Source organism: Diceros bicornis, chromosome 22 (genome assembly GCF_020826845.1).
Source record: "Diceros bicornis minor isolate mBicDic1 chromosome 22, mDicBic1.mat.cur, whole genome shotgun sequence".
Taxonomy (NCBI): Eukaryota; Metazoa; Chordata; class Mammalia; order Perissodactyla; family Rhinocerotidae; genus Diceros; species Diceros bicornis.
In genome coordinates, this window is record NC_080761.1 from 17493147 (window position 1) to 17637325 (window position 144179).

At 41.2% G+C, this 144179-nt stretch overlaps 2 protein-coding genes across 4 annotated transcripts; one reads left to right on the forward strand and one right to left on the reverse strand.

Moving 5' to 3' along the window:
* Nucleotides 1-19295: 19295 nt before the first annotated feature.
* GCNT1 (glucosaminyl (N-acetyl) transferase 1) lies at nucleotides 19296-66660 on the reverse strand. 3 transcript variants are annotated; one of them, XM_058565623.1, is made up of 4 exons: nucleotides 66559-66660; nucleotides 65640-65791; nucleotides 24746-24896; nucleotides 19296-23434 (listed from the first exon to the last, which is right to left on the reverse strand). In XM_058565623.1, the coding sequence occupies exon 4, from the start codon at nucleotides 23392-23394 to the stop codon at nucleotides 22006-22008; it is 1389 nt and encodes a 462-aa protein (XP_058421606.1). In that variant the 5' UTR covers nucleotides 23395-23434; nucleotides 24746-24896; nucleotides 65640-65791; nucleotides 66559-66660; the 3' UTR covers nucleotides 19296-22005. The 3 variants fall into 3 exon arrangements, with proteins under 3 accessions (XP_058421606.1, XP_058421608.1, XP_058421607.1); XM_058565625.1 differs by lacking the exon at nucleotides 24746-24896; XM_058565624.1 differs by lacking the exons at nucleotides 65640-65791; nucleotides 66559-66660 and adding an exon at nucleotides 42271-42505.
* Nucleotides 66661-126610: 59950 nt separating this feature from the next.
* RFK (riboflavin kinase) lies at nucleotides 126611-135208 on the forward strand. The gene is made up of 4 exons (XM_058565626.1): nucleotides 126611-126791; nucleotides 127657-127808; nucleotides 132240-132342; nucleotides 133352-135208. The coding sequence occupies exons 1-4, from the start codon at nucleotides 126710-126712 to the stop codon at nucleotides 133480-133482; spliced, it is 468 nt and encodes a 155-aa protein (XP_058421609.1). The 5' UTR covers nucleotides 126611-126709; the 3' UTR covers nucleotides 133483-135208.
* Nucleotides 135209-144179: the final 8971 nt, after the last annotated feature.

A 144179-nucleotide genomic window follows, 5' to 3' on the forward strand; every position in this document is an offset into this window, starting at 1 on the left:
GAAATGTAAATCAAGTCATCATTGTTTTTCCCCCTAGCCAATGAGCAAATCTTAGTAAAGTTTGATGATACTCAGGGATGGCTAGAGTATAGGAAATAGAAACTCTCACATAGTTTTGTTAAGAGGTTAAAACAGTACAACTTTTTGGAGAACAGTTTGGCAATATCTATCAATATTTAAAAAGTAGATACTATTAAACCTATAATGGTATTGCTAGGAATCCTGTGGATATGTCTTAAACTGCTTATCAAAATATACAAAGATATTTACTGAAGTATTAACTATTATAGGAAAAGACTGGAAACAACTTAAATGTCCTTTAACTGGAGAGGCTCTTCAAATAAATTGTAATTCATCCATACTGTATAGTCCTTAAAAACAATGATGCATTATACTGATATCAAAAGATATACAAGTTTACAATAAGTGAAAAGAACAAAGTGCAGGACACTTTGTAGAGTATAATTCCTTTTGTATAAACAAATATAAGCATACACATGGAAGTATATACAAAAATTTTTTTCTGAAAGGAAACCCAAAAAATTGTTCATCTTCATTATCTTTTCCAGGTGAGGAGATGGAAGAATAACAAATATGGACATGGGAGTGCAGAGGCCAAAGTCATTGATATTCATGGGGGTGAAGGAAGACCTCTTGGTTCAGGGGACCACACCTGATCCAAGCAAATCTTAATGGATGAGCCAAATTGCAAAGTCTTCCACAGTGCCTGAGAACATGGTGTCTTTTTTTAACTATCTATTACAAACTTTTTCTCATGTTCACAAATATGTTCATAGCAGATTTATTCATAATGGCTCCAAAATGGAAACAAGTCAAATGTCCATCAACAGTAGAATGGATAAATGGTTAGGTATCCATGCAATGGAATTTCACACAGTAAAAAAAAAAAAAAAAGAATGAACTAATGCTGCCTTCAACAATGTGAATAGAGCTCACAGATATTATATTGGCCAAAAGAAGCTAAACACAAAAGAGTTCCTATGTTTGTATGTTCAAGAACAGGTAGAAACTAATCTGTGGTGGTAGCCATCAGAACAGAGGCTACTAGGGTGGTTACTGACTGGCAAGGTCATAAGGAAGACTTCAGAGGTGCTGGAAATATTCCCTATCTTGTTCTGGGTATGGTTTCATGGGTATATACATATATATATATACAAAAATTAATCCAGTTGTATTGAGGGTATGTATACGTTGTTATATGTACATTGTACTTCAAAAAAACTTTTTAAAACTTTTTAGTACATTATATTGTGGGAGATTAAAATGGGTCACCTTGAAATATGTCTCTTTACCTTGATTATTTTCTCTGATGGACATTTGACCTCCCCCAAACTGCCTAAAGAATTTAACATAGAAGATCTGTTTCAGGAAAGAGCCACTACCATATGATGGCTGTAATACAATGTAAAATAGATGTTACAATAAGAAAGGCACCAACAAGCCCATCTTATCAAAAATTCTGTCTCTCCCAGGCCACATTCTCTAGATGGCCCTGCAAAGAGTTGCCAGACAAACATTTACATTTATAAGGGAAATCTCCATTTGTAAAGGTATCTCCCTCTCTGTACTGGGAAGAGGGGGGATGACCTCATCTCTAGAAACTTATCAATGTGGAAGGGGAGGCCTTAAATCTGCATAATAATCTTACTTTTGTTTACTGTGCCTTTCTGGTAATCCCCCATAACCGATTCCCCCCACCCCCAACATCCTCCTTTGTCTTTAGCTGAAGATAGTATTTAAGATGAGAATCTCTGCCATTTTGTTGAGAAACTCAGTTTCCCTGGTTTCTCCCATGTATACATGTTATTATACTTGGTATTATTTTCTCCTGCTAACCTGTCTTTTTAATTATTTGGCCAGCCATAAGAACCTTAAGGGAGGGCCGGCCCCATGGCTTAGCGGTTAAGTGTGCACGCTCCACTGCTGGCGGCCCAGGTTCGGATCTTGGGCGTGCACTGACGCACCGCTTCTCCGGCCATGCTGAGGCTGCGTCCCACATACAGCAACTAGAAGAATGTGCAACTATGACGTAGCATTATCTACTGGGGCTTTGGGGAGAAAAAAGGAGGAGGATTGGCAATAGATGTTAGCTAAGAGCTGGTCTTCCTCAGCAAAAAGAGGAGGATTAGCATGGATGTTAGCTCAGGGCTGATCTTCCTCACACACACACAAAAAAGAACCTTAAGGGAAAGGGTGGAGGGGGATTCTCCCTCTTCCTCCAACAATATCTTTTAGTATATTTTTCAGGCAACAAAATTCTAAGAGAAAAATTTTGGAGCTAAACAAGGAGTACCCAATGTGTTATATGTTTCCAGTATTTTTCACTAATCTAAAGTAAATGTCCCTTGAGTTATCATTTCTCTCTAAATTTATATTGTTAATTTAGTAAAAGGGTGTGATAGGATGAATAATGAACAGTAGCCTCCAAAAATGTCATCATCCTAATCCTCAGAACCTGTGCATATGTTACCTTTCAGGGTAAAAGAGACTTGGCAGGTGTGATTAAATTAAGGGCCTTGCCAAGGGAGATTATCTTGGATTATCGTGGGTGGGCTTGAAGTATGTACTCACAGGGGCCTTGTAAGACCGGATGCAGGAGAAGTCAGTCAGAGAGAAAGCCATGTGATGACAGAAGCAGATTTGAAGATGCTACTCTGCTGGCTTTTGACGATGGAAGAAGGGGTCACGAGGAGCCAAAGAATGCGAGGAATGCAGCCTAAGCAGAAAGGCAAAGGAAACAATTCTCTCCTAGAGACTCCAGGAGGAAACAGTCCTGCCATCACCTTGCCTTTAGCTTAGTGAAACTGATTTCAGACTTCTGACTTCCAGAACTGTGAGAGAATACACTGTGTTATCTTAATCACCACTATGCTTGTAATTTGTTACAACAGCAATAGGAAACTAACACAAAGGGGAAAGAAGATGAGGCTCAAATATTCTTATTCTTTTGGATTCTTTGGTTTGCTTTTCATGGAGACATGAAAAAGCCTTTTGCTGGAGTCACTTTTTATGTCAAAGATGATCTCCATATCAACAGAGGTATTATTCCCTTTTGCTTAAATGATACAGGCATTTCAGTGAAAGAGAAACCAACACTTTCAGACTAACATACCTTATTTAAAGTTAATAATAACCATTTTCCAACTAGAAAATTTATACAGGATCCTCGTATGAAGTAGATAAACCAAAACTCTCCTTTAACAACTCTGAGCATCTGCTATCAAAATTATCTTAGGGCTGCTATGAGTAAAATTATCTTAGGGCTGCTATGAGCAATGAAGCAAAAGAATTCTTGTATCATTATCTAGGCTGTTAGACCCACGTGGAAACTGGACTAAGCACTTTTTGTTTACAGCATCTTACTATTCACAGTATGATTTGCTAGTCTGTGGAAGCAAGGAAAAGAAGGTAGGGGTCGCTTCCTCTGTTCCTTGTCTCTTGCATTTGGTGCGAGGCACTTTTCGTTTACAGCATTTTACTATTCACAGTATGATTTGCTAGTGGAAACAAGGAAAAGAAGGTAGGGGTCGCTTCCTCTGTTCCTTGTTTCTCTTGCATTTGGTGCGAGGACAGGAGAGCTGTAGGATCAGTGTTCCCTGGAACTTTGCCATGTTCAGCCCGTATTCCCAGGGTATCCAGGTTCCACAGTGATCACTGCCCTCTCTCTCTTTTCCATGCTGGAGATTGAACAGGTTTGAGGGCGCTATAAAGAAGTGGGGGCAAAGTGCCTCAAAAGGGAGAGTCCTCAGTACCAAAGCAGGCAGGCAACATCATGTTACTAAGGCCAAGGCTGTACGCTGTTGAGAACATTGAAATGTGTGAGTTGGTATGTGGAATTTTCTCTCTGCTACATTCTTTCTGTGGGGAGAAAGGCCCATGCTATCTGGCAATCATCAAGATAAGGTGTGTGAGTAAAAGGCTGGGGACTGGAAAGTTTCCAGGTCTAAAATATGGATGCTGGAGCTCTTCTTACAGTGTCTGCATGGAGTTCTGAAATTGGGAAAGAGCTCATGAGGGTGCACTGTGTGTCTGTGTTCATTTGTGACCAGTGAGAGACTAGTTTGTGGTCGTAAGTTCTCTAGGTATTTGCAGGTGACCACTATTTACCCACCACTAACCTAGTAGCCTGAAAAGAAGCCCTGGGAGGATGGGATAGCCCTTTTCCTTTCTGTCCAGAATTCTTTCTTTTGACGTATCCACCCTTCTCACAAGAGCAGACACACGCTCAGCTGGGCTAATCATGGTACGCTAGTCACAGACACTGGTCCAGGGATGGGCATGCAACCCAAGCCCAACCAATCAGGAGCCTTCTCCAATACATTTTTGTAGAAGCTGGAGAAGAGTCTCTCTTTAATTGTCAGGAGCTGTGTGACTGTGACTTGGAAATGGCCAGCAGCCATGTTCCCAGCCAAGCAGGGAAACAGGAAGGCATAAAGTTTCAGGGATAGCCTTGTGAGCTGCAGAGCCCTGATTGTGTACAAGTCACAAGCCACTCCTGGGCATCTTCATGCATGAGGCCAGCTCCACCCTTCTTCTGGTTTGGTTAGAACTTTACCTGTCACCGTTTGAGTTAATTCACTTTGTGTTTCTGTCACTTGGAACAAAAACAAAACTGTCAAATACAGATTTACCGAAAAACAAGACATGGATGCTGCCCTCAGGGAACTTATGATTCATATGGAACGATAAAGACAATTACAGAAGAAAATACCAGTTAAAATATACTTCAGCATTACGTTGTGCTTACTGCATATATACGTATGCAGTGGATACACCTATTGTCAAACACACAAAGAATGTGATAGAGTGGACAGTTGAGTGGTTTAGAACAATGGCCATTGTTCAGTTCCCCACAGGACTCAGAAGTTTCCAGCCCTTGTTTTGAACAATTTCACATTCAGGAAGATAGTGGAGTGGAGGGGAGAGAACACAGACTTCAGACCCAGGCAGGGGATGGAATCTGGGCTTGCCACTTCCCAGCTGCTGGATTATGTCAGTTTGGATGTTTTCTTCTGGGAATACTACCCTGACTCAAAATGCCTAAACCAATATAGAAACTTATTTTCCAGCCTGACAAGTCCAGAGGTAGGGTAACTTGGAGGTGGGTTAATTCAGAGGCTCAATCACGTCATCACAGACCCTGATTCTTCAGCCTCTCCACTCGGCCATTTCAGGTCACAAGGTGATGCAATTATTTCAGGCATCATATCCAGGAAACATAAAATCCAGAAGTTCTGTCTTTTCCAATGTCCCCTTAGGAGTTCAACACCTGTTTCAGGACATCCAACCCCCAGCAGACCTGCCATCTCATCTCATTAGCCAGAATTGAGTCACATGTCAACTCCCAAACTAATCATCAACAAAGGGAACAACTCTCCCAGTTGTCGTAAATTAATCAGGACTTAAACTTGAATGTGGACTAGGATTGCCTTCCTCTGATGCATGGGGGTGTGGGGAGAGTGGTGTGTCATATACTCAACACACTTGAGGCTCTACCAGCAAGGAAGGAGGAGAGATGGAAGGTAAGTTGGCAATGAATAATGCCTGATGGAGTGCCACAGGTTAATTACAAAGCCTCTCTAAGCCTTGGTTTTCTCATCTGTAGAATGGGATTCAAAATATCTACCACAGAGTTTTGTGAGGAATAAATGGGATAGTAACTTGTTTAGCATATGGTAAGTGCTCAATGAATGTTCATTCACTTTCCTCTTTCCCTTCTCACTCAAAAACATGTGTTCAACCACATTTTTTTGAACACCTACAATGCACCAGGCCCTGTGCCAGGTGAATAAGACAAACACAATTGCTGATGCTTACATTCTGCAGGAGAGACAAATGACACACAATAATTGGCACCAAAAGTAATTGTGATCATGGTAGTGCTGAAAAGAAGTAAAGAAGATGTTATATTTAAGGAATCTTTTGATCCTTTTTTTCAATTTTCAGAGAGGAAAAAAAAAAAAAACCCAGGTTAGTATTTCATTTCTCCTGAGTATCAAATATAGAGAGAAATATTCACCATACTCTGATCTTTGCTCATTTAGGCTCAGTTGCCTTTTCCAAAAGTGGAAGACTATTCCAGTTGTGCTTTCTTTCCTATTTGAATTCTGCAGTGGTCACCTAATACTTGTAGACTTCCATTGCATAGAAGAACTTTTTTAAAAAAAGTCTCTACTTATCTGTGGTCAAAAGAATAAAAATGATTTCTCTCCAATGAAAGCTCAACAAATGGTAACAGCCACAGGTGTAACATAAGGCATAGGCATAGCTTTTAAAAATTTTTTAGTTGGGGCAGAAGAGTAAACTGGAATGTCATAGGGCTGGGTCTCTTCAAAAAATTTTATAACTTTGCACCATCACAAATAGAAGCTCTACTTCACAGTCACAAATTATGTAACTTAGAGTTTCTTCAACTTGGCTATATATCACAATACCATAGGGAGCTTCTTAAAAATACAGATACCATTGATCCTCATTGTTCATGGATTCTGTATTTTCAAATCTGCATACTTGCTAAAATGTATATGTAACCCCCAAATCATTACTTGTGGCACTTTTTCGATCACTGACTGTCATGTACAGAGAGGCAAAATATCTCAATCACCCAATTTGCATGTTCCACAATTCCACAGCTGAGGTGGAACAAGGCAAGGCTCTGCATTCTCAGTTCAGCTCTCGACCTGTAAACAGGTGTCCTTTTCATGGTCTATGTAGTGCCATACTTTTCCATTCTGTGCTTTTTGTTGGCAATTTCACTATTAAAATGGCCCCTCAGAGCAGTGCTCCAGTGCTGTGTAGTGTTCCTAAGAACAAGAAGCCTGGAATGTGCCTTATAGAGAAAATACATATTAGAGACGCTTCCCTCAAACAGGAGTTATAGCGCTGTTTGTGTTGAGTTCAATGTTCATGAATCAACATCCAGGAAAGGAGGAGAAAGTTTGCTGATCTGTGTGTGAGGCCGTCCCAGAAAGTGCTAAAGTACCACCTTAGTATATTATGAATCTACGGAAAAGCAGCTAAATTTGTGGATTCATGAGATGACAGTTAAAAAACAAGCGTAGTGGACAGCATTATCGTGCGGCTGAAAGCTAAGGAAATTTATGGTCACGTTATCTAGAGTCAAGAAATGTTAAACCTTTTCAGCTAGTGCTGGCTGCCTCAGACATTTCAAAAGACAAGACACGAAATATGTGAAACTTGCGGGGGAGGCTGGTTCTGCAGATCAGGAGGCTTCAAAACAATTTTTAAAATATGTGCCAAGTGTTACACAGGAAAAGGTTCTGCAGAAGAGCAGATTTGCAGTGCTGATGAGATCGGCTTGTTTTACAAGGAAGTTGGCAGACAAACCTATACAACACAAATAGCTCTGGGGCTGATGAAAATGTTGTGACCGGAGGTTCTTGGGACCCTAACCCTGTGTTTCCCCTTGCAGCAGTAGTTCACTATTTGCTAATTTAGTGTTTGCAGTGCCATTATAGAACATAACTACCTCGAAGAACAAGAATCCACTGTCCGTGGTTCACCCTCATTGATTTTGTTTTTTTTGTTGTTGTTGTTTTTGGTTTTTTTTTGTTTGTTTGTGAGGGAGATCAGCCCTGAGCTAACATCCATGCTAATCCTCCTCTTTTTGCTGAGGAAGACCAGCTCTGAGCTAACATCTATTGCCAATCCCCGCCCTTTTTTTTCTTCCCCAAAGCCCCGGTAGATAGTTGTATGTCACAGTTGCACATCCTTCCAGTTGCTGTATGTGGGACGCGGCCTCAGCATGGCCGGAGAAGCGGTGCGTCGGTGCACGCCCGGGATCCGAACCCAGGCCACCAGTAGCAGAGGGTGCGCACTTACCCACTAAGCCACCGGGCCAGCCCCCACCCTCATTGATTTTGAAACCTAAGGTGGGGCCCAGACATCTTTTTATCAACCCTTTCATCTGCTTCTGAAGCAGTCTAGTATTTGAGAGTCATTGATATAACTAGTTTCCATGTACTTCCAAAAGCCTATCATATTTTCAATAGGTATCATTTTTTTTCTGGGTTATTAGGATCTGATAGTGGACTACGTGGTTTGCCCTCTCACAAGGATTGTTTTTACCTCCTGTGATTGGCTAGAAAAGAAGTAGCTCGGTGATTTTTTTTTTTTTAAACACTGGCTGATTCCTAAGAGAAATCACATCTACCTACTGAGACATCCTACATCCATCCATTCCTCTTCTCACCCATCAGATTTAAGCTGCATATGGGCAGCAGCCATGAGTATTTGGCTCACCAGCATAAAGCTAATACCTCGTCAGTGGTTTTTCACATAGTAGACAGTCTTCCCAGGCACTGTGACAGGAATTGAATTCTTGTTATAAATCAGTGGTTCTTAAGTAAGGACGATTTTGCCTCCCGGGGGACATTTGACAACATCTAGAGGTATCTTTGGTTGTCATAACTGGGGAGGGGGGCTGCCACTGGCATCTAGTGGGTAGAGGCCAGGGATGCTGCTAAACTTCCTCCAATGCACAGAACAGCCTCCGTCCCCATAACAAGGAATTATCTGGCCCAAAATGTCAATAGTTCCCAGGTTGAAATGACACAGCAGTATGAATCATGTTCCCCACCCCCCCGACACACAGCCTGCCTACCACACAGTAGTGACGTGGAAAGATTCCCGGGGAAGGCTTTCCTCTCTCCTGTCCCACTGGTGTGTTGTTGCTCATCCTGAGCCAAGAATGCACGTATTCTTTTTCCAAGTTTTTACATACATATCTTCCCTATTTTCATCACCCATCCCTATTTCCTCGTTAGCACCTCATACAAAGTGCAGTCCAGCTTCGTAGGAAACAGGTGTACCCTGACCCCCTTTGTGAAAGTTCTATAAATGGCTTGGGAAAAAATGCATCCAGGGGCCCACAAACATGCCCTGCCTCCTCCTCCTCCTCCCTTCTCTTCCCCTCATGAAGGGAAGGAACCTCGACCTGCCAGAGACCCAAACTCTCTGACCGCACTTGTGGGATTGGACCTGCCCTCAGTTACCTCGGTCACGTGCTTAGGCAGTGAAGAAAGAACCCCAGATTCCCAAAGATCAGATTTTCTGAACAGAAATATTTGTGGGCAGGGAAAAAGTGACAGGACACTTTAATTCAGGTGTAGCATTTCGTTTTCAGTAAGGTTTGGTTTCACAGAGATAATAAAGACAAGCTGAATTTAGACGGTTGTGAGTAAAGCTATATTTTTTCCCTTCTCTTGTTATGATTTCTGTCTATTTGAGAGGAAAAACTATTTCCCAAAGAAATTTTTTTTCCTTAAGAGAGGTTAATCAAGATTAATCAAATTAATTGTCTTTATCCATTTACCACATATTTACTGAGAAGCTACTGTATATCGTGTTCTGTGCTAGGCCTGGAAATTAAAAAATGAAGGGGACACAGTCCTTTCCCCCAGTGAGCAACATTAGCTATTAATTTAACATTATAACATGCATTTTTTTTCTGTTGAAAAATACAATCACAGACTCAGAGGAAATATTTGCAAAAGACATAACTGATAAAGGACCGTTATCCTAAATATACGAAGAACTCTTAAAATTCAACAAGAAAATGGGCAAAAAATCCAAACAGACACCTCACGAAAGAAGATATACAGATGGTAAATAAGCTTGTGAGAAGCTGCTCAGCATCGTCTGTCATCAGGGAAATGCAAATTAAAACAATGAGATACCACCGTACACCTGTTAGAAAGGCCCAAATCCAGAACACTGACACCACCGAATGCTGGCGAGGCTGTGGAGGAACAGGCATTTTCATTCATTACTGGTAGGGATCCAAAATGGTACAGCCACATTGAAAGACAGTTTGGCAGTTTATTACAAAACTGAACATACTTTTACCATATGATCCAGCAATCATGCTCCTTGGTATTTACACAAAGGAGTTGAAAACTTATGTCCACACCAAAACCTGCACACAGATGTTTACAGCAGCTTTATTCATAACTGCCAAAACTTGGAAGCAATTGTGATGTCCTTCAGTAGGTGAATGGATAAATAAGCTGTGGTGCATCCAGACAATGGAATGCTATTCAGTGTTAAAGAGAAATGAGCTATCAAGCCGTGAAAAGACATAGAGGAAACTGAAATGCCTATCACTAAATGAAAGAAGCCAATCTGAAAAGTATACACTGCATAATTCCAATTCTATGACATTCTGGAAAAGGCAAAACTATGGGGACAGTAGAAAGATCAGTGGTTGCCAGGGGTAGGGAGGAGGATGAGATGAATAGGCAGAGCACAAAGGATTTTTAGGGTGGTGAAACTATTCTGTATGATACCACAATGATTGCTATATGTCATTATACATTTGTTCAAACCCACAACACGAAGAGGGAACCCTAATGTAAACTATGGATTCGGGTTGATAATGATGTGTCAATGTAGGTTCATCTATTGTAACAAATGAACCACTCTGGTGGGGGATGTTGATAGTGGGGGAGGCTGTGCATGTGGGAGGGGGGAGGGGGTAAAGGGAAACTCTGCACCTTCCATTCTGTTTTGCTGTGAACCTAAAACTGCTCTAAAAAATAAAATCTATTTTTAAAAAAAATACACCCAACTACACAGAGGTACAAAAATAAGTTCAATGACCTATTTTAGATGGTGGCAATAAACTCCACACCTGGTACTGCAGAAGCCAGAGATCCGAGTGGTCATTTACATAAGGTGGGTGGTGACAGGAAGGACCTCGCAGAGGAGATAATGCCTGGGTTGAGCGTTGACAGGCAAGGACATTCTAGTCCAAAAGCCTGGAGAAATGTGTTCCAGCAGAGTGTATTTGTGAATGAGGACATTTTCTGATGTAAGTTCTTTAAAAAAAAAAAAACCCAGCTCCATCTCTCTTATGCAATAAAAGAATTTACCAGATCCTATGAGTGCACAGGCCTGGGCTCAGCTTGCTCCAGGGCTGAAAGGACAGCCCCGCGACACAGTCTGCATCCCTCCATCTCTCCACTTGCTTCCTCAACATTGGTTTACCTCCTGCTTCCTGCAAGGTGAGTGCAGAAACCCCAGCGCCCTCTTACTCTTGGTTCATACTCAGTGGGGACAAAGCAAACAGGCTGAAAGTGAGGGAAGAGACGGTTTCTCCAGACTACAGTTTTATCAGATGCACGCTGAGTAGAAGATTCGAGAGGCAAAAACCCCAGATGAGCACTATTCATGGAGACACAAAATAGCATCGTGTGTTCCGAGAACCACGTGTTCCAAATGGATAGAGCATCATGTATAAAAAAGAATGCGGCTTCAGAGATGGGCAGAGGCCAGATCATGGAGGGCCTTATGTGCCCTTTGAAGAAATCAGGATTTTATATTTTAGGCAACAGGGAGTCATTGAAAGGGTTTAAGCAAGAGTATGAAATTACCAAATTTTCCTTCTGATAGATCACTCTGACAATGCAGGTGCTGTGTGGCTTGGCCAAGTAACTTGACCACTCTGAGTTGCTTCAGTTCCTACATTTGTAGAATGTGGACAACAATTATGCCCATACTATAGCGTTGTGGTGAAGATTAAATGAGCTGATATTTGTAAAATACTTAGCACAGTGCTTGGCACATACTAAGAGTTAAATAAGTATTTGCTCCTACTATTATTGTTACTGTTATTATTGTTGTTGCTGCTGTTATTGGATTGGAAGAGTGAGAGATCTGAGGTAAGGAGGTGAGAAGCAAAACCATCTACACCCACACAATTTACTGTCTTCATCAGCATAACTTTACTCTTCCAGAACACTCTTGCCATGGAAGGTAAAAGTTGCAAATAATTTCATTTTTCCCTCCAGGAACATCCTCAAAGACCCATCAACTCTGCAATAAGAAGCACCAAGTGACAGTTTATACCCAGAGACTGCCTGAACCATTGGCCTCAATCCTCACCTCCTGTGACTTCCAGTCCTAAACTATTATATCACTGTCATTATCCAAGTTACCACATTGTTGGACCCAACTTACCCAGAATTCAGAGCCTCATGAATAGCCTGACTTGGCCCTCCTCCCACTGAGATGCTACCAGGAGCCTGGAGATGGAGCTCTCCATTACCGCACTGAGCAATAGACTCTGCTCTGTCTTATGACCAGATTGTTTTGGTAATATTTTCAGGAAGCCAACATTTCAAGCAAGAACAGGCGGCTTGGAAAGTCAAATGCTCTGGGAGAGAGATGATGAGGGAATGAATGGGGCTTGAGGACGAGAGAGGAGCATTTGAATAGAAGCACTGTTAAGAAGAAAGACCTTAGTGACTGGCTGTGGGAGAGAGAGAACACTCAAGGATGCCTCTCAAGTTGGTAACTTCAGTAACTGGGTAGATCACAGAAGGGTTTTCCAAAGTAGAACCTGCAAAGTTTGGTGGGTGTAACTCAGTATATGCACTGACATGTCGTACTTGGAACCAGCTTTCGTGGGCTTATTCTGATTTCTACCCATCCACAGCCCTGCCCACAGAACCCCTCACAGGTGGGAGGGGCTGGAGGCAAACAGTTTGGTTTAGGCTTCTCAGTTTCCGTAAGAGGATGCCATCTGCACACCCTGCTTCGTTATAATTCTCTCCTTAATCTGAAACTTTGCCTGTGTGTGGCTGGGCGTACTTGTGGCCCCCCTGTTCTTTCTCTGTGCCTGCCTACAGGCCAATTTCTGAATTGCTAATGTCCAGAAAATATAAATTCCACTCTCAAAGCACTGATGGAGATTTTCCCGAAGATCTGGGGGGAAACACAAAGGTAGGGTGACCAACTCATCCTGGTTTTAGCACTTGAAGTCCAGGAACCTCCCAAGTCCTGGGCAACTCGGGATGATTGGTCATCCGAAATCAAAGAGAAGGTTTTACCATCTCCCCTTGCCCTCACGGTCTACTCTACAGGCTGCTGGCCCACCCACCACCCTGCCTCCAACAGTCTTTTGTGGTCTTTCCAGCTGGTACCTCCTCCCCTCACATTCCTTAGCAAAATCCATCAGTTTGCCTAATTCTCTCAGCAATACAAAAGCAAGCACACAGGGCTTAGCCAAACAAAAATTACCTGGGGTTCCTCACATTCCGAGGGCCACCCTTCTTTGTGTGTGTGAGGGTGTATCTATTACATTAGCTGGAAAAACAATGGTCAACTACAAGAAAGTGTACCTCAACGCAGACTGTCTCTGGAAATTGGAGGTTGAACTTTGCCATGTATTTTATGTCAAAACGTTTCCCTCTCAAACCTCCCATGCGTTCATCAGTGTTAAGACTGACAGCACTTCTTGAAGCTATTCCCCCTGGCGGCTTCTAGACTCCCCTGTCCTGCTTTTCCTCCTACCCTTAAGACTATTTTATCTCAGGATTTCTCGCCCATCTCTCCTCCTCCTCCCTAGCGCCACCGTCATCGAATTGATGCTCACCACGCTTTGCTCTTTCTCTCCTCTCTCTCCAACACTCTTTTGGGGGTGATTTCAGTAAGACTCAAGGATTAATTCTTTTTGTTTCCATCCCTTTTATTTCTCAATGCATTTGCTGGTTTAAAAAAAGAAGCGCTACATTCAAAGCAGGGCAGGGTCTGGGCAAGCAGATGGATGTTGAGATGGTGGACCAGAGGTGAACAGCTCAGAGAATGACGTTCTTTTTAAAGACGCGATTTATTACAGATGCATGCGCTTCTTTGACCCTTTGTAAATTGGGCGAATAGTAGCATCCGCTTCTAAGGTTGTCGTGCAGTGAAAGGAGGTAATAGGTTCGAACTGCTTAGAAGATGCAGTAAACAAATGCTCAACAAGTGTTAGCTGTCGTCGTTATTACCTCCACGGACTTTAAGGAGCATATTTCTAGGGGCATTTTCCCTTTGGGGGAGGGGTTGGAAAAGCTTCCGCAAGAGAAAACATTTCTCCTCTGAATCAAGTTAAATGAAGACATTCTGACTGCGCCAGGAAGAGTTTACTAATAAGACTGATAACAGAGAAAGTAAATTAAAATACCCAGTAACGTTGAAGCTAGTGATTAGTTCTGCAGCAATAAATCCTTTAAATAAAAAAAGTTGTTTTTTTTTTAAAGAAAGCACCGGTTTCTGTTTCTCAGCTGATCTTAAACGTAGTTGAGCCTTCACATGAAATGCACAAAATTCTCGAGTTAAACGAGATACTTCGCCTGCACCAATATTGCTCATCCAAGTTCCTCCTACGATCAGATGTTTGGATGAATGCTACCAGAGAGTGAATATTTTCAAATCCTCCTGCTGAAGGGGAACATCTGTTTTGCATTGGCATGCAGCTGAGAACCAGACCATCTTCACCTAGCAAGCAAGTAAATTAACATTTATCTGGTATCAGAAAATGAAATTCCATATATAGATTCTAAGGAGCTAGAAGCAAAACTATTGCCAATCTAAGCACCTCTGGGATCTTGGAGCCAGGCTGACTGTGCCCTATAAGAGTGGCTAAATGATTCTTCTGGTAAGTGCTGCAAAAAGTTCTCTCCACCCAGGGTGTACAATTGGAGTATCTTAGAAGGTTACCCAGAATATAAGATCTCAGGACACATTGCTAAACACCCAAGTTAAATCCGAAAACATCTCTGTGAGTGAAAAAGGAGCGGAGAGAATGCAGGGCTCCTTCCTCCTCCAAGTAAAGGCTGGGGATGAGGAGTCTCAATAAGACTCCCTAAGGGAAAGCAAATGTGGAGAATGCTCCAAATAAATATTTGGCAAGCAACAACTTCACGGAGCTGCAAAGAATGGCTCTCAAAAAAGATGTGATATTCCGGGGAAACTCTGAATGCTGCTTTCTGTACAATATCTTTCTTTCTTACATAATTGAGATCATATTATATGTAGTCTTCCATTTGTTTTTGTTTTTTTTTTATGAGGAAGATCAGCCCTGAGCTAACATCCGTGCTAATCCTCCTCTTTTTGCTGAGGAAGACCGGTTCTGAGCTAACATCTATTGCCAATCCTCCTCCATTTTTTTTCCCCCCAAAGCCCCAGTAGATAGTTGTACGTCATAGTTGCACATCCTTCTAGTTGCTGTATGTGGGACGTGGCCTCAGCATGGCTGGAGAAGCGGTGCCTCGGTGCGCGCCTGGGATTCAAACCCGGGCCTCCAGTATCGGAGTGCGCGCACTTAACTGCTAAGCCATGGGGCCGGCCCGTAGACTTCCATTTGTTTACATCTCTTAATTTACAGTAATTTTCCATGGCATTAGGCATACTGTAATATTCCATAAACCCCATCATAGGAATGTAAAAAAAATACACAATTATTCCTCTATCACTGGAGATCTATGCATTTTTACATTTCACCATAAATAAGGATGTGACAAATATTGAATTTAAATGTGGATCCAGATCTCTGATTATTCCCTCAGGATATTTTCCAAGGAATGAATTATTCATCAAAGAATTTGAGTGTTTTTAAGGGCTCTTCGTGGGGTCAAACATTTTTCAGTAGGCTTTAATAATTCTCTGCAGTATAAGCATAGATTTCTCAACATAGTCTCATAAGTGTTGAGGATGAATATTAAAACAAACAAAAAAACCCTGCTAATTTGGTATATAAAAATTAAATTGTTTTAATTTGGATTATTTCTATTGAATTTCAGTTTTTCCCATTAGCCATTTCAATTTCCCTTCCGTGAATTCTTACATTTTTTGTTCATTGTTCGTAGCATCTTAATGCTTTTTAAAAATATATTAGTATAATGGGGTTGAGGGGTAATGGGGAGTGACCACTAAAGGGTACAAGGTTTCTTTTGAGGGTGATGAAAATGTTCTAAAACTGATTGTGCTGGTTATACTAAAAACCATTGAATTGTAAACTTTAACTGGATGAATTGTATGTTATATGAATTATATCTCAATTCTCCTGCTTTTTGAAAAACAAAAAGCTGTTTTTCAAATGTTAGCATACATAATTTCCTTATTAAGGTATTCAGCCCTCCTCTTTCAAAATTTTTTGGCAAATTTTCCAATTCTGATTGTCCTTTGCTTTCTCATATTCAAAAGACAAGATTTTAGTTAAATCTATAATCTGTTCCTTAATGAATCCTCCCGTTGCTTTTGTTTGGAAAATTCCATCACATGCAGATAGTCACTGAGATGTTCTTCTAGTTTACTTTCATTCTTAATCCATCTGGATATTGGTGTACATTATGAGGCTATAGTCTAATATTCTCCAAATAGGTACTTATTGAACAAATTACCCTTCCCTTCCTATGTTCTGATGGTTCCTTTGCAATATTTTAAATATAATAATATCTATTTCTGAGCTATTACTGTTATTGCTCTGAGAGTTCAAATATAAATAGTACACTTTGTGTGTGTGTGTGTGTGTGTGTGTGTGTGTGTGAGGAAGATTAGCCCTGAGCTAACATCTGATGCCAATCCTCCTCTTTTTGCTGAGGAAGATTGGCCCTGGGCTAACATCCGTGCCCATCTTCCTCTACTTTATATGGGACGCTGCCACAGCATGGCTTGACACGTGGTGCATCGCGCGAGCCTGGGATCCAAACCTGCAAACCCCGGGCCAAAGCGGAGCATTTGCACTTAACCACTACGCCACCAGGCCAGCCCCAATAGTACACTTTTAATATTTTTTAGCTTTAAAATATGGCTTCCTATCTAGTATCATAAGACTTCATTAATTTCCTCTTTCAATGTATTTCTAGTTATTCTTGCACATTTTTTCTTTCAGATGAAACAAAACAATTTTATCAACTCTTGAGAATATGACTGGACTTACATTTAACTGATGGATTGATCTGGGGAGAAGGGATATGTTTAAAATTTTTATCAGCTAGGAGCACAATGTATTTTTCCATCTATACAGGTCTTCAATTTTCTTTATGTAGGTCCCACACACATCTTAAGTTTGTCTATACATTTTACAGAGCTTGTTGCCATGACGTATGGTCACATATTCCCATTATATCTTAAAAGTATTTTTTTGCTTGAATATGGAAAAACTCAATCTGGGGATATCTGGAGGTAGTTTGCTAATTTCATATTAATTCTAAGATGAGATTCCTGAGCTGTCTACTTGGACAATCATATCATTGGCAGTAATGAAAAGTCTTTTCTTTGCCAACAGTTATAAATCAGTTTTAGTTTCGGTGTTATTGCACCAAAAAATATTAAATCAATATTCTGATGACAAGCCCTGCAAACTGTAAGAGAGCGTATACTAAAAATTAAATCTCCAATGGGCTTAAAAATGATAGGTAAAGCTCTCAAGCTTTAGAGAAAGATCTGAAGTTAATCAATTTTGCCACGTTTTACAGTCTGTTTCATCTGAAATGGGGCTAAAGAGCACACAGATCAGGTGAGAGGACATTCGGAGGTGACATCAATATTTGGAGAGAAGAGGTTTCCCTTCTCCCTCAGCTGCTCCCACCACGTGCAAACCACAGCAAGTAACCGATCCTGTTTGTATTTGTGGCCACTGGGCCGGAAATGACTGGAAAACTGCTCCCCTCCCTCAGCAGACACAAGCTGAAGCTAGTAATGCCCTAGAAGGCAATACTGGCTATTAAATTGCATTCTTCTCAAGTCCCCTGTCTAAATCTTTCTGCATGATCTGTTAAATTTTCTGCCTTTGCCACACCCTTTTCCTCTCAAACATTTCTGCCTGGAGAATTAATCTTGTTTTTAATCGCTACTCACACAAAACACTTGTGAAGCCAAGTACCTGAAGGTTACTGTAGATATTAAACCAATTTGCTGTTTTCCTGTGTAACTGGAGGGGTGAACTTGAGGGGTGACTAGGGTCTGGAGGATTTGTGAGCTTGTTTCGCAGAAGAAAGAGAATGCCTTTTGGGAGGTTGTGATCACCAGATGGTGGGCCCTCTGCAGCCACTAAAGCCAGAAGTCAGATTGCCCAGGGGCTTATTGGGAGTGACCCCTTTGTTTCCCAGAAGGTCCTCCTGCCAAGCCCCTTCGCTCCGTAAAATTCCCGTTTTCTGTTCTTGGGGAGGCAGATTTGAGCGAACCTAAGCTTCCACCTACTCGTTTTGGCCAATTTGAATAAATCTTTCTCCATCTCCAAGCACCGACGTCTCAGTGTTTGGCTTGCTGCGCCTTGGGCACATGAACTTGAGATTAAGAGGTTAGGTATCACTTGTTGGTTACAACGTACCACATCAACTACTAAATTGAATATTTGAGTGCTGGTAGCTAAGGAAAAAAGAATAACTTGTGGAGACAAGGCATTGGTTTCTGAACGGTCATGCCCAGATTAAAAAGAAGAAAACCGACTGTAACCATGTTTGCCACTTAACAGTATTGAATTTATTTTCTATTTAACATAATATGAAGTGATTTTTATTTTTCTAAGCCAACTGAAAAAGTCGAGTTCAAGTGATCCTACAGATGAGATGAACCAAACATGGCTTCCCCCTCACCCCAAATAACTACAAAAGAAAATCCACTTATGTTATTTCATTTAAGTGAATTGTACTTGATGAATGATACTGTGGGAGATCAAAATTGACCACCCAAAATATGTCTCTTTACCTTATTTTCTCTGACAGACATTTGACCTCTCCCAAACTGACTAAAGAATTTAATATAGAAGGCCTGTTTCAGGAAGGAGCCACTATAATATGATGACTGTAATATAATGTAAAATAGATGCTACACTAGGAAAGGCACCATCTTATCAAAAATTCTATCTCAGGCCACATTCTCTAGGTAGCCCTGTAAAGGGTTGTGAGACAAACATTTACATTTATAAGGGAAATCTCCATTTGTAAAATATCTCCCTCTCTGTACTGGGAAGGGGGGGATGACCTCATCTCTGGAAACTTATCAATGTGGAAGGCGAGGCCTTAAATCTGCATAATAACCTACTCTTGTTTACTGTGCTTTTCTGGTAATCTCCTATAACTGACCCCCAACATCTTCCTTTGTCTTTAGCTGAAGATTGTATTTATGATGAGAACCTCCAATATTTTGTTGAGAAACTCAGTTTCCCTGGTTTCTTCCATGTATGCATGCCATTAAACTTGGTATTATTTTCTCCTGCTAACCCGTCTTTTAATCATTTGGCCAGCCATAAGAACCTTAAGGGAAATGGCGGAGGGGGATTCTCCCTCTCCCCCAACAATACAAATACGTGTTTAGAGACAATAAGGCTTCACATTTGCAAGGCTGAGCAGCTGTTTACCATGGTCTGGGAAGAGCCTTAAGCTAATTGCCTAAAAAAGAAAGAACCGTTTTTAACTCTTGTCCTAAATGAGTAATATGTGAATCTTGATGCAGTACTTCATTAGCTAGAATAATCCTTCCACACAAAATTGCAGTTTATGTATGTTTAAAGATTTATTTGAATGATTTCTAATAATTCCCTACAAAACACCTTAAATGACAGTACAAAGAAATTAGTGTTTGGTAACTTACATATATGAAGCAATTCAAATAATTTCTGTAACTTTCCTAAAGAACTTGTGTTTTGTTCCTCCTGATGTACTATGGACTGCCTTTTGAAACCATCTTTTTGACTCTTCAAATTGTTTGGCCCAATAGTATGAATTTCATTTGCTTTAAGGTATGCTGTACAGTATAAAAATGAGTCTCAATAAACAAATTTTAGATAATCCCTATAACAGGCATTAGCAATAGGGTAATGCTCAGACACATCTCAACAAGTGCCATTCTAGAAAGAAGAGGGACCACAGCTACATAAAAGATGCTGGGTCCACAGTTTCAGCGTGAGGTTTGAGGAAATAGACTCTAAAGTCCTATTTTTATATCTATGGTGGAGAAAAATCCCTCAAAACCTGCCAAATTAAATGTAAATCAGATGCAGTCACACTACAATAAGAGTGCTGAGATGAATGATGTGAACTTTAGATATGTATAAATTTTTTTTAATTTTTAGTTTTCAATTTTGCTAAATTCAAAATCCATAATTTAAAGCAAATGGGCATGATGTTAATAACCAGTGACTCCAAGTGAGGGTTATATGGTGTTCACTGTACTGTTGTTTTTAACTTTCCTGTAGATTTGCAAATTTCAAAATAAATATGAAAACATATCCATAGAACAAGAGACCATGAATGAAGTAAAAATACAAGACAGAGACACAAAGTATGTGTCACTGAATATCACTGGTTTTAGAGTTTAAAAAATGCCCTATCTTAAAGGTAAAATCTTTCTGCTAAAAGACAGTATGGGAGAAATATTTGACATGCATTCAAAGAACAAACAGGTTTTAGGTAGCATAGAGATGGAACACAACGCATATAATGCCCTCATTGACATCATCTCTTGAGTTTTCAAAGTGAGTATGTTTTTCTTGGTCCAACATGGGCTGCCATATTAAATCATGCAAAACACAGGAATCCACTGACTTAGCACATTTAGAAATGATAATAAAGGTTTAGAAAATGTGAAACTTTCATTTGGGAGGATCAGTATAACAAAGCTCTCCTAAAATAAAAATGTTTTCTAACTTTGAAGAATAAAAAATGTTTTCTCAGTTGAATGCCTGAAAACTGTCTGATATTATGAATTTCTCATGTACCATTTAATTTGGCTGTTGTAAAAATAAAGCACATGGTTTTGATTCTTGTTTAAAGTCTCAGCTAAACGATAAAGCTTCATATTTCCTGTTACATCATTGGCTGAACGATGTCAGTTTAGCAAAAAAGAAAGTTTTTTTAAAAATTTTCATTTACTTTAAGATATGAGACAGCACAATAGCAACCTCAAATCATCTGTCTTTTGGTGAAAAAGTACAGTAAAAACCATATGCTATGAATAACACCAATACTGAAACAATATGCCCCAAACCTAATATTCCCTTTTGGCTTCCCAGGCCTTCAAGTACGCCATGTGGAACAATAGCACACCTCCTCCCTCCTCATAGGTTCTAAGAGAGAAGGAAACTTACAAGGGCTAAGGAACAACCAATGGGCAGGTAACACGAAGAAGCAAGGAGAACAGGAGCCAGTTCTTTTCAAATGGAGACACAAAGGTGACATTAGGATGCAAGACCCCGGGAGGTTGGACACAAGTGAATCCAAGGAGCAACAGTCTTAATTTCTGGGGATAGTGCTGACTGCTGGGTTTTAACCCTCATTATAGGGCTCAGAAATTGTCTAACTACGACTCCTTCTCCTCCTGCCTCCCATATCAATTTCACCCTTTCTGTCTTAGCTCTCTAAACTAATTACTGTCAATTAGATCTTACAAGAGAACTGAAGCAGTAACATGGGGCACTATGAAAACAAGTTTTTATACAGCTTGATAGCAGGGTCTGGGGAGACTGGGGGGAGGAGTAGAGAGACAAATATTTGGAAAAATTGAGTGCTACTCTGTAGAAACTATAATAATAAGGATATCAACTTTTCTAATAACCTACAATGATTCATAGAATCAACTAAACCAGAAATTGCCATTTTTGTTTTTAAAAACATGTACATTGTTAAAAGCAAAAATTAGTCAGAAATATTCATGTTCAGTCAAGCCCATTTTTTCAAGTTCCCTGAGATGACATACACAGATACACTACATAGCACAATATTACAGCAGAAAGTATTTTCAAGGATCATTTAAAGTCAAATTTCTATTTCAACAAATATAACCTATAAGACAAATTAAATCCTTACAATTGGTTGTTGCTATAAATGTATTCAAATCAGGAAACCTGCCATATTTAAAGCTCACAAAGTAATTTTGGCACATGTCAAATCTTATGGTTTTGTTAAGTCCCTGAGCTCTTTTAACAGGCTAGTTTTTATATTCGGCCTCTTCCCTGGCCACCTCTCCCCACAATGCCTTGCAACCTGCCCTGGCTTCACAATAACTCTAGGTCAACGTTGAATGCTATAACCTTTCTAACCGATGGTGCTCTGCAAAAACCATGTAGCTTCTCTAACATGAAGAGTTCGAGTCCCTGCCCCCCAACAGTTTTTCTGATGTTTATTAACAGGGCAGAAGAATCAGATGGGGTACCTCTCATGCACCCTTCTGATTGTTTCTAAAATTGTCTACAACCAACGGTCAGTGTTTTAACGTCTCCAGGGCTTTATGCCTCAGATGCTCATCCAAACACTGGATGGCAAAGAGGTCAATGTCCATGTCAAACTTATTGGCAAACAGGTGGTGCATGCGCAGCATCCAGTTCAAGTCACCTGCTCCAAAAACGCACACGGAGCGCACGTGGACCCCGCTGCAGGGGGGGTAGGGGGCGCCCTTGGAAACGTCACCTTCAAAGTACTGCCACTTGACAAACCTAGCAATTGCATGCATGTCAGACATGTCATACTTATAGCTTAAGGACAGTGAACCTGGGACTTCAGGGATCCTCTGAAGAGTGGCCCAGAGATACTCATCTGGGCTGTACGTGTCTTTGGCCCACTCCATAAACTTTTGGATTTTTTCATTCTCTAGTACATACTCCACATATTTCCTACTGACCACAAAATAGGCACTGCCCGAAAACAGAGGTGTTTCAAGAGGAGGGTGCATTTTGTCAGTCCCTGTGTTTGTCAGCTTTCCATTAACGACTGTATAATGCTTTTTCCACCTTTCTTTTTTATTGGATGGCATTCTCTCAGTTTCTAGGTTGTTTTCTCCCATTAACGACTTGAGCTTCCTGACAATTTCCAGGTTGGTTTTAATGGGAAAATCCATACCGCAAAGATTGATCAAGTACTTCCAGTCTGCACTCATGCTGTAGAGGTCCTGCATGCAGTTGAGGTCAGCCTGAACCCGACTCCATGATGCGTACACCACACTCTCCAGCTGACTGGCCACAAAGACGTTACTGAAACAGGAGGCAATGCCAATCACCGCCGCCAAAAAGGAATCCTCTGATTTTTTGTCCACGTGAATGCAGTAGAAATTCTGAGGCATATAGATGGCCCTCAGGAGCCTATCAAGCATTTCAATTTTGTGATGAACCACTATAGAATACGCTATTGGAAACTCCGCCTCTTCTTTACTGAGGGGTTCTACAAGATATTTGCGCCTCTTGATGAAAGAAGTACAATCGCTGGTCATGTTTATATAGTCAGAGGCTGTCCATCGTGGGCGCTTTCTAAACTTCACTGTTAGAATCTCAAGCTTTACCTTTTGGATTTCATCTACATCACCCTGTAAAACTTTGGTACAATTAATATCGCTACTAGGATTCTCTCCAACCAGCTCCAAAGGTCCAATGCTTACAAATTCAGGCTTCTGATGAATTCTTAAAACAGAGAAGGTGACTAGGGAAAAAACAAGCAGCAAGAAGTAGTATTTCGTGGGATAAGAAAAAAGTCTCTTCCGCAGTAACTTCCTCAGCATCTCAAACAACAATCGAGGACTTTCCTTCATTAAGGGCAGTCTTCCAGGCTTCAAGCAGTAATGGTTTTCTCTGATGTGGCCTTGAGAGTTGTCAGTTTGCATTTATCAGAAGTGCAAAGGCATCTTGAAATGAAGAATAGCACTAAAAGAGAAATAGAAAGGATATCCATAAATACAGTCCTTCACGATATCTTCTCAGGCTCAAAAACTGTCCCCTTTGCTATGAGGTCAGATGTTTAAAATAAAAATAAAGTGGGTCAATCAGAGGAAAAGGGGTAGTATTATAGGTAACCCACAGTTTCTAGTATTAATGCCAGACTGTTAAAAAAAAAAAGTCAAGTAGAAGGATGTGCTAGAATATCCTACAATAAGCATTTTACCTCTTAGGTATATTGAGGTGCAAACACAGCTGAAGACCTAGGCTATAATTACTGAGCTCTCCACAGTTGGTCAGTTTTTGATCCCGTGCTAGTTCTAATTAGAATCCCTTGCCTTGAAATCATGACAGCAATCTGGATTCTTCCTGACACATCCATTAATGTCCATCAGTTAGCAACAGCAGCCCCGAATATTTAAAGAGATCGATCCATTCTGCCCTTCGTCAATCTGGGATTAGGGGTGTACTTAAGGAGAAGTTCAGAAATGGCTGTGACTTCTATGAATCTTTGAAGGAAAAGCAGGCCAACTGAATTTTCAAACTGGACCAGAAAGGCTCAACTGAAACCAGGCCAGATTTGGGTCTGTACTGGGTTGGCCTCACTTAGTTCAGTTCCATTCCAGGCACCACAGGAAGAGAAGACACACACAATCCAAAATAGAGACACAGCCTTGCATTTCCTGCATTGGTTATAACAGGTTATGATAATTAAGCCTTGCGGAAAAACACAGTTGTACACAAACTATAATTGATGACAGACCTCTTCTCTATATTCAAATTCCAGGAACTCAGGTCACTTATACTATATAAAATGTTTACAAATACTCAGGGGCCGGACCAGTGGCGTGGCAATTAAGTTCCCGTGCTCCACTTCGGCGGCCCGGGGTTCACAGGTTCAGATCCCGGGCGCGCACCGACGCACTACTTGTCAAGCCATGCTGTGGCGGCGTCCCATATAAAGTAGAGGAAGACGGGCACGGATGTTAGTCCAAGGCTAATCTTCCTCACAAAAAAAAAAAATGTCTACAAATATTGTTTTGTTTTCAAAAATCAATTTTATAACTCGGCAATTGGTTCTATAAAAAGTACTACTATCTAACAAAGAAAGTCAAATACCATCAACTGTCTCCATACCAGATTTGTAAAGATTTGAAACTAGTTTTTAACACCAGAATTAGCACTAAAACTTTTAAATATTTAGTTAGGAAACAAATTGTGAATAATAATATAAATAAAAATAAATAATTGACCATTATTAGTATAGAATAATGTTGTGAAAAGTATGAGACTTTTTACCATTTAGAATTAAGGAAAGTCTGGATCATTGAGTTCTCTGATGCCAGGTAACATCCTGTGCCCAGGTAGAGTGCTTCTCATGCAGTCAGGTTTCTTAAATGTACCAGGGATCTAGCAATGATGTTACGTCCCATGAGGCTTTTAAAAAAATCTGTGAAATGAAAAGGGAAATGCATGAAGGGACGTATATGCACATGTAAGTATACACACACTCAGAAAGCATGCTGGTGAACTAATCCTACATATTCATATTCATTTTTTTCCTGAAAATTATGGCTGGTTGATCTCTCTCTTTTAACGTTTCCTCCTCTCCAGTCTCACTTATTTTTTTAACGCTGTTTGTGGATTGCTAAAGGTTGGAAAACATCCTGCAATTAAGGTCAAGCTTTTTCAAAGAAAGCTCTAGTAGCATGTCCAAAGTGTGTGCCAAGGAACAATTTAACGATCCAATATGATTGGAAAATCCAATACATCCCGTCCCCAATGTGAAGATTCCCAGTGCTCACTGGCTTATTAAAGACAATCCTGCAGTTGAATTAGCTGCTTATCTCCTTCCAACTTTCCTGTCCACCACCCTACTTCAAAGCTCTCTTAGGAAAGCAAACATTGGGAGGTTCTCCTAAAATACTGAAGCATCTCAACCATGAAACATCAGCTCTTTAAACAAAATTATGGCCTTCAGCAATTTCTGCCCCTTATTGGTTCAAGGCATTTGAGGAAATCTCTGTCTAATCATTAAGTCACCTCTAAGCTGACAGAACAGAGACTTATGTAGCTTCACACGACAAAGAATATAGACTTTAGAAAATTAACCCAGGAAAGTCACTTCACAAATAGTAACAACAAACCCTGGGCTAGGCAGGGGCAGAGGTCGCATTTCCAGAGTTAACACATTATAAAATGTCCACTTTCAACAAAAAAAACTACAAAGCATGTAAAGAAATTCGAACGTCTGGCCCATACTCAGGAAAAAAGCAGTCAATAAAAATGGTCCCTGAGGAAGCCCAGGTGTTACACTTAACTAAACAAAAACTTTAAGTCAGCTATTATAAATATGTTCAAAGAACTCAAGCACTATAAAAAAGAACCAATAGAAATCCAGAATTGAAAGTACAATAACTGAATTGAAAAACTGACTGGAGGGGTTCAACAGCAGGTTTGAACTGACAGAAAGCATCAGAGGAATTGAGGACAGGTCAAGTCAGAGTACTGTATCCAATGTTAGGAAAACAAAGAAAAAAGAATTAATAAAAACGAACAGAGACTCAGAGATCTGTGAGATACCATTAAGCATATCAACAAATGCATAATAGGAGTTGCAGAAGGAAAAGCGGGGCCGGGGAGAGGGTGAGAGAGAGAAGGACGGGGCTGCATGTGTGAGCATGAGGGATAGAAAACATATTTAATAATTGTTGAAAACTTCCCAAATCTGATTTTAAAAAATTAATCTACATATCCAACAGGCTCAATGAGCTCCAAGTATGCAAAATGACACAACCACTTTGGCAGACAGTTTGGCAGTTTCTTACAAAGTTAAACATAAGCTAACCATTCAACCCAGCAATCACGCTCCTAGGTATTTACCCAAATTGAAAATGTACATCTACACAAAAACCTGCATATGAATGTTTACAGCAGTTTTATTCATAAGCGCCAAAAATTGGAAGCAATCAAGACATCCTTCAATAGGTGAATGGATAAACAAACTGTGGTACATCCATAACATGGAATATTACTCAGTGACAAAAAGAAATGAGCCATGAAGCCATGAAAAGACATGGAGGAAACTTAAACACACACTGCTAAGTGAAAGAAGCCAATTTGAAAAGGCTATATACTGTATGATTCCAATTATATGATATTTTGGAAAAGGCAAAACTATAGAGACAATAAAAAGATCAGTGTTTGCCAGGGACTTGGGGTAAGGAAGGAACAGATGAATAGGTAGAGAACAGGGCATTTTTAGGGCAGTGAAACTATTATGTAAGATACTGTAATGGTGGTTACTTTATATTATGCATCTGTTAAAACCCATAGAACTGTACAACAGAGACTGACCTTTCCTAATTATAATTAATAATAATGTATCAATATCATTTCATCAATTGTAACAAACGTACCATACTAGTGCAAGTAATCAACAGGGGAAACAGTGTGAGGGAGTATATGGGAACTCTGTACTTTCTGAATAATTTTTCTGTAAACTGAAAACTGTTCTAAAAAATAATTTATTAAAATTTTTAAAAAATTAATCTCCACATTCAGGAAGCTCAATGACTTCAAAAGATGATAAACTCAAAAAAATCCACATCTAGATACTTTATAGTTAAACTGTTGAAAGACAAAGACTAAGAAAGAACCTTGAAAATGGCAAGAGAAAAGTGATTATACAAGGGTTCATAAAAATTATGAACAGCCTCGGGCCGGCCCGGTGCCTTAGCAGTTAAGTGCACGCGCTCCGCTACTGGCGGCCTGGGTTCAGATCCTGGGCCCGCACTGACGCACCGCTTCTCCAGCCATGCTGAGGCCGCGTCCCACATACAGCAACTAGAAGGATGTGCAACTACGACATACAACTATCTACTGGGGCTTTAGGTAAGAAAAAATAAAGGAGGAGGATTGGCAATAGATGTTAGCTCAGAGCTGGTCTTTCTCAGCAAAAAGAGGAGGATTAGCATGGATGTTAGCTCAGGGCTTATCTCCCTCACACACACAAAAAAATTACGAACAGCCTCAAATCAGAAACAATGGAGACATAAAGGTAGTGGATAACATATTCAATGCTCAAAAAGAAAAAGACTTTCAACCAAGAATTCTATAATCAGCAAAATTATCATTCAAAAACAATGAGAAATTAAGAAATTCCCAGATAAACAAAAACAAAAAGAATTCATCACTAGCAGACCAGCCCAAAAGAAATACTAATTGGAGTCCTTCGGGCTGAAATGAAAGGATGCGAGATAGTAACTCAAATCCACATGAAGAAATAAAAAGTAGCAGTAAAAGTATACACATAGGAAATGTAATTTTCTTTTTAATTCTTTTCATATCTAATTTAAAAGACAACTGCATAAAGTAGTAATTATAACACTCTGTTGGGACAAGCTTATAATGTATAAAAATGTAGTTTGTATAATAACAGTACAAAGGAGGGGAAGGGAACAGAGTTATATTGGAGCAAAGTTTTTGTACACTATTGAAATTAAAATGGCATCAATCTAAAGGAAAATGTTTTAAGTTACAAAGTTTTTTTTTTTGTAATTCCCAGGGCAATCACTTAAAAAAATAACTAAAAGTAATACAGTAAAGGAAACATCAAGGGAATTAAAATAGGATGAGCAAAATAGATTTTTAAAAAATGATTCAACTATATGATGTCCACAAGAGATATGATTTAGATTTAGAGACGCAATTAAGTTGAGATAAAAGAATGCAGATACACTATGCAAACAAATACCCAAAAAAGACCTAGAGTAACCATAATAATATCTGACAAAATAGACGTTAAGACAAAAACTATTAGAGACAAAGGACGTTTTATAATTATGAAATAGATAGAAGGAAGAAGGTTAACAAAGAAAAACTTGAACAACACTATAAACTAATTAGACCTAACAGACAACTATAGAACATTCACCCAACAACAGCAAAATACACATTATTCTCAAGAACACATGGAACATTCTCCAGGATAGGCCATACGCCACGGCATCAAACAAACCTCAACAAACTTAGAAAGACTGACATCATGGAACATATGTCCTTTCGCTACAAAAGAATGAAATTAGAAATCAATAACAGAATGAAATTTGAGAAGTTCACAAATAATGTGGAAATCAAACTAATTAAACACGCCTAAATACAGTCACGTGTTGCTTAATGACGGGGATACGTTCTGAGAAATGTGTTGTTAGATGGTTTCATCATTGTGCAATCATACGGTGTACTTAACACAAACCTAGACGGTATAGCCTACTACACACCAAGGCTATATGGTATAGCCTATTGCTCCCTGGCTACCAACCTATACGTCATGTTACTGTACTGAATACTGTAGGCAATTAGAACACAATGGTAAGCATTTGTGTATCTAAACATAGAAAAGGTACAGTAAAAATATGGTATAAAATTTAAGAAACAGTACACCTGTATAGGGAACTTACCACAAATGGAGCTTGCAGCACTGGGAGTTGCTCTGGGTGAGTCAGTGAGTGAGTGGTGAGTGAAGGTGAAGGCCTAGGACATCACTGAACACTACTGAACATCACTGAACACACGGTCACTTAGGCTACACAAAGTTGTATAAAAATGTTCTTATTTCCTCAGTAATAAATTAACCTTAGCTTACAGTAACTTTAGTCTATAAACTTTTTCATTTTTTAAACTTTGACTCTTTTGTAATAACACTTGGCTTGAAACATAAACACACGGTATAGCTGTACAAAAATATTTTCTTTCTTTATATGCTTATTCTATAAGCTATTTTCTATATATTTTTTTACTTTTTACACTTTTTGTTAAAACCTAAGACACAAACATACACATTAGCCTAGGCCTGCACAGCATCAGAATCATCAGAATCATCAATATCACTGTCTTCCACCTTCACATCTTATCCCACTGAAAGGTCTTCAGAGGCAATAACATACATGAAGCTGTCATCTCCTATGATAACAACGCCTTCTTCTGGAATACCTCCTGAGGCCTTACTTGACGAGGTGTCACTCTTTTCAGAAGCATGTCCATGGTGGTTTGCTTACTTTGTTTTTTTAATCATTGATTTGCTTGTAAGCAGATAATGCATCATGAACATTCTCTCTATTAATGAAAACCTTTCAGCGTTGAGGTCCATGTTTTCAAACTTTTTAAGGAGCTTGTTGAGGTCTGCAAAAGCTTATGCTAAACCCTTCAATGTGAATTTTCTTGGGGGGTTTCTTTCTTTTTCTTCTCCTGCAGTTTCTTTTTCTCTTGCCTCTTCTTCACTTATGTGTTCCTGTTCCAAGTCCAACAACTCCTCGTTAGTCAATTCCTCAGGAAGCACCTCTAGGAGCTCCTCGATGTCATCCTCATCTACACCCGGTTCAAGTTGTTTGCCATCTCAGCCACAGCCTTGAGGATATTTGCAAGCTCCTCAACCTTTGAAAATCCTTTGAAGTCACAGACGAACCTCTTGAGTGTCTTCTTCCAGATTCCAATCATATACTCCTTGGTGACATCATCACAAGCCCAAGCAAGGTTCTTGATGCAGTCATAGATGTTGTAATCCTCCCAGAATTGCATCAGTGTCTTCCTCAGTTGCAGCAATAGTCTGGGCAAAGTTTCTCCTCAGGGTAGAAGGCCTTAAAAGCTACTATAACTCCTTGATCCATTGGTTGGATCAAGAGGTGGTGTTTGGAAGGAGAAACAAACACCACTTTGATGTTGAGATGAAGATTACCAATAAATGGAGGATGTCCAGGAACATTATCAAGAATAAGGAACATCTTGAAAAGTATGTGATTCTCCAAATAGTACTTCTCCATTTCGCTGACACAGCAGTTCAGGAGGGCATCGTGGAAGAGGAGCTGGGTCATCCATAACTTCTTATTGCCCCTGTGGTACACTGGCATTGTATGCTTACTGATATGCTTGAAGGCCCTGGGGTTCTCACTGTGCCAAATCACAAAGGGTTTCAATTTGTAGCCTACAACACTGCCCCTAAGCAAGACTTATCCTGTCCTTAAAAGCCTTGAAACCTGGCATCAACTTGGCCTCCTTATGGATGAAAGTCCTTTCACAGGCATCCGCTTCTATAATAGGGAGATTTCACCCACATTGAGTATTTGTTCTGGCAAGTAATTTTCCTTCACAATCAGCTTATCCAGAGTTTCCAAAAGTTCTTCAGCTGCCTTTACATCAGCACTTGCAGACTCACCATCCACTTTCACATTATGTAATGAATAATGATTCTTGAATTGCTCAGATCACCCAGAGGTAGCAGTAAATTCAACATCATAGTTGAGTCCAGCCTCTTCTTTCAACATCACAAACTTTTTTGCTTTGGCTGTGATCATCATGGTGCTGAGAGGGTTACGCTTCTGTGTTTGGTCTTCAATCCAGGTCATTAGAATTCTCCATGTGTGATATAGGCCCCTCTCAAATTTTTGTTAGTCTCATTGCCTTCAATGATGCAGACCCTTTAACAGTCTCTGTCACTTTGTTCTTGTTCTTAAAGATTGTAGCTATGGCGGAATGGGACATGCCTGAGTGGTGAAAAATAATCATCACTGATTTTCCACCTTCATAGCCCTTAATCACTTTTAATTTCTTTTCTAGACCAATCACTTGGAGTGGTCTCTTACTGGCAACATTAACAGTGGATTTTGTATGCTTAGGGGCCATGATGAACAAAACAACACAAGATTAAATCAAGCACAAGAGAAAATGATGCAATCAAGAGACTCGATAAACAAGACGTATGAGGCTGCTGCCAGCGAAACACAGCACACTGTTTACAGTAAACTTTTTTTATAAGTAGAAAAAGTATACCCTAAACTGATGATAAAAAGTATAATAAATACATACAGCAGTCACATAGTCCTTTATTACCATTATGTACCATACATAATTGTACGTGCTATACTTGTACACGACTGGCAGTGCAGGTTTGTTTACACCAGCATCATCCCAAACACATGAGTAATGTGTTGCGCTATGATGTTACAATGACTGTGACATCACTAGGCAATAGGAACTTTTCAGCTACGTTATAATCTTATAGGACCACTGTCATATATGCGGTCCATTGTCAACTGAAATGTTGTTATGTGGCGCACGACTGCAACCAATGGGTCAAAGAAGAGAAATCACTAGAGAAGTAAGAAAATACCGTGATACAAATGAAATAAAGACAGAACTACAAAAACACGGGATGCAGCAAAAGCAGTGTTCAGAGAGAAATATCTATCTATAATACCTATATTTAAAAAAGATCTCAAATCAATAATCTAAGCTTCCACCTTAAGAAAAAGGAGTGCAAACTAAACCCAAAGAAAGCAGAAAATATTACAATAGAAATAAATGAAATTGAGACTAGAAACACACAAAAGTAAAACAATGAGGGGGCCGGCCCCGTGGCTTAGCGGTTAAGTGCACGCGCTCCGCTGCTGGCGGCCCAAGTTCAGATCCTGGGCGCGCACCAACGCACCGCTTCTCCGGCCATGCTGAGGCCGCGTCCCACATACAGCAACTAGAAGGATGTGCAACTATGACGTACAACTATCTACTGGGGCTTTGGGGGAAAAAAAGTAAAATAAGAAAAACAATGAAAGCAAAAGTTGGCTCCTTGAAAAAAACAAATCTTTAGCTAAACTGACCAAGAAAAAAAGAAAAGACTCATTACTAAAATTAGGAATGAAAGAGGGGACTACACTACCAACCTTACATAAATAAAAAAAATTATAAGGGAATACTCCGAAATTTATATTCCAATAAATTAGATAACCTAGATAAATGGACAAATTCTTAGATAGACAGACACAAACTACCGAAAGTGATTCAAGAAGAAACAGAAAATCTGAATAGAGTTGTAACAACAGTTATCAAAAAACCTCCCACAAAGAAGCCTAGGCCCAGATGACTTCATTGGTGAATTTTACCAAACATTTAAAGAATTAACCACAATCCTTCAAAAACTCTTACAAAAAAACAGAAGAGGAGTGAACACTTCCCAACTCACTCTATGAAGCCAGTAATTAATTACCTTGATACCAAAATCAGACAATGGCATCACAAGAAAACTATAGATCAATATCACTTATGAATAGAGACACAAAACTCCTCAGCAAAATACCAGCAAACCAACGCCACGACCAAGCAGCATTTAGCCCAGGAACGCAAAGTTGGTTTAACATACAAAAGTCATTGTAATATATCATACTAATAGAATGAATGACAAATACTCCCTTATCGTTATAATAGACACAAAAAAACATTTGACAAAATCCATCACCATTTCATGATAAAAACTCTCAAATAAACTAGGAATAAAAAGGAACTTCCTCAACTTGATAAAGCCATCTATAAAATTGCACAGTTAACATCATACTTAATGGTGAAAGACTGGATGCTTTTCCTCTAAGATCAGGAACAAGACAAGGATGTCCATTCTTGCCACTTTTACTCGACATTGTACTGGAGGATCTAGGTAAGGCAATTAGGCAAGAAAAAGAAATAAAAGGCATCAAGTTTGGAATGGAAGAAGTAACACTATCTCTATTTGTAGATGACTTGATCTTGTACAGGCATACCTCCAAGATATTGCAGATTCAGTTCCAGACCACCGCAATAAAGCAAATGTCTCAATAAAGCAAGTCACATGAATTTTTTATTTTCCCAGTACATATGAAAGTTATGTTTACACTATACTGTAGTCTATTAAGTGTGCAATAGCATTATGCCTAAAAAAAATGTACATACCTTAATTAAAAAATACTTTATTGCTAAAACATGCTAACCATCATCTGAGCCTTCAAGGAGTTGGTAATCTTTTTTGCTGGTGAAGGGTCTTGCAAAAAAGCACAATAAAGCAAGGTATGCCTGTATATAGAAAATCCTAAGAAATCCACACACACAGAAAGTTAGAATAAAGGAGTTTAACAAGTTTTCATGATACAAGATCATTATACAAAAAGCAACTGTTATTTCCACATATTAACAATGAAAAATTCAAAAACTGAAATGAAGAAAACAATTCAATTTGTAATAGCATCAAAAAGAATAAAATATCTTAAGGAAACAATTCAACAAAAGAAGTGTAAGACTTAACTACTAAAAACTACAAATCATTGAAAAAAAATTTAAGACTTGAATAAATAGAAAGACAGTCTATGTTCATAAGTTAGAAGACTTGATATTGTAAAGATGGCGATACACCCAAAAATTAACCAATAAATTCAACACAATCCCTATCAAATTCCAGTTGCCTTTTTTTTTGCAAAACTTCACAAGCTGAGCCTAAAATTCATATGGAAATTCATAGCACCAAGAATAGCCAAAACAATCTGGAAAAAGAACAAAGTTGGAGGACTCACACTTCCCAATTCCAAAACTTACTATAAAGCTATAGTAATCAAAAGAATATGATGGTGGTACAAGAACAGACATATAGAACAATGGAATAGAGAACCCAAGAAATAAACTCTTACACTTATGGTCAATTGATTTTTGACATGAGTACCAAGAGAATTCAATGAGGAAAGAACAGTATTTTAAGTAAATGGTGCTGGTACAACTGGATATCCACATCCAAAAGAATAAAGTTGGATCCTTACCTCATGGCATATACAAAATTTAATATAAAATGGATAAAACATCTAAATATAAGACCTAAAACTATAAAACTAAAAAGAAAACAGGAGTTAACCTGCATGACCTAAAATTTGGCAATGGATTCTTACATATGACACCAAAAGCTCAAGCAATAAAAGAAAAAATAGAAAAACTGAACTTTATCAAAATTTAAAACTTTTGTGGTTCATAGAACACCATTAAAAAGTGAAAACAATCTACAGAATGAGGGGAATTATTTTCAAATCATTTATTTGATAAGTATTCAGAATATATAAAGAACACTTACAACTCAACAATAAAGAGACAAATAACCCAACTGTGGCACCAGTGGGGTTTTTTTAAACAAGAGAAGTAGAAATACTATCCTAAACAGATTTTTTAAGAATGTGAGTACAGAAGGAGTCACCCCAAAATTCACACAGAATATACAAAGTTTCTAACCAAAAACTTGGCTCTCACCTCAAAAAAGGCATAGGTCTTTACCATTCTCATCCACATCCTAAACATCCATCATGTTTTGAAAAATGCTTTTTAAAATGTAAAATCATTAGTCTTAGGTTTTAGCAAATGGGTGTCTGTAAGTATGTAAGTGTGTGAGATAAGTTTATTTTATTAATAATGCTCTTGACTTTATGTATCTATCACTATGGTGAATAGAGAATATAAATCATTAAAAGGAATTTTAATTAACCAGCCTAACTTCAAGACATAGAACATTCTCTTGACTAAAACTTGCTAAGAATTAGGAGAAAGCTGAAGGGAAAATAAGATTTCATAGAGAAAAGGATCTCTATGAGGAAAAGTTTAAAGGAAGGAAAAAGTGCACATGCTATGCTATTTTAATGAAACTTCAGTCATCAAACATGACTTAGTTTAAGCATAAACACCAAGAATATTCAAAATATTCAAAATAAATAACAAAGCATGGCAGAGGTTAATACTGCTGGGCCCAGCATTCCTTCACCTTCAGATTTCACAAAGGACATAGATTCCTTAAGAATGTAGAGTGGGAACGGTCAATGAGGGCAATGACTGAACGGTAAGAATCACTCTAAATAACAAAAGCTCATGAATTCTGAGAAAGCAAGAAAAATACAAGTCCCAAACACACACCAAGCCTTTCTCACCCAGGGTCTCCTACAGGACTTGGCAACTGTCTTAGCGAGTGTCCTGGAGAAGGTCTCTCATGGAACACTGATGCCTTTCATGAAAGAGAATACTTTCTTGTGGACCCAGCCACAAATATTTTTAAGTAGAAAAACACAACCTAACAAGAAATGGTGAAAAAAATTAATTCCACCACGTGAAGAATAGAAGGAAAGCCTGGACATAAGGGCAGTGGTTCTTAATACATGGCTTTTAAAATTAAAACCAAGCACTAGAATACTAAGTTCTATAAATATTGAAAGTAAACTCTGATCTTTTACAATGCTAGCAATAAGGAGGCTAGTCAAGGAAGGGGACAAGACGAAAAGCATCAAATGTGCCTGAGGTAACAAAATGGGTCACTAGAAGTGTTCCCAATCCGTCAGGATTAGGGTGCCGCTGAGTATTTGCTGGAGTGGAAGGACAGACACAATGACCTCAGGGAGCACGAGAGGAGGCAGCAAGGAAAATGTGAAAAGCAGATGGATGAAAGGTAACTGATTAGCAGACCTAAGAATCCCAGACTGACAATAGGAAAGAAAGAACCAGTTCTATTTATACTACAGGATCCTCACAAGGTTCAGGGAAATGGTGGCACAGATACCAGTGGGGGATGAGAGTATTTAAAAAACAAAACAGTATTGACTGGCAGCTGTTTACAAAGCAGTTGGGTCTCCACCCCAAAACCTGGCAAAGACCCAAGATTTAACCTCTACAGAGGTTTTCCAGGCTGGAGCACACCAAGTACTAAGGAAAGCACAGTACCCAACCGGGAAACAGCTGGACTAAATGAACCCAAGGATGATGAATAATTGAGATCTCCTTCCCTATCTTCAGCTATCAGCTCCCAGAACTTTGGTAACTAAGCCAACGCTAGGGAATCCAATCAGACCACGAGGAAAAGATTTAAATATGATGCTTACGTTGGAAATTCCCCCAAATGTTCAAAGGAAAGAGATTGTGCAGGAAGAAGAAAACTACTAATAAAATCCTCAGAGAAATAAGAAAAGATACTACATTCAATCAATCAATAAGTGACACAGAGTACACGGTCTGAAAACGGGCAAAACAATACTCCCATCCCATATGCTCTTCTGCAGTGTGACTTTGCCACTCTCCAATCAAGAAGTAATCAAAATTCCCTTCTCCTTGAATTCGAACAACCTTATGATTACAGTGACCAGTAGAGTTTGGCAGAAGTGATGCTGTGTGACCACCAAGGCTGGGTCATGTGAAAACATGCAGCTGCCACCTGCTTGTCTTGGAAAATTTGCTCACCAGAAGCTCCCTTTCAGAAGCAGCACCACAGGGGCTGGCCCTGTGGTGTAGGGGTTAAGTGCATGTGCTCCATGCTGGCAGCCCGGGTTCAGATCCCGGGCGTGAACTGATGCACCGCTTGTCAGGCCATGCTGTGGCAGTGTCCCATATAAAGTGGAGGAAGATGGGCACAGATGTGAGCCCAGGGCCAATCTTCCTCAGCAAAGAGAGGAGGATGGGCATGCATGTTAGCTCACGGCTGATCTTCCTCACCAAAAAAAAAAAAAAAAAAAAAAGAAGAACCAGCTTCTATGTTGTAAGAAGCCGCGTGGAGAGGCCACACATAGATGGGTAACCAAGTCAATAGCGCCAGTTGAACCCAGTCTTTGATTCATCCCTGCCCAGGTGCCAGACAGGTGAGTAAAGAAGCCACTAGATGACTCCAGCCCCTAGTCACTCAAGTCTTAACTGAATTCCTGACGCACAAAATATGTGAGCAAAAAATAAAATGGCAATGTTTTATGTTACTACATTTGGGGTGGTTTGTCTTATAGTTATGACTTAGCAAATAAAAAAGAGCTCTTAAAAATTAATGACATGCCAGTTGGACAAGGAAAACAAAAGAAAAAATAAATAAGTGGGACTTCATCAGACTAAACAGCTTCTGCACGGCAAAAGAAACCAGGATCAAAATGAAAAGACAACCCACCAGCTGGGAGAAAATATTTGCAAATCATATATCCGACAAAAGGTTAATCGCCATAATGTATAAAGAACTCACACAACTGAACAACAAAACAAACAACCAGATCAAAAAATGGGCAGAGGATATGAGCAGACATTTTTCCAAAGAAGATATACAGATGGCCAATAGGCATATGAAAAGATGTTCAACATTACTAATCATCAGGGAAATGCAAATCAAAACTAGACTAAGATATTACCTTACACCCTATATCACCAAGACAAAAAATAACAAATGTTGGAGAGGTTGTGGAGAAAAGGAAACCCTCATACACTGCTGGTGGGAATGCAAACTGGTGCAGCCTCTATGGAAGACAATATGGAGATTCCTCAAAAAATTAAAAATAGAAATACCATATGACCTAGCTATCCCACTACTGAGTATTTATCCAAAGAACTTGAAATCAACAATCCAAAGAGACTTATGCACCCCTATGTTCATTGCAGCATTATTCACTATAGCCAAGAAGTGGAAGTAACCCAAGTGTCCATCGACTGATGACTGGATAAAGACGTGGTACATATATACAATGGAATACTACTCAGCCATAAAAAAGACAAAATCGTCCCATTTGCAACAACATGGATGGACCCTGAGTGTATTATGTTAAGCAAAATAAGCCAGACAGAGAAAGACAAACACCCTATGATTTCACTCATATGTGGAAGATAAACTAACAGAAGGACAGAGAGAACAGTTTGGCAGTTACTAGGGGGAAAGAGGTTGGGAAGTGAGCACAAGAGGGTGAAGGGGTGCATTTATATGGTGACTGACAAATAATAATGTACAACTGAAATTTCACAATGTTATAAACTATTATGACCTCAATAAAAAAAAATTAATGACACAATAGCGAAAACTGAAAAGCTCTAAAGAAGCATTGGAAAATAAAGTTGAGGAAAACTCTCTGGGAATTAAGCAAACAGGCAAACCAATTGATGGAAAATCAGAGAAAAAATACAGTAATTTAGAGAACCAGAAAAGGAGATCCACCATCTGAATAATAGGACAACCAGAAAGAAAAAACAGAAAAAAATGGAAGGAAGTCATCAATTAAATAATTCAAGGCTATTTCTCAAAATGAAAGAATGATTTTCAGATTGAAAAGACCGTTGGAATACCAGCAAAATGGATGAAAACAGACCAAAACCAAGATGCATTTATTAATCATGAAATGTTAGAGCACTGGGAAAAAGAATATCACATAGCTTTCCAGAGAGGGTGAAAATAAGCCACATAAAAAGGATTCAGAAGCAGAATGTTTTCATACTTCATAAGAACCAATCACAGAAGCCAGATGATAATAGAGCAATACCTCCAAAGTGCTGAAGGAAATTGAATTCCAGATGAGAATTCCTAGAACCAGATGAACTGTTAAGTAAATTATGGGGAAAATAAAAATATTTTACATTTTAAGATAGGCAAGGTCTCAAAATATTTACCTTTATGCACCCTTTCTCAGGAAGCTACTGGAGGATGTACTCCATCAAAAGTAAAGTATAAACTAAGAGGAAAACATAAGAATCAAAAAGGGTATCATAACATAAGAAGGAAGAAAAGGAAATACCAGGCTGCTAGTAAAGGAACATCCTAGGCTGTGTAACGGGCCAAGAGACAACCCACAGTAGGCATGAGCAGGCCCTAAGAGAGAGATCTTCAAGAAGATGAAACTGATGAAATAACTGATGGGAATAAACATATTGAAAACTGATTTAAACAACTGGCAGAGTCTGGGGGTGAATTTGTAATAACTACATTGAAAACAAAGCAAATGAAGGGGGCCGGGGAGATAATTATTGACTCCAAAGAAATCAGAGTCATGCAATGATTAAAAAATGCAATCACAGTATACTATAGATTATTATGTACATAGCAATCATAGTGTACTCCGTAGCTTAGCTCTGAAGAACATCAATCTTAACAACGTAAACACTATGTTTTCTAATTGAGATTCAATAAAACTCTATTAGGAGCACAGAGCAATGGGAAAGATGGGTGTGGAAAGAAAGGCTTTGTGCGCATTGCCCGACATCACATAACTGGCCATGGGGGATGTCTTGAATTACATTGTTGCTCCAAGCTAAAGGTCTCTTCCTAATTTTATTCCACCACCAAACGCTCTTGTCTTCAAACAGCTCAAAATGGTAAAGATCAAATCGAAAAAATAAAGTGGAGATAAACTCAGTGCAGGACTGTTCTCACAGGGATAAACAGATGAGAAGATACGTGTAAGAGAAGTCCAAAAACCACTGATTATTAATCTAGATTTCAGCCTGGAATAAGTAAGAAACATTAGAAAACCTTATGACATAAAAAATAAGAGCTATAGTGGCATTTCAAAATTAAAATCTACTAGATATAACTACCATACACCTCTGTATTTTAAAATGAACCAATTCTAAAAGATGATATTCGTCCCAATCATACACTTACTAGTTTAAGTTAATTTAGAAAAATATCACTATATAGAGAAGAAAATGGAAAAAATATTTAAAGAAATGAGTTAAATGTGGCTCAGGCTATATTTTCCTTAATTCCTTTTTTAATAATAAAAAGAAAGGCAAAGTAGCAAGAGGGAAGCAGAAGGGAGATATATTTATTTTATTATAAATCAACATGACATAACATATTCAGAACTTGAAGTAGGATTTAACTATTTATGTGACTATACACATACATATGCACCTACCTCTAAGAACAATCAGGATTTTCCTGGTCAGCCTCTAATTACACCCAAGACTTCTAGACAAGTAGAGAGGAAAGAAGGGCTCTGCACTGGTTAGCTTAGCTAACCTTTGTTAAGGCTAAAGCTGGCAGATATAACTGTCAACTGCAATAAAGAAAGGGATAGAGGGCTGGCCCCGTGGCTTAGCGGTTAAGTGCACGCACTCCGCTGCTGGCGGCCCGGGTTCGCATCCCGGGTTCACACCGACGCACCGCTTCTCCGGCCATGCTGAGGCCGCGTCCCACATACAGCAACTAGAAGGATGTGCAACTACGACATACAACTATCTACTGGGGCTTTGAGGGGAAAAATAAACAAATAAATAAAATTAATTAAAAAAAAATAAATTGCTATTAAAAAAAAAAAAAAAAAAGAAAGGGATAGAATTTTAAAAGGTAAACTCTTCTTCTCAACAATTTCCGCTAAAGTAATTTTGATTTAAGTCCAAACAAACCTATTACAGATAATAACTCTACCTATTGCCTACTGTACCATTTTTTATAGTGGAAATACTCTTTCTTAAAAAGATACATGCACACACACACACACATACACACAAGTATATGCACACATCTGTGTGTCTGCACAGCTGTGCATAAACAAAGAGCTGGATGGATAAATCAAGATCCACAACCTATTGCCCTTCTGCAGCAGGAAGCATGGTCTGAGTTAGTTCCGTTGGCCTCTCGTCCCACTGAATGCTCCCCTGGGGCTCAATTTCACCATCTCTCCAAGGACTCTTGTTCTGTGGCCCAGAGGCTGCAGTGACCAGAGCAAAATACCCACTACTGTGATTGCTGCCAAAGCCACGCAAGTATCTCAGAGGATCGTGACTCAAGGGAGGATGCCCAAACGCCTCCTGAAACAGGCCAAGGGAAGGAGCAGGAAGCAGATAAGATCCCAAGTGATTCCTTGCCATTCAGTGTGGAGTTCTTTCTGCCATCTGTGCCTCTGTGGCCTCACCTCGCCTGGGGGTACCTGGTCTCTGCCCCCACCCACAGGCCTGCCTGTCAGGAGGGTGGCCTCTGCTGCCTGGCTGCTGTCTGTAACTCAGTGCAGGGAGGGGCCTCGCTTTTCTGAGGTTTCACATTGAAACAAACTCCAGAGACCCCAACCATGCCTGCCCCACCAGACTGGCCAAAGAAAGCTCTTGGGGTCCCCATAATTAGCACCATGATTAAAAACACGAAGGTCCACGGTTTAGGCTGTTGTCTCCCAGAAATCATCCCAGAGTTTTCTTGGGCTCCAGCCACAGAAACATAGGCAATAGGGGACCTTTTATGACCAGCACTGGACCACACTGCCTATGTTCCCTTCGGAAAGGGGGCTTTCTACATGAAATAAGATACTACAACTAAAGCCAGATGGTGTGATGAAGGCAGAGGAGGGCCAAAACCAAGTCTCCCTTCTTCAGACCCCACATCCCAGAGCCAGGCACAGAATGTGGCACAGAGAACCACTCGATTATGTTTGTTGAATGAATAAAGTCTCTTTCAAGGGAAGCTCATGTTTCTCTGCTAAAAATTTAACATCTATCCTCTCTCCCTTTTGAATGTCAGAGTTCTGTTTCTAGTTCTCTACACTTGCAGCAAGGACTAGCCTATTTAGACAGTATATCTAAAAGTAGGATCTGTTTAAAGATGAAATGATAATAAGTGATTTTTTAAAAAGCCCAAACCCCTCAAATACAAAGAATATAATTGAAGAAACGGCATAAAATTTTGAAAGCTAGAGGAGGTGAATGGTAACTGACTTGGCAATCTCAGAAAGGTGAATCCTAAAGCAGCCAGTGAGGGAAGCTGAGAGACAACCCAATTTACAGCACAACTTCCACACCCTCCCCACAACACTCACCCCCCTTCCTCCAAGTGCTCTGGAACAGGCAGCACAATTCCTCTGGAAGCAGTGGTGACACGGAGTTAAAAACTAAGGACTGGTCGAAAATCTATTTAAGAAGCAGTTAAGATTCCCAGGTCCCTCCCCCTATCCATCATAACCCAGTAAATACCCTTCTAGGCCCCAGCAGAAGACTCTGGAAAATCTAAAACGCAGGGTATCTGACCTGGAGGGCAGAAGGCACAGTTGAGGGCAGGGACCTGAAATAGTAAATTAAATCAAACTTCCCTGTTTCCAGAATATTGGCAGGCAGCATATACCTTCCACACCCAGGCCTCCAAGAATAGAGAAGTACCAGGAAAAGCTCGTGACCCAGAAGAGATCAACACAAACGGAAAAAACTGGGGAGGGTATCAGTTAACTCTTTCTATATAATCAACCACAATCCTTAGTGACTTAAAACAACAATAACTTGTTATTTCTCACCACTTTTAGAGTTGCTTGGGCAGTTCTTCTGGTTTCACCTAGGCAGCTGCATTCAGATGGAGGACTGCCTGGGTTGGTGGGTTCAATATGGCTCATTCACATCTGCACATGGTACTGGTGTCAGCTGGGGTGCCTCTCATCCTGCAGTAGCTAGACCACCTTCCTTACACTGCAGACAGAGCAGTGTGCCAAGAGAACAAACACAGTAGCTCCAAAGCCTTGTAATGCCTAAGCTCTAGAAAATGCACAATATCACTTCTGTCATATGCTATTAGTCAGAAGAAGTCACCAGGCCAGCCACAATTAAGCAGGAATAAGGTTCTACCTCTGGATGGTAAGAGACGTAAAATCATATTGCAAAGGGACATGTATACTGTGATGGAAGAATTTGTACCTATTAAATATTCTACCACATGGAGAAATTAAGATCAGCAAAGAGATAAAAATTTCAACAACAACAACAACAACAAAATCTTAGTATTACTAACTACAGAGACATAAGAGAAACTATTGCAGCCATGGAACAGGAACAAGAGGCTATGAAAAAGGAACAGAAAACAAAAATGAGCTTTTAGACATCAAAAATGATAGCTGAAATGAAAAATTCAATTGAAGAATTAGAAATTAATGTTGAAGAAAGCTCCAAGAAAGTAGAGCAAAAAGACAAACAAATGGAAAAATAGGAAAATTAGAGGATTAACAAAGGAGAGCCAATATTCAAATAACAAGTGTTCCACAGAGAAAGAAGAAAACGAAGGGGAGAAATTCAGCAAAGAAAGAATTGATGGAAAGGAAGGACAAAGGTTCTATCAGATTGAAAGTATCCTACTGGTGCCCAGCACAATAGATTAAAAACAGTCCTTTTTAAGGAAATATCTTGTGAAATTTCAGAACCCTGGGAAAAAGAAGATTCTACAAGCTTCCAGAGAAGTAATGTTAATAAATCCAAAGGATCAAGAATTTAAAATGGCAGTGAACTTCTTAGCAGCAACACTGAAAGCTACAATAAAATAGCTTAATAAAATAGAATGAAATTTAACACCTACCTTCTCTCCCTCTTGAATGCCAGAGTTCAAAATTCCAATGGAAAACTGTTTCAACCTAGAATTCTAAATAACCAGCCAGACTACTGGTCAAAGGTGATGTAGAATAAAGGCATTCTCATACATGCAGAGTCACAGGCACCTTCTCTCAGCAGGCTACTGCAGGAAGCACGCCACCAACAGATGAAGTACACCAGGAACTCTAAAAGCAATAACACCGCCATTTTGGAGTGCTTAATATGCTCTAGGAGCTCTTCTAAGTGATTTAGCTAAATAACTCACAGAATCTTCATCACAACCCTACACAGAAGGTACTATCTTCTAGACGAGGAAATTGAGGCATAAAGAGGTTCAATAACTACCAAGGTCACATAGCTAGTAAGTAGAAGAGCCAACATTCAAACCTACACAACCTGGCCCCAAGTTTGTGCTATGCTGTCGATCAAAAAAAAGACAGAGGGCCCAGGAATCACAGCCCCAATAGAAAGAGAGGCAACAGAAATCACCAGGATTATGAAGAAGAGAGATCTCGGGATATGTAGGAGTCCTAGGAAGAAACCAGTCAACTGAAATCAAGTCAAATGGCCATAGAAGACACTTTAAGACAAAACTGAGAGAACTCTTGCTGCAAATAAATGTATTTTGAAGAAATTTTTTTTTTTTGGTAAGGATGATTAGCCCTGAGCTAACATTCATTGCCAATCCTCCTCTTTTTGCTGAGGAAGATTGGCCCTGGGCTAACATCTATGCCCATGTTCCTCTACTTTATATGTGGGACGCCTGCCACAGCATGGCTTGACAAGCAGTGCGTCAGTCTGTGCCTGGGATCCGAACCCGCAAACCCCAGGCAGACAAAGTGGAGTGTGCAAATCTAACCACTACGCCACCGGGCTGGCCCCTTGTAGAGATTTTGACAACTAAGGTAGAGTTCAGAGTTGAATAAGTAAAATGTACATGGTAAACCAAAACATGAAAATAAGACATTTTCTCTCAAGAAAACAAAATGTACAAGAAACCATGGTATGTTAATATAGCTCACCTTATACACAGTCATAATAATATAAACATTGAGTTGTGGTCTAACAAAAATTATAATATTCAGAGGATCTCAAAACTATTTTCATAGTAATACTAAGACATCATTCACCCTTTTCACTCCTGCTTTCTTACAAGTATACAGTGCAGTTTTCCAGAGGCTACATCATGTGTGATTTCTCAACAGAATGAGTGTAGAAGTATTTTCTGTTTTCTATTAAGCTAAACATTAAAGAGATTTGCAAAAATATAAAATGCTGCTACTCTTCTCATTAATTTTTATGAAAGGGTTTTTGATAAAAAATATTACTTATGTTAATATATAAAGGTCTTATTGTTATTTTCACAAATATTTAATTTTTTTTCTCAGTTTTAGTTTCTAATAGGATAAGTACTGATAAGCATACAGCACATAAACAAAGCTCTTTCTGATCTTCAATAATTTTTAAGACTGCAAAGGGTGTTGAAAGCAAAGTTTTCAGAACCATTGATTGGGGAAATGGGAAACAGCTGGGGAGTGAGTAGGGGAGGGTTTGGAGATAAAAGAGAACTAACTCAGGGTGGGCCCAGTGGCGCAAGTGGTTAAGTGCGTGCACTCCGCTGCGGCAGCCTGGGGTTCACCGGTTCGGATCCTGGGTGCACACCGACGCACAGCTTGACAGGCCATGCTGTGGTGGCGTCCCATATAAAGTAGAGGAAGATGGGCACGGATGTTAGCCCAGGGCCAGTCTTCCTCAGCAAAAAAGAGGAGGATTGGCATTGGATGTTAGCTCACGTCTGGTCCTCCTCACAAAAAAAAACAAAACAAAGAGAACTAACTCCTCTTTAATAGTAGCAAGTCAATAGGAAGAATCTAAAACTGAAAAATCTAGAAACAGTATAAGCATATTATTTACAGACATGGAAATACATGTTCAAAGAAATCTGTAGAAAGTTGAAAATGGTTACCTACATAGGGTTACGCTGGGGGCCGGCCCCGTGGCATAGCAGTTAAGTGTGTGCGCTGTGCTGCTGGCAGCCCGGGTTCGAATCCCAGGTGCGCACTGACACACCGCTTGTCAGGCCATGCTGTGGCGGCGTGCCACATAAAGTAGAGGAAGACAGGCACAGATGTTAGCTCAGGGCCAGTCTTCCTCAGCAAAAACAGAAGGATTGGCATGGATGTTAGCTCAGGGCTGATCTTCCTCAAAAAAAATAAAAGAAAAGGGTTACGCTGTCCAACATGGTAGCTGCTAGTCACATGCGGCAACTGAGCACTTGAAATGTAACTAGCCTGACAGATGAAATAAATTTTTGTGTGTTTATTCTAACTAATTAAAATTAAAGTTTAAAATTGAAGCAATGTAAAATGTCTTTCCATTAAACACGACTTTATTCTTTTGGTAGGACTCCTTCTCACTTTGATGGCTGCATTGTGTAAGATACTACTGTTGTATTATAACACATGTACTGGACACAGGCGTCATTCTAATACCTCATTAGTAACTTTTTATATTGCTTACCTATTAAAATGATAAAATTTTGGATATACTGGGTTAAATATAATATATAAATATAATATTAAAATTAATTTTATGTTTCTTTTTGCTTTTTTTTAATGCAGCCAAATTACGTGCAGCTCACATCATATTTCTATTGGACAATGGGGTTCTAGAGAGTCGGAAGTTCTGGGGTCCACTGGGAGAAGAGTGCAGTTTTTTATAACTACAACTCTTTGTTGGGAGACAATTCTCCATGGGTCCCTCACATTTCTGCACATCTTTCGAGTGAGGCACTAATTGCCGTTTTTATTCTGGGCTATTTTTTCAAGGCTATTTGTAAAGCAAACTGCCTTGAAAGATAGAGATAGTGTTTTCCTCCCTAGCAAAGGGCAACGGTGCTTACTGCTGTTATAATAAAAATAACATTTCCTGGAGCAAAGGGAAGGCATGCATAAGGGTTCCCTCTCCTGTAATGCAAGCCCCTGCCTCTGCAGGTTTCACCTGGCTCTGTCTGCATTGCCCTGTGGGAACTGAGGCTCGGGAACCTACATGAAATATGCTGGAACTCTGCTACTGCCATTGCTATAGGCAATAATCTGCCGTTTGTCTCTGGCCAGAAGTCTTGTGTCTTCTGCCAGGATCCATAAAAACTGTGACAGATTTGTTAGCTTTCGAGTAGGATAAAATCTTAGCCCCTTCGTAGTTCTTGCCACTCTTGTGGAAATATCTGTTTTTTAAAACAACGTGCATTTAGAACTTTGATTAAAACAAAGTCTACATTTTTCTCAAGTCTTAAATGAAGCGATAAAATTAAGCGCTATAAAGATAGTTAATCAGTTTTCAAACATAACTAATAAAAACCAATATTCTAAAGCTTGCTAAGTAAATGGATACTAGAATTACCATTCTTCCATTTCTGCTTTCTTTTTACAGATTAACCATTTAATCCCATATTAAAGCATATTTAATAATCACATAAAATTTTAAAATACATAGAAAATATAATTAATGAAAGTTTCTCAATGACCTATTCCTAATTTTAAATTAGATGAAATTAAATAAAACTAAGTTTCATCTGTGTGGTCACCTACAAAAGAGAAAAGAAAGGTTCTCCATGCCTCAATTAATGGCATGAAAAGTTCTACAGAATTTTTTTTACTTACTCATTACACTACTTTGAGACAAAATGTCACAAATAAATAACTCTCACATTTTCATTCATTACTGGAAATAGTATTCATTTTTTTCTGCTCCCATTGCTTTTTCCCCAGAAGGCACAACTAGGGACACAAGCAGCTAACGGCCTGAGGAACCGAAACCTAACGTTGCTACCTACAGGCTTGGCAGGAACGATGAAATACACTCCAGTCCACGCCGCAGAATGGAAAGCTGCAAGTGCATCAAGAGGAAAAGAAGGGACCCAGGAAGGCTTCCTTGATTACGACTGACCTGAAGCTTGAAAGGTGGGTAGGATTTCGTTACCAGGAAATAGGACAGAAGTGCATTCCCTACCTTCTATGCATGCTTAGGAAGTGAAAGCACGAAGCAAAGGAAGCCTGAAAGGAAGAAGAGATTGTGATGTGTAACAAAAGCAGTTTTAAAAAGAAGAGGGGGGCCGGCCTGGTGGCGCAAGCAATTAAGTGCGTGCGTTCCACCACGGCAGCCCGGGTTCGCCGGCCCGGATCCCGGGCGTGCACCAAGGCACTGCTTGTCAAGCCATGCTGTGGCGGTATCCCATATAAAGTGGAGGAAGATGGGCACCGATGTTAGCACAGGGCCAGTCTACCTCAGCAAAAAAAAAAAAAAAAAAAAAAAAAAGAGGAGGATTGGCCGATGTTAGCTCAGGGCTGATCTTCCTCACAAAAAATAAAAAAAAAAGAAGAGGAAGGTGAGTAAGAGATAAGGCTGTTTGCCACTCATGTTCCATAACCGTCAAAGACCTCCTTCCCCATTCTATTATGACACCAAGTCTATTTCTTAATACGATGAACCACAATGAATAGATTTTTCAGCACATCTGTGGAAACCAGGGCAAGATTTCAGTAAAGAAATCATTAGAGTGATGATAAGCAGGGGACACACATATACATACACACACACACACACACACACACACACACACAACAAATGATTAAAATGCTCACTCTAAATAAAGAACCCCTCTGAGAAGCAGCCGGGAAGGCTGTAGAAAAGTTCTGCACAGAAGCAGCAATGGTGGGCCGGCCCCATGGCTTAGCGGTTAAGTGCACGCGCTCCGCTGCTGGCCGCCCGGGGTTCGGATCCCCGGCGCCCACGGCTTCTCCGGTCATGCTGGGGCCGCGTCCCACATACAGCAACTGGAAGGATGTGCAGCTATGACATACAACTATCTACTGGGGCTTTGGGGGGAAAAAATAAATAAATAAAATCTTTAAAAAAAAAAAAAAGAAGCAGCAATGGTGGTGGCCTGGCTCCGGAGCCAGCTCTGCCCTCCCCTGGGATAGCTCCTCATCCATAAAATGAGCTTTGCTCAGTACTAATAAAATAATGAATACGCTCGATCTCCAGAAAGGAGAGAAATTGGGAAGAACCAAGACACTGTTCTAGAAATTTCCTTTGCAAATATAAGGTAAACAGTAAGTACACAGAGACCACAGAGACTAGACTTGATTTGTTGTTTGATCTCTGAACACCTTCTGTTCCCTCTCCACTCCCTACACACACACACACATACACACACATTCTGAATGTCTGAGACTAAAGACTGAGACTTCATCTGGGTCTCTCTTTAAATACCCAATGAAAGCTTGAAAGGGTGAAAGAAGACCCAATAACTGGCCTAGGTTAGTCCTTTTCCCAGGAACCTAGACACACACATTAATGCAGTCAAAAAAGAAAGGTGAGGGATGGGATGAGGGCACCAGCAGGGCCAGACACGATGCATCAGAGTTTACATGTTGAGGGCCTCTCCTTCCCAGGACCACCTGTTTTCCCCATCAGGTCGTCTGTCATTTGACCATCTGTGCGGGGCCCATGGCTGAAGACACAGGGCTTGAAGACAGCGGCTCCAGCTCAGCACTAAGGTAAAAATGGAAACGAGGAAATGTAGGGATAGAGCTGTTCAATTCTATCAGGATTCTACGATTACATGCCCTTAAGATTTAATATTAATGTTTTCCACAGCAAAAAAAAGTCCCACTAATCCCACTACTATTAGTACCACTGTTGTCTCAAGATCTTTTTTTAAATTTTATTTATTTTTCCCCCGAAGCCCCAGTGGATAGTTGTATGTCATAGCTGCATATCCTTCTAGTTGCTGTATGTGGGACGCGGCCCCAGCATGGCCGGAGAAGCGGTGCGTCGGTGCGCGCCCGGGATCCGAACCCAGGCAGCCAGTAGAGGAGCGCACGCACTTAACCACTAAGCCACGGGGCCCGCCCTCAAGATCTTTTTTTTTTTTTTTGTGAGGAAGATCAGCCCTGAGCTAACATCCATGTTAATCCTCTTCTTTTTGCTGAGGAAGACTGCCTCTGAGCTAACATCTATTGGCAATGCTCCTCTTTTTTTTTTTTCCCCAAAGCCCCAGTAGATAGCTGTATGTCATAGTTGCACATCCTTCTAGTTGCTATACGTGGGACGCCGCCTCAGCATGGCCGGAGAAGCAGTGTGTCGGTGCGTGCCCAGGATCTGAACCCGGGCCGCCAGTAGCGCAGCGCACACACTTAACCACTAAGCCACGGGGCTGGCCCCTGTCTCAATATCTTTCATCCAACTTCTCTTTAAATTTAAAATTTAGTGCTAGAACTATATATGAATTCACCCATACAAGTTTTATAAAACTCCCTTGAAAGCCAAAAGAATGCCCATGATTGCACAGAAGTATCAGAATTAAGATATATTAGCACGTAGTTCAGAAAAGCAAATGATAAACAAAATGTAGGGTATACATATAATGGACTATTATTCAGTCTTAAAAAGGAATGAAATTCTGATACATACTACAACATGGATGAACCTGGGAGGCATCATACTAAGTGAAATAAACCAGTCACAAAAAAACACAAATACTGTGATTTCCCTTATACGAGGTACCTTGAGTAGTCGAATTCATAGAGCCAGAAAGCCTAAGAGAGGTTACCAGAGGCTGGGGGGAAAGGGAAAGGAGAAGTTTAATGGGTACAGTTTCTGTTTGGGATAATGAAAAGTTCTGGAAATAGATAGTGGGTGATGGCTGCACTACACTAGGAACATACTTAATGCCACTGAATTTCCCCTGACTCCATCAATGACACAGTTTTAACCTCAAGGGTTCTAATTATTTTTACCGCTTTGCTTTGATTTTAAAAAGATGCAGTTGGCTTATGACTTCGCTAGACACCTTCAGAGGAGGTGAGTAGAATTAAACGAAGAATGTTACAGAAGAGGCTTTTAAATTAAGACAGACGTTGAAGGAAATATACTAAGAAAGGACAGGGAGGCGTAACCCCAGCTTGTCAGAAAACAAAACAAAAAAAGAACTTTTTCAAACTTAGTGTCATGAAAATTTGGAGATAAAGAACAACGATCATCTGTCCAGCTCCTTCTCGAAGACCAGTGTGTTTCCTGCTGCCTCCGCGGCTTTAGTGTTTTCCTGGTTTCCTTCAAGTCTGAGTAACCACTAAACTCACTTTGAAATGGGAAAGCCTGTCCTCTAAGGCAGCAGAGTTCATCAGCAGAGGCTGACCTGGATGGACTTGAACAGAAATATATCTATTTATGCACACACCCCCAGAGACACAAAACAGATAGGTTTTTTTTGTTTTTTTAAAGACTCTTCAACCTCATTACCCCTGCAGGCCAAAAATAAGTATAAAAGACCTCATTGTTCACTTCAAAATTCCAGACTGAAGAGTAATAAACTTTTTTCTTTCTTCCCCCTCCTTTTTTTTTTTCTTTTTTACATCTAATACTAGGTAGTTTATAATACTGAATAGAGCACCATAGTTTTACGGAAACAAAATTTTAGATTTGAAAGGTGCTTTAAGTTCATTTAGTCTACTCAACTTTAAAGATGAGAAAGCGAAGGGGTAGAGGTTATGCAGTTGGCTAGGCCACACATCAAGAACAATTCTTTAGCAGAGACATCTTAACAATGGCCCTGGTTTCTGTCCCACCCGCTTGTCACACAGCCCATAGGTCCTGGGTTTTCAGAACAACCCCAATTTTAAATACTCTAAGCTTTAAACACTTCCTGGGACCCAGAAATTCTAATTCCATAATACTAGATTTCCTCCTGCTTTTAGAGAAAGTTCTAAAATTCCGGGTCATACCATGTCTAGATTTGCGGCTTGCCAAAAGTGATGGTCAGAGTCAATATTCTCAATTGATACGACAAAATGTAGGGCTAACCATTAGCAAGAATGAGAAGTGCTCTCTTTGCCTGATTTCCTTCAACATGTTAAAATCTAGCTCAATCTCTTGTCCCTTTCCTGAACCACAGTGATTGCCCCTTCATTGAAATCCAACATCATTCACTATCGGAAGCCACCGAGCAAACCGAAGTGTGAAGTCAAGCAGAAGTAAGTATAAATCCCAACTGTGCCACGTCCTCAGGTGTGGCTTCAGCACCCACCTGACTGCTCTGACCTTAGTTTCTTCATCTGAAAATAGGAGCTCACCATACCTTCCTCGTTTGGTTGGTGGTGATTAAAAACCCATAAAGCACCTGCACGGTGACTGGTCCGCAGCAGTCGCTCAATGAGCAGGAGTTGTCACCATCATCTCTCATTTCAGCACCTAATTCCACATAACCCAACTGGGTGAACTGACCCCTGCACGTGTTTGGTGAGCTCCTTGTAACCGGGGTCTGGTCTCAGGCTTCTTTCCCACCCACCTCTACTCACACTGCTCCCTGGGCCTAGCACAGGCCTATTCAACTGGTAAGGACTCAAATAATAAAAGCAAAACAAAGAAGTCCAAATATTTCAAAATCCACTACCTTCTCCTCCAAATAAGGTAGGGCAGAATCCTGGATGCTTTTTGTTAAATGTGCCTTCTAGCTCAGAGTCTTTTCCAGATAAGAAAACTAAAGTGCAGGACTTAAATGCTCCAAATTATAGTGTGTCAGGGAGTGTAACAGGAATTCAAGGCACTCGGTGTTGGGTTTTACAGAACATCTGCAAAGAATCCTAAAACGACTGGCCTCATCCTGGGTGGCTCTCCTCCTGTCTTCAGAACTGACCTCAGCTTTCTTGACCTTTCTGCACTTTGGTCTCCTCACCTGTGCACAGGAGCAGCTAGGTTCCATCAGGGGTCCCAGCTCCTGAATGATAAAGCAGTTTCTCAAAAGATGGGTGATGGGCAAGGACAGGGGACTGAGCACTGGCCGGGCTGAGTGTCAGGAGAGTGGAGGATGATGGGAAGTCCCATTGCAAGATGATACTAATCAGACTGTATTTCCAGTCTGAGAACTTAGCTTTTTCTCACATTGACATTTTTTGAAATTGATAGGCATTTGATGCACTGATACAGTACGTGTTCATTAGTATGGTGTGTTTCCTTTTTTTATTTCCTTACAAGCTGATATTGATGTTGCTTTTACAATCAAAGTTATCTCAGAATTAAGGAAACTGTTAACGTTAATAGTTTGCAAATACTTTGCCAAACATTTTACATACATTTTCTAACTCTCACAACAACCCTGTAAGTAGCTTCTTTTATTTTCACTTAACAGTTAAGGAAACTGAGGCTTTCGAGGCTTTGAAGATGGTCTTTTGCTCCAGGTGACCAGCAGAAAGGAGGTGAGCTGGGGCTCAACCAGGGCTGACTCCAGAGGGCAGAGGGAGCAGAGCAGCCTCACTCTCTGGCCCAGAACAACACCAGGTCCAATTATTAACAGCTTCAAATTATACCTCACCTACCTCCTCACCTTCCAAGGGGCCCCAGAACCTTCCAAATCTGCCTGCAGGTATAAACATGACAAACTCTCCTCCTGAAGGTTTCAGCCCTAAGACACATCAGAGCAGCCTCTTCAACCCTCAGAGATCCATTTCTGATCTGAACTCTCAACGTTCCCTCTAAGCAGCTTCATAAATTTGAGTGGCAAACTTTATCATTTTCATTTTATCTAAATTACATGTAGATCTATTTGTTGAAATTGCAATTATTGATTGCCAAAGCCAAGAATGAAGGAATTCTCTATGTAATGACACAGAAAAAGGGTTTTGAGATGAAACGGCAGCCAGAGATGAGCTGCACTTCAGTCTACACAGAGGAAACCCAGTAAAAAACAAGCCTCCAAATACACTGCAAATGTGCACTGGGAAAATCTGAGAAGTGCATCCAAAACTCTTCAGTGACTGTTTGTGTGTGTGTGTGTGTGTGTGAGGAAGATCAGCCCTGAGCTAACATCCATGCCAATCCTCCTCTTTTTGCTGAGGAAAACTGGCCCTGAGCTAACATCCATGCCTATCTTCCTCCACTTTATGTGGGACGCCACCACAGCATGGCCTGACAAGCAGTGCATCGGTGTGCGCCAGGGATCCAAACCTGGGCTGCCAGCAACGGAGCGCGTGCTTCAGTGACTGTTTTTTGTTTGCGGGGGAGGGGTATTTATTCTAACACTGTTGAGATGTTTGAATTTTTGATTTTCAGGATTTTTTTTTAATTGAAAATTGGGATAAAATAGCCCCAATCCTCCAACATAAGGTCCAGTTAAATATGTTTGCACAGCATTATAGTAAAGATAGTTTCCAAATGAGCAAAAAGCCACTCACAGTCCCAGTCCCGTTACACCTCATTTTCATGTTCCCTCCCAATGCCTGTCTGCGGACACCGACAACTGACATCTGTGCTCAGGTGTACTCGCAGCTGGGATTCTGTTTTCTATTCTGCTTTCTATTCTGCTTTTCTTCACTTAATGGACAAAGAGTCTTCACTGTTTTTGCCACAGTTAGTTTGTGCCTCGTGGTTAGACACTAAGGGTATTTCCAAATTATATTGTAATAAACGTGAGCTATGAACACTTTTGAATATACTCGTAGCTTTGTCTTCTCCTGGCTTTTTCAAGGATTTCCTTGGAATTCCCAGGAGTAGGATTCTTGGATCAAAACTTATAAATTTCTATGGCTCTTGATTGCCTTCCAAATGGACTACACTTATACTGCTACCAGTAATATCTGAGTACCATTTTCTCCACATTTCCTATATAATTATCTTTATTATGTACTACAGAGTCCTATACTGTATAATTATTTTTGTCAATATTGCAACAGTATAATGGCATATCACTGTGGTTTCATGTTGTATTTCTTTGATTACTAGTGGCTCAATATTTTCTCTTGAGTATGTTTACAAGTGAGAGGAAGGAGAGTTTGGAAGCAATGATTCCAGCTCTCAAGCCAGACTGCCCAGCTCAAAAACTGGGCACCATCATCCACCAACCCAGACTCCAGTAGGCCCTTAACCTCTCCAAGCCTCAGCTTCTTCACTGGTAAAGAAAAATAAAATAAATTTTAAGCGATTTATTTGACACATGAGCCCTTAATGAACTTGAGCAATTTATTCATTTTTATCGTTTAGATTTTCTCTTGTCTGGACTTTATTCAAATCTTTAATTCATGTCTAAAGGTAACTTTTTCAGAACCCCAAAATGAGAAAACTGTATATCAAGTTTACTAACAAATACCTGAATACACTCAGTTTAATTCCACTCTGAGCATCCATTACACAAAACAGAATCCTAGGTTCTGGGGGAAAAACACAATCATAAATAATGCATCTCCCTGATCTCAAGGATTCACACAATGGTTATTTGCTGAGCCTTCTGGGGGAAATTATATGTTGGTCAATATAGCTAAAAACTATTTTGGGAACAATGTATTCATTGCCGAGCTGAAAGGAACTCTGCAGAGCATCTAGTTCTGCTAGAAACACCAGCTCTGGGAGCAGTCACTGGGTGGTGGGGGTGGGGGTGGATTCTGTGGTCCAGTAAATTAAGAGAAATGTGGTTATAAAGAAAGTTAGACAAGGCGCCAGCCCAGTGGCACAAGCGGTTAAGTGCGCGCCCTCTGCTGCAGCAGCCCGGGGTCCGCCGGTTCGGATCCCAGGCGCGCACCGCTTGTTAAGCCATGCTGCGGCGGCGTCCCATATAAAGTGGAGGAAGAGGGGCATGGATGTTAGCCCAGGGCCAGTCTTCCTCAGCATAAAAGAGGAGGATTGGCATTGGACGTTAGTTCAGGGCTGATCTTCCTCACAAGAAAAAGAAAGTTAGACAAGACTCTGTACTCATGGGCTTCTTATTTCTTAGCCTTTAAGACAGTAATGCTCCCTGTGACTATTTAAAGACAGGGACAGATATCACCATTTCTCAAACTTATCTGACCAAGAAAAGTTTTTAGAGGAGCATATTACCAGACCATAAGGAAAAACTCCATCTAGTCCCAAGTCCCACTCTCCTCTCTAACTCACGAGGAAGCCGGGCCAGGGGCACAAGGGACTTTTCTAAGGGTCAACAACGGTGGAAGGCTGAGGCCAACCAGAGCCTGGAACTTCACCCTTGGGAACGTGTCTTTTCACACTCTACTGCACTGCCCAACTCAATCCTTTTTTGGGGGGGAGGGAAGGTAGGGAGGGACAGGACAGGCCATACACAGAACTCCAGATGGGAAATCTGACTTTCCTTTGTGGTCAGTTTCCATCAAACATTGCTTCCCTTGTTTCCATTCCCTCTTTCGATACAGATTCAAATTTCATAACCAAAAAAAGGAAAAAAAAAAATCCCTGTATGAGTCAAACAAGAAATCTAGTCTATTTTTTTCTATTTACTTTATTTTTAACACCTCACTCTACCTCAAAAATGGTATTACTGAGCATGATCACTCTACCCTGAAAGGCTGACTTGCACCATGTGTCAAAATCACATCCACCATCAAACACTGGCCCCTTTCCTAATGGGTCCGGTTCAGCAGAGGACAATCCTCAACGTGGTCAGAAACATCTGTGGATACCGAAACAAGGTGTTTACTTTGAAGGCACTCATTTTGATTTGCATGTTTTTTAAAATCCTGAATTTTTACAGCCCTGTCTCCTATTTTCAGGGAACTCACAAGTTCTCTGATAAAGGCAATCAAGACAACATTGCTGGGTTGTCTATAATGTACTTTTTAAATACCTCCGCAAAGCCAATAAGATACAAACGTGTAGTTTTCACCTATTGCCCCGGGCTGGGAGGTTAGAGCTCCAAACAGGAGCACATTCCTGGGCCCCACACCCAGAGGCAGAAGCTACAGGTACTTCAGGCATTTTCATTGCAAACCAGAGGTTTTGTTCAGCAGCAGGAGTGTTACAACTGCGTCTTCCTAGCAGAAGTTAATGACTGATTAGCATAATAACAGATGTGAGAAGAGTGAAGGAAGGAGATCAGGGTGCTCCATCCACGTGAACGGATTAGGGATATTCTAGAAGCTAGTCCTGCACTTACATCAAAAGGACAAACAAGTCTGGCAAGCACCACAGCCTGAGATGGTGCCTTAGGCACATTCCTGGACCCAGCTGCTGATTTCAGAAAATTCCTGATTACCTGACTCCAAGTCGATAGTCAGCTGAATCCTGCAGCTAGAATGCTGACATGCGTGCCTTACGTGAACCTTCCGTAGGAGATGCAGTCAGAGCCCCCAACAGGGCAGAGCTGACTTGAGACTTGCTTTTTAACCTTCACCTTCACCTGCCCAGAGACCTGTACCCTCACCAGTCTCTGTTTACCAAAGAGACCCAGACTGGCTTAGATGGGTTCTCAGACAACAGTCCTGACGAGGCTGGTGGACGAAAGGAGAAACCACATGGCCTATGTTTAAATGACTTAAAGCATTTACCTGGCCAGGAGCAAAGGGCTGACCATGAGATTTCTAGAAGTTCCACATTTGTTTGGTTTTTTTTTTTTTTTTTACTCAGTTGTTTTTTTATTTAATTAAAAAAATTGGAAAATGCAATTGTGTTATACAGAATTTTACACTACTTTGTTCCCCCTTTCATTTACTATATCATGGACATAGTCAACATCTCTTTAGATAGATCTAACCCAGTTTTTAAACAATCTCATAGATTTCTAATGTATGAATATCATGATTAATTTCTATTCCTTTCCATAATTTAAAAAATAATATAGCAGGCCAATATTTTTAAACAGGTTTGAATGCAATTCCGGTCAGACACAGGGGATGAATTTGATGAGTCCATCAGTTACCAAGAGACTAAACAATCTTATGCGGTAGTACATGATATGGTCTACCTGGTAGATTTGATACTTTAGAACCTAAAGTGACTTTAGAATACAAAAATAAAGGAAATTAAAAGAAGATAAACAGTTTCCTTTGTTAATATTTTTGAAATGTTTGGTTTTTTTAAAGTATTTAAAGTGGCTTATTTAAAGGAAGTTTAATGTACACATTTCAAGGGAAACAAGACACGCACACACACACAGTGTTCATTACTTTTCAGAGTTTGAGCACTTATTTTTGCTCTATAGCAATTTTATTTTCCACTGAATGAACTACAGGAGCACATTAAGGGGAAAAGGCAGTTTTAGATGAAAGTTTACAAGGAAAGCAAGTTCATATACGTGTATGCGTGTACAGAGAGAGAAAGAGAGCACTCTTTTTTTTTTCTTTTGTGAAGAAGATCAGCCCTGAGCTAACATCTGATGCCAATCCTCCTCTTTTTGCTGAGGAAGACTGGCCCTGGGCTAACACCTGTGCCCATCTTCCTCCACCTTATATGGGACGCCGCCACAGCATGGCCTGACAAGCAGTGCATCAGTGTGCGCCTGGGATCTGAACCCCAGGCCGCCAGCAGCGGAGAGCGTGCACTTAACCACTACACCACGGGGCCGGCCCGGAAAGAGAGCACTTTGATTCAACTTATTTAATGATAAGCTTGCAAAATTTTTAGTACAAACACTAAGATTAAAAGCTTTGAGTAAGAATCCTCGATAAATGTATACTTCCTTAAAAATCATATGTAATACTGTACTAATAAATTATGTGCATTACAAAACAAAAAGATGGTGGAAAAAGGAAATAAAACCTATTTAATCACCTATAAAACTTCTTTTTTATTATTATTTTTTTCCCCAAAGCCCCAGTAGATAGTTGTATGTCATAGTTGCACATCCTTCTAGTTGCTGGATGCGGGACGCGGCCTCAGCATGGCCGGAGAAGCGGTGCGCCGGTGCGCGACCGGGATCCAAACCGGGGCCGCCAGCAGCGGAGCGCGTGCACTTAACCACTAAGCCACGAGCTCAGTGGAGTCTAACATCCCTTTTTAACGGCCGTCTGGGTGACAGGGACACAGTGGAGAAACAGCAGAGCACTCTTGGCTCTGCGATCTAAATCTTGATCCTTAGTTTTCAATCTATCCACCAATTACCCCAAGTTTTTTGGTGAAATTCAGCTGGTAACTTTCAATCAATTGTCCTTGCAAATTAGTCAGGAGATGTCACATTTCTACAAATTTAACAAATAGATTGAAAACTCATTGATATTCTTCACTTAAAAGATTTTAGTAGACAATTCTGTTTTCAAGGGTTTTTTTTGAGTATTGATAAGTTACAAAACTACCATATTTCTTTCTTTTTCTCCATTTTATTGAGGTCATAATGGTTTATAACATTGTGTAATTTCAGTTGCATATTACTTATCAGTTTCTATATAGACTGCATCGTGCTCACCACCAATAGTCTAATTTTTATCCATCATCATACATATGTGCCCCTTTACCCCTTTCGTCCATCTCCCAACCCCCTTCCCCTTTGGTAACCATTAATCTGTTCTCTTTATCCATAAAACGACCATATTTCTTGGCAACATGTTCACATTACAATGAAAACATTTTCAAACAGCTCTTTCCAAAGTGCCTCTCTGTAGCATGAATTTCTCTTGAAAAGTAGTCACTCTCCATCCCATTGTGAGAACTTCACATTTATCTTGGGTTGTCCCTTCTCTCCAAAGTATCTGTGACTACTGATAGGCACAGTAAAATTGGAAAAGGGCAGCAAATTTGGAAACCCTGTCTTTCTGTTAAGAAAGGTGCAGATACCTGTAAACATGACCACTCTTGGGTGCATGGCTACAAAAGATGGTCAAGTTCCCCCACTTTACAAAGGGCTGTAAAGCTTCTACCATCTGAAGCAGGGATTCTTTCTCACACCATGACATACATCCAGAAAGGCAATTGCTGGACTTCGGCTCACTCGGCTGAGGGGAGAGGGCTGAGAGACAAAAAAATATCTCAGACACCTGTGACCCAATCAGGAATGAGTCTAAGTGAACTAGTTGAGAGGTGCTCTGATTTAAAGCCTTTGTGTTTATAAAATTAAACAAGTCAGCGATACCTTGTACCTCTTAAATTGCAATACTTCACAATACGCTGGACAGCCATGTGAGCAGGGCCCCACCCGGGCAAGGCATCTCCGTCTCCTCCTCCACCTTAGGAAATCACACTCGTGTACAGAACACAGGACTGAGAAGGCACCACTGGCAGTACAGCCTTTAAACATCAATGTAGCTTGATTTCTTCCTTAAATGCTTATGAAATTATGAATATAAGGTCTTACACTTCCCTTCAACATCCCACAGGATTGTCATTCTCATCCTGCTCTGGATACCAATGTATTTGGGTCACAATGGTCTCAAGCTCATCTTCATCCCCATTTGGCGAATGCAGTAAACTCCAGGTAATGGGCTGGAGGCTCCATAGGGCAGAATGGCTTTACCTGGTCTCAGGGCCACCCCCTAGATGATTGTCTCTCACTCAAGCTGGGCATGGAACTACCAGGGAGCTTTCAAAGAATACCAATACCTGAGTCCCCTTACCAGAGATTTGATGGAATTGGTTTGGACTTTGACCTGAGCAGCAGGAATTTTAAAAACTCCTCAGGTGTTCCTAACGTACAGCCAACCCTGAGGACCTGGACATGTACCTTTGCGGTGAGGAGAGGTTTGAAAAGGCCCTTCCCCTCCAGGAGCCTCACCTCCCAGGGGTCTTGATGTCCATGAGAAGAGTAAGCTCTCAGTTGAGCATTACTGCCTTTAGCCACCAAGAGTAGGGGTCAAAGGTGAGAAGTAATTTGTAGAAAAGGTAGTGAGAGGCTCTTGCAGGTTTAAAGGGCTGAGCTGCTTTTACAACACTTCTGACACCAAATATGAAGGGTTTTTTCCTCCTGACACCAACCAATTCTGACACCAACTGGGTGTCCAACCATTCAATACGATTCTGTCACTAATGACCCAAAGTTAGCGCAGACCCCACAGATTAAGGGCTCAGTCCCACACGGTTGCCTCCACTTCAGATGCCAGCTGCAAATGAGGTGCCCAGGCCAACTACAAATTCGAGGGTTCCCACGACCCCCATTCAGGTTCGAAAATTTGCTAGCATGGCTAGGACTCCAGAAAACACTATACTTGCTAAGACTAGTTTGTTAGAAAAGCTACAACTAAAGAAGAGTGAAATAGAAGAGATACACAGGACAAGGTACAGGGGAAGGTGTGCAGAGCTGCCATGCCCTCTCGTGGCACACCACCCTCTCAGCACGTTGAAGTACTCATCAACCCAGAAGCTCTCCAAAGGGCACTGCTCAAGAGTTTTTATAACCCAGTCTCTAGGCACCACTCCCATTTCCCAGAGGTCAGTGGGTGAGGCTGAAAGTTCCAACCCTCTAATCACTTGGTCTTTCTGGTGACCAGCCCCATCCTGAAGCTACCTAGAGGCCCCCACACTTAAGTCACTTCATTAGCATAAACTCAGGTGTTGAATGGGGCTCCTTTATGAATAACAAAAGATGTTCCTATCACGCCCATCACTCAGGAAATTCCAAGGGTTTTAGAAGCTCTGTGTCAGGAACCAGAACCAGGGACAAAGACCGAATATATACTTCTATTATATCACAAGGGCCAAACCTAATGGCAATCGACGTCATTCATATTACCTTCCAAGGAGCCTACCACAATGTTTGGCACTAGAAAATGCTCGATCAATACTGGTTGATGAAATATCTGACTTCACACACAAACACACCAAACTCAGCAGATGGTTTTGCCTACTCCTTCAGAGAAAAGAGACGTCCTCGCAATTCTGGTGCCCAAATCTAAGGCATCCATCCTCTCGATACCTCTTTCCATCAAAGACTAATCCTTCCACCTGTGTTCTGGAATCCACCCTCGTTCGCCTTCTCTGAAACCTGGCCCTCTCATTTATTTCTCTCTCCCACATCTTTAGCCTCTCCCTCTCTACCAGAAACTTCCCAGCAGCATTAGAACACGTTCAAGCCTCTCCAATCTCAAGTGGAAAAAAAAAAGAAAAAGACAACCACAGACCCCAATCTCCTCCCTATCCTGCATGCATACTGGCTTCTCAATAGCCTGAACCAGCTTCTCCTCCTCTTCCAAACACAACGATCTTCCTCTCCAGGGCCAGCCCCTTTCTCTTCTCATCCTACACCCCTCTTTGGATCATCTTTTTTATATGCAATGATTATTCATATGCAACAGCTTGCAAACATGTATTTTCTCCCAGATCTCTTCCCTGACTTCCAGTTGCCCATTCTCGTCCCCACTTTGATGTCTCACGAGCAAAACACATCCAAATGGAACTATCTCCCCTCCCCTCCTCATGCCAACCCGCTCCTCCTCCAGTGTTACTCTAACACCATAAATGGTGTCACCATCCTATCCAGTTATTTATGCCAGAAACTTTTGAATCATCCTTGATACCTCCCTCTCCAGCAACTATATGCAAATAATCACCTCTTTCTTACTGATTTTAACTACGAACTCAGCCTCTCTCTCTGACATTGACTTCTCAGCATCACTGCACCATCCCTGGGTGACTGCAGAAGTCTTCTGCACCATTTGCCCACACTCCATGCTTCCCCTCCTCCGGGTGCCCACATATGTGCAAAGTGACAGGCCGAGGGGGCTGAAGCCTTTGGCCTGGCCTGGCTGAGACAAAGCAGTACAACTTTTCTAATTGGTCCACCTTGAAGAAAGTCTTTTTCTAGTTTGCACAAAGGCACCATAGATGCCAACAAGGCCTATCCTGCAAACCATTCTCCACACAGCAGCGACCATGATCATTTAAAAAACCCAAACCTAATCAATCATCTCATCTCCCATTTAAAACCCTTCGATGGGTTCCCACTACCTTCCCATTAAAGTCCAAAGTCCTGAAAAAGACCGAAGAGGCCTCATCCCAAGCCATATTCCTGCCTTGGTCTCAGTCCTTTCAGCCTGGAACTTCAGCCCCTAATACACCCGACTACTTCCCACTCATTTCCCAGGCCTCATTGTAAAGATCACTTTCTAGGGAGACCTACCCTGAGTAATCCCCTCCCCCAGGTTAGGTGCCCAGATTAAATGCTTGCCAGACATCCTGTGCTTTTCTGGAGAACTACTTACGACTGTGAGAGCCTGTGGACCATGCGCTTGTCTGTCCCCCTCCTCTAGCCACTGGACTAGATGCTTCATGGAGGCAGGGCCCCTCCATCCTGTTCACAGCTGTAGCCCCAGAGCTGACAACACTCAGTAAACAGTTGTTCAACGAATGCTGCCTGAAGAAACAGGCCACTCAGGTACCCAGGACCCTCACAAACAGTTTGGCTACCTCTTTAGCGAAATAAAAATTAATCCTGGGAGGTATTTCTTAGTAAATCTAGTGCACTGATTACCAAATACATATAGACTCCTTCTTGGAAATATCAGTATAATCAAGGAATCAGAAACTCCGGGTGCTTGGTGGCAGCAGTAACATCTCCTTCATTGGATTTGCATTTGTGATCACAATGCCTTTTGAGCGATGGACAGAGCTTTACCTGGGCAGCTTCCTGCGTGTGCAGCCTGTGCGGTCACACGGGGCCCTGGGCTTCGCTTAATGCTCAGCTGTCTGTCGCCATCATGAAATTCTTCACAATTTTTAAACAAGGGACCCCACAAATTAAGGGATCAGTCCTGAGTCTTATAAATCAGCTTGATTTCTGGAAAGGGCCCAATGGACAACTAATCCCTAGCTAAGGATGCATCTTTTATAACCAGGGCTGTTTTTTCAACCTCTCAAGCTTAACGTCTAAAAAACAGTTCTATTTTCAGGACATTTTTTCTTCTAATATGAGCTGTATCATATATTATGTAGTGTTCTTTTTCATAAAATTAAGATTTTTCAAACTACAGAAACACATGGTTATCTTAACTTATTGCTGTTAGGTTTTAATTTTTCCTAAAACTAAATTCTACTCTGAACATGATTTACACTGAGTCTCATTATTAAAATTTTTGCTTAGAGTTTTTGTTCAGGGTTCTAATATTAGGGATTCTATCAATTTTCCCAAATCAACAAGCACGGTCCATAGTCCATCACCTTAAAAACATTGAAAGACATCGAGTACACTAAAAGGAGAAAAATGAATTCCTTTTTAGCTTCCAACATTTTAAACTTTAGAAATTTAACAACTGCATCAAACACTTGAAATTTCTTTGGAGATAAAACCTGACAGGACACATGGACCATTCACAAACAACACTAGAGTAATCATCTTTATTACAAAATTACTTTAAAATATGAGATGTTTGTTTAAACTTTACAAATAGCTTCTCTAGTTGCTAGAAATTTAAAGCCAATTGTATTTAGTTTATAGTTTAGTTCAAAAATATCTAGAGTATTTTAAATATTGGCTCATCGTTTTTTCCTCAACTGGGTGACTTTGTCCCCCAGGGGACACGTGGCAATGTCTGGAGACATTTTTGGTTGTTGTAACTGGAGGGAGGGGACCACTGGCATCTAGGGGGTAGAGCCAGGGACACTGCTGCACATCTTACAATGCACAGGACAATCCCCACAACAGAAGATTATCTGGCCAAAAATGTCAGAAGTGCCAAAGCTGAGAAAGTCTGGTCTAAACATACATGGCATTGGCCACACATAGGCAACAAGGAAACATGACACCCCTAAGCCATGTTTCCATAGTCAAAGCCAACGTGGTGAAGAATACAGACAGACCCCAAGAGAAACACACCTATTTACATGAACAGGCATTTGGGAACTCCCTTTAAAGGCAGGGAGTTAGGGGGCCGGCCCAGTGGCTTAGCGGTTAAGTGCGCGGGCTCCGCTACCAGCGGCCCGGGTTCGGATCCCAGGCGCGCACCAATGCATCGCTTCTCTGGCCATGTTGAGGCCGCGTCCCATGTACAGCAACTAGAAGGATGAGCAACTGTGACATACAACTGTCTACTGGGGCTTTGGGGAGAAAAAGGAGGAGGACTGGCAATAGATGTTAGCCCAGGGCTGGTCTTCCTCAGCAAAAAGAGGAGGATTGGCATGGATGTTAGCTCAGGGCTGATCTTCCTCACAAAAAAAAATAAATAAAAATAAATAAATAAAAAAAATAAAGGCAGGGAGTTAGGCACTTAACATCCTGAGCTGGAACCATGAATATATTTTTCATTAGCATGAATATTAAAAATAGTGCCACGATTCCTTGGTTGGCCCATAAAAGACTCCTTTACTCAGTGCACCTGAAATAACGTACCCTTCATAGAAAACAGAAATTGAGAATCAGAAGAGATCATGTTCAATAGTATTAAGTTTGGTTTCCTGCCACCTCATTTCATGAAAAATGTACAATGTCTACATCATAGGTCAGAATTCTTCATTCACCTGAGAATGTAATCACCATGTATAGCAGTTTCTATGAGAAGCAAATTTGATTTAATTCCTTGTGTTAAAAACAAAACAAGCCAATATTTAAAATCAGGTTTTACATACTTAAAAAAAAATAAAGATTTTTCAGCTATTTTTGAGGGAACAAAAAAAGAAACTCCGGCCACACTGAGCCTGAATTCCTGCACGGTTGTGGGGAGGGAACGGCCAATACCCACCCAGATTTTAGCGGGCACTCTGCAGGTCACCTGGGAGCAAGCCAGGCCCACGGAGCTTCTCCATGCAGTACCTGCTCAGTCCTGTCGATAGCTGATTTTGTAGATAGTTGATAGTTCTCAGGAAAAATATTTTTCTTAGTGTTAAGCAACTAAATTACAAATGGAAAAGAAGCAACTCATGACCCTAAGTAGTCCTATAATTAATCAAGAATGAACTATAATTAACGAAGGATGGACTCCAGTACACATTTGGGGCAGAGGCTAAGGAGGTCCTTTCCAGTGTCAGGCTGAAGGAGGGCAGAGGAGCTGACAGGCAACCTTCAAACCCTCACCATGAAAGGGAAAAAACATCAACTTTTTTCATCTATCAATAAAACTATGTAAAAGTAAATTCACTGTATGTTACAGTGTTTCTAAAAATAGAAGAGTTAGCCATTTCCAAGAACTCCAAGTTTCCCCAAACTACTATCTTGAAGGCCTGAAAAAAATCCATTAAGCAATAGCATATATCCACAGAGTTGGAGTTTCCCTTCTTCCAGAACTGCAATCTGTTACCAAATCCTCTGGCAGGGGGCTGGTCTGGAACTGCCTGGGCTCCTAGCAGGTAATTTACACGGATCTTTAAAAACCATTCACCGCTCCTCCTCCCCGCTATAAAACAAACCTGTCTTTCAGAACAGCTCTGAAAGGGGGGCAGAATGCCCAGAGGAGGGGACAAGTCCCTGCCCGCGGGCCTCACCTACCACTCACCCAATTCAGGCCACAAAAAGCTGTGGCCCTGTTCTCATCTCAAGGCACCACTGCTTTCTCTGAACACCGTATATCTTCCGAATTCGCCTCTTGTCTTACTATTTGTAAAATGAAGACTCTCTTCCTTCTAGAAAGAAATAAAGCAAAAGGTGCAAACGATGCCAGGTGACCATGAAACTTACCTGCACCTGGGCAGCCTACAGGCCCAGCCTGGATCCGCAGGCGACCTCATCCACCGTGAAAGACCAGAAGCGTGTGGCAGGCAAGGGTGCCCGTGTTTTGCTCCCCACGGAGAGAAAGAGCGGTGAGAGAGAGCTTCTTCCACTTCAAAAAGCTGATAACCCAAAATTGGAAGAATCTGAATGAGAAAGTGCGTGCTAACAAAACAAAACAATAAAACAAGAAAGAAACCTAGGAGGGGAGGGGAACGCGTTTAAGAAGAATCACCTGTTTTCACCCCGCCGCGCGAGTTTCCTAGACTCGCGTGGGAAGGATGGGGAGGGAGCCGGGAGAGAGCGGGAAGCGCGAGGGCTTCGGGGCCCCCAGACTGGCGTCTCTTTTCCAGTGGTTTGCCCCAGGGTGAGTCATTTATCATCCTGGTGTCGGCTTCTTTATCAGTAAAATGGGGGTAATAATGCCTCTTCGCAGGGCGATGGTTAGGATTAAACGAAGTTAAACCCGCTGGAACCCAAGGGACGGCAGTTAACTGTTCGCTCCCTCCCTATCCACACCCGCAGCCAACTCCTCTAATTTCTAAGCTCCTACTCGCTACGCGGACCAGGGGGAAAGAGACCAGAAGAAGTGGCTTCCAGGTGACACTAGGCACCAGAGACCTGGTCTCGGGCTCCACTGATCGGACGGAAGAGTAGGGTCCAGGGAGAGCGCCCTGCGCCATCCCCGGCCCCGGGCGCACACGCTCGCCACGGATTCCCACCGCGCGTCTCTCCCTCCTGCCCCGGCTGCGCGGCCTCTTCGCCGGCGGAGCCCATCCCACCCGGGGCCGAGGGGCCCCGGCTGGGAGCCGGCTCCCTCCCTCCCATCCTGCCCATCGCTCCCCCGCCGCCGGGCGGCCGAGCAGGGGGGCCGTGGGGAGTTGGTTACCTGCAGCGAGCGCCCGGCACCGGGGGTGCAGGAGGGTGCTGTACCGCGCGGCGCGGGAGAGCAGCGGCGCAGACCAACCCCTCAACGGCCACGCTGCCGCCGAGAGCTGAGCGGCGCGGGGACTGAGGCTCCCGGCCTCGGGCCTCCTACCCGCCCACCCGGGCGCCACGCCCCTGGGCCCGCCCCTCTAGGCCCCGCCCACCGCATCCCCGCCTCGCCCTTGTCCACCGGTGCCCGGCGCGGGGCGCGCGGCTTCCGGCCGAGGTCAGCGCGCCCTCTGGGCAGTACCGCGGCCTGGGCCGAGCCCCGGCGGCCGAGCGCTGCCTCAGGGTCGCCCTGGTTCTACTTCCCTGAGCTGCGTAAGGGCTGGGCGCGTGAGTGGGGTCCTTTTCAAATTGTATGCCCCCTTCCTCGAAAGCAGGAAACGCGGGAAGTGCTGCTTTTTCTGATTTTAAAAATGAAAATATGTTTTATACCAAAAAAGAAAAAAAATGCAATGCCAAGGTTCTTCATATCATGTAAAGTTTAGAGATGACCATGTAGGGTTTTTTTCCTGATGAGCCTTGCTTACTAAATTTAGCATTTAAAACCTCATTACATTCATGTGTTTTTCATATAAAAACTGAGGTTAAATTGTGGAACAATCCACAGTGGCGTGGAAAGTAGAAAATGCGTCTCTCCCGCCCTTAAAGCACATAGCATTGTGTCAATTAAAGTCGACACTGTCTCCTTTCTAGCAAGGAGAGTATCATGTATGTGTCTTCTTCCGCTGGATTTTTAGCTCCCAGAGAGCAGAACAGGTTCTTACTCATCTGCATATCATTTATTCATTCAACACCCATATTGAAGTAAATGAAGGAACTAACTGTATACACACTCACTTTCCTGCCCACCGTGTCCTGCTGGGCTGTAGCGTAAACCTGAGACCCTGTGAGCAGGTGGGTTTCCCTGTAACAGAAGGCTTGCCTGGTCCTTGCTCAGGGGAGACACGTGATCTCAGAAAGCAGGGCTGGGCAGGCCTCGGGGGGACCACTGATGCTCTGAGGCCCACCCTCCTGGGCTTTGGACCTGAGAGATTAGACGCCCTGAGGGGGGGCTGCTTAGACGTGTCCACACAGAGCAGAGGATGACAGTGCCCCATAAGTGAAGCATAAATTCACCCCGCCACATAGCACACTGGTTTCATGTTAACCTACCTGTTCCTTTTGTGCAGACCTGGCCTTTTCTCTTCTAGGCTTTGGAATATTCTGGAAGGATTGCTCTGGACTCTCTTGTCCACTCCCCACCCTTGTGCCAGAGTGTTACTGGGTGAAGTCACAGGCCAGCTTTAGTGACAATGGCATAGGAGCTAATGAAAGATTCCTGGGGGAGGGTAAATCTTGCCTCTTCCCCAAGGAGATTCCTTCTCCAGTGACAATCTTGGACCGTCTTTCTTTAATTTTATTTGGGAAAGTAATCTTCTTATAATACATTATGTGCAAGACCTAGAACAAGGGGAACATGAGCTCCTTTTAAACTGTGGTTTATATATTTATTATGGAAACAAAAGTACAAACCCAAAATATCTTCTGCAACTACACACAGAATCTGCATTCCGGTCAGAACTAGAAAAAAGGTAATTTCAATTTGTTTTCTCCATCTATTGGTAATCCAGATGACTTTTTTTACTAAGGGACAAAATGATACCTTAAGTAAAGCCACTGTGAAGGCCAGTAGGCTGTGAAAACCCTCATAATGCATTATGAAATTAAAATCATAAATTTTGTTAATTTGATGTTTGCAGCTAAGCCTGTCACTTCTTTCCACTAGACTAATCACGTTTCCTTCAGCCTCACTAGACCAGTTTTTTCTTATTTTTTATTTTTTATTTATTTATTTATTTTTGTGTGTGTGAGGAAGATCAACTCTGAGCTAACATCCATGCCAATCCCCCTCTTTTTGCTGAGAAAGAGTGGCCCTGGGCTAACATCTGTGCCCATCTTCCTCTACTTTATATGGGACGCCGCCTCTGCAGTTAAGTGCGCACGCTCTGCTGCGGCGGCCCGGGATTCGCCGGTTCGGATCAACGGTTCGACGCACCACTTGTTAAGCCATGCTGTGGCGGCGTCCCATATAAAGTAGAGGAAGATGGGCATGGATGTCAGCCCAGGGCCAGTCTTCTTCAGCAAAAAAGAGGAGGATTGGCATTGGACATTAGCTCAGGGCTGGTGCTCCTCACAAAAAAAAAAAAAAGAAAGGTGTGGTAAGTGTAAAATACACAGTAGATTTTGAAGATTTAGTATGAAAAAAAGTTTTAACTATCTCATTTAAATTTATTTTTAAATATTGATTATATGTTGAAATGATAATATTTTGGATGTATTGATTTAAATATTATTAAAATTTTTAAAAATAAAAATAAAAGTGTGAATAAAATTTGTTACTAGCACAATAGTTGGAACTTTGAATATATGTTGCCAAAGCAATGCTAATTCTGTTCCCTAACACAATGTGTACAGTATTGTACTTCAGATATATTATGAGCATTGATGGATTGATCTGATTGTCTAACTTGAATGTGTAATATTGTTTTGATAGGAAAATTAATTTTGAGATCCAAACAATGGATTTATAAATTAACTTTTAGAATATATCTTTTTGGGCCGGCCTGTGGCTTAGCAGTTAAGTACGCGCGCTCCTCTACTGGCGGCCCGGGTTCGGATCCCGGGCACGCACCGACGCACCGCTTCTCCGGCCATGCTGAGGCCGCGTCCCACATACAGCAACTAGAAGGATGTGCAGCTATGACATACAACTACCTACTGGGGCTTTGGGGAGAAAAAAGGAGGAGGATTGGCAATAGATGTCAGCTCAGAGCCGGTCTTCCTCAGCAAAAAGAGGAGGACTAGCATGGATGTTAGCTCAGGGCTGATCTTCCTCACACACACAAAAAAAGAATATATCTTTTTTTGTCAAGTGGATACTGCATGTATCCCATAAACGTAATCGACTTATTTTTAATCACCACAATAACATGTACCCATCGTAAACCTACACGAGTGGTTCAGAAGGTATTTCTGGATCTCTCAGGGATGTATCAGTCCAGTCAGAAAATGGAAATCACAGCAGTTTACTTTCACAGAGAATTTAAAGACTTGGTTAAACAGGTAATGGAAGGTTGATAAGGCAAAAGGGAAAAAGTTTCTCTCTTTCTGTGGTCACGGAGAGAGAGAAACTGCAGGAAGCAGCTGCCATGGGTAGAGCTGGAGAGAGGAGAAGTGGGAGTCACCAGAAACCAAGAGCTGGGAGAGGGCCTCTGGGAGCAGGGACTCAGACCTCCCAGGATGGCAGTACCCACTGGTGGTATTATTTCTGAAGGTAAATGTTGAGGCTGGATCTGAGAGGGTGGATTAAACACTAGAAATTGGAAATGACTGCTGCCAACAGGGAAAAGAACCATTGCTTGGTGACATCAGCAGGGACAGCAAGTAAATATCAAGGAGCAGGTCCCTCATCCGTCCTCCAGCTTTCCAGTCTCCTCAAGCGTCCACTAGTGGCCCCACCGTAGAGGAAACGTGGTCTGCCGCATCATAGCCACAGCATCACTGGACAGAGTATGCAAGGATGGGTTTGAGCTGCGAGATATACCTTAATAACCAGCACAGGGACTAAACTCATGATTACAAGTATCGACTGTCCTAACATTTATAGATGCAGGGAAGTGCTGACAAACACAACTGTTACAGCGACAATGAATACACTTCTCCTACATTCTTTAAATATCATAATAAAACTGGTTAAAAGTACAGCTCAAGTAAGGGGACAGTGTTGGACTTGACCCTGTTATTGACCCTGTGGTCTCACAAGCCAGTGATGGTTAAAGACACCCCACACCCACAGCCTTTTGTGTTCCAGGAAACAGCGTCCTGTGAAGAGCCACCGCCTTTCCTCAAATGACTTAGCTAAGACTCACAGAGAGCTCCTTGTTTATCTAGACAAGGCCAAACACAGAGCCCCTAAATTCCCTTCTCTGTCTCATAAATGATTAGCTGAGCTGTTTGACCCCACTGACCAATGCGCACAAAATGCCCGCTCACTGTACTTGAGCAAACTTTACCAGGCTTCCCTCCTCCCCAAGGCTTGACTTGCATCCACTTTGGCCTAAACCAGCATTGCCATGATGAATAAACCCCTTAAAGGGCCATCCCCAGAAGCCCCTTCCCAGCTGACCTCAAAGAAAACCTTTTCTGATCAATTGTCCCATCAGTCACCTGCTTATCACACTCCCTAACAGTTCTTTATAGCCTCATTGACTCTTCCCTATAAAAAGAAAAGCCCCTTCTGCCTGATCTTTCAAAAGGTCAGATATTACCATCTAAGCACTCTCCGCATTACGATCTCCCGTCCCCCTAGGGCAATAAGCCCCTTCCCCTAATTGAGATAATCCTTTTGAATAAAGTCTCTCCTTTACCTAAATCCAGATTTGGGTTTTATTTGACAGTTTCTGGTGCTGTGACTGGGCTTAAGATTGGACCTCACCTATGGACCTCCACCATCTGTCTCCACCCAGGGAATGGTGCCACATTTGGCCATTTCAGGATCCTCTGGTGAGTTCAGTGCTTGAGCCAGTGCTCTGGATGTCTTGTCTCCTGAGGCACAGTAAAGAGTTACTTTAATTCTCTCCAGCAAAGAGAGAATCTTTTCCAGCAGAGATCCTCTCTCTGGCCCTCCTGGGAGGCCTCCTCTGCTTTTCCTCAGTTCCCCAACCAGGGATTGTGCGGGGGAATTAATCAAGTGGGACTCTTTCTCAGCTCCTGTAAATTGATTTCTTTGGGTTAACTGTCTGTTAATCCCATGGGTAACTCCTACTCTGTCAGGCACCCTCTCGCCTCTTCTCCCACTAACTGCATGCCATTATGGCACTAATCCATTTAATATCTTCAAGAATTGGGCCGGGGCTGCGGCTTAGCAGTTAAGTGCGGGCACTCCGCTGCTGGCGGCCCAGGTTCGGATCCCGGGTGCGCACCAACGCACTGCTTCTCCCGCCATGCTGAGGCCGCGTCCCACATACAGCAACTAGAAGGATGTGCAACTATGACATACAACTATCTACTGGGGCTTTGGGGGAAAAAAGGAGGAGGATTGGCAATAGATGTTAGCTCAGAGCCAGTCTTCCTCAGCAAAAAGAGGAAGATTAGCATGGATGTTAGCTCAGGGCTGATCTTCCTCACAAAAAAATAAATAAATCTTCAAGAATTGGCAAAATTTGCTAAAGGCAATTTAGAACTTCAAAGAGCTCTTTGGGAAATTTGAGATCACCCCAAACTGGCTCATCGAAGACCTCTCCCTTCCCATTATCCCTTCTCCTCCTCCTTTCTATCACCTTACCCTTCTCTTCAGTTGCCTTGAATCTTTGATCTGTCCTCCTTCAACACCCCCTACTTCCTCTACCCACTATCCACCCCTGTCAGATCTTCCCTATCCCTCCAGCCCTTCAATTCACAGTCACTCCAGATTTAGGCCCCCTCTGTTCTGCTCACCTCCCCTTCACCCCACTGGTGAAGGAAGGATCCCCTGCCCTAAACAGTATGAGATGGGCAGACACACGCCCCGATACTGGACAGATGAGACTGATAGCACTTTATTAGTCACCTAGACTCACAGCCTGGGGCCGAGGAGGACACTGCATACCATTCAGGGTCACATGAGGGTTATGCTCAAGAGCAGAGGGAATGGTCAGGGGCTGTGGGAGGCAGGCTTTGCAGCAGAAGGGATGGGTGACCCTGGGCTCCCACGGGAATACGTGATGGTTTATTTAAATAACTTTGTGGGCTGACAGGGAGGTAAAACTCCTTAGATTGAGGATAAAGAGGGGTGCATCTGATCTGGCTGATACAGGAACTAGCTGAGTGTGGAGCCATTTCCTCTCGGTGGAGGCATATCTGGCAAAAGCAGGGAAACTCACAGTTAGGCCTTTGGGCCCTGTGAGAATCAAAGACGTTAAGTCAGCACATGAAATTTCAGCCCTTATAATAAGCCCTCTCCCCATCAGGGCTCTCGAAGGGCTCGGGGACCCCAACAACAACCACTTGAGCCTGAAAAAGGTCATTGGGAACAGACTGGATATTTTGTCTGTTCATGTAGGCTTTGGAGACACATGGATGGCCACTTGGTCTTTCCTCAGTTCTTTGCCCAAAGTTAAGTCCACAGACTTCATAAGATCACATGTCAGGGCAGAGGAAATCTTAAGGGTCTGCTCCACAAATATTGGTGAATATGCTTAAACCTCATATTGAGCAGACCATTTGCCAGAAACACAGTCCTGGTAAAAATGTAAAGGTGGGAAAAGGATGAGAGCTAGCATTTTTATGTGAACCAACGAGTTGAAATTTTTTTTTGAAGAAGGAACACTTCCAAAGTCATTTTACAAGGCCAGCATTACCCTGACACCAAAACCAGACAAAGACACTACAAAAATAGGAAACTACAGGCCAATCAATATCCCTGATTAACATAGATGCAAAAATCCTCAACAAAATGTTAGCAAACTGAATCCAACAATACCTTAAAAAGATCATATATCATGATCAAGTAGAATTTATTCCAGGGATGTAAGGATAGTTCAGCATCTGCAACTCAATCAACATGATACACCACATTAACAAAGTGAAGGCTAAAAATCATATGATCATCTCAATAGATGCAGAAAAAGCATTTGACAAAATTCAACATCCATTCATGATAAAAACCCTCAACAAAATGGGTAGAGGAGGAATGTACTTCAACATAATAAAGGCCATATATGACAAGCCCACAGCTAACATCATACTCAACAGTGAAAAGCTGAAAGCTTTTCTTCTAAGAACAGGAAAAAGACAGCGATGCGCACTCTCATCACTTTTATCGAACACAGTATTGGAAGTCCTAGCCATAGCAATTAGGCATGAAAAAGAAATAAAAGTTATCCAAATTGGAAAAGAAGAAGTAAAACTGTCACTATTTAGAGATGACATGATACTATATATAGAATTGAAATTCTAAAATTAAAGTTATAAACTCTCTATTTGTTCCTGTCTATATATTTATGTGTGTGTGTATATATATATATATATATATATATATATGTACAAGTATTATATATATAATATTGTCCTACCTCTGGATGGTATTACCAAATAAGATTATAAAATTCCTTAAAGGTTCTCAATTCTGATCGACTAGGAGATAAGAGCTTATATAAATTAAATACTCCTAAAATTCCCATAAATTAAAGATATTGAATTTCTAATACTTTCAAAAGTATTTGTATGGAAACTATCCCAAATGTTTTTAAAATTCAAGTTCACATAATTTAGGTAAATCTTTAGCAAAGGAGACTCGTCTAATATTGTTGGTTTAATAAAAACAGCTGTATCTTCTGAGTTATCAGCATTAACTATAAAACAAGCATATATTTTTATTCTATTTGGGCACCTTCTTCCTAAACCTATGCAGGTTTCCTGATCAATAAGCCAGTGTTACAGCTACTACATGTTTAAAGTTATAAAAAATGTAAATTTGTGTTTAACCAAATGGAATCATTATTCTGACAATGATTTCAACAATAATTATGTCTAGTAATATGTCAGCTTGAAGATAGTTTCCAAGATCTTTTAGGTATCTTAAAACCTTAGACTTATGCTAATTTAAATTAACTGATAGATTATCATTAAATTCCTAGATTATTTCTAAGTAAGATAGAATACTGGAACATAATTTTAAGTTTATGTAAACTTAAATTTTTGCCTCTTATTTTTATGGTACAGAGATGCTAAATATATTTTGATCTGTTAGTGAACATGTTCATTTTTGCCACATTGAGTAGTTGTATAAGAAAGTGTATGATTATAAAAAACGTCATGAGATGTATATTCTTAAGCTTGGCTAGTCTGCTACGATATGTTGGTGTATGACAGTTCACAATTGTCTACCTCATAGTTTTCTCTGTGAGTGTGTTAGTTTGCTAGGGCTACCATAACAAAGTACTAGAGACTGGGTGGCTTAAACAGTAGAATTTTATTTTCTCACAGTTCTGGAGGCTAGAAGTCCAAGATCAAGGTGTCGGCAGCATTGGTTTCTTCTGAGACCTCTCTCCTTGGCTTGTAGATGACCATGACCATCTACTCCCTATGCTTTCATGTGGTTTTCCTTTTGTGTGTATCTATGTCCTAATCTCCTCTTCTTATAAGGACACTAGTCATATTAAATTAGGGCCCACTCTAATGACCTCATTTAACTTAATTACCTTTTTAAAGACATGATTTTCTTTTCTTTTTTTTTTTTTTTTTGTGAGGAAGACCAGCCATGAGCTAACATCCATGCCAATCCTCCTCTTTTTGCTGAGGAATACTGGCCCTGAGCTAACACCTGTGCCCATCTTCCTCCACTTTATATGGGACACTGCCACATCATGGCCTGACAAGCGGTGTATCAGTGCACGCCCTGGATCCGAACCTGGGCCGCCAGCAGCAGAGCGAGCACACTTAACCGTTACACCATGGGACCGGCCCCTAAAGACACTATTTTCAAGTATAGTCATATTCTGAGGTACTAGGGGTTAGGACTTCAACATATGAATTTTAGAAGAACACAATTCAGCCCATAACAGTGGGCGAGACTCTACTTGGAGAAATAATGCCAGAAAAGGACAACTTTGTATGCAAGGTATGCAGGATGTATTTTTTTAAGAAAGGGAGAGTAATTTTATCCTAAAATAAAATGACTGGTTATTCCAGGATGCGACGGAGAAAAGTGTAGGAAAAAACAGAAGGGATGTTGAAAGTTGTAGAAGGTTCTCAGAGAGGGAATTTTGTTTGTCATTGTCAAAGCTGGCTAAGGTTTGATAGCTTCATTTATAAGATTTTTTTAAAGCTTTAGTGTCAAATAATTATACTGATATAAATCAGAATTTAGTGTTCTCTGTTAAAATGACAAAATTTTCTTGGATTCTTGGTCTGGTCTTTTTTTTTTTTGGTGAGGAAGATCAGCCCTGAGCTAACATCCATGCTAATCTTCTTCTTTTTGCTGAGAAAGACCAGCTCTGAGCTAACATCTATTGCCAATCCTCCTCCTTTTTTTCCCCAAAGCCCCAGTAGATAGTTGTATGTCATAGCTGCACATCCTGCTAGCTGCTGTATGTGGGACACCGCCACAGCATGGCCAGAGAAGCGGTGTGTCGGTGCACACCCGGGATCCGAACCCGGGCCACCAGTAGCAGATCGCGCATACTTAACCGCTAAGCCACGGGGCCGGCCCATGGTCTGTTCTTAATAAGAGGTTGTAAAGAGGTTTTTCTTTACTTTCTGAGTAATCTGCCTAGAAGGCAAAGATTCTGTGTCTGATCAGAATAATTTCCTGTGCCTTATGTTGACTTTATCATATTCTCGATTATTTAAAAAAAAGTCTTCTCATTTTTGAAAGAGCTATGGTTCTTTACAATCATGTTACCCCCATGTTTACTTTTAAAATCTTCTGTTGCCACTTTGATTTTGGACTGACTTCATTCCGCATGCCATATAAACAAACAAATTTTCTTGCTACTTGCATTATTTTTGAAATAAATTCTTATCAGATTTTTTACTTTTTTGGGTTTTTTTTTTTTTTTGGTGAGGAAGATTGGCTCTGAGCTAACAACTGTTGCCAATCTTCCTCTATTTCATATATGGGACGCCGCCACAGCATGGCTTGATGAGCAGTGTATGAGTCTGCACCCAGGATCCAAACTCGTGCACCCCAGGCTGCAGAAGCGGAGTGTGAGAACTTAACCACTACACCACCAGGCCAGCCTCAGATCTTTCACTTTTGAAAATGATCAGTAATAAGTTAACCACGACCATTCTAAGTGTTTCATCATCTACAGATAGATTTTTGTTTTACTCTGATGCTTCCCGGAAAGTGCTTGCAAAGCAGCTACAGGGCAGATGCTCTTTCTTCAACAATGAAGGACTGTCTCAGAGACCCATGGAAAAGGACTCTGCCAACCAGGTGCTCTGGGACACAGACTTCTGATGACTTTGAGAACATACCAGTGGAGTGAGTCGAGATTTCCAGAACTCTAGAGAAGAAGCAGATGTGTTCATGAGACTGCTAACCAAGATCAATCAGAACTTGAATTACTTGGGACTGAATGAAGATCTGATGAAGGATGATTATGCGTTTTTTTGGAATATTGCTGATTCTTTAATGTTCTATTTTTTCTGGATATAAAGAACCCTTTTCTCTTTTCCCTTAAGCTATCTGTAACTCATAACAATTTAGTAGACTATCCTTTTGTAAATAGAAATAAAATTTATCTTTCTTCTCCCTGCTTTCCCCTTCAGAATTAAGAATCTCATTGAATGTTCTTATTTTCATGGCTATATAGTTATTTGCATGGGTTCAGTAAGCGTTTATCCTCCTTGTTAATAGAATATAATTGGAAACATTGGTTAAAAAAAAAAACAATGCTTTGACTGGAATGTCATATTTGAGAATGATACTCACTTACTAGACACTTTTAAGAAGCTAATGTTGACTTTATTATGGAGCCAATGCTTACAAAACCCTCTTAGAAAAACTGGCCTGGGGCCGGCCCAGTGGCAGAGCAGTTAAGTTCCCACCTTCTGCTTCCGATGCCTGGGGTTCACCAGATCGGATCCTGGGCACAGACCTACTCACCACTCATCAAGCTATGCTGAGGCAGTGTCCCACAAAGAAGAGCTACAACCATGATAGACAACTATGCACTGGGGCTATGGGGAGAAAAAAGAAAAAGAGAAAGATTGGTAACAGAATGGGCCGACCCGTGGCTTAGAGGTTAAGTGTGCGCTCCTCTACTGGCGGCCCGGGCAGATCCCGGGCGTGCACCGACACACCGCTTCTCTGGCCATGCTGAGGCCACGTCCCACATACAGCAACTAGAAGGATGTGCGACTATGACATACAACTATCTACTGGGGCCTTGGGGAGAAAAAGGAGGAGGATTGGCAATAGATGTTAGCTCAGGGCTGGTCTTCCTCAGCAAAAAGAGGAGGATTAGCATGGATGTTAGCTCAGGGCTGATCTTCCTCACAAAAATAAATAAATAAATAAATAAATAACATTTCTAACAAAAAAAAAAGAGTACGAAGATTTAAGTCCTCTCCTTCCATACAGAAAAGAGTTCCCAGAGATAAGATCATCTCCTCTTCTTCCCAGTACAGAGAGGGAGATACCTTTACAAATGGAGATTTCCCTTATAAATGTAAATGTTTTGGTAAACAAAACTTTGAAAAGAGTGCGTTTAGCAAGAACCCTCCCAGTCTGTCACTTTTAGGCGCAAGTTTGGGGGAAGATTCAAGTTTCTTTCCCAGAAAATAATCAAAGTAAAGAGATATTGTCGGGGGAAGAGGGAGAATCTCCCTCTGCCCTTTCCCTTAAGGTTCTTCTGGCTGGCCAAATAATCAACAAGACAGGTTAGCAGGAGAAAATAATACCAAGTTTAATAACATGTATACATGGGAGAAAGCAGGGACACTGCGTTTCTCAACACAATAGCAGAAATTCTCGTCTTAAATACCATGTTCAGCTAATGACAAAGGAGGATGTTGGGGGGGGGGGAGTCAGTTACAGGAGATTACCACTAAAGCACAGTAAACAAGAGTAAGGTTATTATGCAGATTTAAGTCATCACCTTCCACATTGATAAGTCACTAGGAATGAGCTCATCCCCCTCTCTTCTCCAAACAGAGAGGGAGATACCTTTACAAATGGAGATTTCCCTTATAAATGTAAATGTCTGTCTGGCAACTCCTTGCAGGGCCATCCAAAGAATGTGGCCAGAGACAGAACTTCTGATAAGAAGGGCTTGTTGGTGCATCTATTTTACATTATATTTACAGCCATCATGATAATAACTCCTTCCTGAAACAGATCATTCATTTTAAATTCTTTAGGCAGTTTGGGAGGGGAAACTCAAATATTTTTCCTGAGCTCTCTGAGTCCTTATTGTCTTCAGCTCGAAATAATCCGCATACCAGAGTGGTGCTTCCTGGGGCAGCTTGCCCTGAGCACCATCAATATCTTTCAGGGTGGCCAATTTTGATCTCCCACAAATGCTATCATGGTATAAATTGCTACAAACTTTCTGGAAGGCAGTTGGACAATGTGAATACATATAACAATCATTCGTCTAGGAATTTATCCTATGTAAGAAATTTCACAAGTGCACAGAGATTTTTGAATAAGGACGTTCACTGATTATATGAACATCCTTATTATATTGATTATATTGGAAACAATAAGGGTTGTTAAAAGACAATTTTCAGAAAAAGGTAAAATCATGACTCATACAGATAATAAAAATGAACGTGTTAAAGAATTTATTTCACTTATATGATATGAGGGAGTCAGGCAAATATTATAACTAAGTTCAAAGGGAAAGTCAAAACAGTACAGATTTATTTGGAGTAAAGGAATGTTGAGATGAATTGCAAAACTTATTTTTCCACAGGACTGGGGACAGGGAAGTCAATTAATTACTACTGCACAGGACAGAATGTACATATCTATCAGTTACCTGTGAAGGGGAGCAGAATTTCTCACCCCAAAAGATGACTCTTTGCATAAGGATTATTTTAGGCTGATTATTTTTAAGACACAGAAGACACAGGAAAAGCTCCATTTGTAAGGGTGACTCCCTCTCTGTACCAGGAAGGATGACTACATCACTAGAAACTTATCAGTTGGGGGCCGGCCCCATGGCTTAGTGGTTAAGTGCACACGCTCCGCTGCTGGTGGCCCAGGTTCGGACCCCGGGCGCACACTGACGCACGGCTTCTCCGGCCATGCTGAGGCTGCGTCCCACATACAGCAACTAGAAGGATGTGCAGCTATGACATACAACTATCTACTGGGGCTTTAGGGGGGGAGAAATAAATAAATAAAATCTTTAAAAAAAAAAAAAGAAACTTATCAGTGGGGAAGGCATGGACTTAAATCCATGTAACAATCCTACTCTTGTTTACTGTGCTTTGTCTGGTAACCACCCATAACCGACTCTCCTCACCCCCAACATCCTTCTTTTGTCTTTAGCTGAAGACGGTATCTAAGGTAATAAGTTGGGCCATTTTGGAGAATTGCTCAGTTTTCCTGGGTCTCTCCCATATATACGGGAAGTATATACACATTATTAAAGTCCCGTGTGTTTTTCTCCTATTAATCTGTCTTTTTATTACAGGAGAGGGTCTTAGCCAAGAACCTGGAAGGGTAAGGGGAAAAATACTTTCCTCTACACCTGCAACTTAGAAAGAGCAGCAAATAGCTCAAAGACAATCAATAGGGCTAGAATGCATGGTGTTTCATTGAAACACTATTATTTTTAAAAAACAGAGTTCATTGATAGAAAAATTATGTTGTGTTGATATCATGCAGCTGTAAAAAAATGATGGAGATGTCACGCTATTTTGTTATAGAAAGCAATGTTAATATGTCATTAAATGAAAAAAAAAGTAATACTATATGTGTTATTACCCATGATCAAAGATATATGTCAATAATACATATGCAGTCATTTCTAGGGATTTTTTACAATATTCTACTTAAACATTTGAGTAAAAAATATACATACAAACATTGTTCACAAATATCATAGCTTTAAAAAGATATTTCCATTTTGAAAAAAATAATATAAATTGCATGAATAAATAAACTGGTCAGCAGTAAATTTAACATTTCTGTCAAAAAGAAAAAAGAAACTTAGTGAGCACACGCCTATCAGCACACGCCTATCAGAATGTTTAACAGGAAAAACAACTTAAAAGAAGTACCTGTCAGGGGCCGGCCCGGTGGCGCAAGCGGTTAAGCGCACGGGCTCCGCTGCGGTGGCCCGGGGTTCGCCGGTTCGGATCCCGGGCGTGCGCGCCACTTGGCAAACCATGCTGTGGCGGCGTCCCACATAAAGTAGAGGAAGATGGGCACGGATGTCAGCTCACGGCCAGTCTTCCTCAGCAAAAAGAGGAAGATTGGCATGGATGTTAGCACAGGGTCGATCTTCCTCACACACACACAAAAAAGAAGTACCCGTCTGAATACATATCCATGCAACGGAATGCTACTTAGCTTAAAAAAAAAATGATTCACACAAGAATATGGATGAATGGCACAGACTTTGTGCTGAGATAAAGATGCCAAACACAGAAGAACATATACTGTTTGATTCATATTTATATATTTGAAATTCTGAACAGGTAAATCTAGTCTATAGGACAGGAAGGAGAGTGGTTGTCACCTGGGGCTGAGCGGGGGAGGCTTACTCTTGGGGATGAGAGAAATGATCTTTATCTTGATTGTGGTAGTGATTACATGGGTACATATATTTCTCAAAACTCATTGAAGTGTATACACTTCATAATAAACATAAACCTAAAATGGATGTATTTTATTGTATGTGTAGGGGAGGAAAAATAATTTTCCCTCCACCTTTCTAGGTTCTTGGCTGAGATCTCCCTGTAATAGAAGATAGATTAACAGGAGAAAAACAAACGGAAGTTTAATAACACGTATACCTCCTGTATACGTGGGAGATATCCAGGAGAACTGAGTAACTCCCTGAAATGGACCAAGCCACCATCTTAAATATCATTTCCACTGCAAGACAAAAGGAGATATTGGTGGTGGATGTGGGAAGCCAGTTGTGGGAGATTACTAGGCAAAGCACAGTAAACAAGGGTATGGTTGTTATGGAGACTTAAATCCATGCCTTCTCCGTAGGTAAGTTTCTAGAGATGTAATCATCCCCCTCTTCCTGGTACAGAGAGGGAGACACCCTTACCAATGGAACCAATGGAGATTTCCCTTATAAATGTAAATGTCTCTTACAAAAAGGTGACTTCTATTTGGTTTTCAGAGCTTCTCCTGTGTTTGCTGTTTCTTAAAAATAACCATCTCAAGATAATCCTTATGCCAAGAGGCATATTTTGGCGTGGCATAGTCTGCTCCCCTTCATATGTAAACTATACTTCAATACAATTGACTTTTTAAAAAAAATCTGTTTAAAAAGACTAGAAGGTGGGCCTGCCCGTGGCTTAGCGGTTAAGTGCTCGCGCTCCGCTGCTGGCGGCCCAGGGTTCGGACCCGAGGGCGCACCAACCACCTCTTCTCCGGCCATGCTGAGGCTGTGTCCCACACACAGCAACTAGAAGGATGTGCAGCCATGACATACAACTATCTACTGGGGCTTTGGGGGAAAAATAAATAAAAAAATAAAATTATAAAAAAGAAAAAGACGAGAAGGTGTAAACAGAAAGGAGAGAGCATGTGTTGGGGAGGATCTGGACACGCTGAGTTTGCAACGATGCTGAGTTTTCAAGGAGCAGAGGACCTCTCGGCCTCTGGAAATATGCCTGGGCTCCAGTGTTTCCTATGTAGAAGCCATCTGGAAAGGGATGGCTGGTGCAGCCATGACACTAAGTGCACTCTTTTGAGGTTGAAAGTGCCCAGGAGAAGCTGGGGGGAATTTTTACAATTATGAGGCACTGGCATAGCAAAGGAAGGGGGAAGGGTTGGAGGCAGTGGAGGAAAAACAAATTAACACTGTGTCCTGGACACCAGCGAGCGTGGGCTGACATGGTAAAAGAGACAGCAGAGTCAGGTAGGTTCACAGAGTATTTTAAGCTGAGCACTAGAATTCTCATGCTAAATGAACAAGAACATTCCAGGTATAAAACTGTTTTTAATACTGACTCGCAAGCGGAGGTTGACATGTGGCAGAGATGCCCTCTGGTGGTAGTATCGAAAACCAAGTGTATAAACATAAAATAGTTGAGAAATATGATGAAAATCAGCTCTAGTTTTTAAATACATTAGATGTAAGAAGTAAATATAATGAATTGGTACCACAGGAAAATCCACTGTACTTAGCTAGCATTATCTAAAATAAAGAGCTTGATAGACTTTCATTTCCTGGGCCGGCCCCGTGGCTTGGCAGTTGGGTGAGCGCGCTCCGCTGCTGGCGGCCCAGGTTTGGGTCCTGGGCACGCGCCGACGCACTGCTTCTCCGGCCTGTTGGGGCCCCGTCCCACATGCAGCAGCTGGAGGGATGTGCGGCTATGGCATGCAGCTGTCTGCTGGGGCTTTGGGGGAAAAAAGGAGGAGGATTGGCAATAGATGTTAGCTCAGAGCCCGTCTTCCTCAGCAAAAAAAAAGAGGAGGATTAGCATGGATGTTCGCTCAGGGCTGATCTTCCTCACAAAAAAAAAAAAAAAAGACTTCCATTTCCTGTCAAGAGAGAGTAACAGGGATCAGATTTGCCTTCTGTTAAAAACAAGACCAAAATGGAGTTGCTTATGCTAAGCCCCATATCACCAAACCAAGACTTAATTACAGTGTCAGCTCTCCCAGAAATGGAATTTTAAACCAGTCAGTCAGGAATCGCCTGATCAGCATTATTTAGGTAATCTGCCTGGTAGACCCCTGCCATCCCCTAAAGGAAAGTGACCTCGTAATAGCCAACCCACTTTTTTGTCTAGCGTAACTCCCTTGTTTCCTCTCTCTTCTGCCTATGAAAGTCTCATTTTGTACAGCTCCTTGGAGCTCCTTTCTATCTGCTAGATTGGATGCTGCCAATTCATGAATCGTTGACTAAAACCAATAGGATCTTTAAAATTTACTCAGTTGAATTTTGTATTTTAACACTTCCCATCTGAAACAAATGAGAAATCAAACAAAATACATTAAAACTATTTCTGAAATAATGTTTTCCAGAAATTGGACATCAGGCAGCACAGGACAGTGATTGAAAAATGGGAAACAAATGAGGCGAGCCCTGTGATTGCCCTGGAGAGTGTTTCCAGGCTGCAGCTGAGGGAGGCGTAACTCAGGCAGAGCTCAGCAGCCTTCCTGAGATAGAGAACCAGAGCTGGGAGTCCAGGGAGGCCAAGGAAGCTAGACTCTGCGGGGCAAAATACCAGAAAGGAGAGAACAACATAGGGAGAGAGCTCCAAAGATCTGCAGAGAGTGCTCTTCAATCTTCAGCTGAGAATGCCTGTTTACGAGGAAACTGCCTGAGGCCACAAAAGAAGCCCTTGGAAGGAGCAGAGGGAACAACGCCACAGCTCATGAAGAGTTGAGAACAGCACCTAGTCCGACCAGCCAGGGTGGAAACCCTTGTAATTGAAGAGACATCAGATGAAGTACACAGCAGTGGGCAAAACCATCCCTGGACTGAAGGTTGCTCGGGTCTGAATAGCAAAGCTCACAAGCATATTTCAAAAGGATCAAACTATTTCCAAGTAACTGACCTGGGTCCCCAAAATAAGGTCAAGAATATTTATAGAAATAAAAATATAGCCAGCACCCAACAAGGCAAAATTCACGATGTCTGGCATCCAATCAGAATTTACCAGGCATGCAAAGAAGCTAGAAAATATGACCCCCCCCACATAAAGGGGGAAGAATCAATCAATAAAAACAGACCTTTTAAAATGATGATAGGACATTAAAACAGTTGTTATAACTGAATCCCATATGTTCAAGAAGGCAGAAGAAAGATTGAGCACATTAAGTAGTAATATGGACGACCTAAAATCAGGCTTCTAGAGATCAAAAATACACCAACTGATATGAAAAAAAATAGCTGGGATTAACAGCAGATTAGACAGGGAAGAAGAAAAGATTAGTGTACTTTAAGACAAAGCAATAGAAACTATAACAGTAATAGAAAATTAATCACAGAGAAAAAAGACTGAAGAAATGAACAAAGCATCAGTTGGCTGTGGGACCACCTAGAAGCAGCACAATGTATGTGTCATTGGAGTCTTTGCTCTCCTTTCTATTAACTTATTTCCAAACTCTTTTTCTACTGTGTCCACTTTAACCCTTTACTTCTCATCCCTCAAACTTCTACCCTCAAACTTTAAAACTACTCTTAAAGATCTGCAATAACTCAGCTCAGTGAAGATTTTGTATAACTCCATCCTTCTGTCAAATCCAACAGCTCTTACAATTTCTCCGCAACATATAACACTGTTTGCTACCTAATCCTTGAATCCTAATCCTTGTTTCCTACCCTCTTTCTTTGAAGTTGATAAATTTCCTGCCTTCCTCAAAACTTCTTTGTGACTCATCTGATTCCTCCCTCCTTTGTCCCTGAATTTAGGGGATCCCTCAGGCTTTGTCATAAAGTCACAAGATTTCAGGGTTGGCAGAGATCTCAGACACTGTCCAGTCTGACCCACTCACTGTTGAACACTTGCTTTATGCTCACAGCATTGTTATCATATAGGTCCAGCTTTTGTATGAACACCATCCATGATGGGGACGTCTACCTCTCTATTCCACCATCAGCAGCTCTAATCTGTAGACTCTTCTTTCTCATATTAAACTGAAACAGGTCTCTCTGTAATTTCTGCCAAATGGTTTGGTCTCAGGCTCTTCCTTTTGTTTCCACTCTAGTCTAGACCCATTAACACCTCAAGCAGGGAATACTTAAACAGTTTTATGATCTCCATTGTAATTCTTCTCTCTCTCATTTTTTTTCTGGTGAGGAAGATTGGCCCTGAGCTAACATCTATTGTCAATCCTCCTCTTTTTTCTGAGGAAGATTAGCCCTGAACTAACGTGTATGCCCATCTTCCTCTATTATGTATGTGGGATGCGACCACAGCATGGCTTGATGAGTGATGTGTAGGTCCAAGCCCAGGATCCAAACCCGTGAACCGCAGGCCGCCAAAGTGAAGCACACAAACTTAACCACTATGCCACCGGGCTGGCCCCTCTCTTTCAATTAACTCGACATATAACAATTCCTTTCTGATTAATCTGCAAACGCAGTTTTGATGCTGTTATGTCTCTCCCCTGCTTAAAAACTTACAAGGGCTCCCATGATTTTTTTCCTGTCAAGAAATGTATTATTTTTCCAATGTATTCTTTTTTTGAATGTCATTCAAAATCTGCACGGATACAGAACTCAAAATATATAAAAGTGTATAGCCTCCACTCCTCCACTTTTCCTTCAGAGGACAACCACTGGTAAAATTTTTTTGGGAGTTGGTTTGTTTTTATTTCCCTGGTATCTTCCCAGAGATGTTCTAGACATTTTATTAAGAGAACGTGTATCCTTTGCCTGTCTCTGATGATACTTTTCACCAGTCACCTTCACCCTTGAACCACACAGAGGGCAATTTAGCAATACCTATTTAGCACATCTATTCTTTGCCCTGCTAGTTTTCACTTAACACATTTTGGAAATGACTCCACATCAGCTTATAGAAACCGTCTTTGTTTTTTTCAGTGTGTGCACAGCAGAGGGGATGTACCATGATATTTAAACAGGCCCTTAATGGACATTTAGGTTGTTTTCAGTTTTTTGTTGTTACAAACAATGCTTCAATGAATATCTTCATACATGTATGAAATAGATGTAGAGAATAAATTGCCAGAAGTGGTATTGCTTGGTCAAAATGTATGTACAGGGGCTGGCCCTGTGGCCTAGTGGTTAAGTTTAGCACACTCCACTTCAGCGACCCGGGTTTGGTTCTGGGCGTGGACCTACACCACTTGTGTGCCATGCTGTGGTGGTGACCCACATACAAAATACAGGAAGATTGGCACAGATGTTAGCTCAGGGTGAGTCTTCCTCAAGCAAAAAGAGGAAGATTGGCAACAGATGTTAGCTCAGCATGAATCTCCTCAGCAAAAAAAAAAAAAAGTGTGTACATATAAAAGGTTGATAAGCATTGGTCTCTGTGTGGTTTTGAAACCAGGGGCAACTTGTTTTAACTATACTCAGTTAGTTGTCTGTTTGCAATAGTTAGATAATGCATTACTAAACCCACCCTATAGATAACATCTTTGAGGCTTAGGTCACCATGGTAATGGATGCTTAAGTCTTTCAGGAACTGAGAGTGAACTCCTTGTCCAGTTCAGGCCGGTTAAGGCCACCAACTCATCACTTGGGCCTGTGCAGATGTCCAATAAGTGATCTCCTGATGTCAGGGAGCCAAAAACTCCACCCTCAGATCATGCTAACACCACCATTTTGTTAACATGCGTCCTGTGAAGAGCCATAAAGTTTGACTGTGCTTCCCCAGATCATCAATTACCGCGCTTCTCTTTACCTCCAATCATCTTTTTTTTTTTTTTTTAAGATTTTATTTATTTAAAGCCCCAGTAGATAGTTGTATGTCATAGCCGCACATCCTTCTAGTTGCTGTATGTGGGACGCGGCCTCAGCATGGCCGGAGAAGCTGTGCACGCCCAGGATTCGAACCCCGGGCCGCCAGCAGCAGAGCGCGCACACTTAACCGCTAAGCCACAGGGCCAGCCCAACCTCCAATCACCTATTCCCACACTTCAGACCACTCCACCACTTTATCCCATAAATATCCCTAATCCCCATTTTTGGGGGAGGGGGATTTGAGATTCAGCCTCTTATCTCCTTGTTTGGCTGCCTTGTGAATAAACCCTTCCTCTGCTGCAAACTCGTCATCTCAGTGGTTGGCCTTTTGTGTGACAGGCAAAATGAGCCTGGTTCAGTAATAGTCTCCTTCAAGGGTAAAGGTGATTGGCAAAAGATACCATCAGACACAGGCAATGGAAACAAGTTCCTTAAACCTGGTAAAAGATACGAGAATTTAAACTCTAAGAAGACCACACTAGCAGGAAGACCCTGCAGCCAGAAGGGTAAACTTCCCTGGACACTGTTGCTGGGGTGAGGATCCTACCAGGTCTTTAAAAAATGTCCTTTGCTGCGCTGACAAGAGGGTTCACACACACTCAGACCCTCTGTGGGTTCTGGAGACCCCAGCTGCATGCCTGACCAGTGATGGGAACTGTTAATAACCCAGCTCATTCCTGAATAATCACTGCAGGGGTGATTGGAGGTCAGTTTCGCATGGTCAGTTTCCTGGGTGGATGATCCCCTGAGAAGGCGCAGCCTTCAGCTTCGTGATGACATGCTTCCCATATGGAAAGTGCACCAACTTCCACTCTCACCCACAACATGTGACTGCCTGTTTCCCACATACTCACCAGCAGAGCAAACGTCAGAGTTTTTACCTCTGCCAATTCTGATAGGTAAAAACTGAAATACAAGGTGTAACTTTCACACTTTTCTCGTGTGAGGTCTCACATCTTTTCAGAGTGTAATAATAACAGACATATGTGTCTATTCCTAGCAAGGGCAACTGTTCCACGTGGGCACTAGATCCCCACCCTTCTTTCATACCGAGAACATCACCCAGCAATTCTCCCTTCTGCAACATAAATTTTTATTCTCTCTACTGAATCTGTCTGATAGGCATAGAAACATTGTACTTCTCCCTTCTTTAAAAACCTTTTCTTGAGCCCCTTCCTCCTGTAGCCACTACCCTAATTCACTCTCTCTCTCTCTCTCTCCATTTTATAACAAAGCTTGGCAATGCTTTTCTGGAAAGGGCCAGATAGTAAATATTTTAAGCACTGTTGGCTTCATGGTCTCCCTCACGCTACTTACCTCTGCCCCTGAGGGTGGCGTTAGCTAAGACCACACAGAAATGAACGGGCATGGCCGTCGTTTGCCTCAGTTGCTGACCCCACTTTACAGAAAGCTGCCCCTCAGCTCGCCCTGCGCTGAGCAGTCAGGAGGGAGCCGCGGCTGGTCCTGTGCCCACACGCAGCGGGCTTCCAGCTGGGCCCTCCAGACAGCGGAGAGGGTCCCGGGGGCATAAGCCCCTCGTGGGTACAGCAAAGGGAGTTTCTGGAAGAACTTGATTGTGTCTGCTGTCTCCAAATTCTGTTAACCCCTCTAACGCAGTGCTGACTCCCGTGGAAGTAAAGTTTCTAGGGAAACTGCGCTCCTCAAATTCAGCTCCACGTTACTGCAACTGTCAGGCATTTATCTGAGCTCATCTTACTTGTCATCTCAGCAGCATTTCAGAGAAATAATCGTTTGTTCTGGAACCTCTTTCAAACTGGGCACTGAATCCTCTCTTTCTCTCCTGTCACTCCTTCTAAGCCTGCTGGTTCCACCTCATCTTCCAGCCTCTTCACCCTGCAAAGCCTCAGCCTCAGGCCTCAGATCTCGAGTCTTTTCTCTCCACAGTCCTTCCTTGTGACCTCCTCCAGCCTCAAGCTGCTAAATACAGCTATATTTCACATCTCCCTGATGTTTTTCTCCAGTCTGGACCTCTCCTCTCAGCTCCAGATTCGTATTTCCCACCGCTGAGCTGACGTCTCCACTTGGAGGTTAAGTCAGCATCTCAAGCGTGTCCAATATGCAGCCCCAGTCTTCTCCCACAGCCTCTTCTCCCGCCTCCCCTCCCTCTCAGCCATTCACAACTCCATCCACCCAGCTGCTCAGGCCAAACACTATTGGGGTCACCCTGTCTTGCCTCTCTCTCACACACAGTGTAGACCCAATTCATCAACAAACACTTTGGCTCTATTTTCAAACTACACCCAGATGATCATCCCTCCCACTCACCTCCCCTGCTCCCCCCTGCTCCAAGCCACCACCTTGTCTCACTGGAAGCCTCCTGCTTCCTCTCGTGCCCCCATGAACCTGTTCTCTACGTGGTAACAAGAGTAATCGTTTTAAGATGTAGGTCAGAGCTTCCCAACTCAGCGTAAACGCCAAAGGTTTTGCAGTGACCTCTATAAATCTGGCCCCACAGCCTCTGATCTGATCTCTGTACTCCCCCCTCCGTCCTGCAGCTCCAGGCACACCCGCCTCCTTGCCCCTGCTGGAGCACACCAGGCATACTCTCATCTCTCGGGTGCTGACTTGCTGCCCCTCTGCCTGGCAGACTCCTCCCCCAGGTACCAGACTGGGCTCAACTGTAACTTCACAATGTTGCTTCACTGACCACTCCATTTACAATGGCAACCCCCTCCCCAACCCCTTCTGTCCACTTCACTGTCTCAGTCTTCCACAACAGCACGTACACCACCTAGAATGCATAATAATAGTATGTTTTACTTAACGAAAAAAAAAATCTGCTCCCCCTCCAATAAATAGAAGGCTTTTTGTGAGAGCAGAGGTTGTTTTAAATTGTTTTGTTCTTGATATATCCCCAACATCCATAAAGTGCTTGACTCAAAGTGGGAGCTCAGTAAGAACTGATGAATGATAAGGGAACGAATGGATGAATGAACACCTTATACTCACCACAAAGGGAACGACTGTAAACAGCACAAATTTATCCTCTTACAGTTCTGGAGGTCAGAAGTCTGACGCAGGACTCACTGCGCTAAAATCAAGGTGTCAGCAGGGCTGCATTCCTGTCTGGAGGCTCCAGGGGAGAATCTGTTTCCTTGCCTTTTCCAGCTTCTAGAGGCCACCCACGTTCCTTGGCTTGTGGCCCTTCCTCTAGCTTCAAAGCCGCACTGGTCCGTCGAGTCCTTCTCACATAAATCACTCTCACCTCTGCTTCCGTCTTCATGTCTCCTCTGACTCTGTCTCCCTCTTCTGCCTCCACCTGCTACTTTTAACAACCCTGTGATGTCTTTGGGCCCAGGCAGACGATCCTATCTTCAAGTCACCTGATTAGCAATCTTAATTCCATCTGCTCCCTGAATTCCCCTTGGCCATGGAATGTAGTACATTAATAGGTTCCTGGGATTAGGATGTGGGCATCTAGTGGGCAGGGCATTACTCTGCTCCCCACAGGCAGGAATCTATGGGAATTCCTCAGGAGCCACAGCTCCACCCAAATCAACGAAGAGCCCGGCAGATGGATGTGACTGAGAGGCGGCAGCTCTGTGAAGGAGACTCTCTGCCAGGGCAGGAGCTCCCCCACCGCCTCTCTGGGCAGTGCCTTCTGCTCTGGATGCTTCTCAGTGGTCACTCAATCAAAACTCCCTCTCAGCGAGTTCTCAATGGACAAGATGCCAATAAATGACTTCATGTCAAGATGTGAATAATAAGGTTTCCTCTCCCAGGGCATGAGCATTTTTTAAGAGAAAAAGAGCTGCAAGTCACAGAAAACCCATGTGGCTTATACAGTGAAGGGTTTATCTTTCTTACAAACAAGACTTCTGGAGGCAGCAGCTGCCGGCACTGGCTCGAGGACTTCAGCACATCAGCCCCAGTGTCTGTGCAGTCGTCTGTCTTGCCCTTAGAATCAGGAGGGGCTGCCGCGCCCCAGCATCACATCCACATTGTAGGCACGAAGGAGGGACAGGGCAAAGATCTCACCACTAGTCATGTCTCTTTTGCCAGAAAAAAATCTTTTCAAACTGCACCCCACACACACGCACAGACTTTCCTTAATGTCTCAGTGGCCAGAACTGGTCACACGGACACTCCCAGCTGCAAGAAAGTCTGGGAAAATGAGGGATGTATTATCATGACTGATTTAGACCAATCCTGATGCAATGTCTGAAGATGGGCACATTGCTACCACAAACAGAGTTTCCATTTGGTTAGCATAGGGGCGCCAGGCTTAGTAAATAAATATACAGGATGCCTAGTTAAATTTGATTTTCTGATGAACAGTGAACATTTTTTTTAGTAGAAGTATGTAATATTTGGGACATATTTATACTAAAAATTCTCCACTGTTTATTTGAAATTCAAATTTAACTGGGCATCCTTGCTTTGTCTGGCAACCCTAGGTTAGCAGGGGAAAGGAGGAGTGGATGTTGAATGGAAAACTCACAACTTCTGCCATGAGGAGGATGGCGTTTTATTCCAAAAGTTAAATCCATGTTAGAAGAAGTTCAGGACTCAACCACAGGCTGGTGGGGGAACGCTTCTGTGACAAAGTTTTTAGGGGCATTTTGACCTTCCACTCATATTGTTGTAGGATATCCTATGCAATCTCCAGGTAAGACAGGTCTTCCATGGTGTAGACAGGAGGCTTCCACTCTGATAATCCCAAATCAAATCGCTTCTCCTTTCCAGCAAGAGTCTTCTGTCTTGCACGTCCCCATGCAGAAATTGTTCAGCTGTGGAAAGCAAAAGAGGAAAGTGACAGAAGCAGCCAAAATACCGTTCTGCTCAGTTAATCTATGCCCTTCTTTAGATTGATTTAACTACTGGTAATGATGGGATTAGTAATTTACAACTTCAGCACTCAATTAATCAGAAAAAAGGTTAATTAAAAATAAGAAATTAAATTTAAAACATTAATTGTTATTTTGCTGAGGAAGATTGGCCCTGGGCTAACGTCCGTGCCCATCCTCCTCTACTTTACATGGGACACCGCCACAGCATGGCTTGACAAGCTGTCCGTTAGTGCGCGCCCAGGATCCGAACCTGTGAACTCCTGGCCACCGAAGCGGAGCATGCACACTTAACCGCTGGGCCACCAGCCTAGCCCCTAAAACATTAATTTTTAAAATAAAAACTCTATCCCTATCAACTCCTTTCCTTTCATTTTTTCCCCACTGTAATTTAAATATTCTGTAACCACCAGGACGTGGGTTCTGTGGCCTGACAGTGCCTTTGGTCTGAATTTTTTGACATTTATTTTGAGCCAGAGCTGGTGAACAGAAGTATCTCCAGAATCACACGGTGTGAAGTGCTGTAGAACAAGGTTAAACTACTTTGAGGTTGCTTCTGACCACATGTGACATTTCTCACAGCTTTTAGTCAGATTTTATTATTAAAACCATATTATTAATTTTAAAAAAAGTCATGATCACTTTACTTCTTCAGGTTTCAGGCTTCTCAGATAGAAAACCTTAATTCAGAAAGTAATAGGGGCCGGCCCCATGGCTTGGCGGTTAAGTGCACGCGCTCCGCTGCTGGCGGCCCGGGTTCGGATCCCGGGCTCGCACCGACGCGCCGCTTCTCCGGCCATGCTGAGGCCACGTCCCACATACAGCAACTAGAAGGATGTGCAGCTATGACATACAACTATCTGCTGGGGCTTTGGGGGAAAAAATAAATAAATAAAAAATTAAAAAAAAAAAAAAAAAGAAAGTAATACATGAGGCTTCCATTCAAATGGCCTGCATCACCCATTAAGATTCTCCAAACTCTTTTTGGTCCCAGGAAACATCAAAGACTAATACTGCATTTGCCATGTTATATGCCTTAATGGCAGCAGTGACTGGTAGAAGGTGGCACCTTCTATACCACCCTCAACAGTTCATCTGTGGCCTTTCTTACATGAGTCACATTTTCCCTTTGTCTCTCAAATTTCCTGTCTGTGAAACAGTGTGACACAAATAGAACTCGTGTTGTTATTTGATGAACTTTGAACAAAATGGTTAGAATGTCTTAGCATAGTGTGTGATTTTGTACACCATCTAGTCCAGGGGTTCTCAAACTTGCTGTACATTGGAATCACTTAGGAAGCTTTAAAAAATAATAGTCCTTGGGGTCTGCACCAAGGATTCCGATTTAACTGGTATGGAGTGTGGCCTTGGCATTGGCATTTTTCAAAGCTCCCCAGATGATTCTCATGTATAACAAAGTCTGAAACCAGAGACCACTCCTCCCAGGTAGCTGTAAACAGGCCTCTTTCAGATGTGCCACTTCCTAGACACAATCCCTCAATAATACCCTATGGGGGGGCCTCCATTCTCCCTGCCTGGCTTTGCACCCCATACCACCAGGAGGGAGGCAGAACAGTGGGGTATAGGACCCAAGCCACACTAAGGGGGACTTAGTCATGGTAGAAAACCACTCTAAAAGGGACCCTGGAATCTGACACGAAAACATTGGAAACAGGATACCACTGTAATCAGGTTTCCTCTCTGCCAAGACAGGGAAACGCAAATTGATGTCACCCGCCCTCAGCACAGCGAACTGGTGAGGTTTTTGTTCACAAGGCAAAAGGGTCTTCAGCCTCAATAGAATTCTTTCAATTTCCTTGAAAGTGGTATTAATTAGGAGCTGAGGTAAAGACTTTCAAAATTTTTGTGGGCATTGAACTGAACTGCTCTTAGAAGAAAAGGTTAGAGAGAAGGTGTGGTGACAGGAGAAGGAAGAGAAAGGCAGCCCAAGAGCTGCCAAGCCCAGAGGAGAGGTTTCGAGAAGAGATGTGGTGGTGGTGGTGGGGGGATTTATTCTTTTATTTATTTTATTTTATTTTATTTTATTTTATTTTATTTTATTTTATTTTATTTTATTTTATTATTTATTTGTTGGTGAGGGAGATTGGCCCTGAGCTAACATCTGTTGCCAATCTTCCTTTTTTTTTTGCTGAGGAAGATTGGATCTGAGCTAACATCTATGCCCATCTTCCTCTATTTTGTATGTGGGACACCGCCACAGAATGGCTTGATGAGTGGTGCATAGGTCTCCACCTGGGATTCAAACCCGTGAACCCCAGGCTGCCCAAGCAGAGCGTGTGAACTTAAACACTACACCACCACGCCGGTCCCGGCATTTATTCTTTTAAAAGCAAAATCCCGATACCATGCTATCTAGCCCCTCTCCTTTAGCTCCCCTCTAAAATCGTGAGTAAATTTTGTATACCTCACTAATGCACTAATCCTAGTACAAGGACAGTATTGTCTTTGAAGAGCTCAAAGAATAGGAGAGAACATCGGAGTATAAGTCACAACATAAAGAAAGGGGCATGCAGCTTTTACAAAAAATTGATTTGCCCCCATCTCCACTAAGTACATGCAGACAAATATTTAAAGACTGTTTCCTTGAAGGAATACCAGGTATAGCCTGCTTGGGCACCCACATGTCTCAGTTCTGCATTGGCCAGAAAAATAAAAGAGGAGAGGGAAGTTCGAGTTGTGAAAAGGCTTACAGCATCGGTTCTCAAACTTTGGCATGCATCAGAGTTACCAGGAGGGTGGGTTAACACACAGATTGCTAACCCCACCCCCAGAGTTTCAGATTTAGTAGGTAGGACCCATTTCTAACAAGTTCCCAAGAGATGCTGCTGCCGCTGGTCTGGGGACCACCCTTTGAGAACCACTGGTTCTTAGTGGTCTCATAGAAATCATTTCCTAGTCTAGTGTTTATCATGGTCTGTTCTTAAAAATTTAACGGTTTTTATGAGAAAAAAAGTGTGTTATGGTCAAATGAGTTGGAAAAGACTGGATTAAAAGAAATTCAAAGAGTTTCCTTTTGAGAAATCGAAATAACTTACTGTCTACACCTACACAGCTTACTGTCTATATCTGACTTTCCTATTCCAGAAACTTCTTACTGAGAAAGATGAAATGGCAAATAATTTTATCATTTGTTCCAGGAACTTCCTGAAAATCCACTAATCTGAACACTAGACTACTGAATTTACTCTCATTAAAGTAAATATACTTTCCCAGGAAAATAGATTAGCATCTAAAGGTTGTTTACTCTTCTAGATTCACCTGGAAACTCACCACGCTGTGTCCCCCAATTCTAAACTATGATGTCACAAACTTGTCCAATTCTAATCAAGCTCTGCATCAAAATAGCCACTGTAATCCAGATCCCAAAAACCTCATAAATATCCTGCCTTTGCCCTCACCCTTCTGAGAAACTACTAAGAATCCGTCCCGTACCTCGACAAGCACTGAACTAAGCCCAGCCTTCTTCACGGGTTATTTTGGTGGCACTTTGAGGGAGCCAGCATTCAACAACCTATTGCCTTTGAAGGTTGCTAAGAGAGTAAATCTTGAAAGTTCTCATCACAAGGAAAAAAAAATTATAACTCTGTGAGGTGATGGATGTTAACCAAACTTATTGTGGTGATCATTTTACAATATATACATATATCAAGTTATTATTTCATACACCTTAAACTTAAGTAATGTTATATGTTGATTATATCTCAATACAACTGGGAAAAAATTGATAATGGACAAAAGAAAAAACAAACTAACCCATTGCCTTAACTTCCTACACTAGGTTAGGTCCCTCCTCTTACTCTCTGTCTTGTTCACGGTCTAGCAGAGTGCCTGGAAAATAGTAAACGTCCAATAAATATTATTTGAGTAAATGAATGAACTTTTCAGTCTTTAATATGCTATTATGCATTGTGAGAGTTTCTATGAATACTACTCAGCCATAATAAAGAATGAAATCTTGCTATTTGCATTTGCAACAACACGGATAGACCTAGGGGTATTGTGCTAAGTGAAATAAGTCAGACAGAGAAAGAAAAATACCATATGATTTCACTTATATGTGGAATCTAAAAATTAAACAAATGAACAAACATAATAAAACAGAAACAGACTCATAGATACAGAGAACTAACTGGTGGTCACCAGATGGAGAGTGAGGGGATGAGCAAAATAAGTTAAGGGGATTAAGAGGTACAAACTTCCAGTTATGAAATAAATAAGTCACAGAGATATAATGTACAGCATAGGGAATACAGTCAATAATATTGTAATAACTTTGTATGGTGACAGATGGTAACTAGACTTATCGTGGTGATCATTTCATAAAGTATATAAATGTTGAATCACTATGTTGTACACCTGAAACTAATACAATATTGTATGCCAACTATACTTCAATTAAAAAAAAAAAGAAAGACCAACCACTTGATTAGAGAGTTGGGACTTTGATCAGCCCAATCTCCTGACCTCCAGGGTGGGGAAAGGGGCTACAGATTGAGTTCAATTGTGTGACCAATGATTAAACCAGTCATGCCTCCATAATGAAACCCCAATAAAAATTCTAGACGCAGAAACTCATTGCAGCTTCCTGGTTGGTGAACACCTTGATGTGCAGAGAGGGTGATGTGCCCTGATTCTACAAAGAGAGATCAAGGGAGCTCTGTGTTCTCTCTCAGACCTCATCCTATGTCTATCCTTTACAATGAAACCATAATCATAAGTATAGCACGTTCTTGAGTTCTATGAGTCAATTTAATGAATTATCAAACCTGAGTTCTTCGGAACTCCCAAATCTGTAGACAGTAGGTCAGAAGTGCATGCAGAACCCTACTAAGTTTCCTGGGAAATTTACTTGGGGCTGGCATCTGAAGGGAGGGCAGTCTTGTGGAGGACTGAGCCCTTAATTTGTGGAGTCTGATGCTAACTCTGGCTGGTTAACGTCAGAACTGAATTGCAGTACACCCAGTTGGTGTTAGCCCAGTTGGAGATTTTACCAGAATATTTTAACATGTATATTTACTTTCCTAACCTCTTTCCAATAGTCACAGATATTCATTCTAGAAAATAAGGATGAGGGCAGGCCCCGCAGTGTAGTGGTTAAGTGCGTGCGCTCCGCCACTGGCAGCCCAGGGTTCAGATCCCGGGTGCGCACCGAGGCACCGCTTGTCAGGCCATGCTGTGGCAGCGTCCCATATAAAGTGGAGGAAGATAGGCATAGATGTTAGCCCAGGACCAGTCTTCCTCAGCAAAAAAAAAAAGGGGGTGGGGGAGGATTGGCATGGATATTAGCTCAGGGCTGATCTTCCTCACACACACAAAAAATTATAATAGAAAATATGGATGAGAAAAAATAAAAATAATCTGTAATTCCACTACCCAAATTGAACTATTCCAATGTGTATTCTTTAAATCTTTTTTCTGTGTGTGTGTGCATGTTATTCTAAAACATGAGTGCTATGCCAATAATATATATGTAATATGCCAATAATTGTATGTACAACCTTACTAATAATCAGAGAAATGCAAATTAAAATGGAAACAATAATTAGATGTTGCTTTATCCTTCTCAGATTAGCAAAAGATTAAAAAGTCACATAATACCACGTGTTGTCAAGAATATAGGGAAGTGGAAACTTTCATCCACTTCCAGTGCATGGTAGATTGCAAAAAACAGCCACAGAGTTCTCTCATTCCTGTATGCTTGACCCTTTGCAACGTAATTTTGCCACTCCTCCCATCCAGTGGTGGAATATATTTCTCCACTCCTTGAATCCAGGCTTGGCCATGTGACTTGCTTTGGCCAATGGGACATTCACAAACATGATGAAAGCAGAGGCTTGAAAAGCTTCTGTTCATTAGGACTTGTCCTTTCTTACTGCCAGGAGGCTTTCTGCATCCATGTGAACAAGCTGGAGCTAGCCTCCTGAGTGAGGAGAGGCTTATGGAGCCTGTGGAGAGAGGCTCCAGCTTTCCAGCTGCCCCATCAACACCGATGAAGACTCAGACGTATAAGTAAGGCCATCCTTGAAAATCCAGCCCCAGCCAAGCTCACCAGACCGGAAGAACCAGCCACCAACCCAAAGAAGCATGAGAAATAATAAATGTTTGTTTTTTAAGCCACTGAGTTAAGGAATGGTTTATTACATAGCACAAACTAACTGACACATAATGGGAGTGTAAATTGATACTACTTTGGGAAGCACTGAGGCAATATCTAGTGAAGTTAAAATGCATATACTTAATGTCGCAGCAATTTAAATCTCAAATATGCAACTGGGAGAAAACCGCACAAATGTGCCCAAGGAGATATGTACAAGAATGTTCATTGCAGCTTTGTATATGTCAGAGGAAAAAAATTGGAAAAACCCAAGTGATTCATTAAAGCAGAAGACAAATTTATATTATTCATATGTGTGTTCATATAATGGAATACTATGTCACAACTGTGTATTCATATAATGGAATACTATGTCACAACTGGAAGCAATAAGCTAGAGCTACATGATTCAAAATGAATGGATCTTGAAAACAAAATGTTGAGTGAAATTAATTTTTGAGAATGGTTGCCTTTCAGGGGATGAGGATGTTGGTGGGAAAAAATACTACTGAAAAAAGGCACAAAGATCATTCAACTGGATCTGGAATATTTTAGTTTAAAAAAAAAAGAAAAGAAGAAAGTATGTCAAAATATTAACATTTTCAAAATCAAAGTGGTAGGTATTTATATCATTCTCTTCATTTTTTTGTATATTTGAAATTGCTTGTAAAAAACAACTGTACATGTAGCTAATTCATCTGCAAAAATAGTATTTTTAATGACTGTGTAATATTCTAGCTTAAGAAGCTAAAATTTCTTAAACCAATCCTTTAATTTTTGTTATCTATGAGATTTACAATTTTTCACATGCATAAACCAGGCTGTAATGAACATCTTTGTATAACACTGGTTATTTCCATATGATTCATTCTCAAAAGTATAACTGGTGGGTCAAAGTGTATTCGCTTTTTAAGATTTCTAGTACTTATTTTCAAATTGTTCTTCAGAAAGTAATACCAATTTATACTACTGCCAGCAGTGTATGACCACTTTATCAACACTGAATAATATAGTTGTTTATTTTCTCATTGCCAATTTGAAAGTTGTAATTGCTATTTTAATTTGCATTCTTTTGATTATGGTGATGGTGTATTAGTTTGCTGGGACTGCCACAAGAAAGGACCACAGACTGGGTGGCTTAAACAACAGAAATTTATTTTCTCACAATTCTAGAGGCTGGAAGTCAGAGACCAAGATGTCAGCAGAATTGGTTTCTTCTGAGGCCTCTCTCCTTGCCTTATAGATGCCCCTCTTCTCCCTGTGACTTCACGTGGTCTTCCCTCTGTGTATGTCTGTGTTCAAATTATATCATATAAGGATACCGGTCTGGCTGGCCCCCTGGCTTAGCGGTTAAGTGCACGTGCTCCGCTATTGGCGGCCCTGGTTCGGATCCCCAGCGCGCACCGATGCACTGCTTGTCGGGCCATGCTGAGGCCGCATCCCACATACAGCAACTAGAAGGATGTGCAACTATGACATACAACTATCTACTGGGGCCCTGGGGAGAAAAAGGAAAAAAAAAAAGGAGGAGGATTGGCAATAGATGTTAGCTCAGGGCTGATCTTCCTCAAAAAAAAAACAAAAAAATGACACCAGTCTTATTGGATTAGGCCCATCCTAATGAACTAATTTTAATTTAATTACCTCTTTAAAGACCTTATCTCCAAATAGTCACATTCTGAGGTATTGAGGTTTAGAACTTCAACATATGAATTTGGGGGTGACCACAATTCAGCCCATAACAGACAGTGAACATTTTTTTCATAAATCTATTATCCAAATGAATTTTTTTCTGTTTTTTTTTTTTTTGTTTTTGGTGAGGAAGATCAGCCCTGAGCTAACATCTGATGCCAATCCTCCTCTTTTTGCTGAGGAAGATTGGCTCTGGGCCCAACTTCCCATCTGTGCCCATATTCCTCTACTTTATTTGGGACGCCACCACAGCATGGCTTAATAAGCAGTGCGTCGGTGTGCGCCCTGGATCCGAACCTGTGAACCCCGGGCCGCCGAAGTGGAGCACGCGCACTTAACCACTGCACCACAGGGCCGGCCCCCAAATGAATTTTCCTATTGCAAATTTTCATATTTGTGTCCTTTGACCTTTTATTATATTCTCTTTTGAGATTTTTGCTTATTGATTTATAAGAATTTATTATATATTAGACTACTTGTCATAAAAGTTGCATGTTGTAAAAAATGATTAAAGAAGACAATTTAGGTGACACAAAATTTATCACTTCGTGAAGTGGACAGTCTCCTTTTGGAGAACTGCAAAATGCAGGTGGAAGCAGAAAGTTTCTACGAAGAATAAAGAAAAAAGAAGAGAAAAATAGAAATCAATAGCCTGATTGGCTGGAGCCACAAAATCAACCTTGTTTGGGGTGAGAAGTAACAAGGAAATAAGTATAGATCCCAGAGTTGGCTTGGCGTTTGGGGATTGGCTGACTAGATATACTGCATTTCTAGTCAAGCAGAGCATTTACAGGGGCAGGAAAATTATCTACATTTTGGTTTGCTCACGTGGCACCCAATGCAGGAGCAGCTCCATCTTAGGCCTAGAAAGTTATTTCAATAATGTATTTTTTCCCAGTTTGCCATTGGTTATTTAATTTACATATGATAGAGTTTAGGATTTTGTTTCCGTACAGAAGTTTTTTTTGTTTTGTTTTGTTTTGTTTTTTGTGAGGAAGATCAGCCCTGAGCTAACATCCATGCTAATCCTCCTCATTTTGCTGAGGAAGACTGGCTCTGAGCTAACATCTGTTGCCAATCCTCCTCTTTTTTTTTTCCCCCAAAGCCCCAGCAGATAGTTGTATGTCATAGTTGCACATCCTCCTAGTTGCTCTATGTGGGACGCCGCCTCAGCATGGCCGGAGAAGCAGTGCATCGGTGCTTGCCCGGGATCCCAACCCGGGCCGCCAGTAGCAGAGCACGCGCACTTAACCGCTAAGCCACGGGGCTGGCCCCATCCGTGCAGAAGTTTTATGTAGACAAATGAAACAATCTTTTCCTTTATAGTTTTCTGCATTGAATGTCCCAAAAGTTTCATAAATACCTATGTTTATCTAATACACACTAAGAAACTTTTACTTATAATTTAGAGATAAATTTTCCCTATAATTTATATTACTTTTATAGTTCATTTTTTATATGTAAACTCTTAACATTTTTGACATTTAAATATTTAATCCAGATGGAATTCATTTAGTGTGTGTTATGAAGTATGGAACTAACTTTATTTTTTCCTAAATATTTAGCCTGTTGTTTAAACCTGATAGCCCACATTTAGGGTAAGTATTAAGTATTTTAAAAATAAAATTACTATCCCTTATTAGCCTTTCAGCAATGTTTTTCATGTGAAATTTTGTAGTGGTTCAATGTCCTCTTTTTACTGAAAGTTCTGGAAAAAGTACATTTGACTGTTGACTTTACTTGTAGATTGGCTGATTTCATTTTTACTGTTTTCTGAGGTGGGGTAAATGAATCATTTTTGCCTTAATATCAACATGTAACTTGTCACCTTTTCATTTTGATTAGGGCACAAAAAGAGATCTAGCTACCAATCCCCCAGTTCTATATTACTCAGAGCACTCTGCAGCATACAAATACTTCATTTTACAGGTTCTGTTTAGCTTTTGAAAAAAGGAAGGACTTTTTAAGTATTGAAGCACTGGATACTTTTCATAACCCTAAACAAGACAGTACAGGCTGATTTTTGTCTATCCAAGAGGATGGATATTCCTTTCACTATGATGGTAAAGCAGCCTCTTCAGTTTCTCCCTCAGCTTTGGTGGCTCCTTAGAAACCATCACAGCTCAGAAAATGTTTACATAGTCAACTGCTATCACCTTTGATTCAAAGATAAACCACTCTTTGTAATCTACCACCTAGTACTGAATGCAAGAGAGAAAGGAAAATGTCAACACGCAGTTCTGACAAGGTGAATTTCACTGTGAATGAACTCTGCCCCAACGAACTCTGCCCGGTTTGAGCAAAAGCAAACCTTGGATCAAATTGTTTCAGAAAAAAACAACAAAAAATGTATTCTATCTCAAACTCCTTGCCATTCCACATTGGAAAGTTTAACAATAGCGTCACATTGACTTACTTCTATGGATTTTACTCAACTATTTGTAGCTTACATTATTCTCAGAAAACTTGTGGAATCCTTATCTCATGGAGGCATGAAAAAAATCAGTAACATTATCTATTCCTTTCTTGTTGCAGATCTGCAAGGAACATGCTGTTTTGGGAGGACAAATCTAGTATTTCTTTTACTCATTAAGATCTTTTGAAGCTGGTAACTGTGATGACCTCAAAAGAATAAAACTTGGTGGCTGGAGGCAAGGTGGGTGGTGGCTGTGGTGGGAACTTACTTTTCACTCAATATCATTTGTACCTTTTCAACTTTATGCCATGTGCACATATCACGTATTCAAACTAATAGTTACTTTAATTAATTAATATTTTTGGTGAGGAAGATTAGCCCTGAGCAACATCCGTTGCCATTCCTCTTTTTGCTGAGGAAGATTGGCCCTGGGCTAACATCATACCCATCTTTCTCTACTTTTCTTATATGTGGGACCCCTGCAACAGCATGGCTTGACAAGCAGTGCATAGGTCCGCAACTGGGATCCAAACCTGAAAACCCCAGGCTGTTGAAGTGGAGTGCAAGAACTTAACCACTACTCCACTGCACAGGCCCCTAATTAGTTCTTTTTTGTGTGTGTGTGAGGAAGATCAGCCCTGAGCTAACATCCATGCCAATCCTCTTCCTTTTGCTGAGGAAGACCTGCCCTGAGCTAACATCTATTGCCAATCCTCCTCCTTTTGTTCCCTTTTTCTCCCCAAAGCCCCAGTAGATAGTTGTATGTCGTAGTTGCATATCCTTCTAGTTGTTGTATGTGGGACGCGGCCTCAGCATGGCTGGACAAGTGGTGCATTGGTGCACGCCCGGGATCCCAGCCCGGGCCGCCAGCAGTGGAGCACATGCACTTAACCGCTAAGCCACAGGGCCAGCCCCTAATTATTTCTTTTAAATGTTATTTTAACAGGTAATTTTTAGGTTTGGGCCCAATTACATTTGCAATAAATTCAAGTCAGAGTGTAACAATATGATCTGTATCACTGCTCCAGATAGAAACAATTGATTTATGGGCCAGCCTGGTGGCGCAAGTGGTTAAGTGTTAACACTCTGCTGCGGCGACCCAGGGTTCACCGGTTCAGATCCTGGGCATGCACCGACTCACTGCTTGTCAAGCCATGCTGTGGAGGAGTCCTATATAAAGTAGAGGAAGAAGGACATGGATGTTAGCCCAGGGCCAGTCTTCCTCGGCAAAAAAAAATAAAATAAAATAAAAGAGGAGGATTGGCAGATGTTAGCTCAGGGCCAATCTTCCTTACAAAAGAAAAAAGAAGAAGAAACAATGGATTTACATTTTATTTATTTATTTATTTATTTATTTATGTGAGGAACATCAGCCCTAAGCCAACATCCACGCCAATTCTCCTCCCCTTGCTGAGGAAGACCTGCTCCGAGCCAACATCTATTGCCAATCCTCCTCCTTTTTTTTCCCCAAAGTCCCAGCAGATAGTTGCATGTCACAGTTGCACATCCTTCCAGCTGCTGCACGTGGGACGCAGCCCCAGCATGGCCGGAGAAGCAGTGCGTCTGTGCGCGCCCGGAATCCGAACCCAGGCCGCCAGCAGCAGAGTGAGCACACTTAACCGCTAAGCCACGGCGCCAGCCCTGATTTACGTTTTAAACCATTTATTTTTTCTTTCATTCATTCATTCCAAAAATATTTAGGTAACAATTCTGTGCCAGGCATCAGCTAATTGTCATGTAAATATGTTGGTGAAGTTTGTCATGGGGCTGTAAGGGATTATGCATAGAGAATTGAAAGAGGGAGAGATTGTTGAGGTTATACAGGTTATGTGGCAATCCATAAAGTAATCATAAAGGTGAACAATGTGTGAGATTTTCCACGATCTTGCAGGGATGCGATGAGTTTCTGGAAAAGTACACTATCATAAACACTGAGTTGGGTAAAAAAGATGAGGACACATTTTGTTGAATATGTGTCATACTTCTTTATCTGCTGCAGAGATGGCATTTTTCATCCACGTGCTTCTTTTGCTGTCTCCCTAAATTATAATCTTTGCCTTATAGTTTGAAGGGAGAGCCGAGGGAGGATTCCTTTTATATTACTAATAGTTATTAAGGCAAATAATTTCATAAGTAGCTTTATAAATGATTTCAAAGAAAATTGTTTCATACTTCATCGTTTAGATTTAAGGCAGATGAAAGACAAATGTATGACCATATGTGGTTCATAGCTTATTCTCTTCAAAACCAAATAAAAACAAAACAACTGGTCTACATTCTAGTGCAAACAAACAGAAAGCAAGCTGTGCAAGGCTTGCTTCAGTAAAATATAAGGAAGTTGCTACTGCTTCAGTCTCTATTATTACCAGGATGCAGGAGGGCAAGCTTGGCAATAAAACTCAAAATACTGAATAACGATGATTTGAAGACAGAGCATAGAAAATAGCAGCAGAAAGACAAACAGGAAATCTCAGGGGTTTTTTGTTTTGGTTCTTGTTTTGAGGAGGATGGAGAGAAATACTTCTTTACCTTACTTGATAACTGTTAGAGTTTATCTTCTATGATTTGTTTTCAAAAGCAAGACATATTTCCATTTCATTAAAAACTGCTGAATTGGGCCACCTCGTGTCTTAGCGGTTAAGTGTGCACACTCCACTGCTGGCGGCCCGGGTTCGGATCCCAGGCGCGCACTGATGCACCACTTCTCCAGCCATGCTGAGGCGGCGTCCCACATACAGCAATTAGAAGGATGTGCGACTATGACATACAACTATCTACTGGGGCTTTGGGGGGAAAAAAAGGTGGAGGATTGGCAATAGATGTAAGCTCAGAGCTGGTCTTCCTCAGCAAAAAGAGGAGGCTTAGCATGGATGTTAGCTCAGGGCTGATCTTCCTCACAAAAAAAAAAAACAAAAAAACCCTCCTGAATCTTCTAAGTAAAGCCCAAAGGCTATGAATGAAATTTGACCACATTCTTGTCACATTTTTAATAAAACTTCAAAAATTCAGAGCGGTTCAGTAAACTTTTTAGAATATAAGCAAATTTTACGTCAAGAGGGTCTTTCAATATTATGATATGACTTATTTTTTAAGATAACAAATTTAATAGAGATCACTTATTCATCCCACTAATACAAGTGTTGACCCAAAATAACCAATAACCGTTCTAGAGATACGAGAAATAAGGTGAATTTTACTTGAGCCAGAGTGAGGATTATAACCCTGGAAGGATTTAGAAAGTGTTCCGGAGAAGCGTGGTTTTCAGTACAGTTTTTTATCTTTTTAGAGCAAAGAATGTACATTAAACATGCCCAGGATACATATTCATCAAAGTTTCAACGAGGTATTCAGCTGCAAATTAGCAGGTCAACCTGACCCTGATGTTGGGAAAGGGACTAATCCTGGTATTACCAATAGGGCATAGGAAGGGAAGTGTGCCTTCTTATCTTAAGAGTGCATTCTTTACTTTGATGGTTAAGCAGATGTATAATGAATGTTTGATAGGCCATGTCAGGATTTTTAGTTCAAGCTGAATCAGTTTCGAACCCAAATAGTTACCCCATATACCCCAATATGTGAAAATCTCTTGTCACAAGGAAGCTAATTTAATCTCCCTATGTATTAGAGTTTATATTTTGGTGCCAATGAATGACATTATATTGCCAACAGAAGAATCAGAACAGCTTGGTGTACTATAGGAACCAAACGAGATAAAAAGGATCAAGTTTGGGCCTGCCCGGTGGCTTAGTGGTTAAGTGCGCGCGCTCTGCTGCTGGCGGCCCGGGTTCGACTGCGGGCACGCACCAACGCACCACTTCTTTGGCCATGCTGAGGCCGCGTCCCACATACAGCAACTAGAAGGATGTGCAGCTATGACATACAACTATCTACTGGGGCTTTGGGGGGAAAAATAAATAAATAAATAAAATTTAAAAAAAAAAGGATCAAGTTCTGAGCTAAACATCTAATATTAATGTTATGAATATATTAATCACATTTTTCAAGTCAGAGCTTTTCTAACTATAAAGTAGAAAAACATTAGAATTAGTACACTGATCTGCAAAACATAGTTTCGCTAAATATAGTAAGCATTCTAATTTCATTCAAAAAGAAGCTTAGCTTACTTCTGCCAAATGGCAAAAATAATACAATTTGGTAATGAGTTTGATGTCCTTTATTCAAGGGAAAATAATCCATGGATTGGGGGGTACAGTGCCTCACAAGCAGTGGAGCACTCTTCCCGAGGGATTTTGGGCAGGAGCGAGTTCTATGGAGTTTTAGAAGGAGCAATGTGGAAACAGGGCAGGATTGGCTAGGAGGTGGGGGATTTCCTTACAAGGCTAGCAGATCATATTTTCTAGGGTAAGGTCAGCTAGCTAAAGCTGAGGTGGAGCATTGTGATTGGTGTATGTTAGGTTTCCTTGACAGGTGTTTCCTGTAAGTGCAGGCTGACTTAGGTTTAGATTGGTGATGTGGGCCAAGCCACTGGGGTGGCCTCCATTTTGTGGGTCCTGATAAGCAAATTAACTTTATCACTTCACTGTTTCCCTGATAACAACCTACCTTATGATATTATCTATCAACAGAAAGAGCAAACAATTTTTGAGACTCACGCAAAACTCCATAACAATGCACGAAATCTTATATTATAGAATGTTTATTTTCATGTATTACATATTTAAATATATTCTTAATATAGCTTATTTTCAGGGCTATATTTTGAAAAATAAAGTTTTTAAAATTAACTTTGATAGGAAACATGCACAGGGAAAAATCTCTTTTCTACCTCTATTGACTCCTCCTCCCCTAACCCTCCTCAGGCCCTCGATACAACCAGTTTCTTGTGTAAGAAATTCTACACAGGGGCCGGTCCCGTGGCTTAGCGGTTAAGTGCACGAGCTCCGATGTTGGCGGCCCGGGTTCGGATCCCAGGCACGCACTGACGCACAGCTTCTCCGGCCATGCTGAGGCCGCGTCCCACATACAGCAACTAGAAGGATGTGCAACTATGACATTCAACTATCTACTGGGGCTTTGGGGGAAAAAAAGGAGGAGGATTGGCAATAGATGTTAGCTCAGAGCCGGTCTTCCTCAGCAAAAAGAGGAGGATTAGCATGGATGTTAGCTCAGGGCTGATCTTCATCACAAAAAAAAAAAAAAGAAGTTCTACACAGGGGCCGGCCCGGTGGCACACGCAGTTAGGTGTGCAGGCCCCACTGCGGAGGCACGGGGTTCACCAGTTCGGATCCCGGGCGCACACCAACACACTGCTTGTTGGTCGAGCCATGCTGTGTCAGCGTCCCATATAAAGTAGAGGAAGATGGGCACGGATGTTAGCTCAGAGCCAGTCTTCCTCAGAAAAAAGAGGAGGATTGGCATCAGATGTTAGCTCAGAGCTGATCTTCCTCACACACACACACAAAAAAAAGAAGTTCCACACGTATCTAAGCATTACGTATGTATCTGACACCTCGGGTACACAGGATTCTGGGCATGTGATTAAACTTTATATTTACCTCCTCATGCCCATTTACAGTTTATTCAACAGGGTTCCCTTTCCTGCTCCAGGATGAATGCTGGGCAGGTCCATGAGGCTCAGCTCACGTGTAGCTAACACGGGGGAGGTTCTCAGTTCAGTAATATGATTGTTCAGTCACGTGCATTAACCAAACTCCAAAACTAATTTAAGGCTTCTCCCTGCCACCTCCCATTCCCTCTGGAAGTGGTTTCTGAGAGGACCACAATAGCCCTCTTCAAATAAACTTCTTCATAAATCCTCCCTCCTCTCCATACTCGATTTTTAAGTCTTGATTTGGATAAGAGATCCAAGGGTTGTATAACTATTTGTCAACAATTTCCTTTGTGGATTCCACATACTGAGGGAGTATCAGAATATGCCACCTCAGAATATACCTCTTTGGCATATGTATTATTTTGAGCTAAAGGCCACTGAGAACCAGCAGATGTAGAAAAAGCTTTAAAAACAGGGCACAAGTTTTCCTTTTGTAAAGGAAATTTCCATTTATAAAGGAAATTTCCATTTGCAAAGATGTCTCCCTCTCCCTTACTAGAAAGAAGAGTCTTAACTCTTATCAGTGGAGAAGGCATCTGCATAACAAACCTTACTAAATAATCCTGTTTACCATACTTTTTCTGGTCACCTTCCCGTAACTTGCCTCCTCCAGCCAGAACCCCCAAACTCCTTTTCCTCTGTTTTAGCCTAAGATGGTACATAAGCCGAGTTCTAACTACCCCTTTGAGTTACTCATTGCTGGGTACTCCCATGTGTACACGTCAAGGTACATGTTGATAAACTTCTGTTATTTTTTCTCTTGTTGATCTGTCTTTGCACAGTCTAATTTACAAGGTCTCAGATGGACAACCTGAGATGGGTAGAGGAAAAGATTTTTTTCCTCTCCTACGATATGGGAGGTGTACTTCACCTATGCTTTCATATTGAATAGTTTATTGATGCTTTATTAAAACAGAGGTAGAAACCGTCCCATTTTTAAATAGTGTTTTATAAATAGCAAACAGTATATACTGCATCTTGCTTTTGTTACTGCACCAGGTCCATTTTTGCCCACCACTCAGAAAGCCAAACACCAAGATGATGAGATTGCAGCAGAGAGAGAGGATTTATTTTTATTTTTATTATTTTTATTTTTTTTTGTGAGGAAGATCAGCCCTGAGCTAACATCTGATGCCAATCCTCCTCTTTTTTCTGAAGAAGACTGGCCCTGAGCTAACATCTGTGCCCATCTTCCTCTACTTTATATGGGACGCCGCCACAGCATGGCTTGACAAGCAGTGCATCGGTGCGTGCCTGGGACCCGAACCAGCCGCCGCAGCGGAGCACGTGCACTTAACCACTTGCGCTACTGGGCCAGCTCCCGAGAGAGAGGATTTATTAATCACAAGGCAGCCAAGTGAGGAAACGGGGGAATGAATCTCAAATCTGCTTTCCCAAAAATAGAGACTCAGAGATATTTATGGGGTAGGGGGCAAGGTGGTCTGAATTGATTGGAGGTGAGGAGAGATGGGGTAATTGATGATCTGCACAAGCATAGTCAGACTTCATGCCTCTTTGTAGGATGAATGTTCACAGAATGGCGGCATTAGCATGCCCTGAGGGTGCAGTTTTAACCTCTTGACGTCAAAAGGTCACTTATGGGACATATGTCTGCATGGGCCCAGTTGATGGGTTGGTGGTCTCAACTGGCCTGAAGTGGACAAGGGGTTCCAATTCCTGAAAAAGTAGCTCAAACACCCATTACCATGGTGACCCAGGCTCCAAAGAGATGTTATCTATAGGAACCTAGTGGGAATCAGATAGCTTATTACCTAAACAGCACAGTTAACAATGGATAAGTTTATCATGCAGATTTAAGTCCTCACCTTCCATTCTGATAAGTTTCTAGGTAAGGCCATCCCTCCTTCTTCCTGGTATAGGGAAGAAGATACCTTTACAAATGGAGATTTCCTTTACAGATGTAAATATCTCTTACAAAGGGTAACTAGAACTAAGAATGGGCTTAGCAAGGACCCTCCCAGATACCCGGAGATATCTATGGTGATGGACTGTTCTGGGGGCAGGCCTCCCATCCCAAACTCTTTTGGTCAGTTAGTGGGGGTGGGGGTCAAAGCTTCTTTCAGGCAGAGACATATTTTGAGGTGGCCAATTCTGATCCCCCATAGTTACTAGCTCCTTAATCATCAATGGCTAACTGTTTGCCGGTTTCACTTTGTTCATTTAATGATAAAGTATTTGAAATTATTTGGAGTTTAGGAACACTCAGGGTGTTTTAGTTCTAAGCATTAAACAATACAGGAAATACCATCTCTTCTTTAAACCCTTAAAAGCCATAGCAAATTATTATATGGCACACTGTGGAAAATCCCCACATGCCTCCTGCTCCCTATATCCCATTTGGTTCTTTTTAATTATTGAGTTTATGTGTCTATGGTCAGAATACTACATTTTAAACATGTGTGTTGTCATTCACAGGCCTGTTTAGAGAAATTTTTCTTACCTGATCATCTTTGGTCACATCTACTACAATAGACTACTTTGTGTTTTGGAATGAAAGATGGGGTAAGGAGAACTAGAAGCTGATAAACGTTAAAATTTTTCACATTAGCATCACAATTATACTGGTTAGAGTTGGAGGAAAAGTAGATGACTGGAGATCCTTAAGAGATACATTCTATAATGTATTTTTATAACACAACTTTGGCCACCAAATTATATTTCCCTTCTGTTTAAAAAAAAAATTAGAGGGCCGGCCCTGTGGCTTAGCAGTTAAGTGCACACGCTCCACTACTGGCGGCCCGGGGTTCGGATCCCGGGCGTGCACTGATGCACCGCTTGCCCAGCCGTGCTGAGGCTGCGTCCCACATACAGCAACTAGAAGGATGTGCAACTGTGACATAAAACTACCTACTGGGGCTTTGGGGAAACAAAAAGGAGGAGGATTGGCAATAGATGTTAGCTCAGAGCTGGTCTTCCTCAGCAAAAAGGGGAGGATTCGCACGGATGTTAGCTCAGGGCTGATCTTCCTCACACACACACAAAAAAATTGGACCATCAAAGGGACTTTGGTTTCTGGTCCAGCTTGTAAGGAGATTAGAATTCACTGTTCTATCCTACCAGCAAGTAAAAAGTTGAACAAACTGAAAAAATAAACAACTCTTCTTAGATCTGTCAGATAAGTGAGGTCCCAGGGCAAATGAATGCTCCCAAAATTGAAAAGACAGTAGGCAAATACAGATAATCACAACTTACTGGAGCAAAAGCCTCCATGGAACCATTGCCAGGGTAGGAAAACCTGAACTATAATTGAAGAATTGCTGGAAGTTCAGTGTGGGCAAGTCTGAGAGAGAAAATCTCTAGTGGGGGTCCTGCACTTTTGTGAGTTTTACTTCCTGGAGCTCTACCAGAAAGGTGCTCAAAGGGAATATCAGTGAAAAATTCCCTTGGGCTTTCAGCAGCGTAAGGGAAAAGTAATTATTTTAATTACAGCAGTGCATTCTGTTCTTCTTAACTAGGTCTGTTCTCGAGAGAAACTATTTTACCAGAGCCTGACTTATTGGGGTTTTATCAGAGGCTAAGTGACCTGGGTGAAGGAAAATACCCAGTTAACATCCTCCTTCAGCAATTCTGTCCCACTTAGGGTGGGGAAAAAACTACTCCCACACTTTACCATCATATAACTAAAGGCCCATTTACAGCAGTTTATTTTACTCAGTATATCATGTCTGACTTTCAAAAAAAATTACAAGGCGTACTAAAAGACAAAAAAAAACAGTTTGAAGAGACAGAGCAAGCATCAGAATCAGACTCAGATATGGCAGGGATGTTGGAATTATCAGGTCACAAATTTAAAACAACTATGATTAATATGCTAAGGGCTCTAATAGAAAAAGTAGACAGTACGCAAGAATAGGTGGGTAATGTAAGCAGACAGATGGAAATTCTAAGAAAGAATCAAAAATAAATGCTAGAGCACAAAAAAACTGTAACAGAAAGGAAGAATACCTTGGATGGGCTGAGGAAAGAATCTCTGTGCCTGAGGACATGCCAATAGAAACTTCCAAAACTCAAAAGCAAAGAGAAAAAAGACTGAAAAAATTGGAACAGAACATCCAAGAAAAGTGGGACAACTCCAAAAGGTGTAGCATATGCATAAGGGGACTACCAGGAGAAGAAAAAAAGGAACAGAAGAAATATTTGAAGCAATAATGACTGAGAATTTCCCCAAATTAATGTCAGACACCAAACCACAGATCCAGGAAGCTCAGAGAACACCAGGCAAGATAAGTGTCAAGAGAACTATGCATAGGCATGTCATGTTCATACTGCAGAAAGTCAAGGACAAAGAAAAAACTTTGAAAGAAGCCAGAGGGAGAAACATCTTACCTATAGAAAAGCAAAGATAAGAATTACATCCAACTTCTCCTCAGAAACCATGCAAGCTAGAAGAAAGTGGAGTAAAATATTTAAAGTGTTGAGAGGAAAAAACCACCAATCCAGAATTCTGTATCCTGTGAAATTATTATTCAAAAGTGTAGGAGAGGGGCCGGCCCCATGGCTTAGTGGTTAAGTGCGCACGCTTCACTACTGGCAGCCCAGGTTTGGATCCCGGGTGCACACCGACGCACTGCTTGTCTGGCCATGCTGTGGTGGTGTCCCACATACAGCAACTAGTAGGATGTGCAACTATGACATGCCACTATCTACTGGGGCTTTGGGAGAAAAAAAGGAGGAGGATTGGCAATAGATGTTAGCTCAGGGCCAGTCTTTCTCAGCAAAAAGAGGAGGATTGGCATGGATGTTAGCTCAGGACTGATCTTCGTCACAAAAATAATAAATAAATAAAACAAAAAATAATAATAAAAACAAAAGTGTAGGAGAAATAAAGACTTTCTCAGACAAATAAACATTGAAGAAATCGGTCATCAGTAGACCTGACTTATAACAAATGTTAAAAGAAGTTCTTTAGGGGCCAGCCCCGTGGCTTAGCTGTTAAGTGCGTGCATTCCGCTACTGGCCGCCCAGGTTCGGATCCCGGGCGCACACCGATGCACCACTTGTCTGGCCATGCTGAGGCGGCGTCCCACATACAGCAACTAGAAGGATGTGCAGCTACGACATACAACTATCTACTGGGGTTTTGGGGAGAAAAAGGGGAAAAAAGGAGGAGGATTGGCAATAGATGTTAGCTCAGGGCCGGTCTTCCTCAACAAAAAGAGGACTGGCATGGCTGTTAGCTCAGGGCTGATCTTCCTCACACACACACAAAAAAAGTTCTTTAAAGAGAAGGAAAATGATATATGTCAGAAACTTGGAAACACATAAAGAAAGAAAAGGCATTCCAGAAGGAATAAGTAAAGGTAAATAAAAACGTATATTTTCCTTATTCTTAATTGAACGGACAGAAAATATTTGGTTAAAAATAATAATGACAAAAATGTATTCAATTAAGTATATTTATGTGTGTATATATACAAATATACACATACACATATGCTTATGTATAAGTGAAATGAATGACAGTAATGATACACAGGACAAGAGAGAGGAATTAGTAATATTTTGTTATTATAAAGTACTTGTACTACCTGTGAAGTGATACAGTGTTATTCGAAAGTGGACTGGGATTGGTTGTAAATGTATATTACAAACTCTAGGACAATCACCAAAAAAAATTTTAAAGACGTATAATACGCTGAGGAAAGAGAGAAAATGCAATCGTATAAAATGCTCAGTTGAGGGCTGGCCCCGTGGCTTGGTGGTTAAGTGTGCGCGCTCCGATGCTGGTGGCCCGGGTTCGGATCCCGGGCGCGCACCGAGGCACCACTTCTCCGTCCATCCTGAGGCCGAGTCCCACATACAGCAACTAGAGGGATGTGCAGCTATGACATACAACTATCTACTGGGGCTTTGGGGGGAAAAAATAAATAAATAAAATCTTTAAAATGCTCAGTTGAAACCACAAATGGCAGAAAAAAATGGAAGACAAAAATAGGAACAAAGAACAGGTGCAGTGAATAGAAAACAGTATTGAATATGGTAGATGTTAATCCAACTATATCAATAATCACTTTAAATGTCAACAGTCTAAATACATCAACTAAAAGACAGAGATCGTTAGAGTGACTAAAAAACAAGCTCCAACCATATGTTGTCTACAAGAAACCCACTTTAAATATAAAGACACCTATAGATTAAAAGTAAAAGGATGGAGAAACATATACTATGCTAATACTAATCAAAAGAGAGTAGAGTAGCTATATTAGTTTCAGATACAGCTGAGTTCAGAGCAGGGAAAAATATCAGGGATAAAGATGGGAACTACATAATGAGAAAGGGGGCAATTATCCAAGAAGACACGCAATCCTTAATGTGTATTCACCTAACAACAAAGCATCAAAATACGTGATACAAAAACTGATAGAACTTAAAGGAGAAACAGATGAATCCACTATTATAGTTGAAGACTTCAACATCCATGTATCAGAAATGGACAGATACAGCAAGAAAATCAGTGAGGACATAGCTAAACACAACAGCACCATCAATCAAGTGGATCTAATTGACGTCTCGAATATTTCATCCAACAACAGCAAAATTCACGTTCTTCTCAAGCTCACATGGAACATATCAACAAGTACCACATTCTGTCCATAAAACACACCATAAAAAATCATAAAAAACTTAACAAATCCAGCCTCAAAAAACTTAAATTTAAAAGAATAGAAATCATACAGTGTCTGCTTTCAGGCCACAAGGGAATTAAACCAAAAGTCAATACAGAAGGATAGCTTGAAAATTACTAAATACTTGGAGATTAAACAATACACTTCAAAATAACCCATGGGTCAAAGAAAAAACTCGAGAGAAACTTTGAAATATTTTTAGCTAAATGAAAATCAAAATACAACTTATCAAAATTTGTGGGATGCAGCAAAAGTAGTGGTTAGAGTGATATTTATAGCATTGAAAACATATATTAGAAAAGAAGAAAGATCTAAAATCAATCATCTAAGCTTCCATCTTAGGAAACTAGAAAAAGAAAAGCAAATTAAATCCAAAGTAAATAGAAGGAAATAAATAACAAAAATTAGAGCAGAAATTAATGAAATTTAAAACAGAAAATCAATAGAGAAAAATCACTGAAATCAAAAGCTGGGTCTTTGAAAAGACTGGTAAAATTGATAAGCCTTTAACCAAGACTAAATAAGAAAAAAAAAAAAAGAGGACATAAGTTACTGATATCAGAAATGAAAGAGGGGAAATCACTACAGATCCCATGGATATTAAAAGGATATTTATTATCCTTTTAATTTTAATTTTATTATGAACAATTATATGCCCACAAATTTGACAATTTAGATGAAATGGACCAATTCCTTGAAAAACACAATCTGCCAAAACTCATACAAGAAGAAACAGACAATCTGAATAGGCCTATATCTATTAAAGAAATTGAATCCATAATTAATAACCTTCCAAAACAGAAAGCACCAGGCCTAGGTAAATTCTGCCAAACATTTAAGAAAGAAATTATACCAATTCCCTAAAATCTCTTTCCTAACATAGAAACAGAGGGAATACTTCCTACCTCATTCTATAAAGCCAATATTACCCTAATACCAAACCAGACAAAGATATTACAAGAAAAGAAAACTACATACCAACATCTCTCATGAACATAGATTAAAACCTCCTCAACAAAATATTAGCATATTGAAACCAACAATGTTTAAAAATAATTACACACCATGACTAAGTGGGATTTATCCCACATATGCAAAGCTGGTTCAACATTCGAAAATCAATTTATGGAATCCATCACATCAACAGGCTAAGAAAATCAAATGATTATACTAATATTTGCAGAAAAAGGATTTGATAGAATTGAATACCCATGCATGATAAAAACTCTCAGCAAACTAGGAACAGAGGGGAAATTCCTCAACCAGACAAAAAATATCTACAAAAAACCTACTCATACTTAATGATGAGAAACTACACATTTTTCCCACTAAGTTCAGGAACAAGGCAAAGATGTCCCATCTTACCATTATTTTCAACATTGTACTGGAATCACTAGTTAATGCAATAAGACAAGAAAAGGGAAAAAAATGTATACAAATTGGGTAGGAAGAAATAAAACTGTCTTTGTTTGCAGATGACATGATTACCTATGAAGAAAATCCAAAAGAATCAACAAAAAACTCCTACAACTAATAAGTGATTATAGCAAAGTTGCAGGATACATGGTGAATATACAAAAGTTAATCACTCTCCTATACACCAGAAAAAACAAGAGGAATTTGAAATTAAAAACATGTTACCATTTATATTAGCATCACCAAAAATAAAATACTTAGGTAAAAATCTAATGAAATATGTTAACTCAAAGTGGATCATAGACCTAAATGCAAAACTATAAAATTCCTATAAGATAACAAAGGAGAAAATCTAGATGACTTTGGGTATGGTGATGACTTTTTAGATACAACACCAAAGGCATGATCCATGAAAAAAATAATTGATGAGCTAAACTTGATTAAAATTAAAAACTTCTCCTCTGTGAAAGCTACTGTCAAGAGAATGAGAAGATAAGCCACAGACTGGGAGAAAATAAAAAGATTTAACTGACAAGGGACTATTATCTAAAATATATAAAGAACTCAAAGTCAACAATAAGAAAATGAGCAACCTGATTAAATTATGGGCAAAAGACCTGAACAGATACCTTATCCAAGATTATATACAGACAGCAAATAAGCATATGAAAAGATGCTCCACATCATATGTCATTAGGGAAATGCAAAATAAAACAACAATGAGATATACCACACACCTATTAGAATGGCTAAAATCCAAAACACTAACAAACACCAAAAGCTGGTGAGGATGGGGAACAACAGGAACTCTCATTGCTGGTGGGAATGTGAAACGGTACAGCTACTTTGGAAGATGGTTTGGCAGTTTCTTACAAAACTAAATATACTCTTACCATATGATCCAGCAATCACACTCCTTGGTATTTACCCAAGTGAGTTGAAAACTTATGTCCACACAAAAACCCGCACATGGATGTTTATAGCAGCTTTATTCATAATTGCCAAAACTTGGAAGCAACCAAGATATTCTTCAGTAGGCAAATGCATAAATCAACTGTGGTGCATCCAGACAATGGAATATTGTTCAGCACTTAAAAAAAAATAAGCTTTCAAGCCATAAAAAGACATGCAGGAAACTTAAATGCATAATGCTAAGTGAAAGAATGAACCTAAAAAGACTGCCTGCTGTATGAATGCAACTATATGACATCTGGAAAAGGCCAAAGTATGGAGACAGTAAAAAGATCAGTGGTTGCCGGGGAGTAGGGGATAGGGAGGGATGAAGAGGCACAGCATAGAGGATTTTTAGGGCAATGAAACTATTCCGTATGATAATACAATGGTGGATTACATGCCATTATACATTTGTCAAAATGCATAGAATGTACAACACCAACAGTGAACCCTAAGGTAAACTATGGACTTTGAGGTTCATCCATTGCAACAAATGTACCACTCTGAGGAGAGGTGTTGATAGTAAGGGAAGCTGGGGTGGGGAGTGCATATGGGAACTCTGTATTTTCTCCTCAGTTTTGCTGTGAACCTTAAACTGCTTTAAAAACTAAAGTCTGGAGAGCTGGTTCAGTGGTGTAGTGATTAAGTTTGTGTGCTCCACTTCAGTGGCCCTGGGTTCGCAGGTTCAAATCCCAGGCATGGACTGACGCAACACTCATCAAGCTATGCTGTGGCAGCATCCCACATACAAAATGGAGGAAGATGAGCACAGATGTTAACTTAGAGCCAATCTTCCTCAACAAAAAGAGGAAGATTGGCAATAGATGTTAGCTCAGGACCAACCTTCCCTACCAAATAAAAAAAAAACCAAAAAAACTAAAGTCTATTTAAAAGGAAAGACAATATTGGCAAAGTAGAGCTCACTAGCTGGTTCCTGCAGAACAAATGACCCAAAACTTAGTGACAAAATGACTTATTACTTCTCATGATTCTGTGGGTTGGCTGGGGTGCGACTGGGTGTTTCTTCTTCTGGGAGTTTGCTGGGACTGAATTGTCCAAGACACTTAGGGCTTCTCTTCATACGGCTCTCTCTCTGCCAGGGTAGCTGGACTCCTTATATGGTGGCTAGCTTCTAAGAGGGAGCATTCAAAGCATGTGAAGTGGGTGCCGCAGATCTCTGTGGACCCACGCTGGGATCACAAAGCATCACTGCTGCCTAATTGTATTGGTCAAAATTACAGGTCCAGGCCAGTCTAAAAGGGAGGGGAAACGGGTTCCACCTCTCAATAGAAGGAGTGGCAAAGAACTGGTGGGTATTTTAGATCTACTGCACCATGTTTTATTCAACTAGTGATAACCTTTCAATCTAAACCACTCTACATACACTTTTTTTTTCCTCTTCAAAATATAGTATAGTCCATGCTGAAAACAATCAGCAGATTACGGAAATTTTCTGTGCAGTTGTATTATTTTATATATTGGGCAGAAAAAAAATGGCAGACCCTAAAATTTCATATCTTAATTGTGAAAAAGGAGAAAGGAAGCATCAGTAATTTTGGAGACAAACTGAAATAATTAAATATGTAATTACTTTTGATGACGTTGATATTTTTGCCTTGGGTGTCACATGGCAACAGTATCATGATGGTGAGAGAATACAAAATAGGAGGCTCTCACTGAAGCTGGAGAATGGCCAATTTTATGAGTAAATTCTGCCTTAAAAGGGGAAGTTTTCTGAAAAGAAGTGAGTTTACCTCCAGAATCTGAGAAGTACCTACTAATTATTGTGAAAATAGCCCAGTGCCCTAGAAAGTTTCTTTTACCTCTCTTCTCAGAAATTTTTAGCATATCTTTTTCTCCTACACCATCATTATACCAAATATATAACTAAAACCATTTTTTTTAATGGGAAAGAAGCCTGAATTCTTCCATTAAATAATTCTGGCTTCCCTTCTCCATTGTATTCTTAACGAGATATATATTCAGAGGAAGCTCTAAAAATCATAACTTTTTAAATCAGAAGAATTTATTGTCAAATACTTTCGTGACTGAAGAAGGAGGTAGGATGCTGTGTTAATGCCTCACAAAGAACCAAATCCAAGTGCATGAAGCAGGGAGTAAGCCAGCCTTTCCACTGAGTATGGAATTCACCTGTGCCCAGCATAGTGCCTGAGGTGAACATAATTCCTTAACTTTCATTTTCCATTTGCATTTCTAATTTCCAGTATCAGTGAAGTAAAAAACAAAGTGGTAATGTGCCACCTTGTGGATGCACAAGGAATGGAATTACCGTAGTTTTTTTGGTTTTTTTTTGGTGGTGAGAATTTAACACTGTATTTTTATGTTTTTTCCAATTATACAAGCAATAATTGTTCAGTAAAAAAAACACAGGAAAAACATAAATAATAGTGGATCCTTAAAAATTGGTGGAGTATGTGAAAAAATATTAGTAATCATTCCAATTTTGATTTGGAGTGTACCCTATTGAAGCAGCAAATGAATGAAGGAATTTTTCTCAAAAAAACTGATTTTTCAGGTCAGCTGTTCGCTCCAAGACTAGCCTGACATTAGGATCTAATCTTCCAGAAACGTTATTAATGTCCCATTTGAAGAGAAGGTGATAATATTTTGTTTACATTCCATACAGGTATAAAAATTGTTTATTAGTACTATTGACAACTCTCCGTCTGCATGTGGTGTGTATTTATTAAACAATAAACTAAACAAACATTTCACTATGAGTTATTATGGGATAGTTGGATATACAACACCTCAAGATCACTTAACTTTCCCAGAAAGGGTGATCGTAGGTCCACTGTCGAAGAGAGAATTCAGGGCTGGATGGCTCCCCAATATTTCACAGATTCTTCACGTTATTATTTTTTAAAATATATTTGACATATAACATTGTGTAAATTTAAGGTGTACAGTAAATTTAAGGTGCACAACATGTTAATTTGATACTTTTTGTGTGTGTGTGAGGAAGGTCAGCCCTGAGCTAACATCTGTGCCAATCCTCCTCTTTTTGCTGAGGAAGACTGGCCCTGGGCTAACAGCCATGCGGATCTTCCTCTACTTTATATGGGATGCGGCCACAGCATGGCCTGACAAGCGGTGCGGCGGTGTGCACCAGGGATCCGAGCCTGGGCCGCTGCAGCGGAACTCGCGCACTTAACCACTACACCACGCTCGGCCCCTCTTTGTTTCCTTTTTATACTGAGGTTTCATGTGAGATTTTAAATGTCTGTTTTCAAGGGTAGAATTCAGAACATATTTACACCTCAGTCAGCTCATTTGTTTTCTTTTTTGTTTGTTTGTTTGTTTTTGTGAGGAAGATCAGCCCTGAGCTAACATCCATGCCAATCCTCCTCTTTTTGCTGAGGAAGACCGGCCCTGTGCTAACATCTATTGCCAGTCCTCCTCCTTCTTTTTTTTTTCCCTTTTTCTCCCCGAAGCCCCCAGTAGATAGTTGTACGTCATAGCTGCACATCCTTCTAGTTGCTGTATGTGGGACGCCGCCTCAGCATGGCCGGACAAGCGGTGCGACAGTGCGCACCTGGGATCCGACCCCGGGCCACCAGTAGCGGAGCGCGTGCACTTAACCGCTAAGCCACGGGGCCGGCCCCTCAGTCAGCTCATTTGTATGGTAGTCTGGTTAGAATAAATTCTCTACAACAGATCAACAGGTAGTCATAGTAAGAACAGCTAATACTGAGGGCTTACTATACATAAGACACTGATTTAGCTGCTTTCCATGCATTGGTTCTTAAATCCTTCCAATGCTTTATGAGGTGGCCATTGTCGTTACTCCCATCTGACAGTCAGGAAACTGGGGCACAAAGAGGTGAATTAATATACCTAAAGAAGTGGGAAACCTGGGGTCCCCCTCTTACTTCCTCCCAAGCTATATCACCTCGAAGTAGAATCTTCTTGCTCTGGTTTGTATATTGCACGTTCCTGCGCCAGAAACAATACTAGGGGCCAGCCCCGTGGCGCAAGCGGTTAAGTGCACGGGTTCCTCTGTGGCAGCCCAGGGTTCGCCAGTTCGGATCCCAGGCACACACTGACGCACCGCTTGTCAAGCCATGCTGTGGCGGCATCCCGTATAAAGTAGAGGAAGATGGGCATGGATGTTAGCCCAGGGCCAGTCTTCCTCAGCAAAAAGAGGAGGATTGGCAGATGTTAGCTCAGGGCTGATCTTCCTCACAAAAATAAAAAAATAAAAGAAACAAGACTAATAGAACTCACCCCACCTTTTCCTCCCTCCTCTCTGTTTAGCTGATTCACATCCACCCTGAGGGTCCACTCAAGTCCCACCTCTTCTGGAAAGCATTGTCCAGTGTACCTGACTCACAGGGCTCCCTTGTCTCTCTGGCCCACTGTAGCATTGGACATGCTAGGAGTCCTGTTTATCCAAAGGCCCAAGAGTGAGTTAGAGGAATTACAAAAGTTCATGAGAGCTCCTGGATAGTGTGAAGGCAGGGGCCCAGGGTGTGACAGGGAGGGCCTTGTAATGGTTTAGTTTAGACTTACCCTAGCATGATGGCAAGCATGGAAGGGCTTTTGACGTGGCTTGATCAGACTGGCACTTGAGAAAGGTCACTGGAGCAGAAAAAATTGACTGGCATTGACTGGGATCAAATCTAAGGCTTGGGAGAATCAAAAGAAAGCTGTTACAACTGGGCAGGTAAGAGTGGTGCCTTGGATTCAGCTGGAGCAGGGGAGACAGATGGATTGGGAGAGACTTGGTCACTGTTTAGATATGGAGGGTGTGAACCTTGATGTCAGACTTAAAGGTAGCAATTTTTAGATTCATTTTTAAAAAATAGGCTTGATCTTAGAGCAGTTTTAGGTTTACACAAAAATTGAGTGGAAAGTACAGAGTGCTCATATATCCCCTTTACCCCCAGTTTCCCTTTTTATTAACATCTTGCATTAGTATGGTATATTTGTTATCACTGAAGCCAATATTGGTCCATTATTATTAACTAAAGTTCATTGTTTACATTAGGGTTTGCTCTTTGTACTGTACAGTTCCTTGGGTTTGGACATGTGCATGTCTTGTACCCATCATTACAGTAGTGGGAGAGCAGAACTTGCTACCCCAAAATGTGTCTCTTTTGCTTTTTTTTTTTTTTTTTTTTTGCTAAGGAAGATTTGTCCTAAGCTAACATCCATTGCCAACCCTCCTCTTTTTTGGCTTGAGGAAGATTAGCTCTGAGCTAACAACTGTGCCAATCTTCCTCTATCGTTTTGTATGTGGGACACCGCCACAGCATGGCCAGTGAGTGGAGTAGGTCTGCCCCCAAGATCTCAACCTGTGAACCTGGGCTGCCAAAGTGGAGCGTGCAGAACATTAACGACTTGGCCATGGGGCAAGGCCTGGCTTGATTATTTTTGAGAACAAAAGACTCAGGAAGAAACTTTGACCTCCCCCCTAACTGCCTAAAAGAATTTAAGATAGAAGGCCTGTTTCAGGAAGGACTTAATAACATAGATAATTATAGTACAATATGAACTAGGTGTGGTAGACAGGGAGGAACCTAGCAAGGCCCATTTGATCAAAGTCCTCTTCATGTCTCACTGTCTTCACAAGGCATGGCAAACATTTGTTTACCAAACATTTGCTTTTCCATCGCCATGTGAATCGGCTTTCCTCCCCTTTGAAATCCCAAACCACTACCTCCAACACCCTCCTTTGTCTTTAGCTGAAGATGGTTTTTAAGGTGGTGATTTCAGCCATTTTGGCCACTCAGTTTTCCTGGGTTTCTCCCACGCATACGTTATTAAACTTGTTTGATTTTCTTCTGTTATTCTGTCTCGTGTCAGTTCAATTCTTAGGCCAGCCAGAAGAACCTAGAAGGGCAGAAGGATATTTCTTCCTCCCCTACACAGTATTATACAGAATAGTTTCAGTGCCTTAAAAACCCCTGTGCTCCACCTAGTCCTCCCTCCACCGCCCCTACCTCCCCAACCCCTGGCAGCCATTGATCTTTTTACTGTTTCCATTGTTTTGCCTTTTCTAGAATGCCATATAATTGGAATCCTGTAGTATGTAGCCTTTTCAGATTGGCTTCTTTCACTTAGCAATATGCATTTAAGGTTCCTCCACATCTTTTCGTGGCTTGATAGTTCATTTATTTTTATTGCTGAATAATATTGCATTATATGGATGTACCACAGTTTATCCATTCAGCTACTGAAGGACATCTTGGTTGCTTCCAAGTTTTGGCAATTGTAAACAAAGCAGCTATAAACACAAGTGTGCAGGTTTTCGTGTGGACATAAGTTTTCAACTCATTTGGGTAAATGCCAAAATTGCTGGATCATATGGTAAGAGTATGTTCAGCTTTGTAAGAAACCGCCAAACTGTCTTCCAAAGTGGCTGTACCATTTTGCATTCCCACCAGCAGAGAATGAGAGTTCCTTTAGCTCCACATCCTTGTCAACATACCAGTCAGTATTTTGGATTTTAGCATTTCTACTAGGTGTGTAGTGGTATTTCCTTGTTGTTTTAATTTGTAATTTCCTGATGACACATGATGTTCAATATTTTTTCATACATATATTTGCCATCTTTTATATTCTTTGTGAGGTGTCTGTTCAGATCTTTTGCCCATATTTTAATTGGGTTTATTGCTTTCTTATTGTTGAGTTTTAAGAGTTATTTAGCTTCTTTCTTGTTGTTGTTGTTTACTTAGGGTGGGCCCTCTCTGTTTCCTTCATAAGTCTCCCCAGTTCTGCTCCCTCTTGGAGATTCTCACTTGTGATCTTTCTTCCTGCAGAGAGACAACTTGACACCAAAGAAGTGGGCCCTTTGCCCATCAGCAGAGGAAGGGATGCTGCTAGTGCAGCTTAGAGGGGGAAATGAAATGCATTTTTTGAATACTTCCTTGGTTAAAAGCACTAAGCTTGGGCCGGCCCCGTGGCTTAGCAGTTAAGTGTGCGCGCTCCGCTACTGGTGGCCCGGGTTCAGATCCCGGGCGCGCACCGACCACCACTTCTCCAGCCATCCTGGGGCCGCGTCCCACATACAGCAGCTAGAAGGATGTGCAGCTATGACATACAACTATCTACTGGGGGCTTCGGGGAGAAAAAGGGAAAAAAAAAGAAGGAGGAGGATTGGCAATAGATGTTAGCACAGGGCCGGTCTTCCTCAGCAAAAAGAGGAGGATTGGCATGGATGTTAGCTCAGGGCTGATCTTCCTCACAAAAAAAAGCACTAAGCTTGATAAAGACACACACACCCACTCTAAACTCTAGATTTGCATATAAAATGGTAACTGAGAATGCTGGGTAGCATATTTTTGTAGTCAAATGAGTGGGAAAAATAATACATCCTATAAGCTACAAAATAATTACCTGAGTTGTTTCAAACATATTCTTTGGCCAATGAAGTGGGCTGGAGGCTCTGATTTGACTAATAGATAAAGTACTTGAGGAGAGTCCTTAAAGATAAAATGGTAGAAATGGTAGATCGAAGGGGACCCTTGGAGGGCTATTTTATTCTGTAGTGACAGAGGAGTCATTAAGGGCTACTGAGCAGCAGGGGACAATGATCAGGCTTCTGCCTTCCAATCCTACACTGATTACACAATAATTATGCATCGTACTTGACATGTCAATGCAGTTACAAAAAATCAGAGCCTGAGTGCTCCATCCTACAAACTCTTCAAATGTCCCTTTCCTTCTTTATAAACTGGGGTTAGTGCTTTTCTCAAAAGCTGATATGAGGATTACATGAGATAGTGTGTAAAATACTTGGTATTATCTCATTTAATTCTTAAAACCACCCCTCCCTATTTATCTCCCATGACTCATTTAATTATTTTACTTCATTTAATTCTCATACCTCCTTGGAACCCAGGGCCTGGAGGACTAGAACTCAGGGCTGCTTTACCCCAAGCTCATGCCTCCAGGCTTTTACTTGGTGTTATCACTGACGATGACAGGCTAGGCAATTTGTTAAGTGCTTTGCATACATTAGCTCATTTAAACCCCACAACATTGTTAATATTCCAATTTAGTTGATAAGAATACTGAGATTCTGACAGGGTTCTTTGCCCAAGGTCACTCAGCAATTAAAAGAGGCAAGGCCCAGGGGCCAGCCTGGTGGCGGCAGCCCAGGGGGCGTTCGCCGGTTCGGATCCCAGGAGCGCACCAACGCACCACTTGTGAAACCATGCTGTGGCAGCATCCCATATAAAGTAGAGGAAGATGGGGCATGGATGTTAGCCCAGGGCCAGTCTTCCTCAGCAAAAAGAGGAAGATTGGCAGATGTTAGTTCAGGGCCTATCTACCTCACAAAAAAAAAAAAAAAAAAGAGGGAAGGCCTATATTCAAACTCCAGCTTATCTAGCTCTAGCGCCTGTGCTCCTGGCCATTACCTATACAAAATGCCTTTTTGTGAGGTCGGCTCCCTCCGCAGCCTTCCAAGCACTTTGTCAGGACTCCTGTGGGCGTATTTACAGCATAGCACCCAAATCAGGCTTACCAGTCCGTCTCCTCCCCTAGATTGAGTCTCTGAGGGCCAAGACCTTGTCAGTCACCTCTGTTCCCTCAGTACTTTCCATGGTGCTCAACAAACACTGGCTCTTTAATTTGTTCTTTCTGCAAGAAAGGAGCATTTGCTATGAACCAGGTGCTAAACTAGTGTTAGGGAAATAAAAGTTTTGCCAACAAAGTCCCCTTAGGTACTGGCGGAGGAGGAAGAGTGTCCTCTACCCACTCTGGGTATTTCCTGGCTGGACTACAAATTAAGTTGAGACCAAATCAAAGTTTAATAACATGTATACATGGGAGAAACCAGGGAAACTGAGTTTCTCAACAAATGGCAGAGGCCTTTCACCTTAAATAGATTTAGATAAAGACAAAGGAGGATGTTGGGGGTGGGGTAGGAGATAGCTATGGGAGATTACCAGAAAGCACAGCAATCAAAGGTATGCAGATTTAAGTCCTCTCCTGTACCGTTAAGAGTTTCCAGAGATAAGGTCATTTCCCGCTCTTCCCAGGACAGAGAGGGAGATACCTTTACAAATGTAAATGTTTGGTAAACAGAACTTTGATAAGAATGGGCTTAGTGAGGACCATGCCAATCTGTCCATACCCACAGTTAAATTCCTTTAGAGAGCTGGTGGGGGAGGTGAAATGTGTGTCAGAGAAAATCATCACGGTAAAGAGACATATTTTGGGGTGGCCAATTTTGATCTCCCACACAGCATATAATTTTAACATTGGGTGAGCATTATCAGTTACATACCTGTAAGGTAGAAGGAAAGGGACTGCAAAGTCTGGACAGAATTTCACACACATATATAGAGAAAGGTAACAGAGAACAACTCAACCTTCTTTCTCAAGAACAACACAAGAAGATGCACCTTGTGATTGACTCATGTACACCTTGTGAGTGACCCTTGAGCTACTTCCCAAGATCATGTTTACAGTTCCAAGGGTCACATGGCCCACGAATTTCCACTGCAGTAGAGATGAAGCCTTTCACCGGTTTATTAAATTCTCAAGGAGACACCTCCCGAGGGTGTGTAGTAGGCAGCCGCATCCCTCCTCCAAGAAAACTGCATCATTGTAACCTTCCACTAGCCACTGGGGTTGCCGAGTTACATACAGACCAGGACCTGCTCCCCTGGAGCTTACATTCTGATAAACTTAAACCGTGGTCAAGTAGTCTGCGGGAGAGGGGAGCCACTTCCGGTAGGTAGTCGGGAAAAGCCTCCATGAAGAGGTGATCTCTGAGCCGGAATTTGGAGCTTTAGTAAAAGGTTAAGGAGTGCATGAGTAACGAATGACGATCAACCTAGCTGTTGCCAAGAGGTTAAAGAACGTCTCTCTTTGGCGTCAGGACCATGATGAAAGGAGGAAGGGAAAAGAAACAGGATTATCCGAGAACAGTGCTTCCACAGCCCCTACGCTGAAAAGCAGCTTGCCGCCCGGTTCTCAAGCCTGGGGCCAGAAGAACACCAGGCAGCAGCCGACGTGCTGCTCGGGCCGCGGCTGGGGGCGGGGCTACGGAAGCCGAGCGGCCACCAGGTCGTTGGGCCGCGGAAGTGTGCGCAGGCGCGTGGCGCTCCGTGAGCCGGGGCCCTCCCACGCCGGCCCGCCCCCGCCGCGCTTCCGCCCGCACACGCAGAGACTTCGGGCGTCGCCGCCGGTCCCGGGACAGAGAAGCAATCTCTGGACTGGCCGGCAGGTTTTGTTGGGTCAGCGGCGTGAGAGGCCCTCCGGGGCGTGTTGTCCGCACCGCCCGGCCCGTTGTGCTCCCGCCCGCTCGGCCGACTCGCCCGTGTCCCCCGGCTGGTCCGGGGGGTGCGGGCACCGCCTCGACGGCGGCCCCGCCAGACGCGCGTGCCGGCGAGGCGGACGGCGTCATGAGGCAACTGCCGTACTTCTGCCGCGGCCAAGTGGTGAGGGGCTTCGGGCGCGGCTCCAAGCAGCTGGGCATCCCCACAGGTGAGCGCCGGCGGCCAGGGCCGGGTCACGGGGAGCGGAGACATCAGCCGGGGACCCGGGGCCGGGTCGTGGGGCGGCGGGTGGAGGTGACACCCACCCCGCCGCCCGCTTCCTGCTCTGTTGAGGCGGAGGACCTTCGGTCGGGCCGAGGGCGCTCGTCCGTGCCCGGGGCTCCGACCCACCGGGAACCAGGCTTGAGGGGAGGGGAGGGCGGGAAGCCGGAGCTGAGTTTCGGGGCCCCCCTTCCCCGCTTCGCTATCCAGCCCTGATCGAGCTACCAAGCCTGGCACGCAGCTTGCCCTTTAGAAAACGTAATGTGGGCCAGATTGGCTAAATTCTCAAGCCCAGTGTAAGATTTTCTTTTCCTGCAATGTGTTATTAGCAGTCGAACGAGGACCAAATATCTTTTTTAGTCTGTCTACATTAGTTGTAGTAGTCAGGGCCTGATCGTATGCATAATTAATCTTTAAAAATACACACAGGGCTGCCCCTAGTCTTGGAGCTTGTGCCTAAGCATGTGCATTTCGAAAATAAGAGACTTTTCAAGAGATTCCGAACCTCCTTAAGAAAGAGCAGGTCTGAAAAATCCAGCTGTTCATGCACCTGTTTTCTTCTCCTATCTCGAGAGTGTGTGTGTTTTTGGAGAGCTTTATACACTTAACTAGAACCTGGTGCCTTGTTCCTAACCTATCCACGTGAAGAGAAAGAAGTCCGAGCCAGATTATGGAATGATGGGATTGATAGTCAGAGACAAGGTCCTAGGAATCTTGTGAGCACAATGATTTAGACTAGCCTTGCGTGCGATTTTTATGAATATTTAATATGAAACTCTTAGCACTCAAGAGTATTTACTTTTGTTTTTTAGCTAACTTTCCTGAACAAGTAGTAGATAATCTCCCAGCTGATATATCCACTGGCATTTATTATGGTTGGGCCAGTGTTGGAAGTGGAGATGTCCATAAGATGGTGGTGAGCATAGGATGGAACCCATACTACAAGAATACGAAGAAGTCCATGGTAAGAACTGTAGTTAGCTCTGTAACTGAAAATGGGATGATGATTTAGGGTAATATGCAGTATTAGATGCACATAGAACTCATCAGTGGTAATCACACATATCCAAATTCTAGAATTTTTGGCAGTGTGGTTAAAGGATTTAAAAGTGAAGTATTTAGTTACTATTTGAATGGAATAACTTTTTCCATCCTTTACTTTTGATCTATGTGTGTCTTTGGATCTAAAGTGAGTGTCTTATGGGCTGGCCTGGTGGCTTGGCGGCTGGGTGCACGAGCTCCGCTCCCGGCGACCCGGGTTCAGATCCTGGGCCCGCACGGACGCGTCCCTTCTCCGGCCAAGCTGAGGCCGCGTCCCACATACAGCAACTAGAAGGATGCGCAACTATGACATACAGCTATCTACTGGGGCTTTCGGGAAGAAAAAAAGAGGAGGATTGGAAATAGATGTTAGCTGAGAGCTGGTCTTCCTCAGCAAAAAGAGGAGGATTAGCATGGATGTTAGCTCAGGGCTGATCTTCCTCACAAAAAAAGAAATAAAGAAATAGAGTGAGTGTCTTGTAAAGGGGTATAATTTGATCATGTTTTTTTAATCCATTCTGCTAATCTCTGCCTTTTGGTTGGAGAATTTAATCCATTTACCTTTAAACTAGTTACTGATAAGGAGGGACTTCTGTTTTGCTATTTGTTTTCTATATGCCTTATAGCTTTTTCTGTCAGTCATTTCCTCCATTACTGCCTTTTGTGTTTACTTGATTTTTTTTGCAGTGACATACTTTGATTTCCCTTCTCATTTCCTTTTTTGTGTTTTCTGTAGATATTTTCTTTGTGGTTATGATGGTGATTGCATTTAACATCCTAACCTTATAAAAATCTAATTTGAATTTATACCAACTTAACTTTAATAAAATAGAAAAACTCACAAATGTCATCTTGATATATTGTGTGCCCAGAACAGATTAATAATTTTTGTGCATTTATCTTTGAAATCATGTAGAAAATAAAAATGGAGTTATAAACCCAAATGACAATACAATTAATAAATTACAATAATATTAATTTTTATAACTGCCCGTGTATTTACCTTTACTGGAGATAAAAAGTGAAGTATTTAAGATGATGTTTCATAAAATTGAGCTTGCCACAGTTAATGTAGTTCATTCCCCCTTTAATTACTTGGTCACCTTGTTAAGAGTGAACTTCTTACTACATGGATGGTGCTTTCTGATAAAATTGCAAGGTGAAGCTTTTTTTCTCTTTTAAACCACTTTGATGGTATGCTCTTCTGCTCTTTTCACAGGACCCACATGACTTAAGGGCCTAATCTGCTAGATATGGCTGAATCTTTTTATCAGCTCAAGTGTGTGGCAAAAACAGTTATAGTTGATATAAATTTCATCCTCTTTAAAGAGTTTATAGAAGAAAAGTGTGTCACAGTTGGAAAACCATGGGGCTAAGTGCTCTATAAGCAATAGAAATGGCCCAGAACAACTTAATGTCACACGCAATATTTCTCTTATTTTGAGTATTAAGGATGTGAAAATTATTTGTTGGAGTAGATAAGGGAAAGAATTAATGAAAGAACACAAAATATTTTTCTGTAGAATGAAGGAGGGAATGAGGGGAGGGAAGGATATCCCATGACTAATTTTTCCTTATTAGCTACTCAGATAACAGAACTGTTACTATAGAGCCAGTTAAGGAATGCCTTAAAATTCCTTCCATAGTAAGGACAAAATTTTCTATTGGTAGGAGGTTCATGCTTTTCAAAGTTTTTCTTTTTTTTGCCAACAACACACATCTATGATGTGCTTGTTCAAGTCTTTTTCCCTTTTTAAAAATTAGATTGGCTATCTTATTGACTTAAAGAAATTCTTAATATATTCTAGATCCAATTCCTTTCTTGGAACTGTGTGTTGCAAATAATTTCTCCCACTGTGTTGCTTTTTTTTATTTATTTCAGTTAATGGAATGGTGTCTTTTGAAGAATACAGGTTTTTAATTTTAATGCAATTCATCATTTTTCTTTTATGGTTAGTGGTTTTTATATTCTATTTAAGAAACCTTTGCCTACTCCAAAGTCATTAAGATATTCATCTATGTTTTCTTTTAAAAACTAATTGTCTTAACTTTTCACATCACATTGATTTTTGAGCGTGATGTGAAGTAGGGGTCAAAATTAATTTTTTTCCATATGGATATTGACCTAGCCCATTTACTGAAAATACTATCCTCTCCTGACAGCACTGCAGTGTCACCTTGGTCATAAATCAAGTGACTTTATATGTGTGAGTGTCCAAAGTACACTCATACATGCTTGGTCTCCTAGTCTATCCTTGGCCATTACGACATTGTCTTAATTTCCATACCATAGCTTTAATAGATCTTGATATCTGATCGTATAAGTCCTTCAGTTTTCTTTTCAAGATTTTCTTGGATGATTTTAGCCTTTGACATTTCCATATAAATTTTACAATCACTTGTCAGTTTCCATGATTGAAAAAAAAAAACCTGCTAGGATTTTGGTTGGGATAGGATTGAATCTGTAGATCAATTTAGGGAGAGTAGACATCTTTACCTTTTCTCTCTATAATGTTTTGTAATGATCAGTGTCGAGGTCTTACATATCTTAGTTTCCTTTTTATTATTCAAAATTTTACTGAAAAGAAAGAATGCAAGTCAAGTATATTGGTTCGTGGTACAAAGCAATGGGACACCTTGTGTCTTTTGGCTCAAACCCCTCAATTACAGATGAGAAAACTGAGCCCCAGAGGGGGTAGGTGTGCCATTAGCCGAGTATGGAAGCCCAGACTTGTTTCTTAACTCAGCGCTCTTCCTACAGCACTGCCCTGCTTCTCTTAAACACTCTGAATTTAGCATAGTATGTAATTTCAGCTCTTCTATACACAATTTTAGATTTAGTAATCTAACAAAACCAAAGCTCTAATAAGAGCTATATTATAAAGAACTAAGTCCTGTTTCTAATAGCTAATATATTTTTTTTCTTTTAAGTTGTTTAAATCAGGGTTCTTTTTTTTTTAATGGGCTTCATTAAATCCATAAATCCCATTAAGTTGTATGCAAAGTTTTACATAGGGACACTTGGAGAGATCTCTGTTTTGTTTTTTTTGTCAGAAAGATTGGCCCTGAGCTAACATCTGTTGACAACCCTCCTCTTTTTTTTTGCTGAGGAAGATTGGCCCTGGGCTAACATCCGTGCCCATCTTCCTCTACTTTATACGGGATGCTGCCACAGCATGGCTTGATAAGCGGTGCGTAGGTCAGTGCCCGGGGTTCCGAACCCACAAATCTCGGGCTGCTGAAGTGGAGCATGCGAACTTAACCATTATGCCACCGGGCTGGCCCTGGAGAGATCCCATTTTAATGACCTAAAAGGATCATGATCCTCCCCCCAACAAACCAAAAAGGTTATGAAAGACTAGGTTATTTTATTTTTTTAAAAGAGGAAATAAAACTCACCTTAATCTAAAAGTCTCGTGTGATATTTCCTTCCTATTTTTGGTCTGAATGCAGATTTTCATGTTTGATTTCTCATTAATTATAAGTTGCTCATATTATCTCTTTATTGGTGTCATTAGTCTGACTGATCTAGCTATACTATTAGCTGATTTGTAATAGACGCCTCAGTTTTAAGGATCACTTCGTAGATTAGATTTTCTTAAGTCATACACTTTAAAATACATCTTTAGTCTCAAGGTACATGTTTCTAAATTGTCTAAACCTCTCCATTTCCAGTGCCACATCCTAGTCCAGCCTCAGCCGTCTTCTATATCTGTTTGTTCTCTTCGTTGGTTTTTCTGCCTTTTGGACTCAGATTTGTTCTTTAACATTCAGAGTGGGTTAACATTCAGAGTCCAGAGCATCTTCTACTTCCTGCACCATTTTGCTTCAACACGTCCTGTACCCGTTTGTCACATCATTCCTTGGTCAGGAACCTGCATTGACTCTTCTGACCCCATATCAGTCTTCAGCTCTGCCTAACCCTCAAAGATGCTGTAACGTGGTGTGTGTCAGAGACGCATAGATCCTGATTAACCTCAGAACTAGTTCTGTCAGTAGTAACATCTCGTAATACTTTGCTCATTCCCTCTTTGGTGGCTGTGCTCAGTTTTTTCGCCTCTATAAGGCTCTTGGTTGCTTTGGTTGCATATTAGTTTTTCTGTAAACAGCAAATCGTACCGTATTTGTGGTACAACATCTACCTTAGTTATAAACTGTACATGTAAGGTCAGGGGCAGGCAGAGGAATGATGGAAGAATTCAGGAAAAACTGCCCTTAGATTTTAACTTCTCTTTAAACATTTAATGAAGGTTAATTGTTTCATTTAAATTATTCCACCGTAAACCTGAAGATATATTTCAAATTTCAGGCGCTCTAATCTGATGGTAATCTTTTTAACATTTCTTGACTGTAGGAGACTCATATCATACATACCTTCAAAGAGGACTTCTATGGGGAAATCCTCAATGTGGCCATCGTTGGCTACCTCAGACCAGAAAAGAACTTTGATTCTTTAGGTAAGTTCTTATTTAGATCTTAAATATTACTGCAGCTGCCTCTACTCTTTCTCACTAGTAATAACCATGGCAGGACAGATAATATTTGAGCATTTAATATGTGCCAGGTACTGTTTTAAGTGCCTTACATGAATTAGCTCATTTCATCCTCACAACTGTTTGAGGAATTATTCTGCCCATTTCACAGATGAGGAAGTTGGCACAGAGAGGTTAAATAATTTGCCCAGGGTCACATAGTAAGATTCAAACCCAGCAGGCTGGCTGCCTCCCTCCAACAGTATGAAGTTAATCTTTATTTCTTTTTGATATTTTAAGGAACAAGTAAGAATTAATACTGTGATGAATAATGGATGCAGTGCTTGAAGTGTAAGAAACAGTAAATCAGAACATTTGAAATGAATGGTATCAAGTATCTTAGTGTATGTGATAGGGTTTTTTTGTGTGTGTGTGAGGAGATCAGCCCTGTGCTAACATCTGCCAATCCTCCTCTTTTTTTGCTGAGGAAGACTGGCCCTGGGCTAACATCCGTGCCCATCTTCCTCCACTTTATATGGGATACCGGCACAGCATGGCTTGCCAAGCGGTGCATTGGTGCGCGACCAGGATCCGAACTGGCAAACCCCGGGCCGCCGCAGTGGAGCACGCATACTTAACCACTTGCGCTACCGGGCCGGCCCCTGTATGTGATAGTTTTAATTCTACTGTAGAGTTTCTTTTACAAGTGTAAATCCTGAAGAGAATTGATAGTGAATATTTGTTTCTTCCATCTGGTGTTTGCAATGTATCTTTTTTTGCTATTGCCTTTCTCTGAGAAATTGCAAGAAGATTAGGGCCATCTTGTGTGTACACTGACTTCTGCTGGAGTCTGGAAGAAGGGATGGGACATTTACAGGGCGTGTACCCCATGCTAGAGACACTGCAGTCCGGGGGTTTGCAGGAGGCTGCGCACAGGAGCAGTGGGGAGTCCAGCAGCGGTTTCTGATCATCTTCTGGTGTGTTCTCTCTGCAGAAGCACTTATCTCAGCAATTCAAGGTGATATTGAGGAAGCTAAGAAACGACTGGATTTACCAGAACATTTGAAAGTCAAAGACAACAGTTTCTTCCAGGGTCCTAAAAGCAAAATAATGAATGGCCACTGATGAAAAATTATCTTATTTATTCATTCACTGTTTTCTAGTATTTTACTGCTCATAACTGTGCAATCTCATGTTAGTTCTATTTTAAAAATCAGACATTTTCCTAGACCTGTGGATTAGTTTAAACAGTACAGTGTAGTTACCATATTATGCTTCAACTGTTCAATTAAACCCATCATGCTACAGTGCTAAAAAGATTCATTTTAAAAATCAAGATTTTTTTTAATGTAATATATTGATTAAAATATATCACTAGAAAGGTCTTAAGTGTCTTACAATGGAAATGAAATGTATATAATTGTGGGTAAAAAGGCAAGTCACTAGTTTGAGACAAGTACGATAATTCTTATGGTAAAAGACTAGCGTGTCTGTACTTGTATGGTGTGTGCTGCTCAACAGAGAAGGTTGTAAGTGTCACTGGATTAAACAGGTTTGATAGTTTATGATAAACCTCAGAGGGAAAATCAAGACTTTGTATTTGTGATATTTTGTGCATTACTATATTATTACAGACATGAAGACTTCGAAATTTCATTTTAATTAGTCATTTCCTTAATGGGGTCAGATCATTATTCTGTGTTCCATTTTTGTTACAGCCGCCTCAGTTCTAATTGGTCTAGACTCCCTCTCCCTTCATTTTTTTGTCTTTTAAAGCAGTAAAATGAGTGTTTTTTAAATCTCTGGGTCTCATTGTATAACACTTCTGTATTCTTTTAAGAGTAGATATACTTCAACATTTTTCTTGACTTTGGTTCTTTTTTCCTTTAAACAATTGTCAGTGTCAGTTTTTTTTCTGTTTAGAATAGCCTACAACTGTACACTTACAAAAGATTGTATCTGTATCTACCATTCCATCCCTACACTATATGAACAGTGATTAAGTGCAGATATCTATTGCATTTTAGAAAAAACCCAAAAACTTCATCTTTAGGGTTCCTCAAAGATTAAATGAACACATAGCAGTTCATTTAAGTATACCAGTTTCTTAGAGAACACAAAATACTTGTTTCCCCCAGGGAAACTATTTAAGATCCAGTTAAACTATGAAGTAGAAAGTTGTTTATTTTTAATGTCATCATTGTTCCTGAGCAAATGTAAACTGTTGAGCTGTGTACGCACAATGTAATTTAATGCTAAAGAGCGCTTGTAGCTGGGAGGAAAGGCATAAATAATAAAGTTTTAGTTAAATAATCTTCATACTATGCACTTTTTCCTCCTACAGACTACTAAGAAGTGATTTTTGGCCACTTGAGACTTTTGTTTATATGGGCAGAAAGTTGAAATGTTTGGGTATTTAGGAAATTAGGATTACGATTGTGTGGGCCCCCTGAAACAGTACATTGCATTATTGTTTACTTTAGTGCCAGATTTGATGGCAGGATACAGGGGCAGAAATATGTAGGAGGTAATTTGAAAGATAAACTTATTATAAGTCATTTTTCCCTAGTCTGCATAAATGAATTAGTTGATTTTTAACAAAAATATAAAGTATTTAGAAAAACATCTAAAGCTCATGTTGGAGAAGGGGGAAACATGGGTAAATTGAGTTAGATGGTTTTACTTTTTGGTGTATGAATTTATGGCAAACAATGTAGTATGAGTCTTTTTCATTTCTTTATAAAAATACTTCAAAAATGTAATTTAATGTTAGAAATCCTATACTTGAAAGAAACCTCAGTTATTAGTGGCTTTATGAAACAAAGTTAAAAACAAACATGGAAAGTAAAAACAGTTTGGTGTTTGTTTGAATAGCTTGCTAATTATGTCCTCATTAAGTGTGTGAAAGTTCTGTGATACTGTCACCTTAACTATTGTTAAATAGCTATCACTTGAAAATAATATAGTATGTGCTTTAGGAGTTAATATGTCTACATTTTTTAAAGTTTTGTAATAAGTACTTATGCATTATAAGAAATTACAGTAGTATCATTTTTGATTAGTCTGAATGTTTTCAGGCGTTGAAATCCATCTTGACTGAATCATGTTCCTCTTTCCCTGTGTCAGCTGGAATCTTTGTATAAGATCCTAATTTGTTGGCTGATGCTTCCTTTCAGGTGCGTTAAGAGGCCTGACTAGCAGGTCACGGGTGGCAGCTGTAGGGAGAACCTGGCATGCGGTGGTGGTTCTACAGCCAAAAGCCTTGCCTGAAGGGCCCGTTTCTTATGCCTGCGGCACAGTGACAGGTTTGTTTGGAGAGTGTTCACAGGGCGTCAGGACTCTCAAAAGGCCACTTTCTGACGGTGAGGGTCCCCATTACAGCTTGGAGTTACAAGAGCCAGAGGAGTATAAGTGGGTCAGAGTTCCCTTCCGTGACTTGCTCCCCAACAGTGCTCTGTAACATTCGTGACTTGTGCCACCAACCCCGTAGCAGTGACCCGGCCCTCTTGCCTGTCTCTCTCTAGCCAGAAACGCACAGCTGCTCTTGCACACTCATCTCCAGTGCTCTCAGCTGTGGAGGCCTGAAAGCCTGCAGTCAGGGCTGGCATGTAACAGGGTTCTGATCGGGGAGATGGAAGCGGACTGCTTGGGATTTGTGAGGACGGTTTTGCTTTCCTGGTGAGAGTGCTAGCCTGTTCCTGTTCCCCTCTTACCTGGAAAATGGGTGTAAGGCTGATAGAGGAGCATCAATCTGACCTTCAGAGACTGAGCTAGGAAATAAATGCACCCTGTAAAAAGAGATAGCTTTGAAAGCAACAGTTGGCAGAAACAAATTATAGAAAAAGCTCTATGAAGATGACAGCTACAGGGATTATCAGATATAGAATCTGAAATGACTTTAATACGTGTAAAGAAAAGAGTCAAAATGGCAAAATAACAAGGTTCTATAAAAATTGGGCAGATTTGAGAATTGTCAAAATAACAATGAAAAAATAATTGAAATTAAAAACTCAATGGATTTGTGACAACATGGATGGACATTGAGGGTATAATGCAAAGTGAAATAAGTCAGAGGGAGAAGGTCAAATACCATATGATTTCCTTCATTAAGTAGTAGATAATAACAACAATAAACAAACACATAGGGACAGAGATTGGATTGGTGGTTACCAGAGGGGAAGGGGGGAGGGTGGAGGGTGAAAGGGATAATTCGGTACATGTGTGTGGTGATGGGTTGTAATTAGTATTTTGGTGGTGAACATGATGTAATCTATGCAGAAATAGAAGTACAATGATGTACACCTGAAACTTTTACAATGTTATAAACCAATGTTACTGCAATAAACAAAAAATTAAAAAAAAAAAAAATGGATGGGTTAAGTACAGATCAGACACAGAATTGGCGAACTGTGAGACCTGACGAAGGCTATGACTGTGCTGTCATGTGCCTATTGTCTGTCATTCCAGATTCACCTTCCATACTCTGTGATGTGGCTGTGACTTGACATTTCTTTGACAGTTGGCTTCCTTTTGGGTCAGGCCACATGTGGAGTTTGAGCCCCAGCTTGTGTCCCAGGCAGCTCAGTTAGTCCTTGGAGCTCCCCTGTGCTTCTTTCCCCTGTTCCTGAGTGTGTTTAGAATAGATACATTCTATCTGACAACTGACAGACTGCCCACTTTAGTTCCCTGACAGTAATAAGGGCCAAGTAGAAGTCAGAATAGTAAACCAAATCAATGCTACATGGAGAAATTACAGAGACCGGCGTCAAAAATCCCAAAAGATTGAGGGTAAAGGCTCCCATCATATCTGTTCAGACTGGACAGAAATCTGCTGGATCTTGGAGGACTGCTTTATCATAAACTAATCAGGTGATGGCCTCCACTGCAGCTGTTGTCCAGGATATAGAAAATGTCTCAACAGATTTCCAAGGATTGGTATAAAGAACGCACTGATCACAACACAATACTTTAAAAATACAAAAATATCACAAGGGAAAGCGATGTTGAATGATCATATGCAACATGAAAAAATTAATGGGATGCAGCTAGTGCTTTCCTCAAAAGATTTATAGCTTTAAATACATGTTAGGTAAGAAAGATGATCTAAGCTTTAACCTCAAGCTAGAAAAAGAACAGCGAAAGAAACCAGACAAGGAAAGAGTACATACTGTATAATTCTGTATAAATTTTAATAAGCAAAACTATAGCAAAAAAGGTCCGAATGGTTCCTCAGGACAGGGGTCACTTGGGAGGGTCATGAAAGCTGTTGGGTGTTTTCATCTCACTGTCTTATTTCTAGAGCTGGGTGATGGTTATGGTTGCATAGTGTTCTCACTTTGTGAAAATTCATCAGGCTTTATACTTGTGCACAGACAAGACAATGTTCTGTATAGGTCCGTGGTGAATATCTTTCATGTGGTCATAAGAATTACAACATTGAATTTTTATAAAACAAAATAGATCTATTAGAAGGATGAGGAGATGGGAAGTGTGCAGGGGCAGCGATAGAAAGGAAGAGTTTGGAAAAGAAATGCTCGTTTTCCGTTAGTGGGCAATGAGTAGGTAGATGTGCAACCTGAAAACAGAAGCAGCAGCAATGTAGGCATCTCCCTTAGAGACAGAGAGACGAACATTAAACCACTGAGACGGTGGAAATTACTTCTGAGAAGTAGGAAATGGGGTGTGATGGGGGCAAACAAATTAATATTTCTTTTTCTTACTATGTCTTGTTGAATAATTTGATTCCTTAAATTATTTGCAGGTATTTCTTAATGAAAATAAAAATCAGCCTTGGAAAAGTTAATTATATATTTAGAGGGTGTTCAAAAAGTTGGGAAACCTAGGACAAACTTATTTTTCAAGAGTATATTATATTTTCAAATTACATGATCAGTATGTTTTTGTTCAATTTCCAAACACCTTTTCAGGTAAAGTACCCCTAAATGTATTGAGTCCAACTAGTAATCTGGAAAAAAAAAACACACACATTATAAAGCAGCACTGTCCAATAGAACTTTCTGCTATGAGGATAATGTTCCATTTCTTCACTCTCCAATAATTACTTGCTATAGCCACATATGCCTAGTGCCTATTGTATTATTAGACAATTCAACTATAGAGGATCTAAAAAGTCTAGAAGCGCAGGAGAAAGTGTATTTACTATTTTTCAGATTAACAATTGGATCCATTGTTTTAATTTTGAGGTAATTTATCTGAAAATGCATTGAGCATATTTCTTGAAAATAGAACTAACTGTTTAAGTTGATTGTTTCCCAACTTTTTGGATAACTATGTATGATACTCTTTCCTCCTACTTAGTTTGCTATTCTTTTAACAATTGCTCATTTATTTTCAGCCATTGTTTCCCACACAAGCATTTAAGTCTAAAAATCTCCCCCTGCCTACTACAGGTTGACCAGCTGGCGTGTGGACTCAGCCACTTGTAAAGGGAGTGAGCCGCCTGGCATTTGCATCTCAGGGTGGCTTTCCTGATCACCTTCCTATACACAGTCACCTTCTCTTAAACACCTCGATGGATTGCATTATTCAGTTAGGTTGAAAGGCATTTAACAGAGGGAGATGGATATATTTGAGTGGTGGTCATGATGTATGAGTTTACATACCAACCCCGCAATGGTCTCTTCACAGCAGCCCCCCACAGACTCCAGAGTCTGGTATTTTTATAATCGCCTTAGCTCTCTGACTTAGAATGTATGCTTCTAGAGGCCTTGGACTGTATTTTCAACCCCCAGCACCTATGTAAAGAAAGTGCTTTGTCTGCAGTTGTACATTCATTGGAAATAAATGTATCTGTGATGTTGGGGCCTTAATTCAGCAACAGAATTAGAGAAAGCTTCACTGGGAACCCAGCTCGTGGGACAAATAATTTTTAAACCTGGCTTTGCCTCCCTCAGCTCTGTTTTTCTTTTTAAATTAATTATTTTATTGTAACATTGGTTTATAACATTATATAAATTTCAGGTGTACATATTTCGATTTTTGTGTAGATTACGTCATGTTCCCCACCCAAAGACTAATTACCATCCATCACCGTACACATGTACCCAGTCACCCCTTTTCCCTCCTGCCTCCCCCCTTCCCCTCTGGTAACCACCAATCTATGTATCTATGTGTGTGTGTGTTGTTTTTATCTTCTATGATAAAATCTTCTATGAGTGAGATCATTCAGTATTTGGTTTTCTCCTTTCTCCATCTGACTTATTTCACCTTCAGCTCCATTTCATTCTCCAAGGCAAAATCTCCCGTGGATGAAACCTCTAGGGCTGAATTTTGTTATCTGTTGAGGCCTACCTAAAGTCATTATGATGGGTATTAAATAATTTCTTGTATTTTTCTTATAGAAAATTTGTGACTTACTAGAATTTTGTGTTATTTGTAATCCTTCATGAACTAATATTTTTAAGGATACAATAAAAATTACGAGAAAAAGGGTCGCACACTTGGATGTCTTAGCAATGTCAAAATGCTATGAAAGATTGCAAATGCTCTCAGTTTTGGTAACAGACAGCTCATAGGCCAGCAGCAGTCACACTTCGGGTGGCCCTGTTCTAGAGGCCTTCAGCTTTCCATTTGAGCTAAAGCAGGGTTGACAAATCATTTTGTAAAGGGCCAGACAGTGAATTCCAAAGCAAGAAAGCCATCACAGACAATGCGTAGTCAACGGGTGTGGCTTTGTGTCAAGCTTTCATTTATGAGGCAGCAGGCCTGTGATTTGCCAACTCCTGAGTTAGAGGAATTTTTTTTCAACCTTTGTTGTGGCATAGTGAGGTAGTAACCCTTTTCCTAATTACCATGCAGGTTTTATGATTTGTGTACACATGTAATTTTGAAGTACAGGTGTTAAAATTGGGGGAGCATAGGTATGGATTTAAAGTGGTGCTGGCATCTTCAAATCCGGAGTGTTCAGGTGAATTGAAAATGTTTACTGTTCTAGTTGGAGGTGTAGGTGAACACAAGATGCCAGCGCTGGGTGGGAACTGAATGTTGCTGTCCTCCCCAAATTCATATGTTGAAGTCCTAACCCCCAGTGTGATGGTGTTAGGAGGCGGGGGCTTGGGGAGGTGATTAGGGTGTGAGGGAGGAGCCTCATGAATGGGACTAGCGCCTTTATAAAGGAGACCCCAGGAGCTGCCTCGCTGTCTTTTCACCATGTGAGGATCCAGTGAGAAGTTGGCAGTCTACATCCCGGAAGAGGGCTCTCGCCACAACTCGACTGTGCTGGCACCCTGATCTTGGACTTCCAGCCTTCAGAACCGTGAGAAATAAATTTCTGTCATCTAAAAGTCACCCAGCCTCGTGCATTTTGGTTTAGTAGCCTAAACAGACTAAGACAGGAGCCCTGATGGGAAACTTTGAATAGATGACCTTTTCCTTCCCTCCCCTCCCTCCTTTTCCCTCTCTTTCACCCTCTCCTTCCCTACCCCTCTGTCTTCTCCCACTCTCCTCTTCTCTTTTCTCTCTAATGGAAACAGGTATGAGCAGTTCAGCTGGGAGTGAAGAAGATGCCAACAAAGAAGTCATCTATAAAATATTTGTAATTTTCTCTTTGGAACTAGATTCGAGATCTCAAATTGCCTGCCTCCAGTTTATTGGTCTTAATGGAGTTTCTTAGATCAGTACTCTAAACCAGTTCTAGTTCCCTGGATTACCCAGGACCGGAGGGAGGACAGAGCTTGGGGGACGGGGTGTGGGAAAGGGGTGGTGCCAGTCCCTGCACAGTTAGGAGTCTTGAGGGGTCACTATTGCTGTCTATAGTGGAGCTGCATCTTAGGAAGGGCTTAGGTTGTAAAGTCAGCAAGTGTGGCCAAAAGGCAGATATGGAAGTCAAAACTACCCATGAAAACTTGTCTTTAAATTGCTAAGGGTCAGCTTTGGTGGCCTAGTGGTTAAGGTCAGTGCACTCTGCTTCAGCGGCCTGGGTTTGGTTCCGGGTGTGGACCTACACCACCCGGTCTGTCAACGGCCATACTGTGACAGCGGCTCACATTCAAAAAGAGGAAGATTAGCAGTGGATGTTAGCTCAGGGTGAATCTTCCTCAGCAAAAAAATAATAAAGATTTGCTAAAACCTGGGTCTTTTGAAGCTCAAACCTAAGATTTAATTCTTTTGTGTTTCTTTGCATTTTGGCTAAGGCCTCCTTATTCTGGGACAGTAGAGGCCTTGGTTGAGTTTGAACAGGCAAGGATAACTGAACAAATAAGAGAATCTTACTAGGGCCGGCCTGGTGATATAGTGGTTAAGTTTGCACACTCCGCTTCAGTGGCTCAGGGTTCGTGGACTTGGATCCCAGGTTCAGACCCACACACCGCTCATCAAGCCATGCTGTGGCGACATACCATATACAAAATAGAGGAAGATTGGCAACAGATGTTAGCTCAGGGCCAACTTCCTCACCAAAAAAAAAGGGAATCTTACTTTTCTCTCTGATGCTCTTGTCCAGCGAGCTCTTGTAGTTGAATACAAGGATCATACAACCACACTGGATTATTTTTTGTATTTTCCACAGCAGACCTAAGCCTCATACATTTCAGTTGGGAATCTAACTGGTTGTGAGTAACAGAAACAGATTTTAACTGGAAAGGAATTTATTGGAAGAATGATGGGTAGCTCAGAGAATGGATGGGGAAGCTGGAAACTGGGTGAGAAAAGGGGACCCCTGAAGTAGGGTTAGAACCAGAGCCAAAGTCACACCACAGGCAGTTCATCGAGGACAGTGCCACTGCTGCTGAGCCAGGATACCCCAGCTTCCCACCCAACGCCACCAGAACCACGGCCTCCACGCGGCTGGCTGGTCCTGTTGCCCCAGAAACTAATCTTTGTATGACTAGCATCTGATTGCTGAGCCTCAGTCATGTGCCTAGGCGTTAGCTACAACAGGGGCTGGGAAATGGAGTTCCTGGCTATTTCAGGAAGCTTCTATAGAGAGATACACTTTTCCACCAAGTCTCATGTAGTGGGAATAAATTCCCTAAACATAAGGCGGGGGGGGGGGGCCAACACTAGACAGTAAAAGAGAAAAAAAAAGGATAAATATCCACTACTGTTATTTAACTGAAGGAAATGATGATCTGAGCACATGCTATCCATCCAGTTATCTGGCCGTTCCAAAAAGTATTCCTTATAGTTATTAGGTTGGAATGTTCCACAGAACCTGTTAAAACCTTTTGTTTTCTTTTATCTAAAGAAGAAAAAAATTGATCCTCAGTGTTTCCCTTTTTATCCTGATTTGCAGGAAGCTCAGGGCTAATGTTGAATCACAGGAGCTATAATCACCCAGAACCCTGATTCTCAAAATGTTCCCCAGGGAGCCCAAGGGCCTCATGGATGTGCCCGGGTGATGGGTAAGTCAGAGGGTCTCTGCTCCTTTCTGCCTGCTGACTTGAAGGCAGGAATCCTAACTGTTTATACCTGTGGGTTCTCCTGAGGACCACATCTGATTTAAGGCCTCCATGGCTAAGAAATCCTGACACTTCTGCTGGGATTGATGAGCCCACTTGCCTCTTCCTCCCTCAGAGTCCACATTTCCTATTTCCGTGTCAACAGTTTCACTTTGTACACATAATAGATGGCACCACGAGCACTTTTCTGGAAGCAGGTGGATATAAATCCTAGAGGAGTTGCTCCCTCTGGGGAGCTGAGAGGATTCCCTGGGGCGGGTTCTGCTGGGACCCATTGTTATGAGAGGTTCGGGGATTCGATCGGAGACGTAAAAGACACTTTCCACTCCAAACAAATGGACTGAAGGTATATTTTATTATATAGAGGATAGTAAAGGCGACAGTCTGCAAACAGATCCAAATAGGTCAAATATTAAGAGGGAAAAAACATCAGCCCGACTGGAAAGGGAAAGCACCCACATCGGCTGAAGAGAAATGACACAAATCAACCAGAAAGAGAAACACCAGGTTGACCGAAAAGAGAACACATCAAATCAATTACTTCATATCAAATCAATTACTTCACGTCAAATCAGTTACTCACAACATTCACGCCCCACTGCCGGGAGAGCCCTGTCAATCGACGCGGCTGGGCAAGGATCACACGTCCTGGGCAAGGTGTCCCTTCCACAGGTGGAACTCTCACCAGGTCTCAGTTTCCAGCAGTTTTTATACCATCAATAATTTTCAGAGTAAGCAATTACAGAGTTTGCAGAGCAAGCATTTAGTGTTTCCATGCACAAATGGTTATCAGTGGCGTACGTGCACTGAGCCCCCTGGCTAACGTCCCAGCCCAGTAGTTGTGTACGTGCATTGTTCTCTTTGATTATCGTCTCAGCCCGGCACAGATGGCCAGTCCATTCCGAGCTACGATGCTCCAAGAGCCTTGAAATGTTACAACTTGCAACTCTCTCCGTGGGAGAAAGGCCAGTTCCCGGGAAAAGGCCAGTTCCCACCACACAGAAAGCAGCTTTGTATTTCTTTTTGTGCTGGTGGCTGTAGGTCAATGGAGTGGCCAAACATGGCTGTACTCATGTCAAGACACCCATGTAAACAAACACCTGCTGCTGACTGAGTACCTCACGGTAGGTCCACCAGGTTCATCCCTGGGCCCTTCAGGCCTCTCTGAGCCTTCACGATATTTTCTGCAGCTGCTCTGGAAGCTCTTTTGCTTACAGATTTGCTGGTATTTCACATTTATTAAAGGTTCCCTGTCCAGTACAGTATTTCTGTCAAATGAAGTTTTTGTTTTATTTTCAAGTCTGTCTCCTGAACCCAACAAAGCTTAATACTAATCTGAGATTTCCATCATATTTCAAAACCAGGCTTTTCCCCTGGCCCTTCACCTGACCAGCTAGACCTGTT

Bases quoted from the DNA above. Each gene is read 5' to 3' on its own strand.
- GCNT1 (XM_058565625.1), bottom strand. From the start codon at position 23,394: ATGCAAACTGACAACTCTCAAGGCCACATCAGAGAAAACCATTACTGC.
- RFK (XM_058565626.1), top strand. From the start codon at position 126,710: ATGAGGCAACTGCCGTACTTCTGCCGCGGCCAAGTGGTGAGGGGCTTC. The intron at 126,792-127,656 runs GTGAGCGCCGGC...TTTGTTTTTTAG, and splicing joins GCAGCTGGGCATCCCCACAG to CTAACTTTCCTGAACAAGTA. The intron at 132,343-133,351 runs GTAAGTTCTTAT...TTCTCTCTGCAG, and splicing joins AAAGAACTTTGATTCTTTAG to AAGCACTTATCTCAGCAATT.